This window comes from Barbus barbus (assembly GCF_936440315.1).
Source record: "Barbus barbus genome assembly, chromosome: 30".
Lineage (NCBI taxonomy): Eukaryota > Metazoa > Chordata > Actinopteri > Cypriniformes > Cyprinidae > Barbus > Barbus barbus.
Window position 1 is genome coordinate 1,605,168 of NC_136758.1, and position 144,179 is coordinate 1,749,346.

The following is a 144,179-nucleotide window of genomic DNA, read 5'->3' on the forward strand; positions in this document are numbered from 1 at the left end:
TCATATAAACAAATAGTTGTAATTTGGCTCAGAGGAAGGCAGGAATCAAATCTTTTTGGCAGTTTTTTCTAATGATTAGGGGTTAATGTAAGACTTCTTCACCACACAAATGCTTATCAGACAGTGTACACCACACAGTGTTATTAGACTTTAGCCATTTATATGTCTATAAGCAACTGAAAAAAGCACAAATGTCAGAGTATGTCAAAACTTCTCCAAGCCCCCAAAACACCCTTAGACCCCAGAGGGTTAAAGAAAAAATACTACAAAATGCATCATATTTAGTGAGACAATTTGATGTGCTCAAGCAAAACAGACACTAGTTTTGGAATCAGCAACGAAAATTAGTAAGAAAAAAAGTACTGGATTTCATTCAGCAAATGAATGATTTTTTTTAAACGTTTTTGTACATTATCTTACATGTACAGTGGAACACATAGCCTTTGGAAGTATTCTCCATTTGATAGCGTGTGTGAATGCAGATGGTCGACACATGCGCTCTAGAAAGCTTCATCTTTGTCCAGTTTCTGATGTATTTTTCTCCAGAAGTTATGACTGATAAAATTAACTAAAGTTGCGTCTTCTCATAACCGTCTTAGGGCCATTTTTACTAAACAGGGCAAATTAGCGTGAGAGCGCAATTCCAAAACAGCGCTGATGGGTGTGGAAATTTCTGCGGGTGATTTAGGAACAATGCACAAATTAAAGAACACAGAGGCAACAGATCATTTACATATAGACCAACGCAATATACCAAGCGCAGCACAAATTAGCGTAATCGCAAATAAAGAATAAAGAAATAAAGAAGCCACAGTATGTGGAAAAAACCGGAGGCCAAAAAATTAAGGTTTGCTAGAAGTTTTGATATAGCTGGTTTTGCGTGACTCTGAGGCTTCCAAGTCGTCTTTTATTTTCTGAAGCAAATTAAAAATAACATGGCTGGGCAAATTATATTCTCGGATAATGTGTTCTTCTGGCTTTCCAAATAAATTAATACGTGTGAAAAAAATCCTCTCCCTTCTACCCTTCTCTCTGTTCTCTGCAGTGCATCCTCCATCAACAATAATTGCAACCATTTCAAGCGTGCTTTCTTTAAGACATGCTTTTTTGGGGCGTTAAATAATGGCGCAAATGCCAGTAATTTGACGAGCGTAAACATTAGTAAATCTCGTTGCGTGATTCATTTGAATACTCTCCTCCCATAACTTTTGCATCTGAAAGGGAAACTCCTAAAAATGCATATTCAATAAGGCCAGGTGCAAAAAGGTGTGTCCATGCGTTTTCAGCACTAATTCTTCTCTGCGCGCCTTTAGTAAAACTTGACAGCAATGTTTTAATGCCAAAAGACGGTTTGTGCTGGAGCAAGCTGTTAGTAAAACTGGCCCTTAGTCAAGTGTTTGTCAATGCGGCCGTCTGTTGTTGTTGCAGTCTCCGCTATTTTGTTGTTGTTGTTGTTCCCTCTTTTTAGTTTTGTTTGCTACTGTGAAACAAGGGTCGGGCCAGTGCTGCCACCTTGTGGAACAACTGATTAGTGCAAATCAAATTCAATGCAAATATGCGACCTGTACAGTTCAGATGGCGAGTGTACATTACTATTTTGGTGACAAAATTTGCACCACATGCACTGTACGTGTAGCCTCATTTACATGTAAAAACCGAACACATAAAAACCCCATGCATGATATTTTCAGGCCTGTTTTGTGATCTTTTGGGTTTTTTAAGAGCTCAACAGACAAAATGACAGAGGGCTGATATAAGGAAAAATTGCTTTAGGGCATGTGTTTTGGAGCTGAACTAGGATTGTATTCTAAGGTGGTTCTGATTTCTCTAGCCTTCCTCTTAGCGTGCCGATTAGAACACAGGAGTGGATCAAGCGGTCAACTTCAATCAAAGGGGTTTATTGAACACTGAAGATGGATTTGGGGGGTGTATGTGGGTGTGGGTGTGTGTGTGGTTCTACAATAAAACAGAAATATAGAAATAATCAGCATAACAATATTTGAATTCTGTATCAAAACAAATCACATTAATCTATACAACGTAGTAGTTTGTGAATATAATATACAGTATCGACTTTCAGTGGTAATATACAACACAATCTCGCGTTGTGCTCTTTTATGCAAACATAATTGGCACGTTAGGATAAAACAGGATAATACAAATAGTGATAGCGTATTTGTAAACACAGCTCGTGAGTGCGCTGAATGCGCTAGCATAGCCTTACATTCATTTCACACGTTCAATCGCGAACAACGGACAAAAAAACAACGCCCCTAAATTTAGTTGTAAATTTGCTCCGTTGGAAAGTGATTCAGGGTTCCTGTTGTTTGTCTTTACTTCCAGGGAGCTCATCCTCTTCAGGGATTTCAGGAAGCACAATCAGACGAGCAATAGGCCGGGTATACGTCTTGTCCTTTATCTGGATCTCCACTGTTCTGACATGTCCATCTGCTCCCGGGTAGACTTTTGTTACTCTTCCAATCTTCCACAAGGACCGAGGTAGTTGGGGATCAACTAACATGACGACAGTGCCAGGTTCAATGTCAGGTGAGGATCTTTGCCACTTGCTTCTTGTCTGCATTGTTGGTAGGTATTGCGTTATGAACGCAGTCCAGAATCTGTCGGCTAATACCTGGGAGTGCCTCCATCTCCGCTTTGTGAGGAGTTCAGACTCTGGGAACACAACTTGAGGTAAGGAACCATCTGGCCGCCCCATCAGCAGGCAACTTGGTGTAACAGCATCCAGATCGGCTAGATCTGCTGAGACGTATCCTAGAGGCTTTGAATTTAGGATGGCTTCGACCTCGATCAAAACTGTCAGAAGTACTTCCTCAGACACGGTTTCTGAGCCTAAAGTGGCACGAAGAGCAGCTTTTATCGACTGGATCTCCCTCTCCCACACACCTCCAAAGTGTGGAGAAGCCGGAGGATTGAAGTGGAACCTGATCCTTTGCTTGGCTAACAGCCGTTGTAGGTTTGGACTGATTTTGCTGAAGGCTTCTCGGAGTTCAGTATCGCCACCTCGAAAATTTGTGGTCGGAGTATAGTTCTGCAGGCCGGCCACGTCTTCCAATGAACCTTCTCAGTGTCATCAGGAAGGCGTCACTGTCCATAGAGGTTAGCAATTCTATGTGCACATGGCCTCTCTGCCTCTCAGAAGCCACACTCTCCTGTGGAGCTCAGCAAACACCCGCTCAGGTCCTGGGTGATGAAGTCGAGTGTCACAGTCCTTAATAAGCAGTTGGGTGTTGGGATGATGAGGGTCGAGTATGATAATAAATAATAATTCATTACATTTATATAGCGCTTTTCTGCTTTTCTAAGCACTCAAAGTGCTCTACATTGTGAGGGGTGGTGTCTCCTCATCCACCATCAGTGTGCAGCATCCACCTGGATGATGCGACGGCAGCCATAGTGCGCCAGAACGCTCACCACACACCAGCTTACTGGTGGAGAGGAGACAGAGTGATGAAGCCAATCAGTGTAAGGGGATGATTAGGAGGCCATGATGGTCAGAGACCAATGGGGAAATTTGGCCAGGATGCCGAAGTCACACCTCTACTCTTTTCGAAAGACATCCTGGGATTTTTAATGACCACAGAGAGTCAGGACCTCGGTTTAACGTCTCATCCGAAAGACGGTGCTTTTTTTGACAGTATAGTGTCCCCATCACTATACTGGGGTGTTAGGACCCACACAGACCGCAGGGTGAGCACCCTCTGCTGGCCTCACTAACACCTCTTCCAACAGCAACCTAGTTTTCTCAGGAGGTCTCCCAGCCAGGTACTGACCAGGCTCAACCCTGCTTAGTTTCAGTGGGCAACCAGTCTTGGGCTACAGGGTGCACTGTATGTGGGTCAAGGTCTTCTGCTCGCCTCAGTCGTCCTCCGACTCGTATGAGTTGATTTTCTGGGTCAAACTCTGGAGAAAGACATAGTAGCCGACTATCTGAGCAAACTGGCTTGTTGGTTTTCAGCAGCCGATAATCCTCAGGGAAACTGTCCATCTGTATCCTTCTCAGAACAACAGTCTCTGCCTCTCTATAAGTACTAGCTGGAGGGGAATTATTCTGGGCGGCCGCCCCATGCAGTTCCTGTGCGACTGCCTCCACCAAATCTGTCCAGCTACTGTATTTCTTTCCATGGCGAATCAATGGCATGGTGATAGTTATCTCACAGAATGTTCCTCCTTTAAGTTCAGTGGTGTCTTCAGTCTCAGGAATGCGTGAGTTGGGATGAGAGGGCCACTTCTCCTGAGGTTGCAGTAGGAATGCTGGGCCCTGAAGCCATCTGTTGGGGCCAATAAGATCTCGCAGGTGCTTGCCACGAGTCAGATCGTCTGCAGGGTTTCTTTCAGAATTGATGTAACGCCATTTTGCCTGATTGGTCAACTCCTGAATCTCCGCTTCACTGAAGATGTGGATTTCCCGTCGTAAGTCTGGATGATCCATGTATGAGGGGTTATAGCATCTGGGGGGCGTTACTTGAGGAAGATATTTAAGCTCCTCCTCCCAGGCTATCCATGCTTGCCGGAGCTCACCAGGGAGTTGTGGATCATCCCAGTCCCGGTGGGTCGCCCAAAGCTGCTGCACGATCACCTTGGCTTGGGTGGTATATGGAAGGATGACTCCAAGGGGGTCATACTGACTCGTTATCACCCGGTAAATGCTCCGCATCTTCAAAGCATTGTATGTGACAGGTCTATGTTTGAACCCTAGCTGGTCTGACTCGCAGTGCCAGCTCAGGCCCAAGGTTGACTCTCTTGGGTCGGCTTTATCTTGAGAGAGCCACAACTCCAGCTTCATGGATCTGGCTTCATGAGGTAGGTGACTGACAACTTCCACGACATTACTGGCCCATTGGCAGATGTTGAAACCACCAGAGGATAAGAGGGCATGTAACTTATCCACTAGCTGACATGCTTCTCCTGCAGAAGGTAAACTTTGTAGACAGTTGTCCACGTAGAAGCATTTATCGACTGAGAATCTCACATCCTCATCAGGAGTACTGTGCTGATCCACGTGTCGCCGGAGGGCGAAGGTTGCACAGCAGGGGCTGGACATAGTCCCAAAGGGAAGGACTCGCCACTCATAGGTATCTGGAGGCTCATTTCATCGCAGGTCACGCCATAGGAAACGTAGCAGTGGTCTGTCCTCAGGTAGTAGAAGGACCTGATGAAACATCCCACGTATATCTCCACTTATGGCTACACAATGCTCCCTGAACCGCAGGAGGATGCCCAGGAGAGAGGGGCTTAAAACTGGACCAGGTAGCAAGAAGTCATTAAGGCTTAGCCCCTCATATTCAAAGGAACAGTTGAACACTAGGCGGTTTTTACCATTGTGGGTGATCAAATGGTGTGGAATATACCAATTCTCTCCTGTGGGTCCCTGTCCCTCATCTAGCAGTTTAACGGCAGCACCAGTCAACTCCAGCTTCTTTATCTCAGACATATACACCTCTGCCTTCTCTGGTGTCCGAGCGAGCTGACGCTCCATTCCTCTGAGATTAGGCATGACTGCTTCCTTTGGAGCACAAAAGAAGGGAAAATCCCTCCTGCGCAATAACGGTGTTGCGTAGCGGCAGATTCCGTTGACATCTCGATCCTCCTTGGATCGGGTAGCTTGCTTCTCACAGCGGTATGGCAAGACATCGATCTGCCAGAGCCTTTCGACATCCCTCTTCAACTGTAGTTCGGATGGGGTGAGGGACAAGAAGAGGCACTGTTGTCTTGATAACCGATCTTTCAAGAGTCTTACAGGTCCCTGCAATGTCCATCCGAGCCTTGTCTGAATAGCTGCAGGTCCTCCAGAGGGGCCTAGACGAACAGGTGATATGGGGGTAATGAGGTGAGTATTGTCAGCTCCGATTAGCAGCAGTGGGCGTACTCCCTCAAAATACTGTAGGGGTAGGTTCTTTAGGTGTTGATACTTCTCCAGGATACTCAGAGAGTAGGAATGGTCTGCAAGTCCGAGGCGTTCAGCAGTGAAGGCAGACAAAATTCTGTATAGCTTCTGTGGTTGAGTCATTGGAGAAATCTGGAAGGAGACTGAGGCTCCAGTCACAGTTTGTACATCCTGGCGGATAGTACGCAGGGCTAGGCTTTCTTCAGGACCATAGATTCTGAGTTCAGTCACTGCAAGAGAAAGGAGAATTGTGCTCTCCGAGCCATCGTCAAGAACGGCATAGGTATCCAGGGTTCTGTCTCCGTTACGAAGCATAATTCTAACAACCTTGAGGAGAACTTTCCTACATCCCGTAGGTCTATCTAAATACAGAGTCTCGGTCGCTGAATTAACCAGACAAGAACCTTCAGTGGCGGGTTTGGAGTTAACTTCATGAAGGATCTGCAAATGCCGGCCTTTACAGATACTACATAGCTTCTTGAGGGTACACTTGGCTGCTTGGTGTGCACGCCCACAACACCAGCAGCGGTGATTCGTCTGACTCCAATCTGTGATTTGCTGTTTATTGAAGGTCTTGAAGGTAGGGCATTGACTGAGGTAATGGTCTGTCTTGTCACAATACGGACGGAAAGCTTTGGCCTGTACTTTGAGGACCCCTGAACTGGTTAATGGGATCGGAGCTGGTCCAGATGGTGGTTTAGCAGGGCCCTCGTCTGATCCATGGAGTACAGTAGTGGAACGGTCAGCAGGGTTCCCGGCTCTCCCCAGACTGTCTTCTGTTCTACCCTCCGTTTTCGGTCTGATATCTGACTCTCGCTGCTCTGACACCAGGTCTCATATTGTAACCATTCCGAGAAGTCCAGGAGGTTATACACTGCACCGGGACGACGAAACATATGTCTCCTGAACTCCAACCTCATTTCAGGAGGTAGTTTGCTTAGCAGCCTCTCCACATGTGAACCGCACCTCAATTCAGCCTGACCTTCATGGCCCAAAGTCTCCAGCATACCAATCAAGGATCTGATTTGCAAGGCGAACTTGTCAAAGGCTGTTGTGTCACCTCGTCGAATGTCAGGAGCATCCATCACTTTCGCTATCCTTCTGAGGGCTAGCTTGTACGGTTGTCCAAACCGTTCAGTCAGAGCTGCCATGAGCTTAAAGGTGAGTTAAGATAGGAGTCAGCTACTAGACGAGCTTCATCTAATCTCAAATGATCCATCAAGATCTGATAGCGGAAGAGCTCAGTAGCATCAGGAGGTAGAAGGTTCTCAAGAGCAATCTTTAGTCTGGTAAACTCACTAGGGTCCCCTGTGGTGAAGTCGGGAATGGTTGGAGTAGGTCCGCGATAGGTGCTCTCTCTCTCATCTGGATGCAAAGTAGAAGCTCTGTGCCTAGGCGTCAGATACCCAGGTCTGCTTCGCTCATCGCTTTCATGAAGGGGAGGCAGGTGGGCAGCTCTACCAGGCTCAAACTTCTGCTCTGGATACCAGCTTGGATCATGAGTATAGTTACTGTAGTCAGTAGGTGGCGGCACTAATCGGTGGGTAGCTGATCGGACAGAGTCATCGGGATAGTTAGCAGGAATGGAATCAGGGTAATTAGGAGGCTGAACTGACTGTGTGACTTTCCGTTTGGCTGGCAGCTCCGTCTGTATGTGGTCTTTCATCACTTGAAGCTCACTGAGCATCTTACCCAGGAAATCCACCAGCACATGCTCTCTCTGCAACTCCTCAGCATTCTTCTCTGGTTGTCGGGGCAAAACAGAATGGTCTCTATAACTCACAGTCTGCTTGGGGTTAGGTAATGAGCTACAATCCTCTTCATGGGACGAAAGAACTGAGGTTACTGGTGCAGCGATTGTACTGGCCAACTGCAATGACTGACGGCAGGTGAATGAGGAAGCGGCGTGGGAAGAGACTCAGAGCACACGAGAGGTTGATTAGGCCTGTGTAAGTTATTAATGACAGTTTGTGGAGATGACTGAAACCCAGTCTCTTCCCAAGGCCGGTGAAATGGTGAAGACTGAGCAGGTTGAGTAGATGGCATGGAAGCTCTAGACTGTGACGCTTGCTGTCCTTCATAGGAATGCTCTCCGTCAAAGGCAGTCAGGGGCCACTCATCGACCACTTGCCATGAATACTGACTCACAGGACTGGAAGCTCTGTCAGATGGGGAGGGAGAAATCCTGGTAGCATCTGAGGTGCCACCTCTCCATGACTCCTCTGCAGCCGTGAGGCATTGTAGGCGTACTGACTGGTCTACGACATGTGGCTGCGAGATTGTAGTCCTCAAGGTAAACGGGAGGACGAACATGACGTTTAGGTCTGGCACCTTCAGGTTTCATCCCTTCTGGTTGCATATTAGGGCTGATAGATCCTCTGGATCCAAGAGCAATGGCTGAGATCTGGCTCGAAGGACCAATTTTATTTTGGAGCTGAACTAGGATTGTATTCTAAGGTGGTTCTGATTTCTCTAGCCTTCCTCTTAGCGTGTCGATTAGAACACAGGAGTGGATCAAGCGGTCAACTTCAATCAAAGGGGTTTATTGAACACCGAAGATGGATTTGGGGGGTGTATGTGGGTGTGTGTGTGTGTGTGTGTGGTTCTACAATAAAACAGAAAACACAGCTCGTGAGTGCGCTGAATGCGCTAGCATAGCCTTACATTCATTTCACACGTTCAATCGCGAACAACGGACAAATACCAAAATGTCTCAGATCTGATTATCAGAAACAAGAATAGTCTATAGTGCAGAGCGGGTACAAATAGTCACAGACGCACACAATAACACACAAAAAGAGATTATTTCTCCCGCTCCCGGGACAAGTCTCCCTCTCGCTCCATTCTGTGGCGTCATGGTGATGATTGACAGGTCACTAAGCCCCGCCTTTCAAATAGCATGTTTTCCCTCAGATTATACCTTTATATTAGATCTAAACATTCTCATTTGTTGTTTTGTGCTTAATTTTAATGCATCCCCATTATTGCTTATGTAGTCTCATAAATGAAAGGAGGAAGACTAACTGAAAATGTTCATCCTTACTTACTGTAATATAACAGTTAATCTGAGACAAAGCATTCTTCTCATGACTGTTAATTGCACATCAGACCCATAAAAACACCAGTGAACTACTCCTTTACATGTAGCGGCTCCCATCAGTGGACGTATATGAAATACATGTATGATTTTAATGTTTCTGGCATAAAAAAAAAATCAGAGAGGGATCTCATAATTACAACAGTTTTAATGATTGCATTGTCTACAGTAATTTCTTGTCTTCATTAATTTCTAATGAGTATTTTGTGTGAGGCCAGCACATTAAAATGTTAAAGAGATCAAGCTGCATTGTAAAATATCATTAATTAAGCAATTAATCAACTGCAAATAACCGAGTGAACGTTTACAGCACTAAGTTATATACATTTCCAACCAAATTGCTAATTTAATTTAGTGTCTCTTAAAAAATGGATGTCCCATAATCAGAAAAAAAACTTTAAACTACTTCTCTCGCTTTATTATGAAGCACATTATTGAGAAAATAGGAACCTAAATGGGAATCACTGTTCTTTTTGTTAAGACTTGCATTTGTCTCTTACATATAAAGTGATGCCTTAAAGTTTCATAAACATATATCATCTGCAGTATTTATTAAAAGCTTGCCATCCTAGATGGGAGTGCAATTCAAGATACTAAAACATAATAAATGAATACATGTACTGTATACTTGTTCATATGTGACCCTGGAGCACAAAACCAGTCTTAAGTCGCTGGGGTATGTTTGTAGCAATAGCCAACAATACACTGTATGGGTCAAAATTATTGCTTTTTCTTTTATGCCAAAAATCATTAGGATATTAAGTAAAGATCATGCTCCATGAAGATATTTTGTAAATTTCCTACTGTAAATATATCAAAACTTAATTTTTGATTAGTAATATGCATTGCTAAGAACTTAATTTGGACAACTTTAAAGGCAATTTTCTCAATATTTTGATTTTTTTGCATTCTCAGATTCCAGATTTTCAAATAGTTGTTTCTCGGCCAAATATTGTCCTATCCTAACATACCAGATTTTTGTTAACATATGTTTTTAAGTTTTCTCTTATGTGTAATCATTGTGAGGAAATGCATTAAACATGACACAATAATGTAGCATTGACTGTTTAACAACAACAAACCCAATAGAAAACAGCAGGATTGATACAGCACTTTGTTATATGTGTATATATATATAAATTTATATATATAAAATATATATATATTTATAATATATATAAAAAATATATTTTTTTTATGTATGTATTTAATTTCTTATGTTTAGTTGTATGTTATATAGGCAGAGAAAGTCATTCACAATTAAACATTGCATTACATTGTGAGAGATGTGCTGTTGTATGGTGTCCGGCTGTAACACACTAAAGCATTATGCCTGTTTGCACAAGCCGATTGATAGTTAAAGGTGTTTAAAGTGATAATATGGGCATTCGCTTAAGCCGTCATTACTGAAACAAAGCAGCCTCTCAATGATCAGCCTCTCATCGACTCGACTAACGCCTCCAACACCCATCCACCGTATCGACACTCATTGACCGGTGGGAAGTGAGTAGGTTGTTGTACATGGATTGTATGTATTAAGGTAAAACATGCAGGGCCATATGATGATACTCAACCCTCTCCAATCCATGACAAACACTGATTGTTTTGTTCAATGACTGACGGGTCCTTATTTGTTTGACTTGCCAAAATGCTGGACACTTTTGGTGAATATAAAGTGTCTCTATTTAGACTAAAATGGAAATATCAAAGTTTGGAATACCAATGTTTGTTCACATTGAAAAAAAAAAGGTGTATGATTTACTTTGAAACAATTTTCACTCAGAAATTGCTAGTAAATTGCACAACAATTACAAACAAACAAACACAAGTATTTTCTAGTGAATCATACTCCAATAATATTTTATTTACAACTTCACAAAAATAAATAAATACTGATTTACTAGCCTATGAACACTTTGAAAGATATTCAAAGTTTTGTTCAAGGCACTTACTAGCAAGTGAGTTTGTTATTCTGGTAACTGCTTTGAACATGTAAACTCATTTATTTAAATTAACCTGATTCTCTTGACAATAGTTGTTTTGAAAGAGAGAACAAACTAGTCACAGAAGTGTCCGTGATAGTGCTTATTACAGCAACACTGAGAATGCAATGCTTATTAGTGTTGTGTTTCAGGCCATCAGTTTTATCGTTCTCTGCTCTCCTCTCTCAGGAAAGAGATCTGAAAGCAAACAGAGGAACACACACACAGGTAAGGTGATTACCAGTGTCAGGTCAGGAACAGGTTTTCCCCTGGCATCCTCCTCAGTAGTGTACAGAGAGAAAAACTCCTCGAGAAGCCCAGCTTTCTCTGCTCTGCTCTGCCCTATATACAGTAGCTATACAATTCTCTCTCTCTGTTATCAGCACAGAGGCAGAAGAAATATGGTAATGATATTTAGCCTGCTGTGGTTTGACTGATGAGAAGAGTGTAGATTGAGCCAGAGTTATGCATTTTCTCAAGAGAACATGAGTGGTGCTTGTCTGTGTAAAACTCAATGCCACAGTCCTCAAAGTAGTTACTAGGGTGATCTGGGTTGATCGGGTGTTCTGTGTGGTTGCTAGGGTGACCTAGGGGGTTGTTGGGGTTATCTGGTAGTTTCTAGGGTGTCCTGGTGGTTTCTATGTTGAACTGGTGGTTTGTAGGGTGTTCGGGGGGATTTATAGGGTGTTCTGGGTAATTGGTAAGGTGATCTGGTGATTCGTGGGGTGTTCTTGGTAGCTTCTATGGTGATCCGGTGGTTTGAATCCGGTGGTATTCTGGGTTGCTAGTAGGATGATCTCATGGTTTGCAGGGTGCTCTGGGTGGTTGATAGGGTGTTTTGAGTGGTTCTGTGGTGATCTGGTGGTTTGTACAGTGTTCTGGGTGGTTTGTAGGGTGTTCTGGCTAGGTGGTAGGGCAATCTGATGGTTTGTAGGGTGTTTTGTGTGATTGATAGGGTGTTCTGGATGAGTAATAGGGTGAACTGGGTGGTTTGTAGGGTGTTCTGAGTGGTTTGTTTGGTGTTCTGGGTTGCTAGTAGTGTGATCTAATGGTTTGCAGGGTGCTCTGGGTGGTTGGTAGGTTGTTCTGTGTGATTGATAGGGTATTCTGGGTGGTTGTAGGTGTTCAGAGTGGTTGGTAGGGTGATGTGGTTTTTATAGGTTGTTCTGGGTAGGTCATGGGGTGATCTGGTGGTTTGTATGGTGTTCTGGGTGGTTGGGTAATTTGGTGCTTTATAGTGTGGTCTGGGTGATTGATAGGGTATTCTGTGTGGTTGGTAGGGTGATCTGGTGTTTTGCACAGTGTTCTGGGTGGATTTTAGGGCATTCTGGGTGATTGATAAGGTACTCTGGGTGGTTGGTAGGGTGATCTGGTGTTTTGCACAGTGTTCTGGGTGGATTTTAGGGCATTCTGGGTGATTGATAGGGTACTCTGGGTTGTTAGTAGGGTGATCCTATGATTTGTAGGGTGATCTTGTGGTTTGTATGGTGTTCTGGGTGGTTGGTTGAGTGAACTGGTGCTTTATAGTGTGGTCTGGGTGATTGATAGGGTATTCTGTGTGGTTGGTAGGGTGATCTGGTGTTTTGCACAGTGTTCTGGGTGGATTTTAGGGCATTCTGGGTGATTGATAGGGTACTCTGGGTGGTTGGTAGGGTGATCTGGGTTGTTAGTAGGGTGATCCTATGGTTTGTAGGGTGATCTGGAGGTTTGTATGGTGTTCTGGGTGGTTGGTTGACTGAACTGGTGCTTTATAGTGTGGTTTGGGTGATTGATAGGGTATTTTGGGTGGTTTGTAGGGTGGTCTGGTGGTTGATAGTGTAAACTTGGTGGTTGGTAGAGTGTTCAGAGTGATTGATAGGGTAGTTCAGGGTGATTTGTAGGGTTATCTGAATCATTTGTAGGCCTTTTCTTTGTGTCTTGTTTGTCTCTTGTTGTGAGTGATCTGGACTCAAGGTCCTGTTCTCGCTCCGCTGTCCTCATCTCATCTTCTGTCACGTGAATGCTGATGTCATGGATTCCTGGTGACTGAGGTAGATAAAGCGGAACGGTCTGTCATTTGTGACTCTCGACAGCTGTCCACTCTTCTCACTATCTCCCAGGGTGAGCTTTAGTGGGCTTAAATTGGAGGGTTAAGAAGAAATCGAAGTTAAAGCGAGACATAGTCTGACAAATGAAGTGGGCAAAGTGCTGTGGAGCTGCTGACTACAGTTACCTCTAACACAGTGTATTGTGATGGAGCGTTCGCCATATATAGTTCAGCCTGCACCCAATGCTACTGACAAGCAAATGAGCTATGAGAGCAAACTGCCAAATGAGGTGGAGTTTTGAAATGTTATACTCCTGTTGGGCATGTTCTCATTGGGTGGTTGGTCTGTGGGATTGCTTAAGATTATTGAGCCTTTAGCTGTGGTCTGTATGTTTTCTGATCTGTGACTTTGAATTGGTTGCTTACGACAATATATTTTATTGAAATTTGAATGGGAACAGATATTTAGATTAAAACAAATAATTAGATCAGTAGTTTTAACTAATTATACTTATTTCTTGATATAGAATCAGTTTTTCACAACTGATTAAACTGATTGAACATAAGTTCAGTGGTGTCAAAATCCTATAGGTTTGTGAATTCTGCATTGATTACTCATAAAATGTGGTCTGATCTTAATTTAGCTCACAGACACAATCTGATTAAACGAATACCATAAAAACACATTGTCACACTGAATATACTGAGTAATCATTGAATCAGGAACATGTAGATCCTCTTTTAGCAGTAAAATCTTCACCAAATGTTTTTTTGTTGCTACTTATAAGACTATTGATCAATCCATCTCACTAATCTGTTTAGTGTTTCAATATTTCTGGGTTGTCTTGATGGCACAGCTCTCTTTAGGTCGTCACAGCATCTGAATTGGCTTAAGTTTAAGGTCAGGACAGAAAACACATATTTTCTTCTTTTTGCAGCACCCAACCTCTCTAAAGCTTGAAATAATGAACAATGTCTTGACACAATTTTGCATGAATTCTTTCAGTGATTGCAAAGTTTTCACAGAACATTTTCCCAGAAGTGTTCTGGAACATCCAGGTTGTTTTGGGCAAACATGAGACACATTTCTTTAGATAGTGATTCAGTGACTTCCTGTTTGTTGTCTTTGCGCGAACTTCATTCTTGTTCAGTGTTTTTCTGGTAGTGTTTTTCTTTTTCTGTGGGTCTGTCTTGCATTTAGAGTGATCTTGGCATGATGTTTACTCCTAATGAGAGTAGCAATAGTCCAGAATTTTCTACATTTGTTGAGAGGGTTTCTTACCTAAACACCCAGATCTTTAGCAATGCTCTCATAGTCTTCTCCAGCTTTGTAATGAGTTTTTAAGGTACAGTGAAAGCTTTTGGGGTCAAGGCATTGACAGTTCAAGCTAACCAGGGTTTCCTGAGAAGAACAGGACACCCTTCGAACATACATTTCTTTTAAGCTCAGTTCTTTAATTAGATTTTCGAAAAGTCATGATAGAGTTTCAGTTTGTTCAATTTTCCAGACTGTTCTGTCAATGATCACTCAATGACTTCAATAAAATTAGAAAAAGCTGAACTATTTGTGTGTTATTAGTTTAGCCTTTTTTTCAACAATTGTGACTTGAATGAAGATGAGACAACAAATTTCAAGAAATCCAGATGTTTTCGAAGGGTTTACAAATTTCTTGCTCCTGTATCTTAACAGCATTTTCTCATACGACATACTGTAAAGTACTGCAAAATGACACCACATTGGGATAATGTAAACATTAACGCCTCTTCCTACTGAAAATGTGTTAGTTTTTTTTTTTTCTCTCGCCTGGTTAAGCTGGTTTTGATGGTTTTAAAGGGGTTTTGTCAACTGTTCAGTTGGGCAGACCAGTGCTTCCACCATGAAATTTACTAATCACTAATTTGATTAAATATGATGAAAAAATCAACTGTATAAACTAAACCAATGATTGTGAGGTTAAATACTTCTCCCCCCTTTCCCCATTTTAATTCTACATTCTACATTCAATTCAGATTTGAATGATAATTCTACACCTGTTTGCTGCATTAATTCAAATTCACCTTTTTTCCAAGATTTCCAAGCATACCTGCATATCATTTCAAGATCATTTGCATTTTATAGATTTTAGACCTGTAAGAGAGGTGCGCACACATTTTTTGTGTGCAAGTTCGTTTTTCTGAATCATATGTATGCATATCTAATAAATGATCTTGGATCAAATGCAGGACTCTATGCAACATTTTATACATGAGGCCTCAGATAACTCGAACGAAGGTTCTGTTAACGTTAGTGGAAGAAAGTTTTTTTCATAACCTTTACTGAATGTTGACTGAAGTTCTGAAAACATTCCCTGTTACCTGAGAGAGTTTTACTGAATATGATGCCTGTCTTTCACAAACACAACAAATGGAATCCACACGCCTGAAAACATATGATTTGCATAGAAAAGCTCATGAGCTCGGACATAAGAATGTGATCGTGAAAAAGATGCAATAAAACAGTAAATATGACAGAACATTAAAGGAGGCTGTAAATTGAAAGGAGCGTGGACTATACCGCGCCGTACACAGAGCATTTCCCTGACGGATACGGCTGTCGCTCATTCCTCTACTGCGGCTGATGGTTAAGATTTAAGATGATGATGCTCCGACTTTCAAGTTTCAGAAGGCCTCTGTGGAGCAGCTGTGGACAGCCGTCAGGTGAGCGTGCTCAATGTGTCACGTGCGCTCATTTGCCAGTGTCACGAAGATATTGTTCGTAAGCCAGAGTCCGCTACCATTGTCTCAACTCATTTATTTCAGTCAAGGTCTACAGATATAAATAAAAGGAAATGTTACTGGAGCATTTTAACTGCATGGGCAGCCTTGAGCGCTTTAATGCAGCCACATATCATCAAGAGTGCTGGATCTCCCTCTGTCACTGAACGTGATGTACAGCTCCTTCAAATGCTCACGATTTGTCTAATTCTCCGCCATGAATATTGCGATTAGACCGGTATATCGGTCAAGCCCGTTCAGCTGGCCATTTTGAGATTATCCACATTGTAGTTGATCGACAGAAGTGTATTTCTTAACTCTATTAACAGCCTCACCTCTGGATGATAAACTATTCTTGTTGAACATTGTGTTTTCTTTCACCATTTTGCAAAAAGAAGTAAATATGTCTGTTTTTGAAGCAATTGATAGCAAAATATTGGAAGAAATAGTACAAATTGTCAACCTGCTATCTTGACACACTTCCCACATCTTTTTTCAAAAGTGTGTTTAACTGGTTGGAAGCAGATCTCTTAAAACGGCTCACTTCTTTCTGGGACTTTTCCAAACTCCATGAAAACTGCAGTAAAGCCCCTTCTGAAAAAGCGCAATTTTGATAATACCGAATTTGAGCAAATATAGACCAATATCAAATCTTCCTTTCATAAGTAAGATAATTGAAAAGGTAGTTTTTAATCAGCTGAACAACTACTTAAACTCAAATGGATATCTGGACAATTTTCAATCTGGTTTCCGAGCACATCACAGCACAGAGACAGCACTCATTAAGATAATAAATGATATTCGCCTTCATTCTGATTCTGGCAAAATATCAGTGCTGGTACTACTAGATCTTAGTGCTGCGTTTGACACTGTCGATCTTAACTTACTCTTAGAGAGACTGGAAAACTGGGTCGGGCTTTCTGGGATGGTACTCAAATGGTTCAGGTCATACTTAGAAGGGAGAGGTTATTATGTGAGTATAGGAGAGCATAAGTCTGAGTGGACGGCCATGACATGTGGAGTCCCACAAGGCTCAATTCTTGCACCGCTCTTGTTTAGCCTGTATATGCTCCCACTAAGTCAGATAATGAGGAAGAACCAAATTGCCTATCACAGCTATGTTGATGATACCCAGATTTACCTAGCCTTATCTCCAAATGACTACAGCCCCATTGACTCCCTCTGCCAATGCATTGATGAAATTAACAGTTGGATGTGCCAGAACTTTCTTCAGTTAAACAAGGAGAAAACTGAAATCATTGCATTTGGAAACAAAGATGAAGTTCTCAAGGTGAATGCATATCTTGACTCTAGGGGTCAAACAACTAAAAATCAAGTCAGAAATCTTGGGGTGATTCTGGAGACAGACCTTAGTTTCAGTAGTCATGTCAAAGCAGTAACTAAATCAGCATACTATCATCTCAAAAACATTGCAAGAATTAGATGTTTTGTTTCCAGTCAAGACTTGGAGAAACTCGTTCATGCCTTTATCACCAGCAGGGTGGATTACTGTAATGGTCTCCTCACCGGCCTTCCCAAGAAGACCATTAGACAACTGCAGCTCATCCAGAACGCTGCTGCCAGGATTCTGACTAGAACCAGAAAATCTGAGCATATCACACCAGTCCTCAGGTCCTTACACTGGCTTCCAGTTACATTTAGGATTGATTTTAAAGTACTTTTACTTGTTTATAAGTCACTCAATGGCCCAGGACCTAAATACATTGCAGATATGCTCACTGAATATAAACCAAACAGACCACTCAGATCATTAGGATCGAGTCAGTTAGAAACACCAAGGGTTCACACAAAACAAGGGGAGTCCGCTTTTAGCTATTGCGATTTTGCATTGATATATAATAAATAATGCAAAATATTGCCTCGGCAAATAGGTAAAATAAAATAAGCTCAGTTATTACATATTCTTTTTTTTTTCATTTAGTTTTATTTCAAATAATGATTTTAAAAAAAGTTTTAGTTTCAGTTAACAAAAATAATCCTGGTCTCAAGACAACAATAAATTGTTAGCACGAAAAACAGATCTTGTGTTCACAGATTGGTCATATTTACATAAACATCATCTTATGGTGATTAAAGCAGCTATACAAGCTTTGGTAAAATGTGTTAGTACCTAAACACAGCCACAAACTAACATGATTGGCCAAAAATGTTGTTTAGTCTATAAAGAAAAACCTTGCTCAATCCCGGTGGTCTCTGGGGATGTTGGCATCTACCAGCTGAGATACAGGAACTGTGGTAAATGTTTGTGGTAATTATTCAGTGCGAAGAATGCATATATCAGAGTACTATTGTATAACCATCTGATAACGTCACTTTATCACATAGTGAAGTATTTTTGTGTAATCTAGCTCAGTGCTTCTCTGCTGGTGGGTTGTGACCAAAAAATGCATCTCAGATCTGTTCTGATGGCTCACAGACAGCAGGAATAAAACAATAATAAACAACAAATAACCATATAATCATGACCTGTAGTTGGGACAGCAAGAAACTTTTTAAAGAGGGAAAACACTTCCCATAGCTTTAGATGTTGATGTGAAAGCTTGAGCGACCAATCACTTCTGTCTCATGGCTACTGCAGTAGGCCTATTAAGTAATTAATATTTTTGTTTACATGTTTGTCATTTCAGTATGATAAACAGTGTTGTGTTGGACCTGCACTGTTTGACAGCACTGATCACTTTTGCAATTCAACAAGTGGTCTACAGATGGAGCTCTTCTCATTAAAACTTAATAAGTCTTCATCACTTCAGTAAGATCAGCACTCAGAGCTTCTCCTGAGCAGGTGAAGTGAAACGCATTAAATGAGTGACTGGTTAACCCTCTGCATGCAGCCGATGGTGAAAACGGTGGCGTTATAAATAGAGGTCTTTTCTCCTTTACTTAACAGATTACACTGCCTCATGTGTGTCAGTGGGAAAAGTACAGTTGTCTGTGTCCCCTGAAGCACAATGACTTAATTTAGCTGTCCGTGGAAATATAATTACAATAATGCACAGAGCAGATCATTCAGTGCTCCGTACGGCTGATTCACAGGTGCTCCGCTCACCTGGAAGGAAAGACGATGCAAACACACACAGGAGAAAAATCACAACACACAGTACACAGGCAGACCTTCTGCTATATAATATCATTGCCATTAAATGAACAGTTCACATGCCATGAACCATCAGTGCTGTGATGCTGAAGAATCAAACTTAAGTCAAGCATCACTAAAGCTATTGCTTATAATTAGTGTTACAGTTTTTTTTTCAACTTCTTCTACACAAAATCTTTCCTTGTCACACAATTTCTGAAAGCTGAGACTCAAACAGCAGAAACTCACCAAATCTGCAAAACCAGACACTAATTCTGAGCCTTTGACTCAGTTTTCAATTTCATAAACACTTTTTGCAAACCACAACACAGTTCTCAATGTAGCACACACAAATCTAACTGGAATTGATATTATGGCAAAGGTGTTTGCAAATGTTTGTTTTTGAGATGTGATTGTGATATTTTGAATGCAGTGCTTCATTTTGAAAGAGATGTGAGACATTTTGCATTTTGTGCGTGCGATTCTTGGATTTGTGTGTAAAGTTTAAAAAAAAGATGGCAAAGTTTTTAAAATGTGTGTAAGCAGCTGAAAAAACAATGTGATCAAACCTCTAACAAAATTACATTGCATGTCATGTTATTATGAGTATTATAAAGATGCTCATCATGTGCAATGACAAAAAGTTGTTGATTTAATATCTTTTAAAAAAAGTTACAGAAAATTTTATGACAAATGTCTAGATTTTGTTAAAGGTGATTACAGCGATATATACATATTTTATTTTATAACTGTTGAATAAGTGGCAGACGCAGCAGACATAATGATGTGTTTTCTTTAGATTTGATTTGAATGATGTAGAAAATGATCCATACTGATGCTACATAATTCACATCATTATTGATTAACTCTGCAACATCAAAACATTTATTGAACTGAACGGAGTCAAAATTCAACTGAATAATGAGACTATTATCTTCTTTACAGCTTGAACTGTACATTAACACTGCTATGTTACGTGTCAGCACAGATTCATTAGTGTAATAAAGCTGTAATAACACTGTAGCTAAAATAACTACAGCAGAATCATACTCATAAAGTGCTGAAAGTGACTTTATGACACTTACTTCAGTTGCTCAAATGTTTATTTTGAACAATTCTATCCCTAAATATTACTCATAAATATTTAGTTGTAATTATAGTATACATATGCAACACATATTTGCATTTGGTGACAAATTTTTAATAGCTCTTGCCCCAATGTCTGCACCAACAGAGTGACTTTTAATCATTTATTTGCACATAAACTGTTCTGGCTCCATATTCTGTGAGTTCAGCTGCACTAGCGTGTCATTGTCTCTTGTCTCAGAGCATGTGAACCTGCTGCCACTTCATGAAATGTGTTTGGATTCACTCTGTTGGTCTAATTGATATTTTGTGAGAAATCTATGCTCCAGACATTCTCAATTAGCTGTGTGGTGACAGTGCTAATTCTCTTGAAAAGCGTCCCAAAAAGCCTGCCAATATGAGCACTTTACCAGCGCACATTCATTAGAGCAATATCGATCAGCGCGTGAATGCCATGGCGCTTTTCTTTGTGTCTTTGTGTTGCTCCGTGGCAGACTGATATTGAAAGACACTTTACTGCATTACAGCCTTTTACAGCGTGCAGAAGCTCTCTGGCGTCGAGCTGTTTTTCTCCTTTGCTGTTGTAAAAGCGAGTTGACTGATGCACTACAGATCTCTCTTCTGCTCATGAATTGGGTTAGGAGTCCTGCAAGAACGCCTGATATTCAAACAATCTAAAGGAAAAACACAGTAACTATGGGCAGTAATTAAGGTTATCTATTTGTATCAAATTAATCTTTGCAAACACATATGTTGTCTTGTTCGTGCTGTAGTGAACAGCAGTTAAATGCCCATTGTAACATCCTTCTCAATCACGTGTATTTATCAATCTTTTGCACTATTCATTCATTGACTCCATTTAGTAGTTGTTAATTACTCTCGTCTATCTCTTTGTTAATAAAACTCATTGTGTCTTCCTTGTGTTGAGAATCCAGTAAGAGGCTCTTCAAGTTAACAATATCTCACAAATCTTTCAGATTGGTCAGAATACAATGTAATTCTTATTTATTCAACAATCTTCCATGATTTTTCTTTACTGTCAAGGTGAAATTCATGGCTGGTGCCCCTTAAAATAGAATGACCAAAACTAAAGATTGATATTAATATTTAAGCCCAAAGCCACTAGACTGGTGGTGCTACTTAAATCTGAAATCACTTCATTTAGTGGTGCCCCGTGTGAGGCTATCCAACATCTGATACCACTACAGTGCACTATATTCCATGTCTTCTGAAATCACATAGGGTTTGTGAGAGAAAAAGACCCAAATTTAAGGCACCACAGGTGAATACTGGTGTAACAGGGCTAATGAGATGTGAGACGTGCACATCCATTTGCAAGCTTTATTCCAAGACGTGGTCAAAAACACAGGCAGGGTCAAAACATCAGCAAACAGGTATAACACAGGAAAGACAAAGAGTAATCCTAGGGCAAGCGTGGGTCTTTGATCGGTGAATAATATCCAGAGGGCTTGAGAAGAGGGGTAGTCCAAACGAGGTACAAACAGAGTCCGAATGGCAAGACAAGGGTTAATCCAAGATACACAGGCAGGAATCAGGAAACAAGGCAACACAAAATCATTAGACTAACTAGAACTGGCAACTCGACTCAGTAAAGCAGCTATCACTAGGTGAGTGATAAACGCAGAACAATACTAGAGAATAAACAGAAACACAGAATGCCTCGGTAAGGCCGCTAACACTAGGGGAGTGCTAAACACTAGAACAATACTCGGTGATCTGAAAGAGGACGTCCCAGGCGTATAAAGCCTGTCTGAATGGATTCAGCTGTGTATGTGTAATCAGTGCCTTCAGCTGTATGTGTGTAATCAGTGCAATGGATCATGGGAACTGTAGTCCGGAGTGACGTACAAGTCTGTGTGGTGTGAGACTCAATGTAGAGAAGACGCCATCTGGTGGTGAGCAGACGGAAGGCTACGCACTGGATTTGTGACAACTGGGTAGAAATGTTAACTACAGTTTTTCTCAATTGCTAACAAGCATTTACCAATACTTAAAGTTGATACCAAAACTTACCTGTTGGTTTGTTGAAAAATTCAGATAACAGAAGCCACAGTTGACCATCTGAGATTAGGCTGGACTCTTTCACCTGCCTCTCTCAGTGACAGACTATGGTTTATCACATGGTCTATGATAGTGGCTATTATTTCATCAGTGATAACAGCTCTTACTCTCCTTTGAACTGCACCACGCATTCTTACTCCTCTCCCTCTACCTCTTCTCCCTTGTCCTGGTCCAACCAGCCCTCTCCCTGGTCCAACTCTCCCAAGCCCCGACATCTTCTTTCTTTTTCTGATTCTCTGTTGTTCTGTATTGTTTTGAACAAAACCAGTCCAGCAAATGCCTATTTATTGTGCATGGCCATGTAATGGAAAGACTTGGAATTAATCATTAAGATTGGAATCAGCTATATCTCTCAATTATCAGTAATTAAAATAATTCTTATCAGCCCTTTTAAGCTGCTGTTGTTGCAGAAGTAGAGCCTTTACACTATATTTCAAGTTTAGAACATTAGCCCCCGGTTTCACAAACAAGGTTTAAGCCTAGTCCTGGACTAAAATGTAAATCTGAGCTGTTTCAACTGAAATAAACTTGCAATGACTGATCTTAAAACATGTCAGTGCCTTTTTTTGTCTCAAGATGCACACCAGTAATGTTTTTTTCTATGGCACGTTTATAAAAATTACTTAAATGTCCTAATTGAACTATGGCCTAATCCTGGCTTAGTCTAAGCCCTGTTTGTGAAACCAGGCCTTGGTCTTCATTTCTGTCATGCTGTGTTTAAGCATTTGTAAAAAAAGATAAGAAAGATCCACGATTGGTATGGGGTAAGCCTGTGTAAAAAGAAAATTTAAGCATTTTAGAACTGTGTTAATTGACTGAATATTGTGTGAAAACAACGTGAATTGTGTTAATGTTATGGTCACGACAGACGGATGTTGTGTTAATTGTGTTTAGAGTTTTGAAAATGTGACTATAGAGTGGACAAAGGGATGTTAGCAACTGAAAACAACTGTAATACCAAACCTCCCCAGTTGCTTCATCACAGTACATGGAGATGACTGTTTTGTATCACGGGTTTTCTGAAATGTTATGTTTACATATGCAAATGATTCATTATCTGATTGAATGTGCACAATTTTTCATAAATTCCATAAACCTGCATATTAGAAGAATTATATATTATATCTGAATCAGAGAATACTGTCAACAGCTATAAAAGAAAGATACTACATAAAAAGAAAACTCACTGCCTTAAAATATATAAATCATATATATAAACACGCAAATAGATAGCGTGCAATAAAATAAACACTTAAATGTGTATTTTGGATGTTTTCTTTCCACTAGTTTGAAAGAAGACATGAGTTATCGTGACTTAAATTAGTTATTTACTATTCAGATCTCAATTATTTTTGCTTTGCTCTCGACCCAAACATCAAACTCGCATTTTAGCATCAATAACATAAAATCTGATGCAACCTGGTATTTTGTTCTTTTTCTGATGAGCAGCTTAAATATATTATAATATAACATAAACATTGTTCAATATGAGAAGTCAATAGATGAGAGTGGGGTAAGTTGAGTTATCCAGGTCTAAAAATAATAATGATGCATATAGGTGATTTAGCAACATGTAAAACCATGCCAATCATTTAGTTAAATATTAGCCTAAATTGGTAAGCTAGCTAGTTTATTCTAAAATGACAACTATGGGACAAATTGAACTAAATACTGTGGGGTAAATTGAGCCAGCATTTTAACTTATAATGCACTGAAGTTAAGTTAAATCGCTGAAGTATAAACGAAATTTGAATGTGATATTACAGAACTGGATTAGTTCACATACAGCATATACATATACATAATATTTGTAGTTTATTAAATGGAGTGCATTGGTAGTTTGTTTGATAGGGACGGTTTCTCTGATAAGAACCATGTTTTTCATCACATTAGAATCAGAAATGTAGTCCTGAATGGCCTGTTGAACATTGCTGAAAAGCTACGAATCTTTTGACTGAAACGTTTATTAGTCTCAGTGACATTTATTCCTTCATTCTAACTCAGCTTTTATTTAATTTTACTCAAAAACTCTGTTTAGTCTGTTTTTGGGAAGGTCACAACTTTAATGTTCAACAAATTGTTTCAGAAACTAATTAAAGACTGAAATCTAAACTTCATTTGGTTGGTTTTATGTTGGTTAAGTTAAGTACGCTTTAAGAAAATAAATATGCCTGTTTGTAAAAGGAAATGTGATTATTAAATTAGTTTTTAAATGAGAAAAATTATCTTTCAAATTTGACATGGGTTTGAATCAGAGTCAGTCAGATGGTCAGTTTACACACAGACTCGGGTCAACTTACCCCTAACCCGAGGCAAATTACTACTATTGAAAATCTGGAATCTGAGGGAGCAAAAACATCTAAATATTGAGAAAATCTCCTTTAAAGTTGTTCAAATGAAGTTCTTAGGAATGCATATTACTAATCAAAAATGAAGTTTTGATATATTTACGGTAGGAAATTTACAAAATATCTTCATGGAACATGATCTTAATATCCTAATGATTTTTGGCATAAAAGAGAAATGTATCATTTTGAGCCATACAATGTATTGTTGGCTATTGCTACAAATATACTCCAGCGACTTAAGACTGGTTTTGTGCTCCAGGGTCACATTTATATATGACATAAATTATATGAAAGTAAACACATGTAAATCATTTCAAAATATATACTGCATGAGTGTGTATTTATATATACATAATAAATATACACACACACAAGACACACATATATTATGTAAACAAAAACTTGTATTTCTGCCTCATTTTCTCTTATCTTGAAGACCACATAAGTAAAAACTGGCTCATCTTGCCTCACTCTCTATACCGTGGGGGTCATGATGCTGTTTTGGAGCTCGACTGTTGTTGTTGCTGGGAAAAGATGTGCATGAAGATTCTTCATAATGTCTCCTTTTGTGTTCTACTGAAAAACATGGCGAGTAAACGCTGACAGGATTATACTGTTATGTCTAATATGTGGCATATTCAAGCTTCCAGCGCTGTTCTGACTGAGGATGATGTTGGCGAGGAAGACTATGAATGTCATACTGTATATACCGCCCGCCGTCTATTTATGAAAGTTTTCTCTCAACAGCAAGGTCACTGCGGCCAGACGGGAGACGTGATACGGAGCCCAAGTACAGACGGCCATATTGAAATGAACCGGACCAGATCTGCCTTCCTGAATGACTGATGCAGCTGCGTGAACTGTCATCGATGCAGACACGTTCCGTCGGATGCACGCTTATTTACAGCGTGTTTTGCACTGATCTCATAACACTGTAAATTACCGGCCGGTCAAGGTTCCCTTCTCATAAACTCTATGATCTATAAGACATTTAATCCCAGAATTACATATGATCTGTCCATTTCCATATATCAAGCTTTAAAGGTCATATTTTAAATACAAATCACATTTAGGAATATAAAGGTGTGAATTATGACTGCTCATATGTATGATAGTGCATTAAGTAAATTGATGCGCTGGAGACAAGAAAGTCTGTGGAAAAGCATTTGACTTACTTGAGAACAATAAATGTGCAGCTGTTTTGCTTTTCACTCTTATGTGACCTCTTCATTCATGCTTTTACTACCAATGGAAGAAATGTGAGATTGTATTGATGTTTATGTGAACAACTACTAAATAAAGGTAACACTTTACTATAAGGTTCATTAGTTAACATGAGCTAAGATTGAACAATACTTTTACCATTTATTAATCTTAGTTAATTTCAGCATTTACTAACGCATTATTAAAATCACAAGTTGTGTTTGTTAACGTTAGTTAATGCACTGAACTAACATGAATAAACAACAACTGTATTTTCATTAACATTAACAAGATTAATACACCTTATTGTAAAGTGTTACCAAAATAAATAGCGCTGTATGATCGACGGACCAAAGGTTTGTGGTGCAGATCATCTTTATGTCTCAATCTACTAAGTAAATAATATTAAGCTTACATTTTTGAAATACATAAATCACATTAGTTTTATCACAATTAACTGAATGCCAATGATATTTAAGTATCACTGATACCATCATATTTTTGTTAATATTTAATTTAAATGTTTTTTTTTTTCTGTTTTCTGTTTTGTACACAATTGTGTTGTGTATTTTTGTCATTTTTAGTTTGTTCTCTTTAAAATGTTTTTTTTTTTTTTTTTAGTTTAATATCAAGTTTAATAAAAATGAGAAATATTGCCTTTTCAAATATCAGATTTTATTTTATTTTAATGTAATGAATGTTTGTTTATGGTTTTAGTTTGTTAACTATAATAACCCTGATGAACGAGGTTTGAAAATAAGATAATGAACGTCAAAAATCTACTCTGTATGAAACATTTACTGTAAGAGTTTTACTGACAGATCATTCAAATATTTTCTACTTTGAGGCCTTAAGCAAAGAGAGGCGAGTATTGGGTAGAAATGTCAAGAAATTATCAGCTAAGAAGCAGAGCGAGTGAGACAGACAGACAGACAGATAGAGACAGACAGACAGACGGACAGACAGACAGACAGATAGACAGACAGACAGACAGACAGACAGACAGACAGAGACAGACAGACAGACAGACAGACAGAGAGACAGACAGACAGACAGACAGACAGACAGACAGATAGATAGATAGATAGATAGATAGATAGACAGACAGACAGATACAGACAGACAGATACAGACAGACAGACAGACAGACAGACAGAGACAGACAGACAGACAGACAGACAGACAGACAGACAGAGACAGACAGACAGACAGACAGCGAGGGTTTGTGGGTCATCTGTAGGTTCCCTCGAGAGCGTCTGTGTGCAGCTCGAGAAAGATCTTCACTGTAATGGCAAACAAGAGCATTTCTTTAAGGCCAGTGGAGATTTCTAACCTTTGCTTGACATGCAGAAAAGGTCGAGTCCATCCCATCCCAGCGCAACACATGCACCTTCACTAAAACACAGCACCACCACCGCGCTCACGGCTGATCTCCGTCCGTCTGCGTTCACTCCCATGACCCAGAGCTATTTAGTTTAGTTGCTAATTACCAAAAATGGGTCACAAAATAGATGGTCAGTGAAATGAGCTGCTGATCCTTCAGCGTCAAACCAAATGTATCGGTCATTTTAGTCTTTATTTAGTATTTATCTAAAATGAGGTTTCATTTTTTTTCAGTCCTGTTACCAAAATTTGGCTTAAATTTTGAGACAAAATGTGGTAACAATTTAAACATCACATCTAATAGTAAACATTCTCAGAACGTTCTGACAAGGATCTCTCAAAGTTATGAAGGAATGTTCTTTCATTAATATAATTAGACTGTTTGCTCAAAGTTATCTGGTCTTTAATAATGTTCTGAAAATGTTTATATACTGTTCATGGATACTAAAACATCATAGTTGGACATTCTTCTAACATGTTTAAATGTTACTTGTTTCAGAGCATTCAAAAGTAACATTCCCATAATATTTGCAGAATGACAAAACGGATGTTCATGTAATGTTCACAAAACCAAGAAAAACATTTATAAAACATTTAAAAAAAAAGTGCATGTTAATGGGAATGTTGGCAAAAATGTTCTTAGAATATATTTTTGTTACCTGGGCTGAAACATTAAACAATAAACAGGCATCAAAAATAAAAATATATGTGAGATGGGTAATAAGTTTGCAAGTAACAAGGTTGCCAGTTACACTTAAGCTGTAACTCATTAGTAAGTTATAATAAAGTAATAATATTGTATGATTTTCAATGTTATATGCAGTAAAGAAGGTCAAGACCTTTGAGGAACAGACAGTTAGCAACATTTTCTAACAGTTTATTTAACATATATCTTATAGTCCTCAAAAAAAAAAGTTTTTTTCAATATACAAAGTGTAATTTTATCATGAGTAAATAGAAAACGTGGACTTGAAAATTATAAAAAAATTCAATGCTGGAATACTGCAAGACACAAAATACCCCGTGAACCTGTCGGTGAGATACTGCTCAAAAATCATCACTACATGAAGTTTCCTGATCTGTTTCTCAAGTCAAATGTCTCATTTTAAAATAAGAATGCAGCTGTAACGTATTCAAGAAGCAGAAGAAGCAGAGCCGGAGAGCAATGAGAAGCGTGCTGGACCAGGAGAAGCTCTGTTGAAAGACGAAGCCTTTTATTTTATTTCTGAAGCTGCGGCTCCCGTGGGATTTCTGCACACTCCGCTTCAGTCCTGTGTGTAATTTTAGCTCTTACTTTATGTGAAGTGTAAACTGCAGCTCAGTTCAAACACACGCGGTTCTTCCCTCGGCCATCAGCGCTGAGAGTAATGGAGATGTGTTAGGACGGAAACGAGGCCTTGAACACGTACTGATGAGGATTCACGCTTTGATGAATGCAAATCTGTCCACACCGTCAATGTGACGCAACACAGCATGCTGGGAAAACCAGCTTTGATTACAGCCAACAGCCTGGGCCAAAATCAGAATATTCACCTTGATAGCATTCAGTTTCCAACTATAGATATTAATGCTGTAGTTAATAGTGTTGCTTACACTAAAGCTTTAAGGCAGCATCCTAACTGAAGTTCTACAGAGGCAGCATCTCTGTGTCATACAGCTATAGCAGACACAGGAACACATTTTTTATTTATGTATTTATTTATCTTTTTTGGGGAACTGATGGCTTTAAAAAAAATAGTGCTTAAATTAAGCTCTAGTAAAATTCAGTATATATATGAGGTTGGTGGATGTCTCGTCAGGATTATTGTTAGTTTATTTCTTCACTCAGAATCTCTACACAAGCAAACATCTCAGTACTTCCATGTAAAGGTTGATATGTTCATGTTAAACTCTTTGGTGGTTTTGTATTAGTTCATTTGCATGTAGAATTATGTTTGTGATTCTTTTTTGATTATTTGTAACAGGTATTGGAACTTTTAGTTTTCTATGTTTTTTAAGAGTCCTTATTTTAATATTTTATTGCAGGAACTCTTCTTTAAATGGCAGTGACAGTGATATTTGAGGTGCCTTTTGTTCTGCAGTGTATTTATACATATTTGCATTTGAAAGATATACTAACAAAAAAAAAATAGTATAATATATATATATATATATATACTGTATATGTGTGTGTGTGTTATACTATAAATGTTGTGCATATATGTACAATGTACACACACACACAATAATGGCTCTGTGTAGGCCTACAGTAGACTTGAAGCTGGAGAGAGCAGTGAAACAGTGGCTGTGTCTGACACACTCCAGCAGATCAGCAGGTGTTTATCTGCAGCAGGTCCGCGTGTGTTTTTGCTACACAGCACATGTCAGTTCTGGGCTGTTTGCTCTGCTGTCTCTGGGGCTCTGCAGGTCTTTGAGGACATCCTACAGCACTTACACGTTACTACATTACTGAGCCACGCTCCGTCTGAGAGACTTCAGCGGAGCAGATAAAGGTCATCATCATCCGGCTCCGCTGACCACAGTTACAGGACAGTAATGCACACGAGTCCAGCGCAGGGCTTCAGCTCTAAATACAGCCTTGTGCAGATTTATGGCATTATCAGTGTAAATATATGATCAATTTCATTCATTAAATTCATTCATAATAGCATTTCTGTAGCTCAAACAGTAGAGCAAGCTAGTCATAAGTTTGATTCCCAGGACCTCATAACATGTGTACGTTGAATGCAATGTAAATTGCTTTGGATAAAAACATCTTCCAAATGCATAAACCACTCCTAATATATTGTGTTGGTCAATAATCGGTTTAAAAATTGCAATAAGTAACACACACACACGTTTGTTTCTGTGAATTGAGGGGACTTTCCATAGACTTCTATTACTTTTATACTGACCAAATAATATTTTCTATCCCTAACCCTAAACCTACCCCTTACAGAAAACCTGTTTGCATTCTTACACTTTCAGATAAATATCATTTTTTTTACCCTTGTGGGGACCGTCAACAATATCAGGTTTTGCTAAATGTCCCCACAATGTAGCATAAACAGGCACACACACACACACACACAACCACACACACACACACACACACACACACACACACACACACACACACACACACACACACACACACACACACACACACACACACACACACACACACACACACACACATTATATCACTCATTAGATCTTACCTGCATTGACCTCCATCATTATCCACATTATAAATATTTGTTATATATTCACAAGCTATTGACTGGCAGTATGTTTGTGAGAAGAAATGAACAGAAGTCTGAAAGTGCTTTGAGAGTACGTCTTTGTTACTTTTTCATTATTTTTTTTTTTACATAAAAAAGAAAGTGACACAGGTGTTTGTTAAATGAACAATATTATTGTACAGTACAGCGTGGCCAAAGTGATATAATATACACAATGAATATCTTGAGGAGAAACACAAAAGCCTTCGTCATTTTGAACATTGAGGGACCAATTCTGACCCTGACATGCTGCGGTAGAAGCAAATGAATAAATGACAGCGTTTTCCTTCCTAAACCGTGAACAGAGAGGCACAAATCAACATCCATGCCACTCACACATTTACGTGTTTTTGGGTAGATGATGAATGTGACCAAGTGTCCCGTTGTCAAAAAAGTAGAAAAAAAGCACCTAAATCAGTGCAGCAAACAGGACGTGGTAAAAATGTAGTGTGCTTTGGTGGTTAGTGAGGTATGTGAGAAGTTAACCTAGTTACCTAGCGATACCAGATGTTGTGTTGCTATCCACATGACAGGAGCAGGCTAAATAAAGCACACTACGAAACAGAGGAGCATTTACAGAATGTCCAGACGTGGATGAATGATGAGGTAGCTACGTGAATGTTGCATATATGTTCATTACCGTGTGTCCATCTCAAGTGCAGGACTAACAGATGTTCATAAAACATTGCGGTACGATTGCGGTACGTTATGAATTGTGTTCTGGTGTGAATTTGCATTTGCGTGCTGTAGCTTGAAGCGTTTGTTCATGTCGTTCAGATGTGCGCTGCTTTGGCATGATTTCGGTCAGAATTGATCCCTAATGTGAATCCACACAGTTGCGCTGCATATAAAATGAATCCCTGTATTATCTTCTCTCTGGCTAACTCGTCTGGTCGGGTCGAGATTGTGGTGGGTTCAAGTTTTCTGGGAAGTGTCTGGCAATTAGAAAGCCAATGAGAGACATCAGCAATGCAGAGAGAGATTGGACCTGGGGATCGTTTCCCATATGATGACAGATCTCGCTGATTAACCACCCTGGTAACAATGCAACTAACTAGTCACTGTTTCCTGAAATTGTAGTAACATGGTCGCATCTGTCGTTGATAACAAACTAGGCCTGTCATTAATGATGTCACACTCAGGTGGTGGAGTAATAACCACTGCTTAACCAATTCAGGATTGCAAATAAGATGTGGTCACAATTAAAATTTCACAGGTGAAATCCAGTCAGTCCAATAGGAATCTGCGTTACTGAGAGTTTTGCACACTCACACAGTAAGCTGAAAGCTGCTTGGTTTGAAAGTGCTTCATACATTTCTATACTATTGACAATGGACCTTTTTTGCTAATTTCGTTCATGTAACCGCACTTTTGATGTCAGATTATTATAGTTAATTTGCACAAACAACAGAAAGCCATTCACCTTTTAAAATCTAAATATTATGCAGTACGAAATTGGTTTAAACTGATTATTCAGTCAGGTCTAGTTAACTATTTGTGATTCCCATTTGATGTTTGATTTATCGCGGGTTCCTCTTACGCCATACTCTGGGGTTTGCTTAAACTTTGACTTACATGCACGCTCTTCACAAACACAGCTGATTGTTGACATACCAAAATATATAGATCGAAATGTACATAGACTGCTGCAGCCGTCAATTCGCCACAGGTTCCCTAAAGATTTCCCATGGGTTTTTATGATGGTATTTTTCAACAACATGAGTAAAACAAGGTCTGTGGTAAATTTAAATTGATGATACTTGGATGTTTTGCGCTATAATGTAATTTACACACCCAGAATGAAAACATGAATTTTGAAGCAGTTATGTTTATTTTTAAAAATGTATGTTTGTTATAAGGAACTACATAAGAGTGTTTGGGGACATGAGTGTGTGCATTTAACATTGGAGAACAAAATGTCCAAGTATCATGAATTGAAGAACCCCATTACAAAACCTGGAGCCTTTGACGTCACAACTGCAGCACTCAATTGATTTAAGTGCAGTGAAGGCTATAGAACGTACTGCATGTTTTCTTGCTTAATGTGCAAAATGAGCATATGATATGATCTATTGAAGTCCACGTCATACCAACAAGATGCTTCTAACCGCGGGTCAAAAGTTGTACTTTCAACCACACAAACTTGCAATGCTGTTTGCAGAGCTTGGTTTAAGAAACACTAGCTATGTTTCCATCCACCTATTTTATGCACATTTTGGGATATCGCATATAACCGCTGGATGAAAATGCCAAGATGCGCATAAATTCTAAAAATGTGCATAAAAAAACATATGCGCTCAACCAATTAGGATACATTTCTTAACATGCACATAAGCTACGATAGAAACTTTTACCGAATAAATTCCTTGATCTGTGACTTTGCGATAGGACAGCATAACTGGACCAATCTCATTGCACAGCATCTGAAATGCTAGTTTAGTCGTTCAAAGTGCTTTTTTATAATTAACTCCCTGAACTGTGTTCCTAAACAGCAGCTCTAAAATTTATTGTGTACAAAAATTATTATATACAGTGCCTTCTCCTACTGCAGCAAATGTAATTTTTCTTGGTGATATTTAGTGCAAGTTAATCAAGAAGTGACGATTTTGTTCTCTTGAACTCACTGGACGCTTTATTCACAAATCTTTTATGCGATATTCCAATTTTGCACATAAGTTTAATCCGTAACTTTGGATGAATACTTTGAAAACTTTGGAAACATAGCTACTGAATCGCTAAAGTATGTTGGTAACGAGCATTGCTGCTTTTGGGAAGCGCACCCCAGGACACAATCAAACCCTCAGGTCCTTCAGTATCGAATCCCGACAGTGCCACAGTTCACTTCAAGTAAATGACATCACTAGCGTCTGCCGACGTCTCGGTCCACTCAGTGACACCGCTGCTGTTTTCACAGCTAATGCCTCTCGGGTGCGGGATATTCCTAATGTATAACTCGGACTAATGGGTGTACTGTGGTCTGCTGTAAAGTGGGTCTAAGGGTAATAAGCTGTTTATAGGGCTGGCGAGTTCGAAGCGATGCTATTGTGTCAACATGAGGTCAAACACCCCTCCTGTTCAATCTGCTGTCGACTTCCAAGACCTAAAAATAAAGCTGGTGATAAAGAATTGCACCTGCCACCCACTTTCATTCAGAAACATGGCTATAAAAGTCCTGGCAGGGTCCGAGCAGAAACACCTCGTTTCCTCTGTCGGTGGCTTAACAAGCCCAAAATAGGCCGTTTGACATATAGGCATCTGATTGTTTGAACATGGAGCATCTTGGACGCCTGCCGCGCATCGTAAATCCTTCGATCCCTCCACCCACCGACTACATTTAGGCCGAAACACCGACGACAACAATAACAGTAGTTTAAAAAAGCAGTACAGTGCAACACAAGAGGTGGGCGCTCCTCATCGGCTCGATTTATTGCTGAGTTACTAGAGTAAGATGACTGAGATCCCGGACGAACGTGTCACAAACGCCGTCCTCCCAGGATTCAAGAAGAGGTATTTTCAAGGACGTCAGCAAGAGTTCACATTTAGGGAAGAACCGGCAGCAGCTTCCACATCCAGCCTCGGCCAAATCCTGCCATGAATATTTACAAGTCCTCAAGGTGCCCTGGCATTGTCCGAGGGCCGGACTGAGGTTGTTGGAGACATGTACGGAGGGATAGCGGAACAAAAATGACTACTCACTCTGAAATGACTTACAGTTTCTTCCATCATATATAAGCACAGATCAAGAACAAAAAGCATTACTGTACAAGTACATAGTATTTGTTATAGATTTTTAAATTATTTTTCCATTTATATTTATGCATTAAACCAAGTTATTATTTTTTCAGGTCTTTAAAAACGTCTCAGGCTGACGAGAGACGAGTGTCCCGCAGCCCATACGGCCGTCCTCGGCAGTCTCTGGCCCCGATGATGTCACGCGACGAGCGGCCAATCAGACCTTGGCTTCCAGCATTTCCAGGAAGAGTTTGTGCATGGGCACCTTGCCCTGCATCTTGATGCTGTAGAAGTGCTGGATGGCCTTGGTGGCCGTCTGCCGGAGCAGCGGCAGCGTCATGAGCAGCTTCCCCGCCCGCCGAGGGTCTTCTGTGTGCTGACAGCTCTCATAGTCCTGCAGCGCTTCGTGAAGGGCGTCCTGGAGCTTCTGCACCGACTCCACGTCCTCTATGTGCATGGAGTCTGTCACCAGAACAACACACATCACACATGCTGAGTATATTACCCACACAGCCAATACAGCAAACATTAAAACTGCCTGACGAAGTGTAAAAAGTAATTTTTCAAAGTAAAAAAAGGGCGTTTTACAAGTAATACCATTTCAGTCTTTCTGCTTCAAAATGTCACTTTTTTTACATTCATTGTGTTACTTGCCATTTCTTTTTACAGTTTTGTTTCCCAGCTGCTTACACACATTTTCAAAACTTTGCCTCTTTTTTTCAAAACTTTACACACAAATCCAAGAATCGCACGCACAAAATGCAAAATGTCTCACATCTCTTGCAAAATGAAGCACTGCATTCAAAATATCACAATCACATCTCAAAAGCAAACATTTGCAAACACCTTTGCCATAATATCAATTCCTGTTCGATTTGTGTGTGTTACATAGAAATTGTGTGTTAGTGTTTTGCAAAAAGTGTTTTATGAAATTGAAAACTGAGTCAAAGGCTGATAATTAGTGTCTGGTTTTGCAGATTTGGTGTGTGCTTCTGCTGTTTGAGTGACAGCTTTCAGAAACTGTGTGACGAGCAAAGATTTTATGTAGAAGAAGTTGAGAAACAAACCCTGTAATTATTTGTGCTATTTCTTTAAAATTATTATTAATTATAGTTTATTTTAATAATTAAAATGAATCAGTACAACTGTGTTCAACATTGATAATAATCAGAAATGTTTGTTGAGCAGTAAATCAGTATATTATTATGATTTCTGAAGATCATGTGACACTGAAGACTGGAGAAATGATGCTGAAAATACAGCTGCAGATCACAGAAATACATTACAGTTTAACACATATTACCATAGAAAACAGCTGTTTCACACACAAAACTGTATTTTTGATCAAATAAATGCACTTCTTTCAAAACATTAACATTTTACTGACCCCAAACTTTTGAAAAATAGTGTAAATACTGATATAAAAAGTATTTATTTGACCATGTTTTATATTATAAATATGATCCATCCTACTGAATCCATATGTCCTGTTATTTATCATGTCAATAATTAATAATGCACACAACACAGTGCACAAAACAAGAAAAACAGATTGTCTTAGTATTTTGTCTTGTTTTCCAGTACAAATATCTAAACATTTTAAAATCATGATACATTCACTTGAGATGTACAATGTCTTAAGATATTACATTTTTTTTAAACTGCTTACAAAATCTTTTTGCAAAACACAACACACAATTTCTATGTAACACACACAAGTCTAACAGGAATTGATATTATGGCAAAGGTGTTTGTAAATGTTTGTTTTTGAGATGTGTTTGTGATATTTTGAATGCAGTGCTTCATTTTGCAAGAGATCTGAGACATGTAGCATTCTGTGTGTGCAGTTCTTAGATGTGTGTGTAAAGTTTTGTTAACTGAAAATATAAATTACATTCAAGGGATTTCATGCTTAAAACAAACAAACAAACAAAGAGTCAGAAAAAAACACTAATTCAAAAAGAGAACAAAATAATTTTTCTGACTCTATCAGCAGATATTTTTTCTTGTTTTAATCATAAACTCACTTAATTTTGATATTTTTTCAATTAATAAGACTTAATATCTTGTCATTTTGCTTCTCAAGAGAATGCCTCTTACTTTAAGACAGTTTAGATATTTGTACTGGAAAACAAGATAAACATACTGAGGAAGAATCACGTTTTGCAGTGTGAAGCTGAGAGAGACTGAAGACCTGGACTTGTGTGTGTGTGTGTGTGTGTGTGTGTGAGGTGGAGGTTAAAAAAACACGTCTGAAGAAACAATTTCCTTGCAATCCATCAGAAAGAGCCTGTCGATACGATTGATAAACTGCTAATTACAAAATCAATGGCTATGAATTTTCACAGCTGTCAGACAGCGGCAGTCCCGCGAGAGCCATCGGACAGAGCGCGTCTCTCTCTCTCCCGTCATCCCACACGCGCCAAAGCCCACCATCAGCATTTTCATTTCTCAGCCAGACAAAGAGAGACAGCGGACGAGACGGCAGAATAAAACGAGGCAGAGAGCAGGCCTCATTGATCAGGCGAGGACAGGGCCTGCCTTCTGAAAAGCCAGCTGTCGATACGGGCCTGTGTCTTCTCCCCCGAACGCTCGCTGATACTCATTCCATTCGACTTTACACAGTTTATTGACAGCCCTGGTGTTCCTAATGAAATGCTAAATTTATCTGTGGCGGTGGCCGTTATGGAGATAGAGAGAAATGAAAAGCTCAGCGGTCTCTCACGCTCTTCTGTTTCCGCTCCCTTCATCTTTCCATGGGACTCATGCGCTCGTATGTGTGAGTGTGCTCGAGTGGACTGAACTAATGAATAAAGCATACAGTCAGAAAACATGCACTGCAAAAAAAGGCTGATCTTAGTATGTTTGTCTTGTTTAATATATATCTATATATCTTAAATCAAGATATATTCACTAGATAAGCAAAATGACATTAGATATTTAGTCTTGTTTCCTGGGGCGAAAAAAAACAAAAAGTAGCTTAAAACAAGTCAAATTATCTGCCAGTGTGGGAAGTAAAAATAATGTTGTTTTAAGAGTATTTTACTTAGATTTTCTTCCCCCCAGGAAACAAGACTAAATATCTTATGTCCTTTTTCTTATCTAAATGCATCTTGATTTAAGAATTTTTTAAAATATATATTTTGACTAGAAACAAGACACAAATACTAAGTAAGTTCAGCCTTTTTTCGCAGTGATGTTTCTGAGGTTTTTCAGATTCTGAATTGATGCAATGTGGCATAACAGAGTAGAATAACAAATAAAAATAAAACAGCTATTTTGGTTTTGGTTTGTATATATTTTAAGTGAAAGATGATATTAATAAAAACAGTCTTCAGAGATTCACTGTGATTCCTGTACTGTAAATGTAAAGGATGAATGTGATGTGGTGACATTGTGTTTGTCTTTGAACTTTTATTTAATACTTTTAATGTTACTATTTATCACTTATTTTAGTTATTTGAAATGTAGCTTAATTGATTTTCTGTGCAATTCTTGCCTAACAGTGAAACGTGTTTGAGAGGGACTAAAACATCAATCAAAATAAAATAATAAAATAATCATCTTATCTCTAAATGTGACGCGTGACAGTTGGTTACTATATTCAAAGTATCTTATGCTCATCAAGACTGCGTATATTGCAAAATTGTGAAATATTATTACAATTTAATACAACTGTCTTCTATGTGAATGTGTTAAAATATAATTTATTTCTGTGATCTGCAGCTGTATTTTCAGCATCATTACTCCAGTCTTCAGTGTCACATGATCTTCAGAAATCATAATAATATACTGATTTACTGCTCAATAAACATTATTATTATTATTATCAATGTTGGACACAGTTGTGCTGCACAATATTTTTGTGGAAACTGTGATACATTTTATTTTTCAGGATTCACAGAAAGTTCAAAAGAACAGCATTTATTTGAAATATAAACTACTTTATCTTTATATCTACTTTAACATTCTAAATATTTTTACTGTCACTGTGGATTAATTTAATGTGCCCTTGCTGAATAAAACTATTAGTCTCTTAAAAAAAAAAAAAACACTCTTACTGACTCCAAACAATTGAATGGCAGTGTATGTATAAACGTAAAACAAAGAAACAATCAAAGGAATCAGTCTAAAGCTGCTGATACCTGAGTTGGCGAGTGCGATGGCCTTCAGCGTGACGAACTCCTCCTTCTCCACCTTGAGTTTCTTGTACTTGCGCACGAGCTGTAGGATGGACACATAGAGGTCCAGCAGGCCCGTGAGCCGCGAGTGCTCCTCGTCCATCACATAGTCCTCTGCATACACCAGCTCGTCCTCGTAGGGCAGCGAGCGGAACACGATGCTCAGGATCAGGATCTCCATCCATGCACTCTGCAGTAGACTCATCTGGTCTCCCAGAGACAGGCTGGAGAAACCTGAGCAGGAGACAAGACATTCTGTACTCAATATACTGAATGAAGAAAATATACTGCACACACACACACACACACACACACACACACACACACGGCAGCCCGGGGCTAGTTGTCACACAGGGACTCAGTAAGCAGGAGGTTTTCAGCCACAATGTTGTTTCCTAACCGTGGTTTAGTATGTCTTCAACAGGACATTTGTTGTGAATTCTGTCCTGAAAATTAAAATTCAGAATCATCATATTTTTTGTAATATTAGTTACACATTAAAACTGCACTGCATACATTAAAATCATGCTTCATAATTGATTTACTGTTTAAATGTTGTTAAAAGGTCTACATGCCCCTCTGTAGTTTGTGATGTGTTAAATGAACACATCTCTTATTTCTGATCAGTATTGATTTAAATGTTTGATGTTTTCAATGTCAAGACTTTAAGGTTTGTGTCTGTACAGAAACCCCTCTCCTGGGCAGGGCTATTAGTTTACTAAAACTAAAACAGAAACTACATTTAAAATCATTGAAAAATAGATTTGTTATTTGAAACAAAATAAACATTAACTGAAATGAAATGAAATAAATATATATATATATATATTTCAGCTAGTTTCCAAGGCAACATTTCTCATTTTAATTTAGTTTAACTTAATGCACTAAAGTAACTTAAACTAAGACTGAAATAAAAATGAATAAAACTATCGACACAATTAAAATAAAAAAACAAAAAAACTACTACTACTAATAATAATAATACAACTGATTCAAAATATTAATAAGAACTATAATAGTATCTCAATAATACTAAAATAACACTGCTCCTGGGTTCCTTCATAAAGGAAAATATTATGCAAGTAAAACATTTAGGCATTATAAATACATTTAAATAAAACATTAGTATGGTGTTTATGCCATTTTGTTAGATAAATGTAATTTGGGGATAAAACTGTCTCACTGCAATGCACGAGAAACCACACAAAAATACAAAACATGCTTCATTCCCCCACCAGAAATACTGTGTTTAATACAGAAATTCTAGAGTAACACATATTAAAACAGGATAAAGGCATTATGATTATGCTCTCTTTCTTCATGTGTTTTCTTCTGACAGCTGTCAAAAACGTGTGCGGCGAGCCGTTTGCACATCACACGATCGCTCCGATGATTAAAATGATTGCTTTACAAGTGGACTAAAGCAGAGCTATCTGCCCTGCTCACCATAAAAGAGCCGATAGATTACAGTATTGATCCACTCGCCCGCCACACCTGACCCCAAACTTTCATATGAATGCAGAGATGAGCGGGCGATGTCTATCTGCCGCCGGCGGACGCTCTGGAGTGTTTGTGGGCCGAGAGACAGAAAGAGCCGGAGGAGAATAAGAAAGCGTCAGAAAAGAGAAGCTGAGTGTTTAATTTCCTTTATCAGACGGGCGAACAGCGGCTGGGTGTGCTGGAGGATACATTAATTAACAGATTGCGATCAGGACCACGGGGCCCCAGACAATGTGAAGAGGGATCAATAAGGGCCTCGCAATGGAGGTGCGGGATGAACGGGAGCCGCCGGAGATCAGGTCAGCTCCATACATACAGTCAGAAACACTTCACGCTACACAAAATGCGAGATTCATATGCAAAGTGCATTGATTTAGTGCATGAATGCCACATGTCGATCACGGCCTTCTTTTACTGGAAGGCCATGAGTGTCTTTGACAAAACAAAGAGGTGGACAGCGATGCCTAAACAGGAAACACTGTTCACAACCCATGAAGTGAAGTGACATACTGCCAAGCATAGTGACCCATACTCGGAATTCGTGCTCTACATTTAACCCATCCAACATGCACACACACACACACACACACACACACACACACACCCGGAGCAATGGGCAGCCATTTATGCTGCGGCGCCCGGGGAGCAGTTGGGGGTTCGGTGTCTTGCTCAAGGGCACCTCAGTCGTGGTATTGAGGGTGGAGAAGAGCGCTGGACATTCACTCCCCCCACCTACAATCCCTGCCGGCCCGAGACTCGAACCCGCAACCTTTGGATTACGAGTCCGACTCTCTAACCATTAGGCCACGATATGTTCTGAGGCCCATGTTACGTGTTCTGAGTATGGGACAGTTCTGAGTTACACAGGATATCAAATAAGATGAGACTTCATTTTGATCAAATACTATTTCAGTTTTACTACTAAAAAAAATTCATGTTTAATTAATTGTATTACTTTGATATTATTTTTAATTATTTGTGAAATTTGCTAGCAATTTCCAAGTGAAAATTGTTTTAAAAATGTTTTCTTTTTCAGAGTAGATATTATAAAACAGATTGTGATTAAAAAAAAAACCTGAAGATTTGCATTTGAAAATTAAATGCTCATCAACACACATGATGCATATTTTATAATACATCTGAGAAGTGCTACTGCTTGGAAAAAGCTTATGGTTAGACTAATTAACTATATTACTCAGAGGAAGAATTGTTTATTCTGATTTATTAATATGAATAAATATCAAGTCATTTTTTTATAGTGTTTTACACAATACAGTTCAAAGTAGCTTCACATTAATAAACAAGAAATTAATTGTTTGTCATATAAAATTCATCATACGAAGCAGCTCTACAGGAGACAGTGTCATTATTGAGCTTTAGTTCACTGTTGATTCATTTCAGGTTAATAAAAGTGTTGATCTTGCAAAGTTAATGTCATTATTCAGATCAAATTTTGCCCTTATCCGATAGTTCAGCACAGTTAAATCAATAATTTTATTGAATATTAATATTAACTGTTTTTTAAACCCCAAATGTAAAACTATTTATTGAATACATATACAGCACATATATAATGCTTGCTTGAGACACAGCAGTTTATGAAGTTCTGCCTCAGAGTGCTGACTTCCCTTCAAATGGGATCTACTTCATTAAAATCTGCTTTGACAGGTTGTTTCTCATGTCCATTTACTCATGTTGAAATGTTTCTGAAATCTCTTTTTTTACTCGGTGCAGAAACGGCGGCCATTGTGATCTATCTTAAGCACTAGTAAAAAATGTAATCAGTTTTTAGCTTGTTTTTATGCAGCCCAATAAAATTCATTGCTGGAAACATCTTCCATAACAAAGACAAGCTCGGCCATCTCCCCGTGATATATTTCACGCTCTCTAAATCAAAGCCAGCAATTCTGAAAATAGACAAAACCCGAAACCTTTGCAAAAAGGCTTTTTATGACTCTGGCAGCCTTTTATAAACAAAATAGCCATAAAAAATGACAGGTTTTAATCTGCCTGTATTAACGAGTTTATATTTGAAAATTTATCCCCGTCAGTTTAAGGCTCTGGTCTCCTCCCCGTCCTGATGGTTTGTTGGTGGAGTTTGTGTGAGTTTCACTGTCAATCAACATCCTCTCTCCAATGAAACTCTACACGACACTGAAAATAACAATACATCATCCCTAAGACATTTGCATTGTGCCAAGGTATATGTGATGGATAAGGAGGACGTCTGTGAATGTAAGGTGATTAGAGCACCTTATTCTCACGGGAGAACATTTACAAGTCATATGATGAAGTCACGACCCAGCAGCTATTAAAAAAAAAAAAAACACTTGATTTAAGGCACGCACCCACAAACGTGTAGACATGAAACCGATATGCTTTTGAAATCAAAGCACATAATCTTGAATTACACATAAAGGCCCGCATGCGTGGACAGTTTGTACATTATTAATGCGTCAGTCTTTACTGAGAAGCCCACAGCATCACCGTTATATCAGCGGCGATTTCAGATAGAAATATCACTGCACACTTTCTATCATATGCCTTCACTTTTGACAGGAGCTGCATTCTGTCTGCTATTTCGTCTTGTTTGTTTTAATAAAGACAAGATATGAAAGGTGAATAGAATACAATTTTAACTAATATATATTACCATAATTGTACGATTTATTTATCAACTATAAATCAGTGTGAATGATATATGAACAAACCCCTCAGTAAAAACATTCAGAATATAAACAGGAATAAAACTGTTAAGTCTGGTATATGTAATTAAGTGCTGCTGAAGTGGAGAAAAACACCCTCAGTCTTTAAAATGCATTGAGATATAGGCCTGGTTTCACAGACGGGGCTTAGACTAAGCCAGGATTAGGCCATAGTTCAATTAGGACATTTTTATTAATATGCCTTAGAAAAAACATTACTGGTGTGAATCTTGAGACAAAACAAGAGCACTGATATATTTTAAGATCAATCAGTGCAAGTTTATTTCAGTTGAACCAGCTCAGACTTACATTTTAGTCTGGGACTAGGCTTAAGCCTTGTCTGTGTTTGTCTGATTCCTCTACATTTGGCATGACATCATCAGCTGGGACCCAATCAATACATGTCTACTCATAAATTACGCTGCTCCATAAATAATTTCAGCAGCGCTGCTGCTGCTCACACGAGCGTTGAGCTCATGTGTCTGTCTCACCTCATCTCATCTAACGCCAACGACGATAAAGAGCACAATCAAATCAAAGCTGTGCAATGGATTCCACCTCACAGTCTTATTAGGTTAAACATGTCCAAATTTGACATATATCATATCATATCTTAATAATTTCAAAGATCTGCTTATTCAGAAGCAGAAAAGATATTACAACATACAGCAAACTTGAAGTTAAAATAGATTTAATAATTCATAATCTTATTGTAAATGATTCATCAGTGATGTTATGCAAAAGTATAAAATATTTGTCTTCATAATCTTTCTTCAAAACAAATAAAACTTGCCCCACCTCTGAATGACTTTCTTCACCACACTTTTACTTTTCAACCCACCTGTAATACATATTTTGTCGTGTTAAATACAAAAATAAATTTCATTACCAACATAGGCTAATTGGAAAAATGTGCCTGTGGAGACTTTTCTGCAAAATTATATTACGTTCCTTCTTGCTGGTTTCAGGACACTTTCAAAGTGATGCTAAAAGTGCATTCAGTTTTATCCGAGACAGACAAATGTCAATCTGTCACTAAAAGGTTAACGATCTATAATATTTGAAAATAACGTACCACCCATCTGAATTCTGATAGTGTTTAGAAAAGCAAACGAGAGATAAAAACATTTGCTTTAGCGACCATGCCTTTCGTTGTCCTAAGAACATTTTGCATACATTCCAATTAAGTTATGAAAACGTTATTTGTATATGTTTTCTGAACGTTTAAAATGTCAATTTTTTTTTTTTTATGTGTTAAGGCCTCACACCATGTGTTCAAACCAAGGATGATAACTATAAAGATAACGATAAAGAACCAAAAATCTTGTTTCCAAAAATCTTTCCCAATATTAAAAAATAGCAGAGCCCACACCACAGCTAAAACGATAAAGGCAGAGAAACAATATCATTGGAATCACTTTCAGAACAATTTTTTCCAGCTGATGAAGGATAAAAACATTGACATCCAATCAGAATCCATCCTGCTATAACGAGCTTGATAATTTAAAGCAGCAGACGAGCGTGCGCTTAGAATAAACAGACGATATCTTTCACTGGTGTGGACGCTAATATCGTTATCTTTATAGTTGGTATGAACGGGCCTTTAACGTTAAAATAACATTCCATTTGATCATTTTGCAAACATTATGGAAACCTAACTTTTGAATGTTATAATTACATTTAAAAAAAATCAGAGAAATGTCCAACTAAACATTTCAGTAAAAACATTCCACAAACAATATATAAATAACGTTTTTGTGCTAACATTTTGAAAACACTATTAAAAAACAGTTAACTGTCAACAAATGTTATATTAATGTTACTTGAAGATCGTTTGTTCATAACTTTGAGAGAACCTTGCCAGAACATTTGCCAAAGTACTGAGAATGTTCCCCCTTAGCTGGGGTTCTACAAGCTATTCTCTATTGTGACATGTATCGTGACTTGCATCATTAGTGCAATGCTGTACTAGGTGAGTTAACAAGCAAGTTTACTACATCAGAAAAGTCATATATACATATATATATATATATATACACATATATACACACATGTGGAGCTGGTTATTGGTTATGAGATTAAAACATCACAATTCTTGATTGTGCAAGGAATCATGCAAAAACGAGTCTTTACTAATGGATAATCTGCCCACGTAATCATATTTTGTGTGAAAAGGAATAAAAGATGTTGATGTTTTACTGTCACTAGTTCAGCTGGAAACTGCAGTGAATTTTACATAGGTACATCTTTGGAGTTTCACAAGAATGAAGCGAGAGGCACATTTTTTTAATGAGCCTGTGTTTTCCATTATGGAAGTACAATGGCTTCTGGGTGCCGCTTCATGTTGACTTTAAAAGAAGATCTATCTGTACTTTACTAACGATAAGCGTACCATCAGAACCCAGTGCAGGGCTAGAGATCATTTGGTCAGTGAAGCATAAACGATATGACGTTTTGTTCTGTTAAATACAGTAATACCCTTGTCTTAATCTGCTTTCCCTGACCTCGTGACCGGCCCGCACCACTGCGTACTCGTCCCCAGAAACATCGCTGGGCCTGACATGAGCCGCTCATCCTGATGACAGGCCAGAAATGAGGTTTAATCAGTCACGTAATTACACATCATTTATTTCCACTGCTAAACAGATTCTGTGGTTAATGAGTAGCCGTGTAGTATTGACGGACCTGACCCTGCAAAACAGCTTCCTCAAGGGATTGACTTGTGGTGTCTTCTGTGTGTTGTTAGCTTTGGATAATAACCTGTAACGGACAAATTAACGGAATGGAATTATGTGAAAGTGAAAGTCACATTTCAGAAGTACATAATAGGGCTGTCGCGATTCGTCGATTTTAGTCGACTAGTCGATTTTTAAAAATCGGTGACTTCATTTCGCTCGCGTCGACTAACCGGCAAAATACCGGAAGTGGTGCATTTCACGGACGAGAATCCATAAAACACATTTTTAGACTATTTTCCAAGGCTGCATGATATATTAAACCCATTTAAAAATCATAATTAAGCATAATTGTGAATTCACAAACGCTATGATTTAATTAAATAATTATATGCGATGCAGTTCACACAGTATATGCTCTTAGCGTGGAATGAAGACGGTCTAGCCCCTATCTTCTTCCCTTTCCTAAGACCTGTCTGCCTCCATGGAGGTGGACGCGTCAATGAAACTGTGTTTGCACAAGCACATTATGAATGAAAACGGCGCGCAGTCAGCTCTAAAAAAAAAAAAAGGAGCTGATTGTGCTTCTCCCCGCTGTACATCTTGCATTCCCGCTGCTGCTGAGGCACGGCGGCGAGTGAGATTGCGGGGATCGCAACATGGATCTGGCGAACGGGTTGGAGACGGGATTCGCCCTATCTCCTCCTGCATTCCCCAGATCTAGCGCTCTCGCTCCTGGAAGCCCGCGTGTGCAGTTCTTCCCCCTTTGAGTGGGAGCTCGCTGTTGCAGCGCGTGTTGCCGAGGCGACGCGTGCATTACGTATTCTCATTCATATCAGAAGCGATGCCCCGAGTGGAACAGACGCTTGCGAACTATCTGTCCCCTTGCGTGGCGTTGTCTCTGAAGGCTCGCGGCTGCAGGTCAGGCTGGTGCGTGTCTGCACACCATGGCAGTGTTACAGGCGCACCAAGCTGACGTACCTGCTTAGAGAGCTGGATGAGGGATAGGGGCTCACTTTGACTGAAATATAAGCTGATCTCTGAGTCTCTAGAGCTCCTGGTTCGGCCGTCTCCTGCCGGTCCTCCGCTTCAGGGCACCGAGCCAGCAGCTCTGGGTACATCAAAGGCCAGTCTCGAGAGACTGGTTCCCTTATTAGACCATTTAGGCAGCGTGGAAACTACTGCCAAATGGATCTCATTGGGTCCTGCGTACTGTAGAGAAAGGCCTTTGTATTCAGTTCGGCGCTCTGCCGCTGCCTTTCAACGGGGCGTGTGCCCTGAGCAGGCTCTGATCATGGAACAGGAAGTAGACACTCTCTTGAGGAAGGTCCCTCCTCACAGAAGAGAGTCTGGGTTCTACAGCCGGTGCTTCATTGTTCCAAAGAAGGATGGTAGATCTGCGTCAGTTGAACCGCTCAGTCATGTGACTGAAGTTCAGGGTGCTTACACTCATCAGTCGTGTCTCAGGCCAAGTCCGAGGACTGTTTGTCACAATAGATCTAAGGATGCATATTTCACGTCTCCATCCTTCCCTCTCACGGGAAGTCCCTGAGGTTTGCTTTTGGGGGCAAAGCTTACCAATACCGGGTTCTACCTTTTGGCCTTGCACTCTCACCCCGCACCTTCATGAAGTGTGTGGATGCTGCCCTGGCTCCTCTGCGACTCCAGGGCATCCGCATACTCAATTATATCAACGGTTGGTTGATTCTAGCTCGAACAGAGCAGGTGGCGGTTCGGCATCAAGATGTCGTTCTCGCGCACATGAAGGTTGAGGTTGAACGCCAAGAAAAGTGTACTTTCTCCAGTTCAGAGAACCACTTATCTAGGCGTGGTGTGGGATTCGACCACGATGCAGGCACGTATGTCTCCTGCTCGCATCGAGTCGATCCTCACCTCAGTCAAGAGAGTGAAAGAGGGCCAGTCACTCACTGTCAAGCAGTTTCAGAAACTGCTGGGGCTCATGGCAGCTGCGTCCAACGTGATACCTTTTGGCCTGCTATACATGAAACCCCTACAGTGGTGGCTCAAGACCAAGGGGTTCTCCCCGAGGGGAAGCCTGCTTCGCATGATCAAGGTGACGCGGCGATGCCTACGTGCCTTAGACATGTGGAGCCAAGCTTGGTTCTTGTCTCAGGGCCCGGTGGTGGGAGCTCCTTGTCGCCGCGTAATGCTAGCGACGGACGCATCCCTCACTGGTTGGGGAGCGTTCATGAGTGGCCACCCTGCCCGCGGTCTGTAGAGCAGTCGCCATCTAACGTGGCATATCAATTGTTTGGAAATGTTGGCCGTGTTTCGTGCACTCAAGCACTTTCTCCCAGACCTAAGAGATCACCATGTGTTGATGCGCACCGACAGCACAGCGGTGGTCTCTTAAATCAACCACCAGGGAGGTCTGCGAGCTGGCGGACCAGATCCTCGTGTGGTCCCAGGGCTAACTTAATTCGCTGAGAGCCAATTATCCCTGGGTATTTCAGGGAGCAGACATCCTGTCGAGGCCCGGGGAATGGATGCTTCACCCCATGCTGGTGAAGCAGATATGGAAAGTTTTTGGCTTTGCGACTCAAGAGTCAGCGCTATGCCCCTCTATTTCCTCCAGCTCCTCTGGACTGGACGCTATGGTACAGACCTGGCCGAGGCTTCGTCTGTACGTTTTTCCCCGATCGCTCTGCTCCCGGGAGTTCTGGCGAGAGTGCGCCAGGACGAGGTCAGCCTACTTTTGGTAGCACCGTTCTGGCCGGGCCGAGTATGGTTCTCAGACCTGATTTCTCTCCTCGACGGCTTTCCGTGGGAGATTCCCGTCAGGAGAGATCTCCTCTCACAGGCGGGGGGCACTGTCCTTCACCCCTGCCCGGAGTTGTGGAAACTGTGGCCTCTGAGGGGGCGCGGCTCATAGCTTCCGGTCTCTCAACCGAGGTTGCTGAGACCATCTTCCAATCCAGAGCTCCCTCTACGAGGAAACTGTATGCCCTGAAGTGAAACTTTTTCACTTCTTGGTGCGGAGACCGCCACCTTAACCCAGTTAACTGCCCGATTGGTACAGTGCTGGAGGTCCTACAGGCCCGTTTCTCCGCAGGGGTAACTCACTCCACCCTGAAGGTTTACGTGGCGGCTTTATCGGCCTACCACGCCCTTCTCGGTGGTCTTACAGTGGGTTGACACCCCCTGGTTACATGTTTCCTCCAAGGTGCGCTGAGGCCTCCTGTACGACGTGTCCCTACGGGGACCTGGCTGTGGTTTTAGAAGCGCTCTGTAACCACCATTCGAGCCTATTGAAGAGATTTTTGATCGCATTCTCACTTTGAGACCGTGGCCCCTTCTTATCTCGTCTTTGCCCCAGGTACTTGGAAGTCTGGTGGCGTGGGCATCTCGTTCCCCTAGCGCTTTCGACGCAGCTCGAGTTCCTGGAAGGGAACGTCTCGGGTTACGTATGTAACCCTGGTTCCCTGAAGGGAACGAGACGCTGCGTCTCTAGGCCATACTTCCTACATCCCTGCGAGCGGTCGCTTCATTCCTAGAAGCAAACGCCGGCTCCAACGCACATGCTTTTATGCTTCCCCCGCACATGCTTTTATGACATCACCCGCCTATGATGTCTCGCCCATCCATTGGACAGATTACACTCTGGTTCAGAGCGCAGTCATGCTGAAGGCGTTCCCCTAGCGTCTCGTTCCCTTCAGGGAACCAGGGTTGCATACGTAACCCGAGACGTTTTCCATTATTTTCTGGATTCCATTTTAATTGTTCCATTAAATTTTAATAATAAAAAGCATCTCCAATTAATTGATTTTATATTTAAAAAAGTATTTTTTCAGAAATACTGCACATTTGGTGGGGGAGTGAATAACCAACACTCTCTCCACCCTCAATACCACGACTGAGGTGAGACCCTTGAGCAAGGCACCGAACCCCCAACTGCTCCCCGGGCACCGCAGCGTTGGCTGCCCACCGCTCCGGGTGTATGTTCACTACTGAGTGTACACTTGGATGGGTTAAATGCAGAGCACACATTTCACTGCTGGTTATATGCTGTATAATTGTGTATGTGAGAAATAAAAACAAATTATAATTATTATTATTATTATTTACATTTTTCACCTAAATAAATTCTGGTAAATAATATTTCTGGTAAATACTCCTTTAAAAAGTGTTTTTTGACGATAATGTTGTTATTATTAGACTAGAACACGTGGATATGTTGTCATTCCTCACACTATAATACTGAACACTGATTTCAGTGATTTGGACTATGAGATGGACTCTTGCTTCTTGCACTCTATGTTGCACTTCACTTTTGCTTTAAAAAAGGATTTCATAGAAATTTGGCTTTTATTTGGTTTAATAAAATATTTAAAAGTAAAATTACAGATTTGTTTGCGGGAAATTAATTGTTTAGATTAATCGATTAATCGAAAAATTAGTCGATAGATTAATACAAATAAAAATAGTCGTTAGTGGCAGCCCTAGTACATAAACTATGATCTATGTTAACTATGATCAAAGTTCAATTAAGGCCCCTACATATATACTCACAGCAAAGTTCTTTTTTTGTTCCTCACTTTGGGTTAAAAGGAAATTTGAAGTATCAGTACCACAGACCAATGGTGGCTCAAAGGTGTTTACCAGACGGAGCTTTCAAACCAAGCAGACCTTTGTTGGTGAACATGGCAAATTTGCGCATTGCAAAATCTGTGTGGGGAAATTTTTTACCATCACGTGAAATTCCCAATTGGTTCCTATTGAATTGACTGGATTTTGCCCGCAACTTTATAGTGGGCTGTGCATCCTAACTTGAATAAAACCTCAGAAGTGACTGATTATACAAAGGCACAAACTTTAACATTATAATATTGCTAAGATAAGACATGGTACGCTAAAATGCACACACACACACACACACACACACATACATACATATATATATATATATATATATATATATATACACACACACACACACACACACACACACACGTCTAAAATGGTACATTTTCAGCTATATTTATTAGGGATGCACGATATTGGATTTTTGCCGATATCCGATATGCCGAAAATTTTCAACTAATTTTGGCCGATAGCCAATACCAATACAATTATTTTTAATTTTGGTTACTTTTTAACAAGAACTTATTTGTTAGAATTAAATAAAGAATAATAAAATTATTTTATAATGACAGTACATTGAAGATTTGAAAATCACTATAAATAAACTATATATTAATCACTGCATTTGCTTTCAGAAAGATGTAGTAGTAACCTTAACATTTTATTTTATGATTTAACATTTGTAAATGATCTAAAGCAAAAGAGTTGTAAACATTCTGAAAATATTTTAGAGCTCATACTTTGTTTAAAAAATATAACATATTACACATGAATGAAAACATCAGTATAAGTAAAATTATTTAATTTAAGTGTCATGTTTGTGATTTATTTATTTTTGTTCATGTAAGCTATAGCTTCTGACCTTTAAATCAAAACATACTCATGAATTCATGGCATCAATTACGGCTTTATTTAATCAGAAACACAAATCTAAATATTATTTGTGTATTTTGCTTTCATTTTATTAGAAGTAGGCCAACAGCGCCCCCTATGGAATTAAGACTCCTTACTGTGTGGGCATTAGGACCCGGGGGAGGCTGCCGCTGCTTCCACTGAACATGCTATTACTGTTTATCATAAACCGTCTTTTAAACCATCAATCTTTTCGTGCATTCTCTGTTTAAATGCAGCAATCGAAAACAGTGAATCCAATCACCATTCAGGCAAAACTTTGCTTCAAGAATGAGCCACAATGTTGACGTGATTTAATCGCTAGCACAGCCCTGAGCACATGTGAGTTAATGTATTCTTCTTATCGGCAAGACATATCGGCATAATTTTTTCATATCGGGCTGATGCTGATATTTACATTTAAAGGCATTATCAGCCGATTCCGATATTGGTCCGATAATATCGTGCATCCCTAATATTTATATTATTTTTCAACACATCTATGATCAAAGTTAAATTAGTGTTAAAAGAAAATTTGAAATATCGGTGTCACAGACAAATGGTCGAAGGATATTTAGCTTTTCAAGAAATTTTACTTTTTCAAACTCACAGTTTGTTCTTCGGTTTCACTTGTAATCAGTTTGGACAGATGATAGTTTGAAGGTGTTTACCAGCCTGAACAAACTTTTCTGGAAAATTCACTTTGGCCAGCTGTTTTAAACTCCTGGACCAAACGTCAGGTTGGCCTGATTTTGATAGAAATAAGTCACACAAGTTCATCTGATTTTGCACCATGGACCAATGGTTGTTCGAAGGTGTTTACCAGCTGGAGCAAACTTTTACAGAAAGTTCACTTTGGCAAGCTTAAACTCCCAAAATAAACCTCATTTTGGCCTGATTTTGTTTGAAATTACATCACAGTTTTCACCAGCAACTGTTCTTCAAAATCCTCTCCACTCAAACACTGGTGGTCAGCACATGGTGGGCCGCTGATGGCATGCGGCTGATTAGTTGACTACTTTCCTAGGCAACTAGTTAACTAAGTAGCAAGTCGTAGAGCACAGACTCTTGTCCTTCGGCAGATGCCCCTCACTCACTTCTCCCATCTCGCGCATGGGTGGCGATGGGTCGGATCCGGGCTCTGATTGCCCCATCCATCATGATCGGTGGTGCTGAAGCCCATCAATGGTTAAATTGAATATACTAAGGCCTGTTGGTCGGTGTCTATATTTAATAAAGGCCACTGATGAGGTGCTGATTTATCGGCCGGCAGTATTCACACTCCATTACAAGGAGATTACACAGCTCGAGCTGTATCTGCCCCGGCAACACAGTAAGGAGATTTCAGATTTCAAACCCAAGCCAGGGAAGGAGAGACGGGCTGATACAAGCGCAATCACTGTATGCACAAGGGGAATTATCCACCATCATGAGGGGTGACATGATGCTTGTTAAATTTAGGCTTGATGCTTGTGGTTCTACTGCATATGCTTTGTCAAACTGTTCATCATCAACGCCAGTCCATTTAAGGTGCCCATGAACTTATTCTGACTCAATAATGGACTGAAGAGAAAAAAATATATAAATACAGGGTTTGGTGATGGACACATTAGTGAGATTTCAGGGAAATTGAATGGGCATAAAAGGTCCACTTTCAATAGTGTAGTGATGTATGAAGCACAGCTCACATAGAAAAAGCTTTCAGACCAAGCAGATCTCTGTTGAATGTAGTGAATTTGCATGACGAACTGAACCCATTGCGAAATCTGCATTGGGAGTTTGTTTCAACTTCAAGGGAAATTCCCAGTTGATTCCTACTGAAATGACTGGATTTTGCCCAAACCTTTATTGTGGGCTGTGCATCCTAACTGGAATAACACCTCAAATATAAGTCTGCAATAATACATTTTCTATTAGATTTTTTTTTTTTTAAATGTGTGTGGTCACATTTACCGCTGCTTTGCAAATTTTTGTGTTTAAAATCCATTCATTTCCATAGAAATCCGCACAGGAAATTTGCATGGGGTTGAACAATTTCCCCACACAGATTTTACAACAGGTTCAAGCTGGTCACGTGAATTCACTGCGTTGACCAACAGAAAGCTGCTTGTTTTAAAAGACTTCTGTATGAGCTGTTTCATACATAACTACACCAGTGACAATAAATAACCACTTTTATTCACAAAATGTCACCAAAAATATGTGAACCACAGGAATGGGATAAAGGGGGAAAAATGCAAGGTCTCAAAACCCGTTTAACTTCTTTTAACTTGACACCATTGCAAAAGACACGAGTCACAATGGTAAAACACGCCAGTCTAGCGCGTTTACATAGAAAAACAATGGAAAGTAGAGCAATGTAATAGAAAATGTGTTCTGTGTTAATGGTTCCTAACTATACATTTCTTTCGCGAGGGCCTTAGCAAACCACTCCTGCGTGAGATGTGCTTTATACATCGCTAAACTTTTAACAAAGGAGTAATGTGACAACACCTTTAGGATTTGGCCGAAAAGGGGTATTGTACGCAACGTAATGATGCCTTTCTTTCACAAGCATCTTTGCATTAGGAGTGCATCAGCGATGCCTTCACAATGGGTTTCGGAACACAGCCATTCCCCTGGTTTCACAGACAAGGCTTAAGCCTAGTCCTATGTAAGTCTGAGCTGTTTCAACTGAAAGAAACTTGCACCGATTGATCTTAAAATTTATCAATGCCTTTGTTTTGTCTCAAGAGGGTCACTAGTAATGTTTTTTCTAAGGCACGTTTAATAAAAATTACTTAAATGTCCTAATTGAACTATGGACTAATCCTGATTTAGTGAAGCCAGGCCATTATGTGTCATTTCAGTACACCCAAGTTAAATCAGAATAACGTTTTTTGAAAGCAAGACAGCAATCATGCCATGTGACTTCCCACAGTGGACGCTTCAGGTTGGGAAGCAATTCCACACATCCTCAGAATTCCCTGCTGGACAAATCCGGCCCTAGGAGTCAGGGGTCCGGAGCCAGGTGATCACCAGCTGTCTAATGTGACAGGGCTACGGTGTCCGACCGGTAAAGGAATGTAACGCCTTATTCTAAACCACATCTGACATCTTCTGTTGTCCAGAACACGTCCAGGTCATCAGACACTAGTTCTGCTGCTCCAGTGCTGCTCCACACACGGCAGTATCGTCCATTCAATCATGTGGGTTTTTGTAACTTGCTCTAGTAGAGTTAGTAGTTTAGCTCGTTTGCATATCCATGAAGCGAGTGGAGGGGAACTCCAGGACTTAGACAGAGTGAAATATGATTCGGCCGAGAACAAGAAGCTAGTGTATGTATGTCAAAGGTCTTTAGCACCTTAGCAGAAAAAAAGCCATCTGTCAACATGTTCCACACATCAGCTTTAATGAGACGCCACTCAAACTATTTACAGAGACCTACTCTCTCTGCCGTGCCAACCGGAGCCCGGACATTCAGAGGAGGGATTAATTAACAATTAATCAACGGCTGATTCGATAGGGCCTGACCATACCAGGAGGCTGTTTACAGCCGTTTACTGACAGATGAGATGGGAGTCTGAGCGCCGTGTCCTAATGTGCACTATAAAAGGCTTTACTGTGACATATAAATACGATTGAGCTTCGGACAGGTGCGAACAGGGGCCCGTGATTACAGAAGACCAGTGTGTAACGCGTGTACACTAATAATATTAGTGTAAAGACATCTCATCTGAAAGACACTTGATGGATAAAATCCTACATGTTTGCCTCTTTCACTTAGAATTAGATCACATTACAACAGTAAAATGGGCTGTGAACGGTGTCGTGATGTAAGAGAGTCATCTTAAAGTACAGATTTCAGTCTATGTGAAATGCTGTAATATTTTGATACCATGTAGTCTTAATAAATAAATGAACAGGGCCAGTTTTGATTTGAGTGTGGTCTATGTAGTAAAGAATCATAGCAAATGCTCTGGCATAACTTGCCTTCTCAAGCACTGTCACAGTTGAACAGGGTAAGTGAAATAAAAAACATATAAAGTGTTACCTATGATCCACCGGTCTCCACTTTATAATAAACTGATAATGTTTGAAAACTAACAATTTAATGTTCTTTAGTGCAAAAGCTAGAATTAAAGGCCCTTCAGTGCAGATCATATTTCAACATCACTGACTGTGACAGACAAAGACTAATTACTGTTGTAAATGTGCAATATGTGTTTTGTTTAAAACACTAAATACTACTGAACAATATGGGATAATTTAACATCGGATATATTTATATTGATAATTTAATGACAGGATATACGTTTACTGAATTGCTTAATTTAAATGCAATGTGTGCAGAATATGTGCACAATCAACTGTGTTAATTTTGTCAAAAATAAAACAGATTGTCAGTAATAACAATGTGCATTAATAATTTTTTCAACCTAAATTGAAGATACACGTCGCTGATGAAGCAAAGCAAAAATAAATATATAAATAAATAATTAAGAAATATTAAATTAAAACAAAATGAAAAACAAAACACAAAGCAAAAACAAAACAAAATACTTCTGAAGGTACACAGTGCTGACAAAGAAAAGTAAATAAATAATAATCAAAACAAAAACACACAAAACAAAAAAAACAGAACGCAAAACAAATAAAAAAATAACAGCAAAGCGAAGCAAAAACAAGCAAATACAACTCAAAAAATAAATAAATAAAATGCTCTGTGTGTGTGAGTACTGGTATCCTCTACATTACGATGTTACGAGGATCAAATGTCCCCACGAGTATAGTAATACCAGTCATTTTTGTACTTGTGGGGACTTTTTTGTTTGTCTCCACGAGGAGATAAGCTTATAAATCACACAGAATTTAGTGTTTTGAGAATATAAAACTGCCTGTAGTTTAGTGTGAGAGGTAGGTTTAGCTGTAGGGTTAGGGTAAGGGGACAGAAAATACAGTTTGTACAGTAGAAAAACCATTACGTCTATGAAGAGCCCCTGTAAACCACGTGTGTGTGTGTGTGTGTGTTGAGGAGCACTTTGAGGAGACTGTGTTTTTGGGTCAGTAGTGATCCAGTCGGCTGTAAGCTCCTTGCCGAAAGGCTCTCTGTGCTGACGCAGCACTGTGTGTGTGTGTGTGTGATTAAGGGGGTCAACATCCTCCTAATCTCCTTACTAGGTAGCACTTCACCCAGCTAATGATTAGCAACTTTCCTAAAAAACACAGCACAGATGGACGGCACTGAGTCAGCGTGTGTACACAACAGTTACTTTCCCTTTCTTTCTTTAACGTGTCTGGTTTTAACTGCCACAGAACAAAATGAAATAAAATATTAATATGAATGATGTCATATGAATGCAATGATGTCACAACTAAAGATTTTTTTTTTTTTGCATCATTCTGTATTAGTTGAGAATGAACTTTAAATTGGATTTGTATTATGAAAGATTATAAACTAACAGTAGAAATCATGAAGCTGAAGTGTCCAGCTTTACCAGTTGTTCCACCTAACTTAATGGTCCCTTTTTATTTGTTAATAAATAATAATCTGAATGAATAAATATTGATTTAGACAAGCACATGCTTTCTGCACTATGGCCTGCCTCACTGACCTGGAATGTGTTTGGCCCAGCCGATGATGACCACCAGCTCGCGGTCGGCCAGGTCACACAGTGTGGTCAGAGCTTTGATGTCGCTCTCGGGCATGGTGGGGTCCGGCATGGCGTAGATCTTCTCTGGCTCCGCTACCAGCAGATGGGACACGATCTTCGTCACTGAGGATGAGGAGGAGGCACAAATCAAATTATTCTGATGTGAAATAACATAATAAACAATATAGCATCAACTATCTGTTTCAGATTCAAATATTCACAAACTATTCATAATATGTTTTCTGCGATTGTGTTCATATTCACACTCATTAATAAAACATTATAATTCATTATAGTATATAAAAACTTTAATTTGTCCCAGTCATGATTTATGATGCTTAACTGATTAGTAGTTTATGCAGCTTCAGCTAAAAAAATAATAATATTGAAATACTGAGAATTTATAATTACATTGTTATGCCATTGTTTGTGCATACTGATAAACATTAATAAACCATAATGATGCATTATAAAAGCTTCCAACTTGGAGTAATTAACACTAATGATGATAACTGATGAGTAGTTATTTATATTAATGGTGTTACGCTTATTATAAATATAATATAATGTAATATGTAATGAAATATAAGCAATATAATATAATATAATGTTTATGATTTACTAATGAAAGTTTTGAATGATGCTGAATGTTTCGATGTCTTACAGTTTTTTTAAACTGCTTACACACATTTTCAAAATTTTGCCTTTTTTTTTTCAAAACTTTACACACAAATCCAAGAACTGCACACACAAAATGCCTCAAATCTCTTGCAAAATGAAGCACTGCATTCAAAATATCACAAACACATCTGAAAAGAATACATTTGCAAACACCTTTGCCATAATATCAATTCCTGATAGATTGTTGTGTTACAAATTGTGTGTTGTGGTTTGCAAAAAGAGTTTTATGAACTTGAAAAATGAGTCAAAGGCTGAGAATTAGTGTCTGGTTTTGCAGATTTGGTGTGTGCTGCTTTGAGTGTCAGCTTTCAGAAACTGTGTGACACGTTAAGATTTTGTGTTGAAAAAAGTGAGCATGTTGTATTTCATTCATAGAAGTGTGATGTGAATGTGTGATTTTTTTTCATTTATAAATATATGAAATGTGTGTGTGTGTGTGTGTGTGTGTGTCCTCACAGGGTTTTTTGGCTGGCGGTGACAGTGTGAGCCCCAGGTAGGCTGTGTTTTCTGCATCCATTCTCCTCTTGTATTTCTGTCGGCCTCCTCGTACGCGATCTAGCCGAACACCTGATCAAACACAAATGATACATCACACTTTAAAATCAATACACATTTCATCACATCTGTGAACAAAATGTTGTTTTGAGTTTAAATATTGCGTAAACATTTTTATTCTTTGACTGAACATATTCACACGAGTGAAGTGAGAAATCAAACAACCAAAGCCATGTAAAGATGATTTCAAAGATTATGTCTGTGTCAAAGTTCTGTAACACAAAGCATTTAAAGTGTGTCATGATACAGACACAACTTCAGCATTTAGTACATGATATAATGCAACATAATAACATAAGAGTATATTATTGATATAAAGTATTAATATTATTGTTCTACATCATGCTTGTAGGAGACATGGGCACAATTGTAATTTTAATTTAAAAAATGTCATTATTAAAATCACAGATTTCAAAGCATTGTTACATTACTGTAAATAAAAGTCAAATAATTTGTTACTTTACTATTTACAGGACTTACTGATTTTTTTTTTTTTTTTGACTGATTAATGAAAAAGCACATACAATACTTTCAAAACTTGTTTTACTTGACATAAAATAAACTTTAACTGCAATAAAACATTTATTTAAAAATGTAAACTTATTTTATTTTATCTAGTTGCCGAGGCAGCTTTTCTCATTTTCATTTAGCTTTTGATGTACTAACCAATTTAAACCTGAAATAAAATGTAATACAAAATATAGATATTAAAAAACACACAACAAAATTACTAAAACATTAACTAAAAAACATAAAAAAAACATGAAACACAACAAAGTTACTAAAATATTAACTAAAATGAAAATATAAAAAATATAAAATACAAAAATAATATAGAATATATAAAAATAAAAACCAATTTTATAATATTAACAAAAACTATAATAGTGTCTCGATACAAAAATAATGAATGGGATTAAACACCCTTTAACAAGTGAAATAAGTGGGAAGATTTCTATTGCTTCAGTGCTAATCGGTGTAAAATATGTACTATTTTAATATTCCTTTGCAATGGAGCTAGTATTTGCTTTGTAGGTTTTTTCTGACACACACACACACACACACACACACACACACACACACACACACACACACCTCGATAGTAACAGTACCAGAGTGTAAATAAATAATTTCTCCTTTAAGGGAAATTTAAACCGAGGAAAGATCTGACAGATTCACCAACACAAAAACATACAAGCCTGCGAGGCCGACAGACGCTAGCGAGGGAGCGAGGGATCAGCGGGATGAGCTGCTGCGCTCTCAGCGTGTGACGGAGGTGTCAGGCCTCCATATGTGAACACTGAGCGTGGCCGCTGTGACACTACACGCCTGCCGCACATCTAAACAGATGAATATTTAACACAGGGTCAATGAACTCACAGACGGACCTTCTCATTATTTAGCTTATCAGCAGCGCCGCCGGGAACGCTAACGACAGCAGCCGCATTTACATGCAGCATCAGCTGCAAAACTGGCCAGTTTCCACCGTAAAACAATAGCTGTGTATAAAAGAACCTAAATCACACAAATATTATTGAAGTTTAGCATGTTTGTAACGCACACGCTATAAACTAACACTAACACCTTATTTATTAGCCAATTATTTGATAAGAATGCTTTTACATTTGTACATTACTCACCACTCCTAAACCTGTAATACTTGACCTGTTTGGATATTCATTCCCGGTGGTTTGAATATGAGAAAATGACTGCATTTCAATCTATATCTGACAGATGGACGTTATACCGTACACACAAGCCGAAAATCAAGCTCTAAATCAGAAAACTGGGCTGATTCTTGAGAACTGGGAAAGATAGCAACTGAAACTGCGACTTAAAAGACCAAAGCTTTATGAATTAACAGAATTATTTTGGATTAGTATGTTTTTTTTCATTGTACATTACAAAAATTAAATTTTTCTACTTCAAGTGTTACATGCTTTTCTTTGCAGTGAAAATTGTAAGTCAAAGACCATTTATAAAAACAATTGCTTAAAAATATCTAAATTGTTATTACTAAACTAAAACGATATTGCTTTTTAAAAACTTATACAACTCTGTCATCATATACTGTAGTTAATTAAAAAAAACGAGCAGCCAGTTAAAGTTCCCTGGCGGCTAAATGATTTCATCCCTCTACAACTACTGTGTCAGAGGAGGTTTGTGTGCCACTACAGCAAATTACACTCCTGCAATTCTCCCTGCTCCCTCTTTATTGAACATTATAGAGTGTGAGATTAGAACAGGGATGGAGGAGAAGAGAAAAACACTGAGAGGAGGAAAGGAGGTCCGTTTAGCACCCGTAATCAGCCGACAAATGAGAGCAGCGGCGTAAGCGCAGGACACTGTTGCGTCATTTACAGACAACCTAACTCAGATGCAGTGACCATAGCCGTGAGAACATTCATCTGATACGCTTTGCATTTTCAACATTTCCCAGAAATGTACAACTTCAGAATATGAACTGCTAATTGCATTTGATCTCAATTATAATGTCTATTTCATCAAATATGACACAAAAAGTGCAACAAAGAGCAGCGACAACAAATTATCTTTTGTTATATGCATTATCATATGTTATTATATGTTAATTATGCATTATCTTTTTAGAAGCCAAATTGGGAGATTTCTTCTCCTTATACAAATTATTTGATTCCCTAGAAACAGAAATCTGATTAGGATTGTCTTTCAATTTCCTGACACTGACAACCCACTAACCTAATTACCCGCCGGTCCCCGTGGTCCTACTCTTCCTCGCAAACTCCGGGAGATCATTTGATGGTTGCTAAGTCGCAGTAAAATCTCATTTCTCCTAAATACAATTTTAATATTTTTATTGATAGTCACAGACGGTGGGGAGCGAGACGAAATGATTTTGAATTATGCTAAAGATTGGATTGACTAAACGCACCGTAAATATAATTTAAATCTGGCCCAAATGGTTTGACTTAACAAGCTTATTATTACAACATACCTAAAAGACATAACTTTAGCCCTAAACAAAGGCATATTCTCATTCTTTGTCACAGTCTTGTTGCTGAAATTGTCATGCCAACAAATCTGGTATTTAATGCCAATGTTCCTAACATTAAGTGGTCTAGTTTAGCTCATGACGATGGAAAAAGTCCATGCTGAAACTAGTCTCAGCTGGTTTAGTTAGTCTCCCCAAACCATTCTAAAACATCAAACTAGGTCAGCTAAAACCGGCAGACCACCTCAGGCTGGTTTAAGCTGGGGTTTTTTTCTGTATTGTATATGGTTTTCTCTAAAGATCTTGTGGATTCAGATGGAGAAACGCTCCATGTCAAATGCTGCCGTCAGCCATCGCAAAGCCGGTTTGAAGATCCAGAGGTACATAGGTGCCTGTTTTAATTAGAACAGTAACTGTCATAATTAAACAGATGCTGGCAGGAATTAAACCTTGGCACTATCTAGTTTCCCGTTACACCCGGAGCAAGAGGGTCAGGGTGAGAGAAAGAAAGAGAGGGAGGGAAAGAGATAAAAGAAAAAGGCCGATTTGCAATGGATCAGTGTGTCATGAGGTTTTTAGACTGCAGCCTCACTGGTTCAGTTACAACAACATGCATTGCGAAATTACATCTATACAGTCAAATCTAGATCAAGAACGTTTTTACTGTTATATCTGCGTTGTGAATTAGAGGATGAGACTCATTAGTGCATGTTATTCCAATGCAAAACAAATGTTTGTCTTCATAATGTTTCATTAAAAGAGTAGTAAATTTCACACCCATATTCAAATCCAATTTGAAAGCCCTACATTGGGTGCCAACCTTTTTGTTTCTCACTGTATGTGGAAGTAAAATGGGCTATGAATGCCATTTCATGATAATGTTAAGACCATAAGAGCACAGCATGTATCTTTTGGGCGAGTTTATATGCTGTTTACGCCACATCAGAGGAGATGTCTGATTTACAATGGACGGATCAGTGTATCATGAGGTCTTTCAGATCCTATGGTAACACTGTATTTAAAGGACCAATTCCCACTGGCATGCATATTACTAGCTAATTGGCTGTTTATTAGTACTTATAAAGCACATATTATTGCCTTATTCTTCATGAGAATATTTTAGATCCCTTAATCCTTAAACCCCATACCTAAACCTAACAACTACCCTATTAATAAGACAATTAGGAGTTTATTGAGACAAAGGTTGTAGTTTTTACTCGTTTTACACAATAGGTAAATGATTGCTTTGGAGTATGTGTATGTTTGACACATTTCAGGGCAATTGTGCTGCAATATCCTGTCTTGTCAAACTTCAAATAAAGTAAACTACACTAAACTAGTTATTAGTGGGAATGGGACCATAAAATAAAGTGTGAACAAAGTGAAATGTGAACTGGATGATTAGATAGTTAGTGATATCTGAGGATGAGACTCATGCATGCTATTCCAAAAGAAAAGAAAATGTTTGTCTTCATAATGTTTCATTAAACAAGTAACCAACTTTTTCTTTCTCACTGCAGTTAAATGCGGAAGTAAAATGAGTTACAGATGCTATTTCATATTGATGATAAGACAATAAGAGCAGTGAATGAATCTTTTGGATGATTTCTCATTCTCCTTGCGCCACATCAGAAGATCTGTCTGATTTGTAATGGACGGTGCATCACCTTTAGATCACAACCTCACTGGTCCAATCAGTACATCATTTTCATAAATTGTAAAATTACAGCTAAACAGTCCAAACAGATGCTACTAGATCAATAATGTTTTTCACAGTTTTGTGTGTAATGTGAAGTAGATGATTAGTCAGTTAGTGACATCTGAGGACAAGACTCATGCATGTTATTCTAAAAGAAAAACTAATGTTTGTCTTCATAATGCTTCATTAAACAAGTAATAAATAAAGTAATACATTTCCCACCAGTATTCAATCCCAATTTGAAAGCCCTACGTTGGGCGCCAGCTTTTCTGTTTCTCGCTGTAGTTAAATGACGAAGTAAAATGAGTTGTGAATGCCATTTCATATTGACGATAAGAGCAGTGAATGCATCTTTTGGACGATTCCACATGCATGAGAGGAAAGAGCGGCTCAAACTGGAATATCTTCAGTGAAACAAGAGAGCGATGTGTTTCTGAAAGTGAGTGTTTTACGGCGCTAACCGCCGCCGATTCACAGCGAGCGGATCTCGAATATCGTTTCTTCAAAGCGAGCGTGGCGGTGTGGGAGAGAGAGAGGGCTTAGGGCCAGCGTGGAAGGCATCTGAGCGCGGATTAGCCCTCGGGCCCGTGACTGCGTGAGGGCCAGCTGACCCCGGGCTCCTTTTCCTCTCTCAAAACAACAATCCCCTCTTGAGCAAAGCCCCTGCAAAAGGGCCTGTCCCCACTCCTGTCGGTGGTTCGCTGCGGTTAGCAGGACTTGGCAGGGGCCCTTATTTTTGGTGGTCTCACCTGTTCTGGGTGCCTGTCATCTGGGTGAGGGGAAAGTGTCAGCGTGGCTGGGATGGTTGGCAGTGCTTCAGGGAGCTTATGCTGACCCGTTTTTAGCTAGGAAATTCACAGGGCCATGTCCTAAGGCCACGGTGAACTCTACCTTTCATGGCTGCCGACAACCCCCATCTGAACTGGCCTCGCGTCAGCACTATTTCAAAGAGTCCTGCTTTTGGCAGCTTGGCATTTTTCCTCACGAACGTGACGAGAGGTACGGAGAGCAGACTGCAGAGCTGACATCTAACCCAAAAACACCTGTGCCGTGGCTTCTTCTAGCACAGCCGGACCCAATCAGGCACTCTTCCAAAAGATGGTGCCAACAAAGGAGCAAACTCGCGCACTACAATCCTGTCAAAGGGCAACTGAATGTTGCTCGCAGTGGGTTGATGCACTTTCTGGAAAAACGTCGAAAAAATCTGACCTTTAGGAGTACAACAACTCAACCTCAAAGGGACACCTTTATCCCTACAAAATTAATTGTGGTACCTTAAGGGTACATATCACTACTCTATAGTACTAATATGCACCTTTTTGGGTAGAAAGGTACAAAGATGTCCCATTATGGGTACTGCCCCAGTGACAAGCCCCTAAAGGTACACATTTTGGGGAATATTTTTTCTTCTGAAAATTTCTTAAATTCAGCAATTTTGTTTTGGGAAAAAAAACAAAAAAACAAACAGAACTACGTGTTGTTTAGGTAGCAATGTTGTTTTGAAACATCCTAAACTGTAAAATGACCATAAAGACTACAATCTAAACAACTTTACAGTTCAAATCATAAATAATTTCAGAAAAATAAAAAGTATTATAATCATCCAGCCTTATAAATGACTATGTATGTTACATATGATTGGTTTGAACAAAAACAGCAGATGGGCTGAACGAAAATGCAAATTCACTTATGGAAAAACAGAAATACAGCGGTTACCCCGTACACAAAGCAGCGTTGTGCTTAAAAACCGTAAATTATCTAGTGGCCTGACTCCTCTAATGGCACATGAATGGCATATTTTAATGTCAGAAAGGTGATGAGTTTACAGGTATGTTCTGAGATAGATCTGTCCAGCGGAAAAGTGTATTACACATCAAAATGGATTCCGTTAACTTTCTTATTTTTTCCTGCATAATCTCAACATGTTGGAGCACATGCACCATTCACCAGGCCAGAGCTCCAACATTCACACATCATATCTCATTGATAATCTTTTTTTTTTTTAAATCAGACCCAACAATCCTTCCTCACACACATGATTTGACTCATGCACTATTAAATTCAGTACGTGTCTACACTTTCTTTAGGCTGCGAGTGTGTGTTTTGTGATCAGGCAGTCATCTGTCTCCCAGTAGAGATGATCTACAGCGTGTCGTCCTCGTCCAGCAGTGATCTAGGCTCTCTGGTGGAAAACACATGTTCACGCCTGCGGTAATCCTCTCACCTGTTCAGACGAGGCCTCGAGGGAAACCACCGCCACACACACACACACACACACACACACGCTTCACATACTCGGAGATGTGTCTTAAAGAAGCCACTCATAAAATGAGCATTCAGTCATCATTTATTAACACTCATGTCCTTCCTAACCCATATGAATTTTCTTCTTCTGTGAAACACAAAGTGAGATTTTGGGCAGAATGTCCAACAAATGTGGAAATTAGAGGCAAGTTAAAAAAAAAAAAAAACACCACAAATGGATCATAACTAACTTTGTTATGGTGTCTTTTTCTTCTTTTTGACAGAATAAATCACTATCCACTTTCATTGTATTTCTTTGTGAAGAACATAAAAACATTAGGTCCGAATAACGTGAGGGTGATTAAATGAAAACTTGTTTTGAGTAAAGTAAACATTTAAATGTATTGCTGTTGTTCATATAATGTCACAAAACACTCTTCTGATGTCCAAAGCCAATATATCAGACATATATTGAGGCACGTCGTGCAGGATTGCTAATAGTGTGGTGTTATTCAGATTAAGGTTTAATTTTTTGTCCAGCAGGCAAACTCATAATTCTCTATAGATTTTGTTGCAGACGGAAATCAGACGTCTAGATGAGGCTTGAGAATGTGAGAGATGTGAGTCTTGTGGGTTTAAAGAGTCTTTGGATTACGTCAGTGTAATCTCTCTCAATAGTATCTGTTCCTTTCTTCCCAGCTCCGATTCGCTTCCATTGATCAGAGGAAAAAAACCTGTAGTCCCTGACATCTGAGTCCTCTTATTGATCACTTCCTGTTTTGAGGGAATGAAGCGGGTCCAGGACTATGCAGTAAATCTCACGACTGAAAACATCCTGCACTCAGAATACCGGCCCTGCGCGGCTGATAAACTCTTTAGTTTTATCAGCTTTGAAACGATTCTTCTATCATTACTGATTAAAGTCATTTTTCTCTCCTCACGGTGGCTTTGTTAAAATCACTGTACTACTCACTTAATTATGGGTGATAAATACACCTGTGAATAAGCAAAACAAAAGAAAAGTCTATAGAACATATTTAGTAATAATCAGCTTGTTTATGAGGAAAAGAACTGTTCATATTCACTATTCACACATTGACAATAAAACACCTCAAGTACTGGAAATAAACCAATGTTTCTATCAATTTTCACAATGTTGCTTATTATGTATTGGTTTATTAATATCTATTTTAATAGTAATTCCTTTCCCCTCAATAGTAAAGTAACTTAACATAAATTTGTCTCAGCTATTGCTCAAAATTTGTGGGAGTATTTTTTTTTTCACCAGGGCTGCATTTATTTGATGCGAAATATGTTAATATGTTAATGTGAAATATTATAATAATTTAAAATAGCTGTTTTCTATGTGAATATGTGTTAAACTGTAATTTATTGGTGTGATCTGCAGCTGTATTATCAGCATCATTACTGCAGTCTTCAGTGTCACATGATCTTCAGAAATCATAATAATATACTGATTTACTGCTCAACAAACATTTCTGATTATTATCAATGTTGGACACAGTTGTGCTGAATATTTTTGTGGAAACCGTGATACATTTTATTTTTCAGGATTCTTTGATGAAAGTTCAAAATAATAGCATTTATTTGAAATATAAATCTTTTGTAACATTTATAAGTGTCTTTACTTTCACTTTTGAACAATTTAATGCATCTTTGCTGAATACCGTACTGACTTTCAAACAGTAGTTTATATAGCAACCTTTTAGTCAAGATAAAAATGTTTTTGAACAATTCTACATTAACAGAATTACTTAAATTGAACAATTTGAACAAATTATTAGGGCTGCAACTAACGATTATTTTGATAATCGATTAGTTGGCCGATTATTCTTTCGATTAATCGGATTAAAAAAATATTGACCAAAAAAAACACTATTCCACATTCTGCCCAATGTCCTTCAAACAAACGTGACAACTGAATGCTATGAAAACATACAGTGCTTAATTTATTAGACCACTTAGCATAATAAAGAGAAAACATATTTTAGAAATTTGTCAAAAATTTGTTTAAATTTAAAAATGTTATTGTCATTTATTAGACATAATAATAAAAAATGTCCTCATAACAGCTTGCATTCTTGCTGGTATTGTTTATGTACTTTTTGACTGCAATTGGGTATCGCGAAAAAAAATACTCAAATAAAATTACAAAAAAAAAAATAAGTGCTCTGGTTTTCTTTCATAGATAACAGCAATAATGATATTATAGCATTAAAAATAGCCTACTACTGTTACTAAAGAGCTTACACATATTGGAGTACTAACCAGTACAGAAAGCCGAAAAATGATTTTGGTTATCACCAATACTGTTACTTTAGAGCAGCAGTGGCACAAACCTTACATAAACACATTGTTAAACTTACATAAATTTGTGAAGCATTGTAAAAATTGAATATAGTTTAAACCTCTATTAAAAATTAAAATAATAAAGATAATAATAAAGAGGAATAAAAACACAAACTCAGTGTTAACCAACAGGTAAGAGTAATGTTCTGCAGGAACTACTTTGATCACAGTCACCTCGTCATTTCTTTATCCTGTAAAAGGCCGTTATGGAGCGTCTCATGTTTATATTCAGACAGACAATTACACGCTGTTATCCCTTTAAAGTTCCTACTCTCATAAAATATTTTAATTTATTTTAAACCTTAAATTAACTTTCAACAACAGATAATTCAGCACAGTGGATATGTTTGCGCTGAAAAGCCTATTCATTGTCTCCCTCTCTACTGTGTTCTGTCCGTCTGACGCGCGTGCGCGCGCCCGCCGCGCCGGCGCTCATTCGGTATTTTAAACTTAACACAGACTGTCAGGACGGACCTTTATGCAAAAATGGAAATGCTCGCGTGAATTTGTGGCATTTATAGATAAGGATATGACCGTAAACTGAACGTTTTTGCGCTGAGGACGCACACGCATCTGTCAAAGCGCCTGACAGGGCAATCCATTACTCTTATGCATTAACTTAAAGCTTAAAATAAAGAATTATCATGTTTTGGGCAGCTTGGATCACGTGCTTCTCCGGCAGAATCTCATTCTGTTTCCTCCACTATTTTTAGATGCATTTTGTTCATAGAAATGCATTATTCAGTGCCGTAATTTGACTAACCAGCTGAAGTTGGACGTGCACTGTGGGCAGACCCGATTAATCGATAATGAGAATCGTTGTCGATGATTTTCATAATCGATAATAATCGATTTTATCGATTAGTTGTTGCAGCCCTACAAATTATAAATAATAGTATTGCTATTTCTACTAAAACATGCACGTTACATTTATTTGTTGTAGTGTAATTAATATTTATTATTAAGTTAAAAAGCAGAAATAAAACAATTTATCAGTTATTGGTTATCATATGACTTTTATAATATGACATATAATCCTTATCAGTTATAAAAACAATATCTCTATTAGAGGATGCTCTTTCTTCAGGTGTGTCTCTGGTAAACGCAGCGTGAGAATTTGTGGTGTGTTGTCAAACAGAAAGGAAAGTTTCTGATTCTGACAGTTCACGCAGGTGCTGTCCTGTCCTGTAAAGTTATAATTAGGTGAGATGGCTGCATTGAGCGCGTGACCTTCGCTCGTCTCACAGCCGCTCGGCCGTGGCTCCGGTCGTACGCTGAGGGTAGACGTGGACAGACGTGACCCTCTGTGTCTCATTTCCTTGTCGCCTTGAAAGGCCTGATTGATTTGGCGCTCACGTAGCGTCGGATCGGAGACAGACAGTGACCTTGCACTTGAGGAGGGACGTGGGATGGCCAACAAGATGCCTGTTCTTGTCATCGTATTAATTTGTGCAATGTATGAACATATTTTTATAATGTTGAAAAAGCTGTTTAAACTCTAACACTAACACAGAACTGAAGTGGGTTTGCAGATGCTCAGTAACGTGACAGTGAGAAAGCTGTGTTAGAAATGATCATTTCTGAAGAGTAAAGAACAAACCCAGCCTGTGTGAAAGATCTTGTGTGCTTACACAGGGCATGTAAGTCATGTTTAGTGCTGTCTGAAGTTGTCCTATTTTTGTCCTTAAATAATCCTTATATTGTTTTATTTCAGGGCTATTATCATTAACTAAAAAACAAATGTAAAAAAACAATCTAATACAACTTAGTGTAATAAACTAAAACTTAAACTAAAAATTAATATAAACCATACATACATATACAGATATATATATATATATATATATATAGAGAGAGAGAGAGAGAGAGAGAGAGAGAGAGAGAGAGATTCACTTTTTTTTTTTACTAAAAATACACAAAAGTTTAATTTCAGAATATTTTTTTTTTAAATATTATATTTTTCAGAATAACTGTCTATTCACCAAATACAATCAGTTTCCGTAACAATATTGTGCAGCATAACTGTGTTCAACATTGATAATAATCAGAGATGTTTGTTGAGCAGTAAATCAGTATATTATTATGATTTCTGAAGATCATGTGACACTGAAGACTGGAGTAATGATGCTGGAAATACAGCTGCAGATCACAGAAACACATTACAGTTTAACACATATTCACATAGAAAACAGGTGTATTAAATCCTAATAATTAGCCATTTTTACTGTATTTTTTATCAAATAGATGCAGCCTTGGTGAGCAGAGGACACTTATTTCAGAAATATTAAAAAACAAAATTTTATAGTATTGTTCACTCCGAGCATCTCAAAGCTGTTGAAGTGCAGACATATGCACTGATGTCAATGATGCCGTCTGCTCCTCCATCTTACTGTTTAAGCTTCATTTTTTGCCTCGACACAGGTGATTCGTTTCTGACAATCCCTCCCTATTTTCTGGGCTCTTATTCCTCCAGATAATATATTTGCATTAATTTTTCATCAGTGAGTAATGCGATTCATTCTCTGTGTCTCGTGCAGTGGAGAGATTCCGTTACTTCATTCAGCTCCATATAGACGGAAGAGCTTTCACAGATGGATTGTGGGTGAACTACACACATTACATTACAGACCTGCTTCAAATCTAGCCAGAACGCACATGCTCTTATGTTACTCCTGCATAAAAAAAAAAAACATTCACTGCATGAACATGAATAATACAGTGAGACATGAAAAAAAGCAGAAAGTAAGAGAGAATGAAATGTCTGTGAGCGTATTTAATTGTCACAGATTTCCCACATGGCAGGACTTTAAAAAAGCATCCGCAGGAAGAGAGCTGAGATGTTCGGAAAACATTTAGCGGATCAATACGTCGGGAAGAGAGTGTGTGCTCTGGGACAGAAGCCTTTCCAGTCGGAATACTGTTACACTTCTATTAGTCAGACGCACGGATCGACCTATTCAGCATATTTCTGTCTCTCTGCCCAACAGGCGCAATTATTTACTGCATGTGAGCGCGACTCGTGCCAACAGTCCCTTAGGTCCAGCACTCTGACACGGGTCCACCGGAGCGCCGGCCAACAACATTTACGAGTCTAACATGGCTTGTGTGTCTCTGGCAAGCGCTGGCTTCATCTGGCGCTGTGCTCGGCTCTGATCGCTGACTTGTGTTTGATGGAGACAGTACAGACCGTGTGACTGATTTAAAGGCCAACAAATGACATTACAAAGTAAAATGTGACCTAATGAAAGACTGCTGAGGTGAACAGCGAAACATACTTCACACATGTGAAGGAGAATGATACGCAAGCTCAACCTCAAACACTGGCATGTTTGAAAACGCGATTTATAATGAACAGCAGGTACAGGCGATTAGTTCAACAAAAACTATGTGCATCATCTTCGTATTTTTGCATCATTTTCTTTGATGTTGAATAGATTTGTTCATGGCGGTGTTGTTACTGTTAACCAAAACTAGAATTAAAACTACAACTATTAAAAACTGTTTTCACCAAATAAAATAATCTATAAATATTAGAAGAAAAACTTAAACTTAAAAAAGGTAAACAAATTATTTACGAAATGCCTTGGAATAAAATTACTGAAAATAATTAAAGTTATAAGTTATATAAATAATAAAATAACACTAAAATAACACTTGTTGATGGTTTTTGAGGATGAGGGTGTCACAAAACATGTCCATGTTCATCTGTCTGATTTGATGACAAAATATGAATTTCTGACATACAATCTTTGACGTCAACAACATAAGATAAGAGGTGTTTCTCCTCAGTATAAAACACAATCTTATTTTCCTATGAACGACTATATGATCAGTCTCTTTTAGAATCTGTGAATTCAAGAAGTTCAAGAAATCAATCAGATTGTAGCATAAATACAGTTTAGGCCTGAATCTAAAACAAAATTGAACCTAACCCTTGACTGGGCATAACCCTAAGTGATCTTACCTCGTACAAAGTTGAATAAACTGACCAAATATCCAGATCTAAGAGGAAACTATACTATTATAGTTTTTAGAAATAGTTTGAATTAGTTGTATTTATATTTTTTTCTCTTCTTTTTTAAAATAAGATAACATTTTAGTAATTTTTTTATTTCAGTTAAAGTTAATTTCATTTCATGCTCCATATTTTAATTAACAATAACAACCCTAGAGCAAAAGTTGATAAAAAGGTTTAGAATCTCCTTTCAAAATCATGTACCGAGCAACGCATTTCTTCACTCTTCCCGTGCAACCTAGGTATCTGTCTGCTTTTAAAAACATCCATAGCCCATCAGTCAGCGGTGTTGATGGTAATAAAGTAAAGTAACTCCTTACTTTTTAATTTACAAGAAAATATCTGAGCTACTTTTTAAAATAAGTAATGCCAGTTCCTGTGTTTCTGATGTATTAAGTGACAGCTCTGGTGTTGCCATGTTGAGAGAAATCAGGAGTAAGTGCACAGTGTTGTGTGTGAACATGATCTTACTGTAGTTCTAGACTAAATATCAACATGATCTTACTGTAGTTCTAGACTAAATATCAACATGATCTTACTGTAGTTCTAGACTAAATATCAACATGATCTTACTGTAGTTCTAGACTAAATATCTACATGATCTTACTGTAGTTCTAGACTAAATATCAACATGATCTTACTGTAGTTCTAGACTAAATATCTACATGATCTTACTGTAGTTCTAGACTAAATATCAACATGATCTTACTGTAGTTCTAGACTAAATATCATCATGATCTTACTGTAGTTCTAGACTAAATATCTACATGATCTTACTGTAGTTCTAGACTAAATATCTACATGATCTTACTGTAGTTCTAGACTAAATATCTACATGATCTTACTGTAGTTCTAGACTAAATATCAACATGATCTTACTGTAGTTCTAGACTAAATATCATCATGATCTTACTGTAGTTCTAGACTAAATATCATCATGATCTTACTGTAGTTCTAGACTAAATATCAACATGATCTTACTGTAGTTCTAGACTAAATATCAACATGATCTTACTGTAGTTCTAGACTAAATATCATCATGATCTTACTGTAGTTCTAGACTAAATATCAACATGATCTTACTGTAGTTCTAGACTAAATATCATCATGATCTTACTGTAGTTCTAGACTAAATATCATCATGATCTTACTGTAGTTCTAGACTAAATATCATCATGATCTTACTGTAGTTCTAGACTAAATATCATCATGATCTTACTGTATTTCCAGACTAAATATCAACATGTATTTACTCATCTCACCTGCACTAAAACACATTCAGTGTTCCTCAAAATCAATAAAAACAGTCAAATGCAAACTCAGAATATTATACAAACCTGCAATAATTAAATGTGTTAAATAACAAAAATAGTCTTTATGCATTTAATCCCATGTTTTTAACCAATGTCTTTGCTTCTGACTTTTGATGATCCAATTCAACCATCTGGATAAACATAACATTTGTTTTTCAATGCTGAATAAAGTTTTTTTTTTTTTTTTAATTCATTTCATTTTTGGTGTGACAGGGCTTATATATTGGCCAAAAATAGAACTTTTTATATTAACCCTTAAATGCATACGTTGGGTCTTTAGTGACCCGGGACATCATTCACTACCCTCTCCCTGGTAAGTAAGACATTTTTTTAAAGACATCAACTTTCTTAGTATTCTTCAATCTATTCATTATAAACAATAACAAGAAAAAAATTATAAAATATATGCCTGTTTTCTGATTAATTTTTTTGTAAAAATGTGTATAGGGTAGCTAGAGGCCCGAGGTATGTAAATGTGTGAGTATATTTTTCCTGCGCAACTATATTTATATATCTGCTAACTCAATATGTGCAATGCATCTTTATTCCTCGAGGTGGCACTGTTTGATACACAATGATGACGTGATGTTTCACTCATTATTACCACAGGCATAAAACAAGAGAATATCAGCAGCAAAAATTGAACTGTTTGAATGGCTTTACTGCAGGGCAATTACTGTACGCAATGAAATATAAATGTCACTGTCATTTGATGGTGGATGAGGTGAATAAGCTGCCAGTGATCAAAATATTGATTTTGAAGTAAATGAAAATGATAGTTTTGAGAATATGTTAGAGATCACGAATATAAGCCAGATGTTTATGTACTGTGGAAGTGCGTTCTGATGATGACAGCAATGGTAAAATCATCCACTCAAATTGAACCCTTCCAAGTTTCAACAGGTAACGAAATATGGTTTATTTTATTCTTCTGTAATTGTTCTTAAAATATCAAGAGAGATTTTTTGCTATTCTAGAAGTTAGAGATCCATCCGTGCTGGATATATAGGTCCGGGTTGCTAAAGACCCAAATATATAATGACTGGTGATACATTCATGCATTTAAGGGTTAAAAACAAACTAACAAGCCTAGCCCAGAAAAGAAAAAGTAATGCAAAAGTAACGCAATGCATTACTTTCCATAAAAAGTAACTTGGTAATGTAATTAGTTACTTTTTTAGGGAGTAACGCAATATTGAAATGCATTACTTTTAAAAGTAACTTTCCCCAACACTGTCAGTCAGTGCCTCCTCACCTTCCTTCAGCATGCCCACTTTCAAGCACTTCATGAAGCGGCACGCCTGACAGGACTTGCGTCTTCTTTTCGTGATTTCACACTCATTGGTGGCCGGACAGCTGTACTCGATGTTACCTGGTGAGAGACAAAAAGAAAAGAGAAAAGTGAGGCGCTTTCCACTCACAGGACATCGCTCCCATCTCCCCGTCCAAAAATAACCCACGAAAACAAGCTAATGCAGGAGAGTTTTACAGCGCGCCACCGCATCCATCAAAGCGATCAAAAGAACGCTCTATAAATCACTTTATTTATAAAATCATCTTTTACTCAATTTGATAAATTGCCTGTGGCCGGGAGACACTACAGAACAGGGACAGCGTGTGCTGGAAAGATGAAGAAACATGAGCCAACAAAACAGATGAGACAGGATTCAAAACAAAAGATCCCTGCGCGCTTTCAGTGCTTCCATTCGAATCGCACCTCGTGAAATTACATTCACAAATTCAGCGCGCATTTGTGCACGGCGCTCGGCCCGCTTTACATAATACACGACCCAAACTGAGGCCGGTTCTGCTGCTCGCTTGCTATTTACATAAAGAATAACCAGCTACTGATACATTATTCAAGCTGAGCGCTTGATACCTGCACAATAAAAGAGACGTTTGAGTGGCATTGTGCGAGTAACAATAGGCAAAGTGCTTGATATACTCGGCCATTCTGCTTGTGTCCATGTACATTTAACTGCAGCGAGGCATTTCAATTAGGACATGTATGGATAATGGCAGGAGCGACGGCTAAATGCAGAATGACAGTCGGTAGACAGCGCTCTTGTTCTCGTGCGAGCGTGTGGTTTGAATGTCTATGCGGACGGCGCTCGCTCAATTTATTCAGCCCTGTCTTGATCACTGAAGACGTTGTGCTGAATAAAAACAATATGCTCTCTGACATATACTGTACGGCTGAGGAAAATAATACTCGGACCACGGTCGGGATTTACCAGAGAACATCTCTAGAGCGGTATCTCTGTGTTGATAAGTGTGGAACTTTTATATAGTTGGTAAATAGTGTTGTTTTGGTGTGACGTGACAGAGCTAAATGGGTTGGTTCTGTCAAAGATTAATGTATTTCAGGTCTTCTTATTCATATCTAAATATCTATGTTACTAGGGTGTATTTAGTGTAAATGTAGATGTTCAGTGTCACTCTAATTAAAATTGTTCACTAAAAATGTCTCACCGATTTTGTGCTAATTATGGCGCTTATTATCAAATTATATAAACACTATATAACACAAAACATGATTTTTTTTGATTGCCGATATCTCAGCAGTGTGGCTGACATATATATATAAAGGGCCTAAAACTAACTTTTTGCCACACCTGCCAATTTACCAGCCAAAAGATTTTTTTACCGCCCATGAAACTCTTTTTGCAAAAACAGGCAGTCATTACTACTAATTACGACTAAACATATTTACAATGTTTTTAATTTGTTCTTTACTTTACTAACAAGAAAAAAACTTTTTTTTAATCTTTTATTATCTTTTCTTTTTTTGTCCCTAAAAAATATTGAGATTCTTGTCCTTTGCATGTTTTGGGCAAACGGAGCAGGCCATCGTGTTACGCCTGTTTCACACATACTTGAACATTTAAAGGGGGCCAAGGGGTTGGGGCTATCTTGATCTCTTTCTGGGGGAGCTATAAAATTAGAAATTAAATTTAAATCTAAGGTTAACATTAGTGCTTTCTGTCAATCGATAAAAAAAACCATCAATAACAAGACGTCAGCAGGTTTTACTTTAAAAGCAGCGCTATCGCTTTAAAACCTGATGCACATGACGTGTATCTGACACATATCCTATTTTCTCCAAACTCTTTATGGTCATTTAAGACTTTATAACTCATTTAAGACCATGTTTACGAGGTAACTGGCCAAAACTGTGTATTTTGACATAATTGTGTGTGTTTTCGTCCGTTGAAGCACCACTGCTGCGCTGTCTGAAGTGGCTCTGTGTATGTGTTCAGCTGAACATAGCCTAGTTCACTGCACCGTTCAGGCGGCATAACCCCAGGTATGTGTCGCCACATTCTTGAGTTATGAAGAATAAAGAAGGGAAAAGTTAATCTTCCGAAATGAAGCAGCAATAACTTCTCAATCTCAGGTAAAAGTTATTAGAACCATGTCTAGGGACAAGCGGGCCATCACACTGCTCTGACCTTATCAGCCCGTTTGTATCCTATTATTTGATTCGCTCTCGTCGCTTATGACAGAACAGCTAATAATGAGCTCGTCTTCGGAAAAGATAATTTTATTCGCTTACGTCAGAAACAACAAATCTCTTTAAAAACGGGCTGTTGTTCTCACTACATTGCATTTTTATATTTCGGAAAAGTTTTACCCACTAACTGCAACTGACACTGTTACATTTACTTGCCAACGTCGATTTTCAATCAATGGCTTGCTGTGCATTAAAGTATTTTAAATGCACTTCATATATATATTAGTGGTGTCAAAATTTGCGTGTTAATGCAGGCGATTAATTTTTTCAGTTTAATGCGTTGAAAATATTTAACACAGTTAACACAGGGTTGGCCACCCCGCTCACAACTGCTGCTTCTGTCACTTTTTCTCTTGACAAGAAGTGCATTTATTCAGACGCAGAACGTCTTTACGAACACATCAAACCTGAGGCGTTTCAGACGCACGCTCTAACTTCACTTCAGTGGCAGGCGCGAGTCAAACTGTATTGTGCTCGTAGCGCCTGATCTTCGCACATAGGCGCCAGCGCGCGTTGTAGCCTGTATCCTTTCATATCAAAGCGCGAAATAAACTATGTGCATGCAATGACGTGGTCAGTTAAATCATGAAGTTACCAAAAAGGCGATTAGTGCTGCCTTAAATCTGTGTGTGCATGTAATATATTTTATATGAGTCACATTTAAGAACATGTCTATGAAATGGTTTTCAAAACTGTCCTGGAGCAACCCAGCACTTTCTCACTCATTCGATTCAACTCGTCAGCTCTATGATGCATCCGCGTCATGTTCAGCAGCGACAGCTCTTAAAGAAATAACAGCCAAAATAACCTAATAACCAGCTGCTGTGATGTCTATTAATCAAAGGACAAAGAAAAAAAGAGGAAAAAATAACTTTAAGAACTAGCTTTAAGAATTCATTTAGAATTTAGTGTTTGATAACTGCTGAAGGGCACAGGTAAATATGAAATTTATTATAATGGGTTTATGTGAAGATTGTTTTAAGTTCACTTAAATTAGAAGTTATGTTTTTAAAGTCTAATAAATTTTCAAATTGATAGCTCTTAATTATACTGTAATGTTGAATGTCTATAGTCAATAATTAAATATTGGGGGGGATTTTATAGGGAAATCAGTATTGGTATCAGTGATACTGGCCTTCAGTCATAAAAAAAGATGCCATTAAACAAACATAAAAAAAAAATACAATTTGAAGATTGAATGTGAAATTATTGCAATATAAAAGTATATTTAAAAACTTTAATGTTAGGTGGGATTAATCGCGATTAATTTCAGAAAAATGTGCGATTAATTAGTTGGGTTTTTTTTTAATCGATTGACAGCACTCGTCGTCGGCATCCTTCCGTCTACGTGAGACGATGGTGTAATTCCATGCAAATGTCAACCTTACCATGAAAGAATTAAGTTTTTAGCAAAAGAACAAAACCCTGTTTAAGTTGTGTGTTTAGGTCTGTATTTTACTGCATTAACATGCTTTAATAGAAATTTGAAGGAAATCGCTATGTTTATCCACCACATATGAGGGGTGGACCCAGGGCTGGACTGAGACAAAAAAATCGGCCCTGGCATTTTGGCCCAGACCGGCCCACTACATACGATCAAAATACTACCCATCTTTGCACGCCCTTGATCCACCGCAGAAGAAATATTGTGCCTCGCGCACACAAAAATGAGTTGGGAAGCCATTTGATTGAATGCCGCAGTAAAAGGGAAGGAATAGCAATGCTCGGGCAAACCGCTATAGAGCTGATGTCACGACAGAGTTAGAGCCGGTTTCATAGAAAGAGAATGATATGCACCAAATGAGTCGCTGTAGAAACTGAATACTTCAATGGTTGCGGTGCGCTCAACACGAGAGACAAACGTCCTCATGTATTAAAGAAGAGCGGCTTTATTAAGTGCTGGAAATACCAGAGGATGATCAAAACTCTGAAACATGTTCAGTCACACACAAGAGTATTGTACAAACTGTACTTCATAACCATGTTTAGACAGATATAGAAGAATTCATATGTTCACGTTTTTATATTTAACTTACAGATCTCAGCTAAAGTTTTGCTTCAGTTTCTATTCTATTCTATTCTATTCTATTCTATTCTATTCTATTCTATTCTATTCTATCAGTTTAAATAGTTTGTTTTGATATATGTTAGGCCTATATTATAGACTCAAAAACAAGGTAAATTATTTATCAGGTTTTTGACTTTGAGTCTCTTGCTCATCAAGGCTGTATTCATTTAAAAAATACAGAAAAAACAGTGATATAGTGAAATATTATTGCAATTTCTACTCCAGTCTTCAGAGTCACATGATCTTCAGAAATCATAATAATATACTGATTTATTATCAATGTTGAAACTGTGGTGCTGCTTCATAACTCATAAAGAAAAATAAATGAGAAGAACATTGTTCCCACGGGTCCTTAAATGTGATACAACTAAACTGAAGAGTTTTTAAGGCCTTAGACAGTTTTAAATACGTTAAATGGTATAAGAAATAATTTTTCAAATTTCCTTAAATAGATTTTTAAGAATTCTGCAAATACCTTGTAAATAGTAAAATAAAACTCTTTCCTTGATATTCGTTGATATTTGTGTATTGAAAATGTTTTTGATTGACATTTATGGTCTTTATTTTATTTGGAAGAGTCTGAAGAGTACCTGCCCGAAGGGCTATCAGGGATTTAGACATTTTGCGAGCCCTGCATATAATAACTTTTTAGAAATTAATTCATTGTAATATTTCAGAAATTGCATATTTAACAAGAACATTGCGGAGATTTAGACTGCTTTGCTGTTTGGGTCAGAAATGCACAGGCGGACTGAAGGAAAAATCGCCAAAACTATTTTAAATGTCATATAATGTTCATTGTTAATATTATTATCTTATTTAAACTTTTTATTTGTTTCAAACAAACTTGTGTTGCTATCTGCGTTGCATTCATGCAGAGAGCAAGGTTTTGTGCATGCTGACTGCGACGCTCAAGAGATGTGGGCTACATCATTCTTATTTGTCTACATTTTTTTTCTTCATTACAAATCTTGTTTGGTTTTATTTTGTATCATTGCATGTTAAAAACAATTCACTATGTTATGCAGATGCAAAATGCTAGACTGCGAATAAGATTAGCTACAGTTTCACATTTTATAAATATTTGAACAATATATTCAGCATATTTAACAACCTGTTTTGTATCTTTATTTAATGCATAAGCGATTTATTAAAACAAGTTTATGAGGCTATGCTCTAGAGTCCAGACTATTATTCATATGCAAGTGTGTGTGCGGAAAAGAATGCGCATGCATGACAGGGAGGTGCTCGCGCGGATCACTTGCATTTTTTCCTGATAATGAAACAACTTAATAATAATAAAAAAAGAAAACTTAAAATTGGGGCTCCTCACATACATGAGAAATATATCTCAGGGCTCTACGCTTGCTTTTGTTTTTAGGAGCGCTTGTGCTCCTAATTTAAAATATAATGAAACAACTTAATAATAATAAAAAAAGAAAACTTAAAATTGGGACTCCTCACATACATGAGAAATATATCTCAGGGCTCTACGCTTGCTTTTGTTTTTAGGAGCGCTTGTGCTCCTAATTTAAAATATTTAGGAGCATGGTCAAAAATATAACAGCACCTTCAAATCAATAATCAAAAATTCTGATCAAAAATGAACCTTCCCATTACGAGGTAATATTTGACTCCTTAAAGTGATTTACAGGGAATTTAGTTTTTACCTTTGTAATGGCATTTTTCTAACTTTATTAAAAGTATGTCATCTTTTATGTCAAATTCAAAAAAATATATTTATAAGCTTTTTATCATTTCTAATTAAAACAACAGAATAAAATCAAGTAGAATAAGATGCCAATCAAATGAAATCAGTATTTAAGGAATACATTTGTACTACAGAGGTGGCACAGAAGAATACACAAGTGACACCTTTAAGTAGGTGTATTTTCAGATGTTTAATGAGGCTCAGAGGTTGCATAAGTGCAATTAAATTCATAAGTTCACGTTGAGGTTAATGTTTTAAATATACAATTTTGAATGAAGAAATATGCAATGATTTAAATAATAGAAAAGATACTTTAAAAATTAAACTAAAACCACCAGTAGGTGGCGGTATGTCACTGATTTTATCACTGAATCATTCATTTAATTGATTCGTTCGAACGGCTGATTCATTCAGGAAGGAAGTACGTGACTGTCTTTATGAACGGTTAATTGAATCATTGACTCACTAGATTCGTTTAAAAACGCAGTTTATTCATAAATGAAACACCGCTGTGTTTGAATGGAGATGCGCTGCGGCTTGGCTGAGACTTTGTTTGAAACTATTTTCGTTGATGAAATGGAGCAAAATAAGGCAATAGTGTTGTAGTCAGACAATATAAGTCATTTAATATGAACTTCTTGTTTAATGAACTGTTGTATTAAATCAATATCACATTTGCAAACTCCCTTAAAAATCATTAAAAGCTGTCCCTCATCTTAGTTCATCGTGATCTCACAAAACTCCGTTATAATCACCGAAGCTCCTTACACTGCACAATGAATCTCTTATTTACACTCCGTCTACACTTGTTCTGTTATAATGAGAGGATGCGTCTGTGATACATTACTCAACGCTGCAAAAACAGGTTGTGAGTAGGCCTACGTTAGAAACCTTTAAAGCTCCCTCAGCACAAACACAAACATGCTGATCGGGTCAGTCGCACTGGTGCTCCTAAATATTTGTTCATAGTCGCACGCAGTAGTTTTCAGACGCAAATGCGACTCCAATTCGAGTATATTATTAAATAATCAAAATGTCTCATTTTTTTCATAATCATTAGGCTATCGCCTGTGCTTTGTGGCAAACTTTATGCGTGTGCTTGAACACAAAAACGAAAATTAAAATAAAATTGATATTTTATGCTTTTTGAATGACCAACCCTTCTCCATTCGGCAGATATTGTTGCTTCTGGTTTGTGCATTGTAAATCTATTGTAGTCTACGGATGCTTCATATTAAAGCATACCGGCGTGAAAGTTTACCTCGTTGCTGACGACTAATAAAGCTATACTGCTGTGACTAGTTTCAGGCTTACCGTATAACATTTTACAAAGAAATCCATTTTAATAACATTTTAGAATTTGCATTCTCTGCGAGAACTTAGCGAAGATAGCCTAAGCATTTGCATATAAATATGCACAGGCGGACTGTATAGCCGAAACTATTATTATTATTTTTTTTGTTCATTGTCAATATTATCTTATTTAAACCTTTTATGTGTTTCAAATAACTCGTTTGCTATCTGCGCTGCATTCATGTGTAGTGCAAGATTGTGTGTGCTCTCTGAGCATGCTGCGTGCGGTTAGGCCTATCTTTTTTTTATTATTTATTTTTTTTTCTGTCTAAATATTTTTTTTCATTACATATCTTGTTTGGTTCAATTTCGTATCATTGCATATTAAATTAATTCACTTTATGCAGATGCAAAACGTGAATCTGCAGTTTTATTCGCAGTCTATTTCATAAATATTTGTACAGCAGGCGGGTCTATTATATATTCAGCATATTTTAATTAACCTGTAGTTTATCTTAGTTATTTAATGCATAAGCAAGTCATTAAAACATTTTTTTCTCAGCGGCATCCTTTTAATCTTGATCAACAACTGATCAACGAATTGGAGCTGCGTTGGTCTGTTAGATCATTTTAAAATGTCAAATAGCCTTCAATTTTCAGGTTAGAACTGCATCTGTCTCGGATCTAGATTGGTGAAGATTTATTTTAATGTGATTCCAAACTCTAGCGTTAACCTGTATAAATGTGCTGCATTTTTGGCCCATATTTAAGTGTTTGTGCGGAATATCAATGCGCATGCATGACAGGGAGGCAGGCGCCCGTGAGATCACTTGCACTTTTTTCAATGAAACAAACTAAAATCAGTTCTAAAATCAGTTTTATTTATGTAAATTCATAATGACAAAAAAAAAAACTGATTTTGTAAAATAATGAAAACAAACAGGATATGCTTTTTGCTGTCTGTCACTGAACTGGAGCGCGTCTCAAAAAAGAACCAAAACTCTCTCAAATAGGCTACAAGAGAAACATAGCTATAGCTTGAAATGTATACTGTTAAACGAATCAATTAAAAATTAAATGAAATACTCCCTGATAATATAATCTGTATGAAGGTTACAGTTCTCTTTAAAGGCACGTCCAGTAGGCTACTGTGGAGACGAGAGTCAGCACTGGGAATTTCTTCTTGCAGCCGACAAGAAAGCATTAGTTTATTGATAAATAATTAAAATGTCTAATTTTTCTATACATTAATAATCATTCATTTAATCTACTTTTGCTTGTGCTTTGTGGAAAACTGTACGTGTGTGCTTGAGTGGAATATGGATTATAGGTCTATTGACTTAATATAAATGTGCGATTAGTTAAATAATGGCTTGAACGAACAACTAGTTAACTAGAAAAATCCTTAGTGGGGGGCAGCCCTACTAAACACCCTCTAGAAGTTTCCGTTAAAGTTTTTAAAGCATTTTATACGCGTTTCCATAGTCGGATAAATTCTGCTTTCAGAACGGTCACGTCCGTAACGGAGAGATGTCACGTCCGTAACATTGATTTTTCCTCTGACACACAAAAACGAAAACTTAAACAAAACTGATATTTTTTTCGGTTTTATAAATGCCAACCCTTCTCCATTCTGCAGATATTGTTGCTTCTGGTTTGTGCATTATTCTAATTCGCAGAAAGTCTACAAAATATGTTGTCTCCCAGAAACTCATGTCTTTTTTTGTCACGTCCGTAACGCATGTGTATTTCCCTCATTTAAAATATAAAACAGGTTTATAGACTGATACTTTTCTGATATCTGGACTATATTTTAAGGGGTTTAGAAAAATATAAAGAGATGGTTCAATATATTGGTAAAGAATAAAATTTATGAGAATTTATATTTCAGGGTTTGACTGCGAATGTCACGTCCATAACGCTGGAATTGCTCATATATATATATATATATATATATATATATATATATATATATATATATATATTATAGTTGTTGTTTTTTTTTTTTTTTTTTAAACAAATAAGCAAGCCCAGCCCAGCTGACAGGAAGTAAAGCAAAAGTAACACAATGCATTACTTTCCATAAAAAGTAACTAAGTAACTACAATACTGTAGTGCATTACTTTTAAAAGCAACTTTCCCCAACACTGGTCGATAGTATTACTGAATGTTAATTGTCTTTTATGCCCCAATACAAATTATATTTCTTTTCATTAACACGTTTTATATTAAGTAGCTTCAATGTCCAGTAACATGCAGTGTTTTACTACTTCTTAAAAAAACCCAGCATATATATGGTTGAACCACGTTTTTTGACAGCTTTCAAGTAGCTTACCTATACTGTAAACCTTTTTTAAAGCTTTCTCAGGATTTATATAATTAATTATTTAGTAATTTACATATTACACTGGATTGGTGCATAACATGCAGCTGGTACAGTTTTTTCCATCTGCTTACACACATTTTCAAAACTTTGCCTCTTTTTTTTTTTCAAAACCTTCCACACAAATCCAAGAACTGCACACAAAATGCTAAATGCCTCACATCTCTTGCAAAATGAAGCACTGCGTTCAAAATATCACAAAAGCAAACATTTACAAACACCTTTGCCCTAATATTAATTACAGTTAGATTTGTGTGTGCTACAAAGAGAATTGCGTGTTGTGTTTTGCAAAAAATGTTTTATGAAATGTTTTATGAAAACTGAGTCAAAGGCTGAGAATTAGTGTCTGGTTTTGCAGATTTGGTGTGTGCTTCTGCTGTTTGAGTGACAGCTTTCAGAAACTGTGTGACAAGGAAAGATTTTGTGTGGAAGCAGCTGAAAAAACTGTAATGAACAGGTCAGTAAACCTCATATATAGCTGTTGCAGATGAAGCTTCTCCATTAGTGTTCTTCTGCTCTGAAATCTTCCACAAACGCTTCCATCCCCCATTCCCAACTTATGCAATTATGTTAACATTATTGCACAGATGAAGTGGAGGGTCCCAAGATGTATTAAATAATTAGAAATCCCCCCTTTTATCTGGGTTATACAAATCAGTATGCACATGTAGCAGATCTCTTTGGGTTTGGGGTAAATAAAGGTGTGAAAATGAATGTGATAAAGTCTGATTGCTCCTCTTCCTGTTTTCCCATTTGTTGTCACAATCAACTAAACAGGGCTAATCAAACACATTTCCTGAGCGTTTCCAGATAACAGATGCTTTTGATTCATGGTTTTCCCACAACTAGAATGTGCAGCGACTCGTTGCTCCTTCATCCTATCATATTTTCTGGAGAAGGAAAGGCTGAGACTTCCTATTCTGGGATGTGTCCCTGTGGGATCATTAGGGCAGGATGCGTCTTGAATTGCAGTGTTGGTTAGCGTATCTCGGCCGTCTGATTGGCACTCTGACCCGCCGCTCCATCAGGAGATGGATGGCTCCTATTCCCTCTCAGATACGCTGCTAGTCTCACATAAACACACTTCTGACTATCAGCATAAGGCCTGGTCTGCATCGCAGCTTATTCTGGCCTCAAAACGCGTCAGACAGGAAGAGACCAGGATAAATTACACTGAGGACTAGACCTTGTGCCAACAGCGACTGACATGTTAATCAAACAAGACTGCTCACTAGTTTTGGATACTTTGGTTAGGGCTTTTTTGAATTTTTGAAAAATTCTAATTGCGAGTTTTTTTATATATATATAAAATGTTAATAAAATAATTATTATTTGTATTATTATTATTAAATATTAAACAAAATGACTATTATAATATGTAAAAATAAAACTAAAAAGTATATTAATTTTGTACTTAAGAAAATAATAATATAATATAATTTTTATTTAAAGTATTAATATTAATTTTATTTAAACTGTAAATTATTTAGTAATATTTATGACTGCGTGATTTGGGGAAATCTAGTTGCGATCTTTCTAATAATTGTGATTGTGATTAAAAATGCAACAAAATGTTGTGTTTATATATCAATATGATTTAAAATACTAATAAAAATAATAACAATACTTATAAAATATTAAAAACTATAAACACTATAGTACTAAATAATATAAAATAATGTTATTATTATTACTATTGTGATATTCTACTGTTAAATAAACAAAAAATATTTATTTTGTATTTTAAAAAAAAAAACTTTATTTTATTTTAAAGTATAACTGTAAACTAAACTATATAAATAAATTACAATGCTACTATTTATAGAAATCTTTTTTTTTAATTTTCAAACGGTAAACCATAATTTTAAGTGGAAACACTGGATCATGTGTAAATGAACAGCACAAAAATACCATGGTACGTTTGTGCAGAGTAAACATTAAATGTAAACAAAAGACAAATTTAATTCAGATGTAGTAAATAGTTCAAATTTACTATCGCAAATATTTCTAGCTCATATCATATAAAGATTTTATTTGCAAACAAGATGCAACACTTAGAAATGATGCAATATGGAGGACGAGCGTGCAATCGCTTCAGTCCGCTCAGAATGGATCTACTCAGAAATCCTATAAAAGTTATACTCTTAAAATAAAAAGTCTTGGGATTCGAGAAGACGAGGTTTTTTTTTTTCCCAACATTTATCTGCTTTAATTTCTTTGATGGTTTTTCAGGACTGGTGCCAGGCCATGGTTTGGGAAGAGACTCGGGTCAAGTAAGTAAATTACAGTAAAATGGAAGGTCTTCCTCATCAAAATCTAACCTGACTTTTACAGGCTTACTGTCAGCCGCGATTACTTCGTAGAGGAAAGATATGGAGCTTTCATACACGTTTACACCTGTGTTGAAAATGGGCAGCAGATCGGGCTCGGGTGTTCGGGGTGGGTCACGGTGGTCAGGAACCATCATGTGATCAGAGATGTTCATTTAGACCGCCTCTGACTGATGGACATAGATTGACCAGCTTGGAGAATCAAAATAAAGATGATTATGAGTTTAGAGCAAAACTGAAAGACAGTGATTTCTGGTGACTGAACACGTTTTGTGAAAGCAAACTATAAAATCATTAAATAAAAATGCACACACAGCTAACAGGGAATGCTCTCAGAATGTTGTGGCAAGGTTCTCTCAAAGTTATGAACAAATGTTCTTCCAGTAATATTAATAGAACCTTTGTTAGGTTATCTGGTCTTTAATGATGTTCTCAAAAAGTCAGCACAAAAATGCTATTTATGCATTGTTCATGGAATGTTTTTCAAAAGCTTCTTTTTTTTTTAAAATAAGTTTCAGATGGTTTAGACAACATGCAAAGGTAACTTTTGTAACGTTTGAAAAAATATAAAATTGTTTGTTAATGTTTGTATTGCCAAGAAAAAAACTAAAAAAGCTGTCGATTTTCATAACTTAACAGGAATGTTAGCACAGTGTTCTTGGAACATATTGTAGTTAGCCTGGCACATCCATTTTTTTTGTTGTTGTTTGGAAAGACTGATGTGAACAATATCAATGATCGTCAGCTTCAACTGCATCAGATTTTAAACAATTTACAAATCCTCTTTCAGTCCAGATCTGGAACTGAACTTTCATAAGAGCAGTTATTTATTATGAATGAACAATGACATGAACCTAAGAATTCCATGAATTTAATATTTGTAATATGAATAATAATTTGCAAACATTTGTAAGTCACTTTTGTAAGCTTCAGAAGTGTTGTGTGTAAATGTCATTTTTATTTTATATTATTTTTCTAGCCAAAATAATTTTTCGTTGTAAACAGAGAAGCTTAATTAAAATTATATTTAGTTTCAACCTTCATATACTAAAATATATTTCAAAATGTATTTCAAGGGCAAAAAAACATTTCTACATTTCATTGAAGATCTTAGATGCTAAATGTTATGTGTTCACACGTGTTATAAACAACAAAGATTTTCTACAAATGTGACATGTGAATGTATTTTCTGCTAAAATATACAGAGGGAAAATAATATTTTTGTTTTTGCTATATGGGTTTCTTTCAATAAAAAATGAAAGATTTCAGTATCAAATGTAGTATTTTATAACAAAACATATAAACATTTATTGCTGATTTGCGGACAAAATTGGGGTAATGGGCAAAAATCTAGCTGTGTCGATCAGTTTATTTTTCAGCACACCTTGCATTGAAAAAATAAAGCGTGTTAATGTGTTCACATAACTACACACGTTGTCAACTCATTAAACGTAATGGGGTTATGCATGTAAATGCACTCAATGTCTATTCAAACAAGAAAAACTAACTCTACAATTTACAAAACACTTGCTTGCTTTCAACAAAGAACTGAAAGATTAGACATTAAATGCCTGTAGGCAATACTGAAATATATAAACATGCATAATTGCTTTGCTTAGACTTGTTACATTTGTGATAATTGTTTTATTACTATAAAGTATATGGACTAAAATTGCTGCAGTTCATTGTTCATTTAGCGATGCAAGACTGTAAGGAAATTTGGTTCGGATTTAATTTATTGATCAATAGCGATTATTCAACTCGGTATTAGTATGTTTGAGATACTTTTTTAGACCTGTGTTTCCATTTTAATCATACAGTACACAGTATTTATTATACAGACACTTGTTCTGTTTTCTGACATGTTCAGAAGTTTGTGGCTGTTGGATCACTCTCCCTGTTATTTACTTTCTAAATCACGTCTGATCCTCATCTCTCGTGCCTCGTCTCATCTCTTCAGTCAGAAGCTCCTCGTCTGCCCTATTCTTCATGATCTCAACCTGCCCTCTTTCTTCCACTTGTCTCTTTCTGCCTAAAATCCTCCCTCGCTCATCCCGAGCCGTGCGTCTGCTTATTATGCCATTAGTCGTCCCACTCGTGCACGAGACAAAAACCAGTCCTCTTCAATCTAAAGAAAGTCTTGGGTTTCTTCCCCTCCTTCCTGGCCGTGGCTGAAATTACCCGGCGACGCGTGCCTGCGTTTCTAATTGCACCGGCCGTCCCCGGAGACGAGCCCCTCCCCCCAGCCTAATGAAAAGCCTCGGCCTTAATTACTCCTGCTGAACGCTGATTGTTATTGACAAAACTTCTGTGGCTTGGACAAACGGCTCTAGATTAGCTCCATTACAGGCAGCGCTCCAAGAAGAAGAACACAGCGATAGAGGGGGAAATTGCCATCTGACAATACAAAGTGAGGAGGGGGACGAGACGTCTGAGTCGCGGCGTGTAACTCTCCTCCTCTTAATTGTCCGGCTCCTCGTTCTACTCAAAGCGCTCGTTTGTTCAAGTGTCTCACCACAGATGCTTTTGTGCGTCTCTGTGTTTAAAGCCGGACTCTAAATATGTGATTGAGGGACGCGTGTTACGCCAACAGTGGAGATTTTTGGACACTGCGATTGTTTGATTCACTAAAGGTACATAGACTGTTTAAAGCCGATACAACGCAGCCAATATCAACGAGTGTGTGTTTAAACACCTGACGGTCATGAGTGCTTTGAGAGTGCAGTCATGTTTGTCTCCGCAGTGATTCATAATGCCTTATGTGGAAGATGCATAAATACAGTTTAGATTTAACCCTGAAAAGCCTGACATACTGTATGAAATAATAGTCTAGAATTTTTTATTTAGTTTTTTTGGGACAGAAACTTTAGATAAAATATTTAAAACAAAAAAGATTGCATATTTGATCCATCAGACTTTTATGGCTCATATAGTCTGATATAGTGACAATATGGAGGAAAAAAACAGCTCAGTTTTATTCAGAGACTCAAGCTGAACAAAAATATGCAATTTGCTGCATATATGCTGATATTTATATGAAGAAATTCTGATGCATTGTACTGTAAATCACTGAGATCTTTATAACAGTAGAGCAGATACTGACATAAAATGATCTAAATATCAGTCATCGTTCTATATCTCCAATAATATGTCTTAGTAAGATGAGATTGAAATGATCCAAACATATAATGCAATGCAGTCCGATGCTGATTGAGAGATGAAGAAATAATCGCTCCTCAGAAGATGTGAGATGAAGATCATTCCTCCGCTGAGGAACAGAGAAAGTAAAGCTTCTGGAAACAAACGTTCCTCAAAAGATCCTGATGATCAGATTTGAGACGCACTGATTTTTCTAGAAAATGATTGATGGAGAATCAAGTAAAGCTGAGCTGCTTCAGTCCAGTAAGAGTTCATCTGGAGATATGACTGCAGTTATTCTGACGTTAACTTGATCAAAATCAGTCAAGATTTGACAGAAAAAGACACTGAAGCAGCAGCTGAAGCTGGACGTTTCTACAATTACACTAAAAGAGCTTTTACTGGATAAAACACTAAACTATCTATCAGAAGACATGGAGGAGACTGAGTGTTTAACAACAAAGTTTGATCATTTAGAAATTAGTTTTAAAGGGTTTACAACTAATCACTTGGCCAACAATAATATCCTTATCTGTAAATGTTATACTTCATGGGAGTATTTCCATTTAGAACAGTGTGTCCTATACGCGAGTTAAACCTCAGATACTTCATTAACGCATTCGTGTGTTTAGGCATGTGTGCCAAATATGTCTTGAGAGCATTGGGAAATGTGGGGTTTTATGCAATTAATGGATTAATGAATGAAGAAATTACAAGAAGAAATACAGTAACTCTCTTGATGAGTGGGATTTCTCCTTGCATGTTGTTGAAGGTCTATGAAAGCAGAGCAGTGCTTTGCACACACACACACACACACACACAGTCCATGTGATTAGTATCTGGTTCAGAACACACTGCTCCTCTTGTCTGTGCCAATCCAATCTGACAGTGTGATGCTGCATGTCTGTTCTGACCTGAACAATGCACCACAGAAATCTCTGCATTACCGCGCTCAACTCGCTCAGCACTCAGCTTAAAACGCTCACAGGACTCCACAGAAAACATCGGATCTGTCTGTAGGTTTTAACAGCATTATCTAACCCCATGATTTTCTGTATTTTAATTTAGTATTGCCAATAGCTTTGTCAAATGGTTTTTACTTTTTTTTATTTTTTTTACAAAAATAAACGTAGTTCCAATCAAAGCCACAGCCGAACTGTTGTGAGTCTCTAGTTTTGTTACTGAATGAATGAGTTAATGATTCAGTGACTCATTCATCAGGGCTCCAAACTGCGACTAAAAATATTAATTTGCGAGTGAAGTTCTTGCTGAGGTCGCCACTGGCGACTATATATAATTTGCATGAAAGGACTTTTTTCCCGATTGTTTTGCGCTCACATCTTTTGTTATGTTCACGTATTAAACTTACAGAAGACGATGCGCATCAAAGTTTTACTGAAAAGAGTTTCAAACAGTCCTCGTCTCTGCCGCACACAGTCTGCTGAACGCAGTGAGAGAGACCTGAAAGGGCCTGTTTACACCTGCTCACTTCATGCATTTTCTCTGATCGGATATCTATATGATTTGTTAAAACATTTCCCCATTTACACTTGGCCACATAAATGTGTCTTCGCAAAACGGATATAAATCCGTTCTTCAATTCCCGCTTCATATGCAAATATAACGGAGTTCACGTCAATGAAAGCAATGGATAATTTTATTAATTATCAGCTAATTTCAATATCAAGAGAGCGCGCGGCATCAGCACTGGAAAGATAGGCTAGTCTCGCTACTTTTAATGAAGAAGATTGTGTGTTGAGCGTCTGCGGCTTACTTTCAGGTTCATTCAGTTTGCGCGTCGCTTGCTGAAGAAATACTCCGCTACTCATCCGCGGTGATGCTTGCTGCATTGCGCTGTCATATCTGACTATAACATGCCATATAGCCTATAAAACGCTCTCACACGTCTATTATTTTAATATTATGGGAGGAGTAAAATTACCATATGTGGTTTCAACAACCAGATGCATTTACACTTGTCCGGTCGATCTTCTTATCGAGATCTTAGTCTATATGCTGTGTTCTGTTAATGCATGGACTTCCTGTTATTTGAAGCGCACTTGCCATCCAGTAATCGCAAAAAGCTTTGTGCTGTCTTACTTTTTAATAAACAAAGTATCAGCTTTAAAATGCTACGAAATTCAAATGATGCGGTTTGGGTGCTCTTTAATGCGGACCACAAGCGCACACTTTGGGTAATATAAACACCAGTACCCCGCGTCCACACGGTCCGTGTATGCGTCCGGATCGCGCGAGCGGAGAGTATCCACTTAATGCTCAGGCGCGATCTCTTTAGCACCTCAGTTAAAGCAGCAAGTGAACCCATTATATATTTCGATTTACTACTATAGTATGAAATGAACATGATCAAAAGGTAGGCAATAAGAAAGCCTATAGTACAACTTACTGAACTGTTTTATGTAAAAGCTCATTGTTTCAAACTGAGGAAATGTATAAAGCTTGTAAACATTGCATTGTAATACATTTACCTCAGAATAACCACTCAGTGTCCATAAACTCATCAGTCAGCTAGAAAAATAACTATAAAGAGGAGCGTTTTGCTATATTCATGCGCTGTTGCATATTAATATTTTTACTTATTCTGTTGTACATGATTCAGCTCCTCCTATAAAATTGCATTTTACTAATGAAGAAAAACAGACTGAATGTGTGAAAGACGTGACAACATTTATAGGATGCACTGCACTCAGTTGCCAAGTGATGCTTATGGTCCATGATATTGGTACAGATTCTGTGTAACGAACAATTCTTTGTGACTGTATATTTCAAGTTGTAAAAGACATTTAATTCACACTTTAAGTGAACCTTAGTCCCCCGGTCGACCTGATCATCTACAAGATGGATTAAAATGCTGATAAAGCCTAGAAAAGATAAGACATAAACACATGACAAAATGATTGAAATGTTAAAATAGGGGGAAAAAATAAAATGATAATAATAAAATAAACCACTTTTATTCTGTGGCACCTAAAAAAATAATTTGGCGCCTAAGTTTTTCTTTTATAGGAGCCAATGGCTCCTTACTCGATTTTTTTGTCTGGAGCCCTGTTCATAAAGACAGTCACTTGCTTTGTTTCCGAATGAATCTGAAAGTTGAAGATGTTTAAACAAATCAGTTGAGTGAATGATTCAATGTCTCACTCATTAAGACAGTGACTTGCTGCCACCTACTGGCTTTTAGTTCCATTTTTAGAGTATAATTTCATTAAAAATAAATTAATAACAAATAAAAATAATAAATAAAATTATTCATATTTCAATACCCATTTTTTCTATGTAGAATCAAAATATTTATTTCTAAAGCTACGTTTTTGTAATGTTTATCTATTTAACACAATAATGACTTAAAATGGTCTTTTGGTGGAAATCTTTTAGCCAAAATTACATTTTGTGATTTCATTTTTTCAAGCATTTTTTTTTGTTTTTTTTGAGACCACACAGGTCTTGAATAGTTTTTTTTTGTTTTTTTGGTCAACCTGCCCCTAAACAACATGAAAAAACAAGCCTAACTGTGATCACTTATATTACATATCAGTCAGATCGCCTCATTTTGCTTTCGGCCAAAATGAGACACAATGTGGACCAGATTTTGTACCATTAGTCAGTGTGAAACCTTTTGGTTTATCCATTTCTCCTGTGCTGTAGTGAGAAGAGACAGTGATGTAAAGATGGCTATTTCATCCGCTCTTGCTGTCTTCTGGTCAGTGTGGTCATCTTATCATATGTCTCTGTAACAGTAAACCTCTTATAGGCGATCAACTGGATTGATTACTGTAACATCACTGCTGCCGCCACACCATACATCTCCATGTCCATGTCATGATAATGTCAATATGCACATTGTCTTTTTATTGACAGTTTGCCATGCATGGTTCAATGTTTCTCATTCTCAGATCATGTGATGAAATAAGTTTATAGTGACATACAGTATGTCTGAAAGTTTGCTTTATATGAAAAAATGAGTGATCTTGATAAAGTGAGAGCTGATAAAATGTAAAAACTGTAACTTGAATGCAATGTAAGTCGCTTTGGATAAAAGCGTCTGCTAAATGCATAAATGTAAATGTAAATGTAATCTTTGCGCTCACTACTGATAGAGAATGAAACACTGATACAAACATTTTCTGTTAAGCTGCTTCGGAAAGAACTATACAAAGATAAACTTGACTTGACTACTGTGTTTTATTCATATCTGGAGCACAAATTTCCTCACCAAGGCTGCATTTATATGATGAAAAATACAGTAAAACTGATAAATATTATTATAGGTTAAAATAGCTGTTTTCTATGTGAATACCTATTAACATGCAATTTATTGCTGAGATTAAAGCTGTATTTTCAGCATCATTACTCCAGTCTTCTGTGTCACATGATCCTTCAGAAATCATTCTAATATACTGATTTACTTCTCAAGAACTGATGAAAACAGTTGTGCTGCCAAATATTTTTGTGGTAAATGTGCTTCATTTTATTTTTCAGGATTCACAGATGAATAGAATGTTCAAAATAACAGCATTTAATTGAAACAGAAGTATTTTGTTACATTTGTTACAACAAATGTCTTTACTGTCACTTTTGACCAATTTAATGCATCCTTGAGGAATAAAAGTGCTCATTTCTTTCTACCTTTTTTAAAAATGTAATCTTACTCCATCACAGTTTCCACAAAAATATGAAGAGGCACAAATCAGCATATTAGAATGATTTCTGAAGGATCATGTGACACTGAAGACTGGAGAAAATTCAGCTTTGATCACAGAAATAAATAAAATTTTAACATGTATTCACTTAGAAAACAGCTATTTTAAATTGTAAAAATATTTCACAATTTTACTGCATTTTTTTATCAATTAAAAGCAGCCTCAGTGACACTTCTTTCAAAAACATTAAAACAATCTCAAGTCATTCAAAACCTGTAGTGTGTATAAAGCAGAACACGCACATGAAATACCTTGTATTGTTCTCTTGAAGAAGGCCTTGCAGGCTTCACAGGAGGCCACGCCGTAGTGATACCCCGACGCGATGTCTCCGCACACGAGGCACAGGCGTTTTGGGATGGAGTTGAGCATGTATTCGCACTTAATGGAGCCGGGGTCCTCCAGTAACGTGCTGGAACAGTCCTCGTAGCGTTTGCGGCAGGCGCTCCCCGCCGCACTCAGAGGCCCGCCCGCCGTGAACATGGGTGGAGAGTCCAGGCCGTTGGAGTGGCTGTTGATGGCGCTAGCGTAGCCGCCGCTGGCATCCGAATGCGCGCCGGGACTGGGGTGGCTGGCCGTGTCCACCAGAGAGGACGGACTGGAGGGCTCTGTCTTAATGTAGGAGCCACAGCTGGACGTCATGTGCCTCTCCTCAGCAGCCATCCTGTTCAGCAGCCTGAAACACACACAGCGGCGTGAGATGTGGACGCAAATGGATAAGCGCTGTATATTTTTATTATTTTTAAATTATTGCAATCGCATAAGCAAATCAAATCAGGAGAACATCAACATAACATCACAATTAAATACAAAGTTCTGGTATGACACTGTAGATGGCGCAGTCGGATAGGTCTAACTCAATCTGACATAATGACATCATCAAATGGCACAGCTGATTGGTTCTCTCTTGTATCAGTAGCCAATGAGCTCGCTGCTCAACATTCAAATACTAGTGATTGCTTCAGAAAACTTACACCTTCCCCAGCTCCACCTGTATAGATCTGAGAGGAGATTCATGTATGCTATATGGGGGTTATTTCATGTATGTTATTATGTGCAGCAGCAGTATTTCTTACATGCTCATAACAGCAAATTGTGGATGTATTGGCAATAGCAAAGTCTCGGTACTTGCTCTGCCGCAGCAGCAGCAGCGTTGCAGAGCTATTCCGCCAAGACCAAACACATTAACATTGTCATGTACATTATCATGCCAATCCCTCCGAGAGTAGTCATGACAGAACTGGTTTTACTCAAGTCTAAAATACTATTTAACATCACTGATCCCATATGCATCAATTTATACCAACAAAATACATATATATAGGTTAAATCAGGTAGAAATAGTTATTTAACCATAATAGCTCTTCCATTTTGATCCAGAAGAGATGCATTTAAAAAATAATAAATAAATAAATAAGGGAATGAAACTTTGCAAATTGCAAAGGACCCTCAAAATACACAGCATCATTTATTTGTTTGTTTGTTCATTCATTAATTTGTTTGTTCAAGAGATGTAACTATTTAAACAAAAATGTGTAACAAAAATCATTTTGGACCCGGTATCATCTACAAAGATATATGTAATAATAATAATAATAATAATAATAATCTATTTCAGTTTTTTAATTAATAAAAAGGGGGTAAATGCAGTAATAACAGTGACATAAAATTCACAGTCACTCATTAATAATAAGTTGCTGATCAGATACAATATGGTTTTAGTAAAAAAAAAATAAGTTATGACTTTTTTATAAAATAACGATTCTTCAGGTCTGAAATGGACCCAGAATGCGATATATATATATATATATATATATATATATATATATGTGTGTGTTTATTTAAAAACCAGTAAAATATTATGAAAACCTGAATTATGAAATTCCTAAAACTAATTACACAATATGTTTTTCTTTTCTTTCAATTAAAGCAACAACAACAAAAACTCTGTATTGTGGCAGAGAGGTTACATAACTGCATTTATACAGTAACCACAATCGCAAACAACAGTCAAGACCCATGTTTGGATTTATTACAGTTCATCGGTGAGGGACTGATTGCAGATAGCCGCAGCAAACAATGCAAACGGCCGTGTGAAAGAAAACAGACTGGCTGTATCAGACTTTCGTTTGAGCAGAATATCGCAATAGACTCCAACTTACATGTTTGTAATGTAGAGAGAGTGTGTGTCAATGGTTGCCAGGTTGAGAAGATTAAGTAAACCACTGGGCAGGAAAAGTATCGATTTAAGAGAAAAGATCTCTTTGGTGGATTTAGACTCTTGACATCTGGCAACCCCAAGCATTAAAGATATAGTGGAGGCTTGTTACCAATGCAAGATTATGGTAATGCCAAATGAAAACAATGTTTCCAGGATAAATAACTAGTCCAAAATCAGAGGCAATTATGCTTAATCGAGAAAAGCAGAAATCATGATTGTGATTAAAATACGATTAATTGTGCAGCCCTAAAAAAAGGCTTCAATTTGAATATGGTCCTTAAAAATTAAATTTTTAGCACTGCACTTTTAAAACCCATATTATTATTTTTTTTCCTGTATAAAATGCAAACTTGAGGAAAAAAAATCAAACAATATCATCTAATGAATCCGTTGAATGTAGAACAATCAAATAGATTCACATACTGTTCAAGTGTCAGTGAATGGTGAAGGGTGCGGCATCAAGGATATCTAACATAAACACTAACATCTCTCACTTTCAAGACATCTGAATATTTATCTTCATGCTTATAGATGTTACGATTGTCGTTGCAAATCAAAACTGTCCAATATTGTCACAAATGGCATATCAATACCAGAGAAATCTGCTGAAAATCATTTGAAGCTGCAAGAATCAGAAGAAGGTTCAGCTACACTTGAAGCCTTTATGTATAACATATTATATAGATTTTAGGGGTGGGGATCTTTAGTCACCTCACGATCCGATCCGATTCTGGGAGTCACGATCCGATTCCAGAACGATTGTTGATCTACTTTTACCCCCCTTATTAATTAATTAGTTTACCGACTTGAGAATTTTAAAATCCTTACATTTACATATCCATACATAAGTAAACATTTAAAATAATTACAAATAAAAAATTATTAAAACAGTTGTACATATGTTAAGAATTTTGAACTAATATAACTTCAAAACATACAAGCAAGTAGCAAATAATAAAGAGGAGCACAGAAACATAACAAACAAAGAGTGCTTTCAGTATTTAAGATTATCTGAATGTTTTCCATTCAAGAACTGTGAGTGATTTTTCTTCATTTTTACTGTTGTTTTTTTACTATGATATATCGCCCAGCCCTACATAGATTCAATGCATTATAATGAAAGTTTATAAAGTTAAATATAAAGTTTCATAAATAATTGTTACCAAAAATAAAACACGTGTGACAACCAGTGTTGGGTAAAGTTACTTTTAAAACGAATGCATTACAATGTTGCGTTACTCCCTAAAAAAAGTAACTAATTGCGTTTCTTAGCTACTTTTTATGGAAAGTAATGCGTTACGTTACTTTTGCGTTACTTTTTAAATATGAGCAGGGCTTGATTGTTTTTAATACAAGAAGTTCTAATCATAGCAAATGTAAAAGCCCTTTCACACCAAAAAGTGTCATGAATAAGCCTCAGGCTGAAGGAAAAGGAAATTCCCGTCTGTACAGTAGAACGCAGGAGAAGAAAGTTCAACACTCTTCAGCAATAAAAAAAACAATGAAGCACAATTGTTAGTTTATCTAAAGTCATTTTTGCTTATTAGTATGGTTGAACTGGTCATCAAAGGTCAGCAGCAAAGACTTTGGTTAATAAAATGGGATTAGATACATTTGTATTGTTTAACATATTTAATTATTGCAGGTTTGCGTCATATTCATATTGGGGTGCCTCAGGGCTCAGTTCTTGGACCACTTCTCTTTTCTGTCTACATGGCATCACTAGGTTCTGTCATTCAGAAACATGGCTTTTCATATCACTGCTATGCTGATGACACTCAACTCTACCTCTCATTCCATCCTGATGATCCGACGATAGCTACTCGCATCTCTGCGTGTCTAACAGACATTTCTTGCTGGATGATGGACCATCACCTTCAACTTAACCTAGCTAAGACAGAACTGCTTGTAGTTTCAGCTAACCCATCGCTTCATCACAATCTCAGCTTCCAGTTAGGCTCATCTACCATAACTCCTTCAAAAACAGCCAGAAACCTTGGAGTTGTGATTGATGATAAGCTGAATTTCTCAGACCACATTGTTAAAACTGCCCGGTCCTGCAGATTTGCATTATATAATATTAAGAAGATCAGGCCCTTTCTCTCGGAATATGCAACACAACTCCTTGTTCAGGCTCTTGTTCTGTCCAGACTTGACTATTGCAATGCTCTCTTGGCAGGTCTTCCAGCCAATTCTATTAAACCTCTACAATTAATCCAAAATGCCGCTGCAAGATTAATCTTTAATGAGCCGAAAAGAACGCACGTCACGCCTCTGTTCATCAATTTGCACTGGCTACCAATAGCTGCTCGCATTAAATTCAAGGCATTAATGTTTGCCTACAGAACCACCACTGGCTCTGCACCCCTTTACCTAAATTCTTTACTTCAGACTTATGTGCCCTCTAGAAGCTTGCGTTCTTCAAGTGAACGACGCATTATTGTACCATCCCAAAGACACAGAAAAACACTTTCAAGGACTTTTTCATTAACTGTTCCCATCTGGTGGAATGACCTGCCCAACTCGATTCGATCTGCCGAATCCTTACCCATCTTCAAGAAACGGCTAAAAACTCATCTGTTCCATCTTTACTTGACCCTCTAACTCTAGCACTATCTATTCTAATTGTATTTTATCTATGTCTTTTTATTAAAAAATAACAATAATAATAATAATTATCTGTACTGTGTTAGGCTAACCAAGACTTGTAATAGCACTTGCACGTTGTTGCTCTTTTGTTGGTTTTGATTGCTTCTTATGTCCTCATTTGTAAGTCGCTTTGGATAAAAGCGTCTGCTAAATGACTAAATAAATAAATATCCTGAGCTTGCATTTCACTGTTTTGATTCATTTTGATGTTTTTTGCGAGTGGGATGAATTAATGCACATTCACATTTAGTCTAGAAATACAGTAACAGCATTTTCACACAGCGCACTGTCAGTCAATAAATGGGAAAAAAGTAACTGGCGTTTTTTTGAAAAAGAATATTTCTTTTTGAAAAAATATTTTCTTGTAAACTAAAAAGTAATGCGTTACTTTACTAGTTACTTGAAAAAAGTAATATCATTACGTAACTCGCGTTACTTGTAATACGTTACCCCCAACACTGCTGACAACGAATAGATAAATATAATGGATTATAACTGTGCTGTTATAGCAGGATTCTGGTGGAATAAATTCCATCTTCTGAATGCTTCACATTTAGACATCACAAACATGCAGCAAATTGAACACAAGCATCTGAAATAGACAGAGCCTTATTTATTTGACTCCGGCCTATAAATAATTAACATTACAGAGTGTAGCAGGGGTCATGATGGGGTTACATTCAGCTTTTTTAGCTGTTGAGTCCAGGGCCAGGAGTCCAATGGATTTGCTAGCATTAATAAACCTGAGCTTTCCTTGATCCCATACAAATCATGTCATCAGGCCAAAACTCTGACAGACGACCAGCCCTGCATGTCAGTCTAACCATTACACTGCAAACTAGGGCTGGGTAAAAAAAAAATCATATCTCGATTTTAATCGATTCTCATTTTTACGAAACGATATCGATTCTTAAATCCCAAGAATCGATTAGTCAAGCCTGTTTTCAGTTAATGGACGGAAATTTAAAGTGCACCTTCCATCCAATAAATTGCAATAAGCATTATGCTTTGGTACTTTTAATATGAAACAAAGTCTCAGATTTCTGCACATTGTTTTGCAATCTTCAAACAATAAATGCCGTTTTTTAGCGCTGCTAATGTGGAGTGACAGATCGCCTCAGTTCCACAGACACGGCAACGCGAGGCGCACGTGAACTGATCATCTCCAGTTACCAGTTACAGCACAAAATAAACATGACTAAACATCCAAAGGTAAGTAAAAAGAAAGAGTACAACTTTACATCCTGTCTCATGTAATCACTCAATCTGTGTTTCAGCCATGCAAAGATGTCAATATAATATCTTGGAAACAATATGTCCCGTAACGTCACATTTACCTCAGAAAAAAACACGTTTGGTGACCATAAACCCATTAGTCTGAAAGAGAAGGGCATTTTGCTAAATATATGCACCATATAATATATTCATTATAGTTTTTACTGTCAATGTTTCATTTATGTTTGAATAAATAAGTCAAGATTTTATGACAGACACCATTTAAATGTTTATATATATATATAAAAAAAATTAAGTATATATATACGAATTGAAGTATATATCTTATTATGTAATTGTAACTTTATTATAAAACCTTAATTAAGTGTAATTTAAGCAGTTGTATAGCCTACAAATCAGTAAATTTTAACCTTCAGTATTAATGAAAATTTGGCATGTACTATACCTGATATATATCCAAAATAATCGATATTGAATCGAAGCAAATCAAATTGCAAGCTTGTGAATGAGAATCAAACCGAATCGAGAAATTTGTGTCAAAACCCAGCCCTACTGCCAACCTTATTTTAGTACTTAGTACTTTTACGATAGTATTATAATTTCTATTAATATAACATAATATAATATTCACTATAATTGGATATAATTTATAACATATGTTAATATAATAAAAATATTCATATTTTTATTATTTATTTATTTTTTTTACTTTAGTTTTAGGACGTTTTTATTATTATCTATATATTTTATTCAATTTTTTTTTTTTTTTTTATATTAGTTTTAGTAATAGCTACTGTAGTACCTCAAGCTAAAGGTGCATTGAAGTGCCTTGAAACACGCAGCATTATTTGTAATTATTTCTACGTGCTGACGTAATTTCAACTGAAACAGGAAGACAGGGCGGGAGATATCGAACAGCCCCGCCCCCTTTTTTAAATAGCCAATAGAGTTTTGTTTATATATCACTGTTTTGGAGCACACTGGCTTGTAAATAACCTTAAGTCTAACATATTGATACTAACACCCAACGGGGACTTTAAACTACATGAAAATGAGAAATGAGTGAAAACAATCATAATTGAAAAAATAAAAATGCAAACTCTAAAATGTAAGCGAGTAGCGTGACTTGGCGAAACTGCATGGCTGCATTTAGATTAAAAAAAGCAGCGAGAGTGTAGGCTTCCTTTAACAGTCTGTTTCTCTGACTGATTTAATTGTAAGTGCGGGTGAAGCTGGTTTCAAGGCCGGGGGTCAAAGGTCAACCTTATTTTCCGCACCCGGTTTTCCCGTGCCCATGGAGATGGGGTCAACGTGTCAAATTAAATCTCATTGCAGCATTTCACTGCCTCTTGTGTCATGTATATTCAACGCTGCGGCAGGTGCCACCACCTCTGGAAATTCATAGAACGGTTAACGGCTAAAATAAATAATAAAAAAATGCTCCTTGTTAAAACACTGACCTTGTGGAAAAAAGGCCTGTGCCAGAGAGCGTGTGATGGCTGTGTCCTGAACGCTGCGCAGAAACTACAGCCGGATATCAGCGGCAGCTCGCCAAGTGCTACGTATGACGCCTTTTGTGAGTCAATAAAGCTCGTGAGTCAGTAACTTGAGGAAAAACTTCATCTGAAGTGTAAGAATGATTTGTGTAAGTAACACGCTTATTCAGTTCAGACGTACTAAAGAAAACATGTTTGTGTCATTGGAAAATTAACCATCATTTGTTTATCTGGGATATTTCTTTGTGGAAATATGTGGAATATTTATTGCAGTAAAGCAACAAAACAAAACATCATCACAATGACACAATGGCTTTTAGTCACAAATATGCAAAAAATAATTACATAATAAATGTACACAGTACACACACATATATTATGCAAACAAAAACTTTTATTTTGGATGAAATTAATCGTTTAACAGCACTAATAAATATATATGGCTTGTAAGAGGCAAACGTTTTGGACAGTTGTTTGTCATCTTGAATCAGCATTGATGATAATAAATGTATGAAAAAACAGCATGTGGACAAATATAGATGAAGTCCCTTACATTATATTGTTTGCTTGTCTAGTCATTTAAGAACAATGTTCTTATTTATAGTATGGGCCTGGCAGAAGACAAATCAAGTTCGTGAAAAGCAGGAGGCTGTTACTGTATTGAATTAATTCCTTCTCCGAGTCAAACCTTTAGCGTTTGTTTAGAGCTGCTGAATAAAGATAAATGCATGTGCACCTTTCTGAACATTCATTTCATTTATTAACAGCCATATATTAGAAACAGCGGCATACAGGGCAATTCCATTTAGGCTTTATATCGAAACTTCATGGGGAGCTTAACCCCAGGTCAAAGGTCACGCTGAAGGTGACACTTAGCATAATTGCATAAATGTCTGAATGGCTTTATGTTCATATATAAAACATGCGTTCAGCAGACTTTCTTCAGCTGCCACAGCTCCAGCTCTGCATTCAAATATGACAAAATATGACATCTGGCACTAAAATATCTCCTGACTGTTCATAAACATGAAACAAAATGATTCTGGGCCCAGTTTTTTAAATCCACTGAACAATTGCAGTTCCTTAAAGATTTCCAGCACATTTAAGGAAGACCTCAAAACACTTTTAGTTTTAAAAAAAGAAAGAAAAAAAAAAAACTCAACTTTTTCTAAATTATTATTAAAAGCTCAGTAACACTTTAAAATAAAATCTCATTAGTTAACATTAGTTAATGCACTGACTAAAATGAACTTACAGAGAACAATACATTTGTAACGATATTTATCTTTGTTAATGTTAGTTAATAAAATGCAGTTTCTAAGATATTTTAACAGTTCGATTTTTATTATTATGTATTATTAAATGTTAAAATGATCATAAACTATGATTATTTATTTATCATACATTTGTTAGGTTTTAAACAGAAACTAATTTAAACCTGATAACTCACGAGTTGTGATTCATGAGAGTTTGTGACTGATTCAATAAATGAATCAGTTCATAAGAGTCATTCTTTAGTGAATCGGACTACACTGGTATTCATTTGGTTTATTGCAAGAACCTAAAGACAGCGACACAATAGTTGATCTATAATCTTTACATCATTTTATCTGTCTTTCCTTCTCATCGCATTCATCTCTGACAAAGCAACAATTCTCCTGTTTACTGTAGATTCCTAACTCTGCAGGAAACTGTGTTTTTTACGTTTACAAAAACACTTTTATCTAAAGTGACTTGCATTGCATTCGAGGCACACATTTTATCAGCTCATGCATTCCCTGGGAATCGAACCTGTGACTTTGACGTTGCAAGCATGACTGCTAAAGCATTGCTGTAGAAGTATAATTTAACAACATGCAAAGTGGAGGAATTCTTGCCATTCCTTCATGTTCAGTGCTGTAGAGCAGAGGTCCCCAACCACCGGGTCGCGACCCACTACCGGGCCGTGGAAGAATTCCTACCGGGTCACGAGAAAGTTCTGGGGAAAATGTGTATAGATATGGCGCTCTGTTATTTATTGTGCGTAAATGATTGTTCTAATTATTCTGTATTTTCGTTGTATGCAATTGATATCGAGTAGCAATTTGATGATTTCATGTTAAATTAGTAAATAAAAGATTGCTCTGATCTGTCATATAGGCTATTAGGGCTTAAACGGATCGCAGTTGATCAAATCGGTATGCCGTGCTGTTTGAAACACGTCTCTATGCTTCGGGTGTGTGCCAGTACAGCGCGCACAAGCATAGAGACGTGTTTCAGACAGCGCGGCATACCGATTTGATTCCTCTTTCATGCATCTCAGCATTTAAGATGCATATGCATGGGGGGTTGCAGTTACGTCGCAATACTGGAAATGGTTTTAAACCATGAAGGCGAACCAATGGATATCACAAAAGCAACGTGCAAACTTTGCGCAATAGTTATGCCGGTGAATGTATTAACTTCAGTCATGCAGAAAGTGAAAGTAAAAAAAAACGGATTTTTTTGGTCCGCAAGATTTTTTTTCAAACCGTAACCGGTCCGCGGTGTAAAAAAGGTTGGAGACCCCTGCTGTAGAGTGATATGAGTATAACCCCGTCCTGTTGTGTCAGGTGGAGTCAAGTACCCGTTCACTTCCTCGGGCCGATCCCCTCACGTCTGCTTTTGTCCACGGTCAAGGCATTTAAATTCATGCTGAGTGGAGCCCCCCCGAGCATCATGTTCAGTTCGGCCCTAATCTGATTCCAGACGCTCACACTAACAGAATTTCAGCCGCTGTAATAGAATTGCACTACCGCCACAGCGCTGGACACCAGTTAACTGAAGATCTCAGAAACCCTCAGCTTTGCTCTGAAGTTTATGATTCTAAACAAAGTGCAGTTATAGACCCAAGCACAGATACTTCCCCAGCAAAAAACCTGAATGCAATAGGTCTTCAACTGCACTGGATTTAAATTATTTAATTTATCTTTAAATTATTCTTCAGTGTCACAAATGATCCTCTTATTCAAAGATTTATATTTCAAATAAATGCTGTTCTTTTGAACTTTCTATTCATCAAAGAATCCCAAAAATAAAATGTATCACAGTTTCCACAAAAATATTGTGCAGCACAACTGTGTTCAACATTGATAATAATCAGAAATGTTTGTTGATCAGTAAATCAGTATATTAGAATGATTTCTGAAGATCATGTGACACTGAAGACTGGAGTAATGATGCAGAAAATACAGCTGCAGATCACAGAAATAAATGAACAGATATTCACATAGAAAACTGAAATAATATTTAATTAAATTGAAATAATATTTCACTATTTTTACCGTATTTTTGATCAAATGCAGCCATGGAGAGCAGAAGAACTTTTGCATATGTAGAAGTTAAAAGCTGCATTCTTCTACTGCAGTTTCATATTTGAGTGTCATAGAGTCAGTGGGTTTGTGACAGTCACACACACACACACACACACACACACACGGTATCAGATGCCCGGCGGGTGGAGGGGAGATTGGTCAGAGGGCCGCAGCTGATGGGCTGATAAAGGAACTCAATTAACTCCTGACATGCTCTCGTGCTCCTCCCCGTCACGCCGGGCTCATGCAGAAACACTGTTTACTCCACTAACAAACATATTTAATTTATACTGCATTTGATGTCCAAGCAGTGGACAGTTTTTTTTTTTGTGAACAGAGCTCTATTTCATGGATGCAAATGAAACCGGGTTCGTCCAGGGCTCTGGGCGAGCGGAGCGAGAGCTCACAGAGGGCCACTTGGAAATGTCTACCCATAAAAAGGCCCCGGGTTAACAGCTACCAAGGGAATACGGGGCTCGGGCCGACCCTGGGGCTGTTCACTCGTGTGTGTGTAAGCAGCATTCGCTCAGGCCCCTGGGAGCCGTTTTAATCTCGGGCCGCATTAGAGAGCCGCTCATTCATTAGTGTAGAGATAAACAGAGAGAAGGGGAAAGGTGAAGACGAGCACTTTGTTAAAAAGCGAAGGAGGAATTTGACAAGGATTTATGAGCGACTGAACTAAGGAGGTGGAACACAGCCAATGAGAACTGGACAGAGAGAGAGAGGAAGAGCACTTGCTGATCGTGGTTGCGCCTTTCAAACATCAACAACCGCGCTTCAAGTGTTCAACATCATTACTGCAAATGAAGCCCTTAACCATATAATTAACCCTATCTCATCAGTGCTGTCTCTTCTGAAGCTCAGCTGTGTTAGTATGGGTTCCTTCAGCTGATCAAATGCATTCAGGGAAATTATTCCAAACGTAAAGAAACATAACATGTCCATCAGTTTCAGGTTGAAATGTATGTGACTTTAACTAAGTTGTAGATTTAATTTTACTAATCATTTTGTCTATATTAGATAATTTTAAACGGTCTTGTGGTGTGACAAATTAATTTTCAAAAGGGGGGGGGGGGGGGGTAATAAATATACACATAATTTACACAGGTTGAAATGTATGTGATTTTAAGTAAAAGCATACTTTTTGATTTCATTTTTACTCACTTTTTTGTCTATACTAGCTCAAGGATTCTCTGATTAATGATCTTCATCCTTACAAATAATTCCATATCACCTCTTGTTTTTTTTTTTGTTTTTTTTGTTTTTTTATTGACAGCATAAAATTAAAATAACCGATGATGAAGCGGTGATGCATCAAGTACCACTGAAACGTTTGGTATTATTTTCTGCTGCAACACAGATTTGTGTAACTCTCTCAAAATACATATATAATCCAGCGCTCTCTCCACCCTCGATACCACGACTAATTCTAGTTTTCGTACTCATCACTGTAGCCTGTACGAGAGTGTTGGTTGGCTATCTTTGCACAATCGCAGACTGGAACACTGGTATACTTTTCTTTTTAAGGCCATACTGTATAAACTGCCTACTTACCTATGTTCTCTTCTGACTCTTAAAGTCACTTCCTCAGGAAATGTAATCTTCGATCATATGGGCAAATCATATATGACATTCCACGAACGAGAACTGTCTTTGGTGAAAGTGCCTTTAAAGTTTTTGCACCTTTATCTTGGTATAAATTGCAGAACCAGCTAAAATTGGACTATTTACCAACAATGACACAGTTTAAAATTAGGATAAAGGACTATCTGAGTACTAAATGCACATGTGGTGTTACTGAGCGCAACTGGTAATTATGTTGAGATGATGTTGGATTGCAAATTGTTCTTTTTTTCTGTTAAATGTTTTTTGTTTTTGTTTTTAATGTATATGTTAATATGGAACTATTATTCTGCTGTCTTGGCCAGGACTCCCTTGAAAAAGAGATTCTGAATCTCAATGGGATTATTTCCTGGTTAAATAAAGGTTAAATAAAAAAATAAAAAAGGTGCCCTTGAGCCAACTGCCCCCAACCCCCAACTGCTCCCCGGGCGCCGCAGCATAAATGCTGCCCACTGCTCCGGGTGTGTGTTCACGGTGTGTGTGTGTTCACTGCTGTGTGTGTGCACGGTGTGTGTGTGTTCACGGTGTGTGTGTGCATGTTGGATGGGTTAAATGCAGAGCACGAATTCCGAGTATGGGTCACCATACTTGGCAGTATGTCACTTCACTTCATATAAAAAATAGATATGCATACAATAAATATTCTATAAATATTTATTTATATATATATATTATAGATATCAAACTATGTTTGAGTGGAAGAAAAGCTTAATGTTCATATTGTTTAGAAATATTTATGAATTAATATGATCATACAATATATTTTATTTACAGTATATTAAATTAGATTATATATTGGTTATTTATTTATTTATTTAAAAGCAAATTAATTCTGTATTTCTCTCAAATATTTTTCTTTTTCTTTCTGATTTAAAATTTCACATATCACAAGGTTCACTTCACAAAGTACAAATGTTTAATGTAATCTCAAGCAACATGACATCATAAAATCTGTATGCATAATAATTTTACAAGAATGATTTTTAAAACATTTAAAATTTAAATTAGTGTAGCATGTCACACTACAGAACATCTTTCCGATTTATATTAGATTTTTTTGTAAAATCAAAATGAAAATTGTGATGCATCAAGTACAGCTGAAATGTTTAGTATTATTTTCTGTTGCAAAAGAGATTTGTGTAACTCTCAAAATACATAATTATGCATACAAATATGCATAAAATAAATATTCTCTGTATATTTATTTATACATTTTTTATAAACATTAAGTAATTTTTTCCTACATCATCAAAATACATCATTTTGGGGTGGGAGAAAAGCTTAAAGTAATTCATGACAATCACCACCCATTTTTTCCTGGCATTAAAAAGCCGTTCCTGTGGTTAGGGCCAGTGAAAGGGCAAGTAACAATCTCAATAACTAGTCTGACTCCTGACTGAATGAATGAGACACCGAGAGTTTGAGCCGTGGAGGGAGAAAAAAGAGAAGGAGTGAAGAAAACAAGGTGAGAGGGAGAATGATGGATATTGGGTGACGGTGCCCGGTTACTGCAGGAGGAGAGACCGGCCCGGCCCAATTAAACTCCGGGGCCAAGGATTAAATTTAGTCCGTCTGCCTCGCATTGCCTTTGCGGCCTTCACCAGACTGTGAGCTCACGGCCAGCCTTTAGTACGCCACAGAAACAGATCGCATCCATCGATCCCCGTCACATCCTTCCTGAGCGCAGCATATGGAGGAGGAGAAACACACACTTGTAACTAGTGCTCTCCTCCACCACATATACTGGAAACATCTCACTCATCTGCCAGACATTAGCCTTTCAGCCCTAGCAAACCCAGTTCATGCTCAGAAATGACAGCTTGCTCAAATCAAAGTCAAATCAAAGGAAGAACACCAAACTCCAAACTGGCCTCACAATAATTCCATGTAAATATGCAGTGTTTGACAGCCACTTACTAAAGATAACAACACTCAGCTGCATTGCTTTTCCACTAACAAGACTATTTTCAAACGTAAAGTGATAAAATGCAGCATCTCTGTTTTTTGCCACACTTTATAGATGTAAACTGCTCTTAACTTTCACCAAACTGCATCATTTTAGCAGATTGGTTTATTTGGACGATCCATTTCAATGAACTGGATCAAAAATAAAACCAATTCATTTATTTATTTTGAGTCTTTGCATAAATATTCAGTTAAAATGATGCTGTTCATCATTATATTTCTGACTTATAAAGTAAATGATGGGTATATATACTTATTTGTCACCAGAGTACGTGTGTGTGTGTGTGTGTGTGCTATATTAAATTAGGAAGAAAAAGGAAATGAAATAGAAATGCTTATATAATTTAATATAAATAAATAACATAGCACAACAAAATGAGAACATAACTAAAAAGAAAATAAGAATTTCTTTCCCTGGAATTAATACACACATACAGTACATAATATATAATGTAAATAAATAAAATAACAGCTTAATAACATAATAACATATCAAAATCAAATAAAATGATACTATAACTAAAAATAAATTAAACAATTTTTATCTCTCCCCTAAATTATTTTGATATTGTAGGAAAAACAACATCAGGAAAAAACTGCCTAATGTTGACAAAAATATCTAAATACAATGCAATACAATGCTATAATATTTAATCTATTTTACCCCATATTTCCCCAAAGTGGTGTTTTGAGAGTTACACAAACATCTATTACAACAAAAAAAGAGTATAATGTGATGGTTATATAAAAAAGATATTTTTGAATAGCTTTAAATGTACTTTCTTTAGTTTGTAGCTTCCCAAGATATGCAGTCTCAAAGCAATGTGCATGCATACTGTATAATAAAGGAGTGAAAGTCAGGCAGAGTGACGAGTGAGGCAGGGAAAGAGTTAACATGTAAAAGTGTGTGAGCCCAACGGTAAAGCTCCCTCTTGAATTGAACATTTCATCATATGAAAAAGTAGTTCATTCCTCGCGTGGAGCACACTTGGGAAGGTTTTTTTTTTTTTTTAAATCGTTCCCCTTTTTTCCCTCTTTACACTAGAAATAATGCATATTCCTCATTTTTCTGCTAAATAATTAGCTGCCAAATCAAATATGCTCCTAATGTAAGACACTCACGTCGTCTGAACAAGACTGTCATTCTGTGTGTGCATGGCTTGACACATTTACTTGCACAAACTTGTCTTCTGTAAATGAACCCTGCAATTGCACAATGCCATAACAATCCTAAAGCGTAACACAGAAACATCAGATGACATGTGAACCGTAGCGCAGTCCTGCTGATGCGTGCGCCACTAAACAAGTCCATCAGTGTTACAGTAACGTGTGTGAATTACAGCTGACGCAATGCATCTGAGCTCATCAAACATGACAGAGAAACGGACACGTGCAAGCAAAAACAACACACACGTCAGCGGATGCTGAGGAAATCATATTTAAAGACCATTCTTTAAAGACCATTAATTTGGGAGAAAGCACTCTGAGCTAACAAAATACATAATATTATGATTTATTAGACATTCTATTGCAGTTTCAGCATTTATTTTAAGAGTTTTGTAGTGAAGCTGGGTGATAAAGTTATTAAGTGATAAAGTTATATATATAGATTTTCTTTTTTTCATGCTAATGCCAGTTTTATGCTCAGAAATGGCTTAAAATTACAATAAAGACATCATAGATTCAACATGTTTAACTAAGTAAATACAGAAATCAACTTTTTTAATACAAAGAAGAATTATATTTAAGACTTTTCACTTATATGAACCTATACACTAATGCATAATAATGTGCAAGTAAGCTTAACATGATGACACTTCTATGACCAAACGGAATCAACTGATTCATTAAAACAGACAGTTTAATGAAGTGTTTCTTATTTTACCAGATAACTAGCTCAAATAACCTTTGTTTGGCTGCGGTAGTAGTCTTTGTGTAAATGTCACTAAAGCACAAAATCATGTCATATTTTAATATAGAGAAGTTAATATCAAAGGTTTTAAACTAATAGCTTTTTGATAAACTGTCATTATCTCTGTAAACTGGCACTACTGTACTCTGATGAACTGCAGTGGTCTGTCTGTTCACTGCTTTGCATCAAATCCAACAGAATCAGCACCAAAGCCACTGTATGATCTTGCCTTTTGTGTTATTTTATCATATATTCAGTCTGATTAATTTTAATGACACTATTCAGCGATCAATACAAGTGTAGTTCTCTTATACTGACACCAGATGACAATAATTATTACAGAAAAGCTGCTTCTTCAAGCACCACGATGAGCTCTAACACAACTCGGTCAGTGTGGAAAATCAGGACTACAAATGAGCAGCGCATGACAAACTCAGGTGACTCACAAATAAACTGGCGCAGGAGGTTTTCCATGTCATCTGACTGTGGCTCACCTTCATGAACGCAGCGGATTTCCACTGTAAAGTCCTCTGATGATCTGAGAGAGTTCACGGACCCTGATTTACATGACGCAGATCTCATCACCTCCACAGCAAATTAAAACACCTTCCCACAGACAGAGACGAGCAAAGACTGTGTGTCTGAATACAGAAGCACATGAAACTGTGTGTAGTTAGAATCGCAAAATAAACATATCAACCTTCAATCCTTGCTTGGTCGTGTGTGTCCAGTGAACAGTATTTTGAGACCAGCTGGTAATATTAGACGGATGTCAACATGGAACGGTTGAGTGACACAGTCCTGAATCAAAAACATTTCAGAAGCTCTGATCTAAAACACTTGTTAGCTCTCACTATTTCTATCCTGTTGAGTGCAGTCAAGCACTGCACATGTGAATATGCAAACACTGAATATTCTACCTTGATTTGATGAACAACTAACAACACATCAGAATAACACATTTACATTTATTCATTTAGCTGACGCTTTTATCCAAAGCGACTTACAATTGCTATATATGTCAGAGGTCGCACGCCTCTGGAGCAACTAGGGGGTTAAGTGTCTTGCTCAGGGACACATTGGTGTCTCACAGTGGATTCGAACCCGGGTCTCTCACACCAAAGGCATGTGTCTTATCCACTGCGCCATCAACACCATTTAAGATAACTAAAATACTAAAGGTGAATTGTGCTTTTCCAAACTCACTTCATTGGTTGAGTCAGAATTTGACACGTTGTGCTTCTTAAACAAACAGATCAGTGTTTGTCACAGTGTTTTACTCTTCAGGTGAAACTATTTGAACACACTGTAAACTAGCTTTTCAGAGTTTGGGGTCACTAAGATAAAAAAAAAATACAAACTAACAAACTAAATAAAAATAAAGGAAATTCATGTTTTTATTCAGCAAGGACACATTAAATTGACCAAAGTGGCAGTAAAGACATTTATAATACAAAAGGTTTCTATTTCAAATAAATGCTGTTCTTTTGAACTTTCTATTAATCTGTGAATCCTGAAGAATAAAATGTATCACAGTTTCCACAAAAATATTGTGCAGCACAACTGTTTCCAACATTGATAATAATCAGAAATGTTTGTTGAGCAGTAAATCAGTATATTATTATGATTTCTGAAGATCATGTGACACTGAAGACTGCAGTAATGATGCTGAAAATACAGCTGCGCATCACAGAAATAAATTACAGTTTCACATTAACATTTTTTATTTTACATTGAAATAATATTTTTACTGTATTTTTGATCAACTATATACAGCCTTGGTGAGCAAAAGGAACTTCTTTGAAAAACCTTTAAAATCTTCCAACCCCAAACCTTTACATAAAATACTTTTGTTTAGTTAACAGCTATGCATGCAAACCGAACGCACAGGGGCAGAAGATCCAGTCACAAACTACAGAATCCTAAAAGACCGCTGTGCATCTCACACACCTGCGGCGACATCATTTCCTCTCCTAAATCCCACCCAGTTCCTGGCGCTTCCGCTGCCTCCTGCAGTGCAGGCAATGACTGTGTCTCTGGACGTGGTACACTCAAGTTTGGCTGCCAGCTGGAATCAGAGCCGCAATGGTGACAGACCGTTTCAATATTGATTTCATAAATAAACAGAGCTAACTATCGATCCTAATGTTATTTTGCATTTCAATTACTGCTCAGAAACATAACCTTCAAATGACTGGCCGCTCAATACCAATACCATTCTCTGATAAACGCCCGCGTGCCGCCCCGCGGACATTCGGCCTCACGTTTTTTCTCCCCTCCTCTCCAAAGTGTAAATTAGCGGACTTAGCATTTTCCCCCCGCAACATTTGATTACCGAGCAAATCAGGACACGGCGCTCGGATCGTTTAATCTCAGTGTGTGGGATTGATGCGAATAGAGAGCAAGTGCTGCGGACGGGCCGCACGTTAGTGACGTGAGATGCATATGTGCAGTCAGTTGCATGCGCAGCTTTACATGCGACCAGGGTTATTACAGCTAACTAAAACTAAAACAAAACAACAAAAATAAAATAAAATAAAAATAAAATTGAATAAATGTTAACTGAAATAGAAAATGCATTTAAAACATCTAAAATGAAATGTATTAAAATATAATGAATCTATCTAAAAATACATATATTTAAAAAGCTAACTTATTTTTTCAGCTAGTTACCAAAGAAAAATTTAAGTTGATTTACTAACATAAGTAAAATAAAAATTAATTCATTCATTAATTACAATTAATACAAACTATGTAGACAAATAATTTAAAAAAATTAAACAAAAAAATTACTAAAACTAAAAAGAGATCAAAACTGAAAATATACAAATAAAAACTAATTCAAAATAAATGCTGTGATAACGCTTAAACAGTAGATTTCAAAAAGTTCATTTTCTATTTTTAAAAGGTTTAAACGGTCAAATTAACTTTTAAAAGACTGCAACTTTGTAAATATGCTAAAACTGCCATGCTAAAGTTAGTATTTGTTTCAGACAAGCCCTGCTGTCTATAGCATCACTGCTTCCTCTGTGGTCTCCTCTGAGAGTGTGTGTGTGTGTGTGTGTGTGCGCGTGAGACCCCCCATGCAGCATGCGTTGGAGGGCCATTATCCTCAGCACGCTAACAGAGCTGGGTTTATTTTTAAACCTGCTGTCACGATGCGGCCAGGATGCCAAGGTTACCTCGGTGAGAAGTGGGAGACGGATGGGCGACACCGGGCGGCTCGGTCACTGCCGCAGGGTGTGAGAGCACTGCAAGTGATCCTACCGTCAAGACACGCTGAGACCACAGCGCTCGCACTACAACACAACCCTTCTGCCTCAATTTACACATGCTTTATTCAGAAATTTGCCATTCTTTTAATGTCTGACAGCTACATTACACACTACACTCTGCAATAGGGTGTTTTCACAGCGATGCCATAGAAGAACCATTTTGGTTCCTCAAAGAACCTTTAAGCAAACAGTTTTAAATTTTTTCAGTCACACTTTATTTTAAGGTCCAATTCTCACTATTAACAAGCCATTAACTATGACTTTTGCCTCAGTAAATTCCTAATTAATACTTAAGGTAGTTGTTAAGTTTGGGTGTTGGGTAGAATTAGGGATGTAGAATATGCTCATGCAGAATATGTGCTTTACAAGCACTAATAAACATCCAATATGTTAATAATAGGCATGCTAATAAGCAACTAGTGAGAAAGTGAGAATTGGTCCCTATACTAAAGTGTTAGCATTTTTTTCTGATAATCTAAAGAACCTTTTTCTATTATAAACAACCTTCAGTGCAACGGAAAGCTTCCACGGAAGTTACTACTGTCTCCTGAAACACAGTTGTTACAATGCAAGCTTCTGATGCATAAAACAAGCTGGTTCGAAAGGTGTAAGAGTGTGAATCAGGATTATATGTGCACAGATGACAAATATAGAGCACCAAAGACCCTCAGCAGAGCATGTGTCGATAATAAACACGCAACGGAAAGAACGCAGGTGAGTGACGCGCTGCATGTGCATGTAAAAACACTGCTCTGCGCTCACCAAAAACAATCCCCCGCTGGTACCCAGAGCCTGTGTGTTTGTTTGAAAAACCATGCGGGGAATCGAGAAGCGTGCTCGTTTTGGCCAAAGGTCAGCTGGCCGGCGAAGGGCTCACAGAGAGAATCGAAACCCTCTCCAGAGCTCATGAATATGTGGGCTGACCACAGCCATGGATCTGTGTGAGTAATGTTTTCTGAAACCAAATTACTGTAAGCTGATCCCATCTGGATAGTGTCAGAGCCGGCCGCTTTAGTTACCCGCGATAGCATCTCCTCACAGACAGCAAAAATCTGATTAACCCAACAGCACTGAAACACTTGCTCAAAGAGCGCCGAGCTTTTAACTTAAGATGCACTAATGCAATTCCCACAGCTGCTTTTTTCCCAATCTAATGCGATAAAACGGAAGAGGGAAAACGGAAACGCCGGAGATACGCGCTTTATGCGCTCAATCCGCCAACTCGGTAATGAAGTCAAACAATTGTTCAATTGAATTTGTCTGGCCGTGCTTATGGAGGTTTTCTGCATACGAACGTAATCCAGCTGTCATCCCGACCGAGAGCCTGAAATGAGGCCGCAGTGAGCGAGAATACGTCTAGTCAGTCTTCGCTCCGGGTCATATTGAATATCCCAGCTGAGTAAAGAAGACGTCAAAGTGACCTGCATCGCCACATTTCCGAGTGCCTCAGATCTACACATGAATCCTGAAGCACGCAGCATGCAGTTTACAAACAAAAGCAGCATCAATCTCACCGCACGTGCCAGTAAACACTAACTGGTGGCGTTTCGTTGTGAATCCAGTGCTGCGGTGCATCTGAGGACAGTGTGTGTGACAGACACTCAATTCACACACATACAACCCCATCAGTAAATCAACAGCAGCAGCCAGCCGCTCTTCATGCTCATTTTAAAATGGAAAACACACACTTGTTGAAATATTGTTTGCAAATATGTTTGCAAGTGCTTCAACTAACTAAAATTAAATTATGTGGATTTTTTAATAAAACAAATAAACGTATAGATGCACAATAAGGCCAGTCAAAAACCTAAAATAGGTTCCTCTATTCCAAACACACACACACACACACACACACACTCACACAAAACACTCTATATTAATATTACATTTGAAATGCATCAGCAGATGTGTGTTAACATTTTTTAATACATAATAAAAAAGTTTTTTTTTATTATTTTCTAGGCAAAGAGATTAAGAGATATAATTATATCACTACTACATTAAAATAATTTGGTTCATTAACAGTAGGTCAAATAAAAGTGTAACATGATGGTGTTTAAGCAACAAACCAGCAGTGACGGTCAAATTTATGAGACACATATTTAATGACAAGCAAATAAATCAGGAAAAAATATTTTGTATATTTTAAATATTTTAAAAAGTCTTCATAATAATTAAATCACTAAATAAAGTATCACTAAAGAAAATCTCACTGTAGTTTTGCACTATTTCAGATTGTAAAATTTCAGTGGAGCTAGAATCATTTGTACAAAATGAATTTTAAATATAAATGTTTTAAACGCATTTGAGACTAACTAATTCTAAATAAAGGTTTTCTAATGGCAAACGCGGCTGTGGAAATGCATGCGTGGAGGTGTCAGGGCAGCTAAGCTCTATTGAACCTTTGTAATCCGTCTTAGTGTAAAACTACAAAGCAGCTTAAAATATGTGTGTTTAAGATGACTAAAGTGTGCAATATGAAATCTAGTCTAATTTACCCAAAAACACACACACACAGAGAGACAGTCGACCCATGTCAGAGCTGCTGGTGTGACACGTTACTGAGAGTAAATGAAAAAATCCATAATCAAAAATCCATCGGTGGATCAACACACATTGCGCTTTTTGGTCAATCTTTTAATTTTATTTTTTATAATAATCCAAGCAGAACGCAGCCATTTACTGATTGATTTTATACGGTGCTGTTTTAAATTAGAACAGATGACCGTTCGTGTCAATAGATAATTTAAAAACCCTGTGTAAAATAATAATATTCAAATGCAAAATAAAGATGTGCATCAAGATAATTTGGAGAAAAACTGTTTCATGCTGAATTATAAAAAATAATAAAAGTCAAAGCAGCTTTATTTTGGTAAAAAACAAGCGTAAATCTTCTGTAAGTTGCACCTTCCCAGTCTTTCTAAAGCGAGCGCATTATTGCACAGCATGGCGCGAGCTGCGATCTCAGACGGCCCCGGGACACCTGGACCCCTTCAGCCGCTCCTCTGGGGCCACTCCACCATCCAAAAGACCTTTCTTTCACCGCATCCTCTCTCATTCATTTAATAAGCAAACATCCGTCCTGTGCCTTTTGTCCTGCCTGAACTCTTCAGACTTGTTTCCAAACACAAACGGCTCTAGAGGAGCGTCCGACCGCTGGGATGCATGCGTCACGCAACACACTACAACAAAACAAACAACCTACACTGAAGCAGAAGAAAAGAAGTGTCTCTAAACCTCACTCTGCTGACATTAGGAACATAAATTTCCGCGGAAAGTAACACTGCGTCCATGCAGATGAAAACGCATCTCTATCGCAGAAGCAGAAAGTTCAGCCAGCGCAAGAAAACTGTGCTATCGGCATGCAAAGAAGAAGAAAAACAGAAAGACAGACGCTAAAAACAGGAAGCGGTGTTAGTGCGTGAAAGAGGAAGATGCACCTACTGGTTATGATAGCTGAGAGGATCAGGGATGCAAAGTTCGGAAATGTCCATCAGCCCAGTTTTAGCATTCCAGGAGGAAGAGAAGAAGGAAAGAGGAGACGCCGGACACTCGCCTCTCCCCCCAAAACCACGAGCAAGCACCTTCAGAAAAGTTGCGGCGAAAAGCCCCTCCAGCAGCGCAGCCCACCGCCAGCTCAGGTACGCATGTGTGTGTGTGTGTGTGTGTGTGTGTGTGTGTGAGAGTGGGGGGGGGGGGGCTGGTCGGGGTGAAGCGGAGAGAGAGAGAGAGAGCGAGCGAGGAGACAGGAGAGTGCGCTACGATGAGCGTGTGAGCAGCGGAGAGGCAGAAATGAGTGTTTGCATGCTCAGTGTCGGCCTCTTTAAGACTGAAGAGCTTGATGAATATGGAACAGCTGCTGTTGGCTGCTGCCTCAGCGGGGCGGGGTTTCAGCACACTGATGGGGCGGGGCTACACTGGAGAGGGGGAGGGGAAACAGCAGGAGGCGGGGCTGATGTGCAGTGTGCTGAAATACTCCCACAGACATCGCACACACAAGCAGCCAGCCTGAAGCAAATATACATGAAGCCACACGGATAAATCTCTACTTATTTGTCCTGTCTGAGGAGGAAACCTTTTATTATCCTATTTTATTCTTTTTTGTTTATTTTAGAACAGGATTGTTATTTACAATGACAGTTTGAAAAATCTGTTGTCATCTACCTATTGTGTTAATTATAAAATGTTATTCAAAACATGTTTTTTTTAACTACTGTAAATTAATGTAAAATTACAAATGTAATGTAAAATATATTTCATAAAACACTAAATATATATATTAAAGCAACTGTAAAATGTTATTGAAAAGCATTTTTTCTAAAAAAGGGGGAACAAATTACATTAAAAATCTTTAATAAACTAGTGCTCACCTTGTGTTAAATGCAAAATGATATTCAAAAGCATGTGTATATATAAAATCATTTTCAGAAGTCCACTTTTATGAAATCTGTAAAAGTGGTAATGTTACAGTAACATTATCTAAGTTACAATTTACTTTTGATGCACTTGTTTTATTATTTTGCAAGCTTAAAAAGATTTTTTATTTGTTTTTATTAAAATTAAAATAGAAATACACATGCATTGGTTAAAATGACAATGTTTTTATGTTATGTGAAATTAAACATTAAAAACAGGAGAGATGTATTTGACAAATCTGACATGCAGTATAACAATCGCACTGATGATCCCTTCAAATTTTGTTTTTTTTCTACTTTAAATTTTTTTCTACTTTTTTGTGCTGGACTGTTCAAGTCACAAGTCACAGAGCGGACACTCAGAAGCATAAAATCGCTGTCTGTGCTTGGGGCGGGCGAAGCTTTATAATCACCAGAGTCTCGGTGTTGATCAAGCCTTGAAGAATGCAGAGAATGCAGATATAGCGTTTCACAGTCGCTCACGCTCCTCTGCTCTCTATTGCATTTTATAAGCAGAGAATCAGAAGAGAGCCATAGCGAAAGCACACGCATGACAAGTGGCCAGTTTAAACAGCTGCCTGAGTGTCACAAATTCACAAAACACACACACACTTGCATGGCTGAAGCATGCTGGGTAACAGATATGCATTGCAAAATAAATCATTTTGATGAGTCTCCATCATTCAGATGTTAGGTGAGCTGGTTTGTGTATTTTTATTGGTCGACATATGCCTGTGATTCCATACGACTCCTGATCCCCGCCCTGCTCTATTCAGCGGCTCGCGTTTCCATAATCAATGCTAAAACATCACACGAGCCCTATTGATCATCACAGGACTCACTGCAATCCTCAAAACTCAAACCCAATGCATTCAGTGAGACACCAGAGTCTGAATGCTCATGTATTAAAGGACAGACAAAACGAGTGTAAATCAAATACATATGTCGTCAGAATACTGTTAAAAAAGAGCAATAACCTCTGTGTTCCCTGTAACTGTAATAAATATTCTCATTTCTGTGACAGCAGTTCAATATATGGATGCCTGTGCTCATGCAGTTCTTACAGACACATAACAAGCCAATAACAAAATACAAAGATGAGCGTAAAAACACTTGTGAGAGAATCTGCATGTGCTTTTTTTTAATTCTATCATCATCGTCATGTGGCTGATACGGAGTAGATGATTGATGTCTCTGGGGTTCAGGAACATACAGTAATTTAATTGAAAAACATGGAATTAAAGGTCATTCATCCACGAACCTAATCCATATGATTTGCGTACAATCCCTTTGGAATGCTTATTAAGGTCTGGTCTTATGTTACACAGGATTTGATATCAAACGCTGATATTGTGCTTGTGTTAAATGATGAGATATCTCTAGATTTAATTTAGCCACACACACATCTCATGTGCCTCTGCGCTGAGAAAACAAACTGCACATCATAATGCACTGAGTCATTTAAAACAAGTTCTAGATATGTTTAAAACTAAATTGTCCTAAAGCTGATTCATATTTAGAATTGAAATATAAAGGTTTTCAAAGTCATTCTGTCTATTTATTATCAATGACTTTGTACAAGCAAGTATTTTAGTAATAGTTTAGTTTTTGTAGTTATTATTCTCTTCTCAGTTTCCTGTTGTCATATTAAATTCATCACAATAAAGTCAGTAAAGATGTACATGTGTATATTAGTCTCTATATGAAGCGCTCAGCTGTTTTATTGATCAGTGTTTATCTAGCACTGCTTTATTCCTAACTGATTTTTCTCTGAATTTGTCTGATTAACGTTACACGTTCATCCAGATTTCTATTGATTTCTATAGCTATAACACTACAAGAAAACAGCATTTTTAGAATTTAATTTCATTATAATATATGAATAATTTGAGATGTAAGCTAACTTCTGAGGACAATTTTGACTAAACCTACAGCATGAAAACTTACTCGAGAGAAAGAGAAAAGGACACAGAGTTTAGTTTCAGTAGCTTTCGGTGTGTGATTCTCTCAGTTGTGTTATAAACATATTTAAAAACGAACTAACGCAAGAGATCAAGCTAAAGCTAATCGATAAAGCTGTGACAGATGTGAGTAAAACACAACGGTGTGTGAAAGTTCCCAACAGACGCTTTAAACGTTCACTGAGAGCAAGAGAAAGACGACAGAAGAGATGTTTGAGGATGTAATGTTCCAGAAAAGAGGAGATATTGAGTGTACCTGCAGACTCGTCCTCAGGTGCGTCTCCATCTCGTACTGCGAGCGTTTAACGCGGAGCGCCGCTGGACGCGCATTTGTATGAGCTCCTCCTCCCGCCGCTGACCCAGGAGGCCTGCCGCTTTCATGGAACAACAACTTTTAAGAGATACATAGCCTATAAGACGTCCCATCTGCCACAGATATATTTAAGTCTTAAAATTGTTTAAATACAAATGTAAAAGTGATGTTAAGTGAGAAATAAAAAATGCTAGCAGTCTCATCGGTGTTCTGTTAGATACTGATCGTAACGGAAATCTCCAACGGTTACTGTTGCTATGGTTACCTGCTCACGCGACAGATATTTCAGCCGCTTTTAAACTACTTTCGCGGTTATTGAAAACGCTGTTGAAAGTTTCTTATTTTTGGTATTCTGGATTAAAACTAACCTATAAATCTCGCGTAAAACTGATTTATCGTTAGTGGAGTAGGATTTTATTTAAAATCATTTTCGAATTAATGTATGTCGAATAAATCGAAAAATGTATTTAAAATAAATGTTAACAATTAAACCTGTGCTTAGGCTAGTCTTAAATGTTAGTAATTTATTTATTTATTTCTTATTATTATAACTTATTAAAGTCAGATAGGCCACATAAAAAGGTAGGCCTGTGTGACCCTGGACCACAAAACTTTTTTTTTATTATTATTTATACATCATCTGAAAGGTGAATAAATTATATTTCCATTGATGTCTGGTTTGTTAGGATAGGACAATATTTGTCTGAGATACAACTATTTGAAAATCTGGAATCTGAGGGAGCAAAAAAATCTAAATATTGAGAAAATCGCCTTTAAAGTTGTTCAAATTAAGTTCTTAGCAATGCATATTACTAATCAAAAGTCAAAAAGTTTTGATATATTTATGGTAGGAAATTCACAAAATATCTTCATGGAACATGATCTTTACTTAATATCCTAAAGATTTTTGGCATAAAAGAGAAATGTATAATTTTGACCCATACCATGTATTTTTGGCTAAATATACTCATGACTGGTTTTGTGCTGCAGGGTCACATGTTAGTTTAATTTGAATCTGAAAAGTAAGACTGGTTTAACAGCAAGTTGTTTAAACACAGTCTTAATGGCTGTTTATGCAGCTGGCCCTTGGACAGTTTTATTCTACACAAGCTCTTACAGTGATCATAATCTATATAGCAAACACAGAACGGTCCCCTCACATTAGTAAACCCTTACAAATCATGTAAGTTTTACAAGAACCATATACTCATTTCAATGAATTCACAATTTAAGAATATTCCTGGCATTGCAAAGGTTTCTGTTCCCATGAGAATCCTGACCAGAGGCCAGTGAAAGGCTATAAACAACAGTATTTGGGCTAGAGCACTAGTTAGTTGTGTTGGCTGGCTGGATTTCACTGATCAATAAATCAGAAGAACAACACGAGCGTCTGGACTGAGCTGAGATCTGTAATAATCACTGGCTTACATGTCATGACTAGCCGTTTTAAAGGCATACAATGCCTGTTTTGACCATAATATGGGTTCAATTAACATCCAGGTTCATTTGCAGCTACTGTAATGAGGTTTTGTTTATTATTATTATTTTAAAGTTGTTGTGTAGAGGTTTGTTTGTTTGTTGTTTTCATATATTGTTAAATGACGAAATGAGAAGAGCTGCTTCAGTGATAAGGGATGAATAGTATTTTGATAAATACTGTATTAAACTCTATCATTGGGACATCCCAAAGGAAGATATCTGACTCTGAGTATGAAGCTGTGGGTGATTCCACTAGACTCCACTAGAGGGAGTGCTGTTTCACCACAACTGAAACTGCAATAAACAAGCTCTAATCACTGAAGCCAGGACAATCACTTCATAGGTTTTGCTATAGCCTTACATCTCATTTCAAAGATATGCTGATAGCAGTTTGTATTTAAAAACATATTAGCCTTCTTTCAGCAAATGTCAAATAAGAACTCATTGTTTGCAAGGACTAGGCAGTAGAGACCATCAGTTATAAGTGAACTAATGATTCCACTAGTTAATGAAGTTTGCTTAAGTAAGCATCACTATTACTATTCCTCTTATTATATATTTGACATGTAACTCGTCCTGCAGCATTTATGCTCCAGACATCAATAATTCCTCAAAACTTAAAACTGAGGAGAGGTGTGATGTTACTTTTGGAAAGCATTTGGATATACAATAAAATGGACACAAATATTTACACTGAGAAGGGGCCATATATCTATTTTAGGATCTTTTGGTAAAAACTTTGCATTAAAATGTATCTGTTAAACCAATAAATGTAACAAGTCAATTTAAGTAAATTTACTTTGCAACTTTGCACACTGAAAATTATTTGGTGTGAGACTGTATTTTCTTGCAAAAAAAAGTATTCCAATAATCTTTGTTTTGTTTACAACTTTTTTTTAAATAATTTTTGCACAGGCAAACACCACTTAAACAAAAAATCAAGCTGTGTTTATGTAAAAAATAAATAAATAAATAAATATATATATATATATAATATTGTAAATAAAAGATTGGGGTGTATTTTAGAAGAAAATACTATTTAAGTCTCTCTACATTATATATATATGTGTGTGTGTGTTTCATTCAGTGTGTTACTTTCAGTTCTCTGAAATTATTTGTGAAATGTACTACTAATTTCTGAGTGAAAATAGTTTGAAAGTAAATCCTACACCAGTGTATTAAGCAAACACCTTTCCATCATCTGTGTGTTATTAATATGTTTTCACATGTAGACCGCATTCATTTAAAACTAACAGGCCTGCATTTGTGTTTTCCATCAGTTACAGAAGACAAAAGAGAAGAAACAGTTGATCACACAATCACACAAGAAACCCAAGATGCTCTCAGAACCACAGAAGATATAAAAATGCTCGAGTTAATAAACGTGGATAGCCGCTCTTCCCATAAACCTTCATCATGTTGATCCAATACAGCTGGAAAGAGCAGAGAGTGTGTTTGGGGAGGCTTCCCGGGGTCACGGGTGCCAGACAGCGGCTTCTATTCCAAACTCGTGCTACCTACTTATTTTTCCCTGCAGTGGCGGGCGGCTCTGTAAATAAATTAGGACATGATGGCAAACCTGGTTACAGTCACTGGCGTTCAGAGCAGCAGACAGTCAAGAGCCAGTGAAATATGTCCTCGGATCAAACAGAATCAAGCATTAATCTAAACTTCTGTCCCTCTGAACATTGCATAATTCAAAACCCAAACATTTTTCTTTCCATCGCTAAACCAAATAAGAGTCCGTTCCTCTCGGTCCACTCAGTCCATCCACCCAAATTTCATTTGGAAGCCGCGGTCCGGCTGCAGATTTACTCACTTAACAAAACTGGACAGGAGGCCGTAAGTGCTTTTTGAATCTCTGAATGGACACCGGCGTGCATATGTATGTGTGTGTGTGCGTGTGTGTGTATGTGTGTGTGTGCGTGTGTGTGTATGTGTGTGTGTGTGTGTGTGTGTGTGTGTGTGTGTGTGTGTGTGTGTGTGTGTGTGTGTGTGTGTGTGTGTGAGGAACGGAGGGTGGGACACTCAAGAAATTAGGATGTCTACTTCATGGGACCTGACAGGAAATCTATACACTGCAATGTTTATCATTCAGTCATTATCTCGCCGCCAAATGGAAGGACAATAATCCAATCATTTAGGCCGGCTTTACCTGAGGCTCTTTTTTTTTTAAACAGTAACGTGTCTAATGTGGCAATGATAGAGAGAAGAGTCCATGAGTGTCACTGCATAAAATCAACTCTGTGAGACAGCAGCTGCTCAACCGAAGCCAAGCGCTCATCATTCATGGCTCATGCTATGAAACGGGTGCCTTTTCCAGTTCAAAAAGGCAATTAAACTAGATTTCAGTAAGATTTGAGACATTCTATCGTGTGGATAAAATGTGTTAATAAAGAACAATGTACCATCACAGGATAAATAAACACATTTTAACTATCATTCCAGAAAGTAACAGGGTTGCCTATTTGTTAATTTTCACATCTTTTTGCCATTACTACACTGTAAAATAAATAAAATATAATAAAACAAATAAAGGATTATAATTTTAACAGTAAAAACTGTAAAAAATGCTACAGTAAAAACCTGTTCACTGGTTAACAGTAAGTTCCTATACAATATTCAAGAAAACCATAATAGATCGAACCTTACATTACCGTACGGTTACAGTAAAACACTGTTAAATACACAATCTTTGGAAGTAAAAAAAAAAAAAAGTAATTTATGATTTACAATGAAAAACTAATATATTTAAACTATAATATTTACAAGTCATTCTGTAAATATGTTTACATTGTTACTGTATTTTTATAGAATCATTCTGGCGACCACAGCTGAGAGTTTTTTCTGTAAAAACTCATATACACTACCATAGAAACATTACAGTGAGGAAGAATTTATTTAGAAATTATTACTTTTTTTCAGCAAGGATGCATTAAATTGATGACAAAGTTGTTTATAATGTTTTCTATTTCAAATAAAAAGGAACTTTTTTAAACTTTCTATTCATCTGTGAATCCTGGAAAAAAAATGCATCACGGTATACAGTATATTATAATGATTTCTGAAGATCATGTGACACTGAAGACTGCAGTAATGATGCTGGAAATACAGCTGCAGATCACAGAAATACATTACAGTTTAACACATATTCACATAGAAAACAGAATATATTCCGTTAATATTTATTTCAAGTAATGAAAATGTTTTTTTCAAGTTTTTAGTTTTTTAGTGAACAATAATAACCTTGACCTTTGCTTTGAGAACCAATGCCATTTTCATTTTTATTTTTAATATCAAATTGCTATCAATGCACCTAAAGGTGCCATTTTTGATTATTAATCAACAATGACTTACAATTCACTCTGTTCCTCACATAAAGCATCAAAAATACATTATTATGCTGCTTTTTTTTTAACTTGGCAGTAAAAATCATCACTACATTGCATGGAAAAATTCAGCTCGGACAACATCTTCTGTATTTCATTGAGGAAGGAAACAAGATGAATGGCAATGAATCAATGAACTGTAGCTGAACTATTCCATAAATAAAGTGGACAGTAATGAAAAGGAAGTCAAACGCAGATGCAGGAAAGTGTCAGCGGTGCTGGCCGAAGGTCCCTCAAGCGTCCACAGCTCTTTTGTTGAGGAGCGTCACTGATAGCAGATATCCCTGATCAATAAAAGCTGTTGGCTCCTCTCTTTCTCCTCAGGCCTTTCATTTCTGCTGCTCCTCCAGTCATCATGTGGATCTGAGTACATGCATGCGTTTGGAGGAGAGGAGGTGTGCGCCGCCGGTACTGTGGCCAGTCTCGGACCCCTTTATCAATCAGGATTTTAATTATACACATCCCAGCTGACAGCTAGATTAGAAAGCAATCGACGCTATCGGCCACCAGATCTAATTACTGTTTATTGACAGATAAGAACGTGCTCCTTTCACTTTCCCAAATGAGATAAACTTCCTTTTAGCCGCCTCTTGGTGTGAAGAGGGTCCGACGCGCTTACTGTCCACCAAAGACTTTCTAATGACCTGTTTGTTATGATGGGATTCACAGGTTTAGTGTCAGATGTGAACAGCATTAACAGACTCAGTGCTAGTGGATGACCGTATGAGTTTTTCAGTGGCCGAAACGAGAGAGCCATGGCAAATACAATTTACAGTTTTTCTCGATTGCTTACACACAAATTCTGGTACTTGAGACACAATGATCACAACATGTAACTCATTCACCAACCCCCTGAACCAATTCTGCTAAACTACAAGCACAGTTCCTGCTTTACACTCAAATTGCAGTTCTAAAACACACTTTTTTCAAAACACTACACACAATTCTCTGCTTTTGGCACAATTTTCATGCAGAAAATATCTTGTTTTCACAAGGAACACACTGCCATTCAAATATGCACACTGACTCATCACAAGGGCAAACACCCGTCACACAGTTTTACAATGAGCAATCAGAGCTTTAGCATACAAGGGCAACAGGTGAGCTCTTCTGTTTTGGAGCAATGGATGCCAACATTGGAAACAGAGACAGAGCCAGAGGAGTGAGAGTAAGAGGAGGAGGATGGGGACGAGGACGAGGACGAGGACGAGGAAGGCCAAGGACCGTAATCTCTGATGAGATCCGAGCCACTTTGGTTGATCATGTGGTCAACCATGGTCTAACAATGAGGGAGGCTGGGTAAAGAGTACAGCCAAATTTGAGCAGGTACACTGTAGCATCCATTATCCGGACTTTCCGAAATGAGAATAGGTAAGAAATCTACTCTCACTAGAAAATTGCAGTACTGCATATCAATACAGTACTCAATGAGTACAGTAGTATAGCATTGCCTGTGGACTGTTCTGTAGGACTGTACAAATACTGTAAAGTATGTTTCAAGTATTTAGGAAATGTATACCTATTTACAGTACTTTACTATTTGTTTGGCAGAACTGAAAGATTACCAACACAAGGTGGTCGGGAACGCGTTCTGTCTCCTGAACAGGAAACTGAAATCATGAACATGGTCCTAGAAAACAACGCCATAACATTACGGCAAATACAAAGAAAAATAATAGAAAACAATGACATGTTTCAAAATATTGATAGGGTAAGCTTATCAACACTGGACCGTGTCTTGCGCAGAAATCATCTCAGGATGAAGCAGGTCTACAGGGTGCCATTTGAACGCAATTCAGAAAGAGTCAAAGAATTGCGATATAACTATGTGCAAGTGAGTCCCACAATTGATGCATACTCTCAACACTGTATACAGTAAATTATACATATTTCAATATTGTAATCATAATGATTGTGCTTCACAATAGTGACCACTCCATGTCTATTTCTGATATTGTCATGTGTGTTTGAGAGAGTCCTTGAGCTAGAGGTGGCTGCAGTGGAGCACCAGTTCATCTTCATTGATGAGGTTGGGTTCAACCTCACAAAAAGACGAAAGAGGGGAAGGAATATCATCGGCCAGCGTGCATTGTTGAAGTCCCTGGCCAGCGCGGAGGGAACATCACAACGTGTGCAGCGATTACCCACCACGGCGTCATCCATCACCATGCTACCCTTGGCCCCTACAACACGGCCCATCTGATCACATTCCTGGACACCCTACACAACACACTCATTCCACCAGATCAGGTAGATGGCCCAGAGCAGCTCAGGTATGTTGTCATTTGGGACAACGTAAGTTTCCACAGGGCTGCTCTGGTTCGTAACTGGTTCACTGCCCACCCACGCTTTTTAGTTGTTTATCTCCCTCCATATTCTCCATTCCTCAATCCTATTGAGGAATGTTTTTCTGCCTGGAGATGGAAAGTGTATGACCGAAATCCACAAACGCGTATACCTCTTCTCCAAGCTATGGAGGACGCATGTGGAGATATAGCAGCTGATGCTTTTCATGGCTGGAATCATTTCCCCCGTTGCTTGGCCAGGGAAAACATTGCTTGTGATATGGATGAGGTGCTGTGGCCAGACCGCAACAGAAGAGAGGATGCAGCATAGTTTTTTTTTTTTTTTTACTGCAACCGTATATAGTAAATTCTTCTGTTGTTTTGTATGTAGTGTATGTGCCACTTTGTGTTGGTTGGGAATGGGATGTATGTGTACATTGTTTTTGCGGGAAAAATAAAATAAACTTTTACCGTGTATTTGTGTGTTCTGAGTATAAAAACAATATTCTCAAATATTTTACAACACACTTATGTATGTACTGTCTGTAGTAAGTGTAACACTGAACCAAAAAAAGGCCTAAGTCATTATGATGAATGGAGAAGAAGTGTTTTCCATTGAGGACATCAGTGTTCAGCTGGTTCTTATAAATGTCTATTCATATGATGTTTGTGTGTGTCATTTGAAAACAAAATACCATTTTGAGAAGAAATAACATTGTTTTGAATGTAAAGTTTCATTTTGCAGGAGAATTGAGGGGGTTTGCCCATTGTGTGTGTTTTTTTGGATTTGTGTGTAGAGTTCTGAGAATATGAGGCATGCTTTCAGAAAATGTGTGTAAACAATCGAGAAAAACTGTAATTACAGAAAATGAGAAGTTAAGAAAAAAAAAAGGAAAGTAGTCGGAAACCAAATATGAAGTCAGAAACCAAATACAGAAGCAGCCAAAACAAACTAAATAAACAATGGGTGACATGACACCTGCACAAATGTCAAATGTTTGTGTTCTATATGTTCTGTTCTCTTCTGCTCACCAAGGCTGCTTTTATTTGATCAAAAATACAGTAAAAACTGTGAAATATTATTTCAATGTAAAACAAGAAACCCTTAACTTTCTTTTTTTTCATCTGGTAGCCAAAGCAACATTTCTCATTTTTGTTTAAAGTAATAAAAATAACAGAAACTGAATAAACAAAAATTAAAAACTAAAACTTAATAAAATCTATACAGACATAAAAAAAATGTGTGTGTGTGTGTGTGTGTGTGAGAGAGAGAGAGTGTGTGTGTGTGTGTGTGTGTGAGAGAGAGTGTGTGTGTGTGTGTGTGTGTGTGTGTGTGTGAGAGAGAGAGAGTGTGTGTGTGTGTGTGTGTGTGTGTGTGTGTGTGTGTGTGACAACAGGGGATGGACTTATTCACTGAAGGAAACATTATTATGGATTATAGATTTTAGCCAGAAGCAGCAGTTTGAAGTTAAAAACGTCTTCATGCTGGATTTGTTTCAGCTTTTGTGTTCTCCAGATGTTAACAGATGGACTGGGGTGGTGTGGATTATTGTGATGTTTTTATCAGCTGTTTGGACTCTCATTCACTGCAGAGCATCCATTGCTGAGACACTGATGCAATGATACATTTCTACATCATCTGCTACATCTACATCTTGGATGACCTGAAAGTGAGCACATTTTTAGCAAATGTTCATTTTTGGGTGAACTATTCCTTTGTGTGTGTGGGGGTTTATTTGAGTCTCAAAGCAGCGGCCCAGCACTTAATTTACTTCTTAATGGCAAACAAAATTTAGTTAGGAACACTTCCATTGGGCACAAAATGACTTTCTTTAGTTTTCAATTTGCGTGTCGGTGGTGACTGAGATTGATGCGACAGCAGCTCATGCATGTCTACTCTGAGAATTTACCTCATTTAACTGATTTGCATCATTTCCTCACCAAACAATGTCGTTTATTAACTTTAATCAGATATGAAAAAAAATCAGCTGTGGTAGCTCAGATTAATGCAAGCGTGTTCATACTGTTGAAAATAAGTGATCATAAGTGATATAGTTTGTTATTAATTGAAATGTCTGTGTGTTGCAAATAGTCCTTCTTTCTGTTTGGTTTAAAATGTGTTAGGATAAATCTGTGAGACATTCAGCCGCGCTGAGCAGAGAGTTCAGAGACTGTTAAACACACAGAAGTCAATCTCCCTGCTGATTAAAATTGATGTTCCCATGCTGATCCTTCACCGTGGAACTTGCGGTAAAGAAACTAAAGGGAAGGAAATATTCCCGCCCATGTCTGGCTAATGTGTAAAAGTGATGAATGGCAGGGGGTCAGAGGGCTGTTTGATTGTGCTTCATGGGCAGCACGAAACGTTCAGAGCTGGACGGAGTCCTTCAACACATTTGTGTGGTGTTGATGTGACGTTATTAGAGTCCATGTGGCATGGCTATAACTGCTCAGAGATCAGTAATGCTCTGTGTTGTTGACATCGGTTATGCGACTGATAATTTCATTGTAATTGCCTCACAATGTTTCAAATACTTCAAAATACCAGAATCACAAACTGAGCTACAGTCACCTAAATATGCACCTTCTTTCCAGACGTGTATCTCTATACTTACAACATTAAACCATTAGCTGAATCATTTGCAAAAGACATTATAAGTCAATAGTAGCATGTAGTTGTAAATACAGTATTGTGTTGTAAATAGTGCTGTCAACCAATTAATCCAAAATAAAAGTTTTTATTTACATTATATATGTATGTGTACAGTGTATATTTATTATATATATATATAAATATGCACACACACACACACACACACACACACACACACAGTATATATTTTGAAAATATTTGCATTTATACATTTTTATATTCATATTCTTAGATTTTATATTATATATAACTATATTTAATATATAAACATAAAATATTTTTCTTAAATATATACATGCATTTGTTTGTATTTATGTATACACATAATAAATATACACAGTACACACACATATATTTTGTAAACTTATTTTGGATGCGATTAATCACGATTAATTGTTTGACAGCACTAAGTAAATACTGACAGAATTGCAATTTTTGTTTGGACCATTCATTTAAAGCAGAACTAAAAAATTTAAAGAAAATATGTCATTCTCAGAATAAAGGAACAAAAGCTGTCACTGGGTCAGTACTCTTTTAAAATGTACTAAAATGTACTGATATTTAGTACTAATATGTACACTTGAGGTACTTTTATGTAATTTAAATGTAATAATATGCACCTTTTAGAGGTAAATGAGGTACATACTGTAGATGTCCCTTTTGAAAAGGTACCGCTTGTGCTCTAGACATGTGTCCTCACACCATTATAGCTATGCATGAAAGCCCTTTATTCAGTGTTGACCTAATGTATTTCATTCATTCATATGTCATTCAGTCTCATTGGGCTGATAGAAACCACGCAAGCACAGTGTCAAGCTAACCAGGCATGGTACAAGATGTTTCTAGTCATTTTTCTGTCCACAGTGAACGTAAAAATGATGCACAGGACACATTATTTGCCAATCCCAACCGTGCAAAGACACAAACCAGATGATTGTGACATCACAAAGGCTGTGATTGAATTAAATAAATATATGAACAGCGTGTTTCAGTGTTCATTTACACATGAGCAGCTCATTATCTGTGTTTTCAGCATCTCAGAGCAACTCAGTTTACTGTAAATGCCGCTGCAAACTCCACTGCTTATAAGTTGCTTATCATGTGCATTCGGGAATGTAACTTCTGACACTCAATTCATTTGTAATGAGACGCTTTTATCAACCTGTTTCCAAGAAAAGAGAAGCTTTAAAGTCTCCACCAAAAATAAAGCCTGATAATTCATAACTACATAAATATTAGTATTATAATTTTACTGTTGTACTATAAAATAAAATGATTACTTTTTTCAAGAAATACTCAGTGCCTTATTTTGCAATACAATAGTATTATTATAATATATTTAGCTTAACATTTTTTATTAAAAATAATCACAAAAATCATATTTTTTATAGCCATATTGAATGTCAAAAAACTGTGAAATGTGGCCTATGAAAACATTTTTTTATTTATTTTTTATTTTATTTTTTTATAGCTTTGTTTACGTCAGTAATACTGAAAGAGGTCTGTGTTGGTTCTTATAACGAGTGTGTGAATTTTTCAAGTTTTTTCCTAAATCATTCAGCCCTTAAAAAAATGGTTTGCACTAAAATGTCTTCAGATTAAAAAATGTTTTACTTATTAATTTACTTATTTTTTATTTTTTGTTTTTGCCTGCAGTGGATTTCAATGGGGATCAAGGTTGAAGGTCCAAATAGTTTCAATGCAGCTTCAAAGGGCTCTACACAATCCCAGCAGAGGAATATTTGTATTATTGTACTGGCATGGCCAAAAATATCAGCACCCTTGGTAAATATAATCAAAGAAGGCTGTGAAAATTAATCTGCATTGTTAATCCTTTTGATCTTTTATTTTAAAAAATTCACAAAAATCTAACCTTTCATTGGAGAATAAGATTTTAAAATGGGGGGAAATATCATTTTGAAATAAATGTTTTTCTCTAATACACATTGGCCACAATTATGGCACCCTTTTATTCAATACTTTTTGAAACCTTCATTTGTCAGTTTAACAGCTCTAAATGTTCTCCTATAATGTCTGATGAGGTTAGAGAACACCTGACAAGAGATCAGAGACTATTCCTTCATCCAGAATCACTCCAGATCCTTTAGATTCACAGCTCCATGACGGTGCTTCTTCTCTTCAGTTCACCTCACTCATTTTCTACAGGGTTCAGGTCAGAGGACTGGAATGGCCAGCAGAAGCTTGGTTTTGTGCTCGGTGACCCATTTTGGTGTTGTTTTTGAGGTTTGTGTTTGGATTATTGTCCGGTTGGAAGATCCAAACATGGCCCATTATAAGATTTCTAATAGAATCAGTCACTTATTGATTTTTTATCTGTTGGTATTTGATAGAATCCATGATGCCATGTGTCTAAACAAGATGTCCAGGAGATCTCCAGCAGAAATATAGGCCCACAACATCAGAAATACAGCAGTATATTTCATTGTACACATGGGGTACTTTTTATCCCTGTGTTCACCAAACCCATCTTGAGTGTTTGCTGCTAAAACTGCTCCGGGTGTATGTTCACTACTGTGTGTACACTTGGATGGGTTAAATGCAGAGCACAAATTCTGATTATGGGTCACCATACTTGGCCACACACCACTTCTCTTTCCCTTTCCCTTTAAAAAGCTCATTTTTTAGTTTCATCTGACCATAGAAGCCAGTCCCATTTGAAGTTCCAGTCGTGTCTGATAACTGAATATGCTGGAGTTTGTTTTTGGATGAGCTGGGAGAATTGTTCTTGAAACCCTCCCAAACAACATGTGGTGATGTAGGAGCTGTTTGACCATTTTTCTGAGCCTGATACTCAACTATGTTTTGCAATTCTCCAGCTGTGGTCCTTGGAGAGTCTTTAGCCACTCAATCTCTCCTTCTCACCATGCATTAGGACGATATAGACACACGTCCTCTTCCAAGCAGTTTCATAACATTGTCTGTTGGAAATTCTTAATTATTGCCCTGATGGTGGAAATAGGAGCTTTCACTGCTCTTGCTCTTTTCTTAAAGCCACTTCAATAATTTGTGAAGCTCAATTATCTTTTGCTGCACATCAGAAATATATTCTTTGGTTTTTCTCAATGTGATGGATGATTAAGGGAATTTGGGCTTTGTTTTCCCTCCTATTTATATTTCTGTGAAACAGGAAGCCATGGCTGGATAATTTCATATTCATAATCACCCTGGAGTGCTCAAAATTGTGAATACGAATTGGAATATACTTCAGAGATATTTTACTCATTAGAATTTTTAAGGGTGCCAATAATTGTGTCCAACGTGTATTTGAGAAAAACATTTATTTCATAATGATATTTTCCCCCATTTTAAATTCTTATTATCCAATAAAAGGTTAGATTTTTGTGATTTTTTTTAAAATAAAAGATCAAAAGTATTAACAATGCAGATTCATTTTCACAGCCTTCTTTGAGCATATTTACAAAGGGTGCCAATATTTTTGGCCATGACTGTATATACTTTTTAACCACAAGTGCTCATCTTTGCGCATTACGTGATCACATTGGAAACGTCATGCGCTGTTAGCTCTTTGTCTGTGTACTCTGGTTCAAAAAGGTATGGTAGGACAAAAAAACCCATCTCATTTTCTCCTCCAACTACAAAATTGCCCGACATTGTTGTTTTCCCTTTTTTTTGCAAAGGGCGATTAAGTTTCTTTGCATGTTCGCCATTTAAACAATGGGTCAGTATTTCCATCATCATGAGTGAACTTTCCAATGTGATTATGTAATGTGTGAAGTCGTGGATGCAGAGCTAGTGCAAGACTAGCTAGTGCAAGCATTTGTGCTTAAAAAGAATACAGATTTTTATTTTTTTTTAGAAAATGGTCAATCGTTTCCCTACAAGACCTTCATTCCTTGGGTGGGATTTTGTAGAGCCCTTTGAAGCTGCATTAAAACTGAAATTTGGACCTTCAACCTGTTGGCTCCCATTGAAGTCCACTATATGGAGAAAATCCTGGATTGTTTTCCTCAAAAACATTAATTTATTTTCAACAGAAGAATAAAACAGTTAATTTACCATCTTGAGCATGCATTGACACTTTATTAAAGGTATTTGATTGTAATAATCTGTAAAGTAACAGTGTTTCTATGAACATTTAGTGCTTTCTTTGTAACATTCTAGGAAAAATCTGTAAAATAAGGGTTTTACACTATTTTAAAAAAAGTTTAAAAACAGTCAAATGGCTGGCAGCTATGGCTGCCAAACAAAAAATGTAAAATTAAGTTGTTATGATAGGACAGTGGAGAGCAGACAGGAAGTGAAGTGGGAGAGGGGATTTGAACCTGTAGCACAACAGCGCATATATATAAAATGAAGAATGTTTTATCAGCGCCAGTATCCTTGTATATATTCTATGCAAATACAAAGAACCATCAATGCCTACATAATCACCAAAAATATTATAGAATGATTAATTGTTTCTAAATAGGATTATTCAAGTCATCTGGTGAAACGTATTGTATTATTACATATCACAATATATATAGCAGAAAAACTAAATACTGCAATATCCATTTCATCCAGCACAGTGCAGCCCTAACACACAACCAATGACGTCAACAAGATGCAAAGGCTTTTCTTCTCAGTTTAAAAGTTATTATTATTTTTATTTCGAAATACAATTACATGGTTAGTTTCACGTTGAGATTTTAGGTTGAGATTTGGCATATGAGATATATTAATGACTCTTCCTGACACACACACACACACACACACACACATTTGTTTCTGTGAATTGTGGGGACTTTCCATAGACTTCTATTATTTTTATACTAAGCAAATTATATTTTTTATTTCCTAACCCAACCCTACACATTACAGAAAACCTGTCTGCGTTGTTACACTTTCAGATAACCATAATTTACTACGTTTGATATTCCCGCATCATTTCTGCACGCCGCTCTCCCGCAGTTTCAGACGGCTTCTCTTCTTCATCGCGGGCTCGTGTTGTGGTGGCAGTAAAGGGCCGCCCGCAGTGGGAGAGATCCTAATTAACAGCCTTTTCATTGGAAAGGGCCTTTCTGTTGCCGTGCTTTGCGAGCTCTTGTTTTATGGCAGCGTCGGGGAGCCCCGGTCGGGGATTTGGAGAGGGATAATTGCCTTTGCCGCAGGCTCCAGTAATCTGGTGGGCTAATTCATTATTTTAATAAGTTAGCTTCTCCTAGGGGGCGAGCGGCTCCGCGTCGCACCTCAGAACTCTGACAGCGGGCCCTCGTTATCGCGCCGCGGCCACGTCCGCACGGGGTTAATAACAGTTATTAGCCCCTCTCCTCGGCTGTAATTTCTGCCCTGACTGGGGCCATTCAGAGCGATGTCAGATGCTGATCAGCGCAGCGCGTCACAAGTGTCCGCTTCACTGGGGGTAAAACAGGCATCGGGGCAGTGGCTAGATCCGACAGATTCATCCAAACAAGCGCTCGGTCGTGGGGTTTGCGTAACTAATGACTTCATTTTAGAGACAATCTTCTTCCTGCCTTGCTAATGGACTGCTCGGCGCGTGTGGCCGGCTTTGATGACTGCAATTCACATGGACATATTACACCGTGCCTGATTAAAAAGCATGTCATTGTCCTTTCAACAAGGGGGAGGGCGGGACAGATACGCTACCGATGCATCAAAGTATCAGAAAAGCCCAAGTGTATTCACATTCATCAACTAATGAATCAGAAGGCTTGTACATTCACAAAAACAGCTTACTTCTGCGTGTCTACTCATGATGCAGAGGAGAGAGTGCTCATCAGTGCACAGGACGGACATTAGCCGAGCGACGACAGAAAGATGGCGGATAAAAAAAACAAAAGAGGAAAACGTTGTGCAGAACAAAAGAAGGCTTACACCGTGTCTACACCGGACGTCACGCCGTGCGGCATCCAGTGTAGACAGCATCACTGATTATAATAAAGTTTTGCTTTGTTTCACAGAACTAAACATTGCCATATGTATGTGTGGGGCGGAGCTATCAAAATAGGGGCGAGACCCTTTTAGGGTAGGGATGTGTTTGTTTTAGTGATTTCAAATGTCAACATTGGCTACCAGAAATCACTTACCCCACCTTTAATGAAGTGGGAACGTGGTAATATGTCATGGCCGATATGTTTTTCTCGTGGCCACTAGTTTAATGCCTAAACAAACCTGCGTGACCATAGCAACCCGGGATTATCAGAGATGGATTTATTAATATTTTAATTTGAATTAAGATATTATTATATTAATTATTATAGAAATTATTACATTATTAAATTATTATATTAACCATAGGCTTAGGCTACCGGACTGTAGGCTATTCCATGCAATGTAGACAGCATTCGAATTAAGTTTATCATGAATAAATGTTACATTAAGTACATAAAATTAAATAGGCCTACAAGAAAATTTTTTTATCCATCCCACAGTCTTGCTAGCTGTGTCCATTAACTGATCATCTTTTCCCATAATATTTGTATATTATTATTATTATTACCATCATCATTATTACTATTTGCCTATTATTATATTTTTATATTTGTTTTTTCCCTTCATTTCGATCTCTTTACATAGCGTCCTGGCTTTTGTAAAAAAAGCCTACTGTAAATCCTCGACATGCCAATAAAGCTTTATGCTGTCTGGCATTTATAGCCTACTGGAAGTGCAGTTTAAAGGTTGAATTTAACATATATTTAATTTTATTTTGGCGAATTAATTATAAATATTATAGGCTAGTGTTTCGTTGAGGAATGAAACTACGTCATTCACGTAGTTTCATTTGGAAATTCATTTGTAAATAAATTTGTATTGGCATAATTGTCAGGCGTTTACAGTATTTGCAAAATATATGGTGGCAAATAGCATAATTACACAGAACGTTAATCAGGTAAAGTGGTAAACGAATTGAAAGGGGAAATAAAAAACTATTATATTTATATGAAATAAATATAAAAATATAGCCCTAACAAGTTAATATAATAGTAATAATAATAATAATGTACAAATATTAAATGAAATGTTTAATGTTAATAAAAATGTTTTATCCATCTCTGATAATCCCAGGTTGCTATGGTCACGCAGGTTTGTTTGCGCATTAAACGCATTGTCGTTCCCTCAACATAAGAATTCATGGCCTCGAAAAATAGATGTCGATCCCTCAACATAAAATCTTGAGGGCACGACATAAGGATGTTGTTACTTCAACAAAACGATCTCGTGGCCATGACATAATATCACGTTCCCACGAGTTAATATCTCATGGCCACGACAAAACTAAGTGAACCGAAGACGTCCCCTCCCGGTCACCATCCTAAAGCATCAAAGCTGACTGGTAAAATAACAGGAAGCGAGTGAAACCGCACATTCAAGTTACAAATGGCCGCACCTGTTCTTACCTAAAAATTAGGGTCATAAATTTGAAGGTCTTTAAAATCCAATCTTATTTTCAGAGTGAATCTGTTTCATTCTCAAATATGTAAATGTTCCCACTGCACTGAGTGAAGCAGTAAAGCAGTGGCCAAAAGTGACGTCCGGAGGGAATATTTGCACAGTATTTGATTTTAATGACCATAAAAGTTAAATTAAACCATCAAAATATGAGGAGTGTGTTATATTGGGAGGAATAAAACACTAAACTTGGTTAAAGTACAAAATACAGCTTTTCATGGAATATGGGTTTGCATTTTACTATGCCCAAAAAGCATAGGAAAACAAAAAGAATACAGTGACTATCATATAATCAGTTATTAATATTTCATTGGTTCTTGATTACTTTCTGGGCATTACTCTGTAAGCTTTGTTCATATGTCATTGGTAAATTCTTGCTGTGTCCTTAAATTCTCCCCAACACTGATATTCACTAATCAGCTTCGATTCAGATTTAGAGTTTTCCAAATGTTTACAGTGAGTAACACCTTCATTGCAAGTGTGGTGACTTTGGAAGTTATTTGAAGCGTTTGCAAATTGAGGTGTTCAACCTTCAGTTAAAACGCTCGCTAGTCTTCTTTGACTGGCCCAGCGCTTTATATTTTGCACTGTACTGGTCTCAGAGTGCTTTGCAAAAATTGTGCAGACACCTCAAATCCAGCAAACGAGCAATATCTGAAGTTGATTGATCAGATTCTGATTATATCCTCCTTGGTTACAGAGGACAGCCTCTTGGCCATTTTCACTAAAACAAACAAAATAATGTCTGCTACAGTGATTTGTTGAACTACTGGTTGGAAATTATGAGTGCAAGCTTTGTATGGCAGCTTGGCCAGAAATGATGTCCACACAATTCGGCTGGTTTCATTTAGTTTAATTTGAAGTACTGAAAAAATTAACAAAAACTAAATCAACTAAAACGTCTTAGGTTAAGTATGTAACCCCAGTTCCTCGAAGGAACGAGACGCTGCGTCAGGAGACGCTTTGGGGAACGCCTACACCGTAACTGGCTCTGAATACCAATTAAATTTGTCCAATGGATGGGAGGGACGTCACGTGCGAGGTGACGTAATGACCAGCTGGTATAAAAGCACGTGCGGTGAAACCGACGTCAGCTTCTAGAATGAAGCAAGCGCTGGCAGGGATGCCGGAAGTGTGGCCTCGCGACGCAGCGTCTCGTTCCTTCGAGGAACTGGGGTTACATACATAACCTAAGACGTTCCTCTTCAGGAACTCGAACTGTGTCAGGAGACGCTTTGGGGAACGAGAAACCCAGGGCATCAGACTTCCAAGTCCCTGCCCTGTGTGTATCCATACGGAGCACAGCTAGGGCGAGAGAACGGAAAAACCTGGAGTGGCAAAGAAAAGGTCAGGGGTTTAGACCATCCCACAGCGTTGCAGATGTCCTGGATAGGGACACCTGCGAGAAAGGCCTGGAGGCCTCCACACTCCTCATGGAATGAGCTCTGACTCCCATCGGCGAGGGGAGGTCAGAAGACTCATAGGCCATCTGAATGGCATCCACAATCCACCGACTGAGGGTCTGCTTGGAAGCAGGAAGACCTCTCTTAGGGGGACCGTAGCAAACAAGCAACTGGTCCGCCCTTCTCCACATGGCAGCTCTGTGGACGTATGCGTCCAGTGCTCACACTGGACACATTCGATTTAGCTTTTGCTGGTCAGGCTCCCGAAAGGGAGGAGGACTAAAGGCCTGCAGTACGACAGGCTGTGGCGTGACCGAAGGAATTTTTGCAAAGTCCAAGTGAGAAGGGGCTACTGACAGGCCGCAAATCCCCAACTCTCTTCAGAGATGAAATCGCCAGAAGAAACACGGTCTTCAGGGTGATCTGAGATCTACGGAGAGCATCAATACCACAGTCAATTCCCAAGGGGGGGCCCGGGACCGTACTGGAGGCCTTAGCCTCAGTGCACCATGGAGGAAACGTGTAACCACAACTCCTGGCAGGGATGCACAAGGTGCCCCCTGCCTGTGAGAGGAGATCCCTCCTGACTGGAATCTCCCATGGAGAGCCGTCGAGGAGAGAAATCAGGTCCGAGAACCATACTCGGCCCGGCCAAAATGGGGCTACTAATAGCAACCGCAGTCCGTCCCGGCGCACTCTCTCCAGAATTCCGGGGAGCAGAGCAAGCGGGGAAAGGCGTACAGACAAGCCTCGGCCCCTCGGAGCTGGATGACGTAGAGAGTACCAGAGGTGACATTGCGCTGTCTGAGTAGCGAAGAGGTCCACCTGAGCCTGGCCAAACACTCTCCAGATCTGCTTCACCACTCTCGGTGTGAAGCATCCATTCCCCGGATAACAGCCCCTGCCTCGACAGGGTGTCTGCTCCCACATTGAGATGCTAACTCAGACGCTCAGAAGGGAGCGGCATGCTCAAGGTGACCCTCTAAGTTGGGGGGAACAATGCCAGCTCGACCAACAGGAGAGCCGGGAGGGAGCGGCATGCTCAAAGGTGACCCTCAAAGTTGAGGGGAGCAATGCCAGCTCGACCAACCAGGAGAGCTCGGCCTCATAGCCCACACAAGGATCTGGTGTGCCAGCCTGTACAGGGGGCGCGACCCGCAGACCTCCTTGGTGGTTGCTATAAGAGACCACCGATTTGTTGTCGGTGCGAACTAACATATGGCAACCTCTTAGGTCTGGGAGAAAGTATTTCAGAGCCTGAAACACGGCCAGCAGCTCGAGCCTGAGCACATGCCAGGAGAGATGATGACCCCCTCCACAGACCGTGGGCAGGGTGGCCACTCATGACCGCTCCACAACTGGTGAAGGATGCGTCCGTCGCAAGCGTACACGGCGACACAGAGCTCCTAACACTGGGCCCTGGGACAAGAGCCAAGGTTGTCTCCACATGTCTAAGGCACGTAGGCATCGCCGCGTGACCTTGATCATGCAAAGCGGGTTTCCCCTCGGGGAGAACCCCTTGGTCTTGAGCCACCACTGTAGGGGTCTCATGTACAGCAGGCCAATAGGTATCACGTTGGACGCAGCTGCCACCAGACCCAGCAGTATCTGAAACTGCTTGACAGTGAGAGACTGGGCTTCTTTCACCCTCCTGACTTTCGTGAGGATTGACTCGATCCGAGCAGGAGACATGCGTGCCTGCACCATGGTCGAATCCCCACCACCCCCAGATAAGTGGTTCTCTGTAATGGAGAAAGCACACTTTTCTTGGGGTTCAGACTTAACCCCAACACTTTTAAGTGAGCGAGAACAACACCTCAATGTTGAGCCATGTTGAACGGAAGAGACTGAGATATGCGCTCGCTGGAGACCGCTGCGCCCTGAAGCACCATAGGTGGCAGGGTTGGCAGAACGATCTCCTGAGGGCGCTGGGGGGCGACGCTCGCTGTGTGCTGCAGCGATCGTTGCTCTACCCCAGCGGGGGCTACCCTCATAAGCCCTGATCCCACTCACATCAGGGCTTCTTGGCCGAAGACCTCTTCGCCTGCTTGGCTGGGAGGTCCTTGACCGCGCACCCTTTTTACCGCCCCGACCCACTCAGCCGGGGCGAGCTTGCCTATACAAGGAGCCAGCACGGGGCAGGGGCTGCTCTCGCCCAGCAGCTAGAGAGCGGCGAGCTAGAGAACGGCGAGGGAGAAACCGCTGGAACGCCGCCACCTGCCTCCCGAACCAAAAAAGGCCAGAAGGCAAAGTGGGACATCCAGAAGGAAGACCCTGTCGCGGTTTTTCTTTTAATCCGACAGGGTCAACCAAAGATGCCTCTCCGCCGCCACCAGGGCTGCCACAGATCGCCTTGACGGTCTCCCTGGCGGCGCAGAGAGACAAATCAGCGGTTTTGCGGAGTTCAGGGATGTCCTCCGTACTAAGTCCCTCGCCCTCATCCAACTCCTTGAGCAGGTCAGCCTGGCATGCCCGCAACACCACCATGGTGTGCAGACATAAGCCAGCCCGACCTGCTGCCGCGTACCCCTTGCCTTCAGAGATGACGCAGCGTCAGGGGACAGATAGCTCGCAAGCGTCTGTTCCACACGCGGCATCGCTCTGTAAGCGCGCTCACTCGTCCCCATCACATTACCGTAGTAATTGAATGAGGGGACGAAGAGGCGGGACGAATTGTTTTCCCTACGACCTCGACACCTCAGTGTGGAGGTCAGGGAAAAAAAGGCAGGCTCCGATGTAGAGGTGAGTCTGAAACCGCAGAAAACGCTCGTATAACCCTCTCTGCGGTTCGACAAGACCCTCCACAAGCTCCTCATATTGGGGTGACAGAGTGGGTGCAACATGCTCGACGCTTCCCATGTCAACCTCCTCGGAGGAAGACACGAGAAACGCCGATGCCGCTGCCCGAGGGGAAGTTCCCCAAAGCGTCTCAAAATAAATCATTATTTTGTAAAAATATGTTTGAATAAAGGGTTTTGCTCATTACTGTATGTAAACAGACAGTTCTGACTCGGATGAGCTGCATTCAAAGCTGTTGTAAATGCTGATGTTCATGACAGAACTGGAGGGAATTTGTGAGATTGAAATAAAAAATGCCAATGTCGATCTGAATGTGATTTTTTCAGTCTTTTAGTGGACGCAGATTCTGTGTGGTCTGATGGTCTTTAATACTGCAGCGCTGCATGTGGCAGTGCAGTCGCTGTCGACTGCTCTCATCTCTCCGGCCTCTCTTTGTCAGTCTCAGTTATTTCAGCTTTGAGTCTGAGATTTACCACACACAACACTGCAGGAACTCAGAGGGACCCAAAATACATGGATTTCTAGCCATGGCCCTGCTTTAGTCAAACCTTTTCCAATCAGCTCATTTCATCAGCAAGCCTTCATTGTAATTTGTGCTTGACAGCAGCGCTAATGTGGAAAGTCTTTTTTCCAAATTAATTCATATTGCTTGAGTATTCCCGTGACTGATTACACAATGTTTGTTTAAGACGGAGAAGGTCCGTGAATGGTGCAGATACGCATCTAAAAGCTCAACCATCCGCTGTGAGGAGGAGGATGTGGTCAATAACCCCGCATGTGATATCACTAAACTAGTTGAGCATTAACCGCTTAATGTCTGCCATGAGCAGCCACACGTGGAGAGCTGGCAGCGCAGAGACTGCTGGGAAAGCCTGAGGCACGCCGTGGGCCATCGCATTCAAACACATGCGATGCATCTGCTTTTACCGCTGAATGTTTACGTGCCCTCATCAGCTTAGCTGGTGAACTATCGGCTGATCGGGCAAATGGACATCACAGACTGTTTGCAGGGTGACGCTAATTCAGTTTATTATTAAAACCTGTGAAATAAAATATATTCAAACATAAGATTGTTTGCATTTTCTTTCATGATGTTGTTCTATGGGAAAACTGCATGAAAGTCAAAACAAATTCCACCACTGGAAATATTTAACATTTGGGTGTTCTTCTTTTCTATACAAAGGGTCACCTGGATCTAATTGGGTTAATATGACAAAAATGTGTCATTTTACCCCAAAATCAAAAGAAAAATAAATATTTCATATAGAGAAAATAGCTTTTCCCACCCAATGTTGAAAATTAAACTTGTGCATTGGAATAGCACATAAAAAACCCAACAACAACAACAACAACAACAAAAACTTGTAAATAAAGCACTATTTCCATCCCATGTGTTTAAGAAAACAAAATCTTCATTTTCTGGGAAACTGGTGCAAAGTATCAATAATAAAATAATGAAAAGTTGCTGCAAATGGGGAAGCCACTGACTTTTTTTTCCTACATGATTTTCATCTCAAAGCATGCAGACAAAACACAATAACAATCTTGTGTTCAGAAGTGAATGATGTTTGGGAACGCAATGCTGTGAGACACTTCTGGGAGGTGATTATACCAAATAATTCTGATGACAGACTTTGGCTCAGGAATTTCAGAGTGATTAAAGCTACATTTGAGATGGTGTGCGATGTGATTGGTCCAAGATTGGTCAGTGCGGTTGTCCAATCACGTCATCTATTGAGGCAAAGTCACAAGAGGTTTTTGTTTTGCATCCAGGAATTTTTCTGTAAATGTATTTCCATTGTAGTTAATGCGCATGTTTTATTACACACACACACACACACACACACACACACACATACATATATATATATATATATATATATATATATTATATACTCAGTTAAGTATATATTTGTACTCAGTTGAGTACAAAAAGTTTTTAATGCACAGTTTAAGATTTTATGCACATCCTGACATTTTGATCCATCGTTCTTTTATGCAATTTTTTACAATGTATAACATTTTCCCGAACATTTTAATAACTGTCTGTTTTATGCTTTGAGGTTTTCTCATTTATGTTGCTTCAAATCAGTATAATGACGATTTAAACACCAAATTGCCACTACAGTTCTCATTTCTATAACAGTATTTTCTTTATTTGGGCGCGTTTTCATTTCAAAATTAATTATAATGTGTTTTTATTTCGTAAATATGTCTATACAGTAGGCCTACACAATTAAAACACTAAGCTAAACTTTGTACAGTGAGAAAGCGGTGAAAACTGTTGAGCTGTAAGCGATAAAGCCGTCGACTCACCTTGTACTAGTGTTGTCTATCAGGCCTTCAGGGCATCGTCTGACGCGGCGGTTGGTGTTTCGTAGCCTCAAGGAATCATATGCTGCCTTCTGTGGCGCGTCTGTCCATCTGTATCTGTGTGAGTGTGTGAGTGACAGCAGGACTGTGTGTTTCTCTGCATGCATCAGGTGTAACGCAGCGTCCGCGAGGAGGATGCATTCTTGGATCAACATATCTTGCTCCACCTGGAATCACAGAAAACCTGATCCAATTTCAACCCCATTCTATAATGAAAACAATGGAAAATCATTTATGCTTTGCTTTATATTGCATCAGTTAGAAATTGCTCTTCATGGGTGCAATCTCTGTCCCTAAAAAAAAAAAAAAAAAAAAACACTCATCCAGAAACCACAAGCAACTGGAAAAGTCATGGAAACTCAATGCTGAAAAGGTGTGGAAACCCTGTGAAACAAAATTTCTGTCAAATAAACATAGTCTTAAGAATATCCCTAACGTGCTTAACATGGTCCCATTAACCCCTGCTGATGCTGTAACTACTCAAGCAGGGTCTACACAAATCAAAATAAAGCTTCTTCATCGGCATCAATGTTTCATTCAAAAACCTTGAACATTCATGGAATCCTTCCATTCCACAAAAGGTTTTTTTTTTTTTACAGTGGAAAGGGTCCTTTAGTTTAGATTATTAAGAAACACTGGATCTTTTAAGAACGGTTCACTGCAAAGTTCTTTGGAAACCTAAAATTGTTCTTCTACGCTCTTAATCTTTATTTGTATGGATGGTTTTATGAAGAACCTTTAACATCCACTTGCACAAAAGGTTATTTATAGTGTAAAGGGTCCTTAAGAACTGATCACGGAAAGGTTCTTCTATGGCATCATTG

The 144,179-nt window shown here is 38.1% G+C and overlaps 1 protein-coding gene across 2 annotated transcripts; it reads right to left on the reverse strand.

Moving 5' to 3' along the window:
* Positions 1-30,266: 30,266 nt before the first annotated feature.
* On the reverse strand, positions 30,267-119,781 carry LOC306850188 (steroid hormone receptor ERR2-like). 2 transcript variants are annotated; one of them, XM_079385680.1, is made up of 7 exons: positions 119,487-119,781; positions 93,400-93,821; positions 73,246-73,362; positions 57,280-57,390; positions 56,104-56,265; positions 38,101-38,370; positions 30,267-34,417 (listed from the first exon to the last, which is right to left on the reverse strand). In XM_079385680.1, exons 2-7 carry the CDS (start codon positions 93,806-93,808, stop codon positions 34,173-34,175), a joined length of 1,314 nt encoding a protein of 437 aa, XP_079241806.1. In that variant the 5' UTR covers positions 93,809-93,821; positions 119,487-119,781; the 3' UTR covers positions 30,267-34,172. The 2 variants fall into 2 exon arrangements, with proteins under 2 accessions (XP_079241806.1, XP_079241805.1); XM_079385679.1 differs by lacking the exon at positions 119,487-119,781 and adding an exon at positions 116,299-116,685 and having other exon boundaries at positions 30,312-34,417.
* Between the last annotated feature and the right edge of the window lie 24,398 nt (positions 119,782-144,179).

Excerpts from the sequence above, each read along its gene's own strand:
- LOC306850188 (XM_079385679.1), bottom strand. The coding sequence starts at position 116,348 with ATGGACATTTCCGAACTTTGCATCCCTGATCCTCTCAGCTATCATAAC. Across the intron at positions 93,822-116,298 it reads CCTCTCAGCTATCATAACCA|GCTGCTGAACAGGATGGCTG; the intron begins GTAGGTGCATCT and ends TGTGTGTTTCAG. Across the intron at positions 34,418-38,100 it reads CATCGCACTCGCCAACTCAG|ACTCCATGCACATAGAGGAC; the intron begins GTATCAGCAGCT and ends TTCTGGTGACAG.